At 52.2% G+C, this 142,487-nt stretch overlaps 1 protein-coding gene across 1 annotated transcript; it reads left to right on the top strand.

Moving 5' to 3' along the window:
• The first annotated feature begins 63,057 nt into the window (after window positions 1–63,057).
• Window positions 63,058–115,013, top strand: LOC126050384 (uncharacterized). The gene is made up of 4 exons (XM_049828210.1): window positions 63,058–63,251; window positions 107,729–108,023; window positions 111,366–111,460; window positions 114,269–115,013. Exons 1-4 carry the CDS (start codon window positions 63,058–63,060, stop codon window positions 114,459–114,461), a joined length of 777 nt encoding a protein of 258 aa, XP_049684167.1. The 3' UTR covers window positions 114,462–115,013.
• The last annotated feature ends 27,474 nt before the right edge of the window (window positions 115,014–142,487 follow it).

Below are 142,487 nucleotides of genomic sequence, written 5' to 3'. Positions count from 1 at the left end.
AGGGAGCCTCCAAAGGGCAAGAAAGGCAGAGGCGTCAACAGCAGCAGCAAAAAAAGGGTGGTCTCAGGATGGAGAGCCTGCAGAAGACCCGGTCAACGTGGCTGCACACATCTGCCGTCGAGAAAACCTATCTCCCATGGCGCAGAAGGCTGGCACTAAGCGCTGTGATATGGACCACTGGCACTGGGGTCTGGGAGAGACTTTTGATGGTGTCTTGGGGTTACCACTGTTCAGATGACAGGGTAAGAGGACACAGTGACCCCAGCTGGTTTACTTGGGCATTTCCACCCCACCAGAAAACCAGCACCAGACAGATGCTTGAGCTGTCAGCTTGTGGCCGTAACCTCACCCAGGAGCTGATCTAATGAGCGTGCATCCGTCTGTCCAGCCAGGAGGAGCACCGGCTCCAGGAATGGTACTTGGACTGTCAACCCCCGGCAAATATTTAGGCTTAAGCTAGATTTGGGATTTCATCCCTTTACTGGGATAGGGTAGCTGCAGTGAGTGTGGTTGTGGCCAGGGCTCTTATCCTGACCTGTGGGATTTAAACCTGGGGAAGAGCTTCAAGGTGAGATGCCATGGCAGAGCTGCTGCGGCGGAGGTCTCAGGGCGGGGGGTCAGCAGCCGGTGCTGCCCATGCAGCCATGGGCTGACGGAGAGCTCCCGTCGCCTGAGCCCCGGGCACCAGGGAGCTGCATAACAGGCAGGCCCCTGAGATTATTTTCAGTGGAAAATGCCAGGCATCTAAATTTAGCACTTTATTGAGGGGGGGGGGGGGGGAGGGAAGGAAAAATCCCCAACTCTCCCTCATTAAACTGAGCATCTGCAGAGTATACTGAAAGCAGAACAAATGGGAATGAAAATCTCCCCCACCACAAGGGCAGGGCCTGGCTTGTCGATGCTTATTTTAGATCGGAGCTGTGCTTTGGCAGGCGTGCCAGCGCGGAGCCCCGAAGCACTGGTGAGGGGAGGGAGCACCGAGCCGCCGGGACTCGGTGTGCGGGGGCTGCCCCGCTGCCCTCGGGGACCCCGCTGCGGGAACAGGCGGTCCCCGAGGGCGGGCAGGACAGTGGATGCTGCCTGGATCTGAGGGTGGTTGGTGGTGAGCAAGACCACCCCCCCGGCAGCCCTCCGCAGAGCCGGCTTTTCCCACTTCCCTGTACAGCCCTGCGTGTGAGCACCACTGCACACCTATTCCCCATCCGACCCGCTCTCCAGTACGTGCAAAGGCAAAGCTCATGGCACGTGAACCCCACCAGCCAGAAAGTCAAACCAGACCCTCTGTCTTCCCCTCCCACCCCCGGGAAAATCCGCCGAAGTGGCCGAAGTGAATGAAGAGGGAGTGAATATGTAACAATTTGGAGAAGAATTACTCCAAGAGACTAAAATATCACTGGCACCCTGGTGGCTTTAATGCATTCTGCCTCTTGGCCCTGAATAAATAACAATGGAAAAGCAACCCCAGAGAAATATCAACCAGACAAAGTACATCAGCAGACCAGAGTGGGAGCTGAGGAATGTATTTAAACAGAGAAAACACTGAGAACACAAAAGCCATGCTGGATGCTGAAAGGGCAACCAATGGGTAGGTTAGGTGGGTTATAAACTCTGCATTTCCATACTTTTTTCTTGTTTTCCCCAACACCCAATGGCCAGAAGCATCATGGTTGCTGCTTCCTTAGTATTAATTGCATGCAGCAGGTAAATACTGTTTTAGAGGCATGGGCCACAACTTAGTAAGGGATATTGTAGAAATCAGTTGGCCACAATATATCCAGCAGCAGTTTATGAGAGGTGCAAAAATCCAGATTTGAAAAAACTTATTTATTTGTGTAATTTTTTTCTTTATTTCAAACTGCCTTGCCCCTAAAAGAAAAAACAATTGAACAGAACTAAGACATTTAATTTTAATATTTTCTCCAAGAGGAAGCCTCTGACTTTTCAATATGAAATTATTTTCATTTTTAAATTGCATTCGTCTAAATTTGTATACGGGTGTTTTGAGGAAAGGCTTGAAAATCTTCCCCTTCTGCCATAAAGCACTGAAGCTGTGGGGCTACAAGGCAGCAGGACTGGCCTCTGGCAGGGACTTCCAGAGTCAGCACCTCCGCGGTTTACCATCGTCCTTCCTTCCTGGCAAGCTACTGCTTCAAGCACGGGGAGTCGCTGATGAGGTACAACCTCCCCAGCTTGCGGCTGAAAGAGCATCCTTGCCTGGCTGTGACGGGAAGGAGCAGCGTTGGGAATATCCACCACTTAACCCTGAGAAGGTGCTTTGCAAACTGCAAAGCATATCGATATCATTACGGGGCAGAAGTACTGGAGTGACCCCTAAGGTCCATCAAGTGATATTATTTTGGCAAGCTGTACTCCAGGAGCTTGCCGTAGAGGTGTTTTCTTGGCTCCCACTGTTCTGCCAAACAGTCCCCCACAGCTGGCTGAGCTCGCGGCTTGCAAACTGCGTTCAGGCTCAGATATCTTAATGAACAATATATATGCCCTTAGTGCTGCTGGTTGTTCCTTCCTGTTTTATATGGAAGGCTATACCGAATGGAAGGACCTGCCAAGCATCCTTCTTTTATGCTGACTGGCAAATAAATCCAGAAAGTAGATGTGAAACACTTGCAGAAAGTAAGTGTACACAGCAATCATGCCGCAGGGTGGGAAGGGGTAGGTGGCTGATTGCCTGGCGGCATTTCTGTTGCGTGGACATGTCTGTACCTTGTCCATGCTGTGACCTGACACTGCCATCCAGAGGTGAGGATTGCTCCCCACCAGCTCACCTCTCAATAAAAACTCTCGCTGTGGAGCCTGGGGAGGAAGAAGCTCCTCCAAGAACCACTGCAGAGGGCTGAGTGTGCTCCACCTCCTCCATAAATGAATGACCCCCATTATCTGGGAAAAGGGAAAATGCAAATGAACCAACCACCCCTCAGTAAGAATCAGGGGTTCAGGTGCCTCCATAGCTCTGTGTTTGTCATGGCTTCATCTGTCTTGAGAAGGAGCTGGAAGCCACTCAATGCTTATCCTGCCTAGATTTTCCTTATTTTTCACTAAAACACAGTTGAAGAGCGCGAGCAGAGATCTTTTCCAGTGACTATCAATTGCGGCCTTTGACCACAGCCAAGCAGACGAGGGGCTGCTCCCTTTCTTTCCCAGCAGTGAGAGCATCGGGGTCACCAGAGAAGGCCACCCACGGTCTACTCCCCGTTCCCACCAGTGGACCCTGGAGACTTCACTAGGTGGGAAGGCGGAGGTAGGGTTGATCTGAGGCTCTCTGTGGCTACAGGGCAAAACCTCCCAGCGTGGCTGCCCGTGGAAAGAAGAGAGGCGGCTGCGAGTTTTTAGGCTGAGCAGTGTTGCAGAAGTTGAGGTTTCACAGGACAATGACAACTGTAAAACAGGGAAATAGATCTGGGAAACCTGCTGAGCCACAGCTGGGCTTTCTGACCTGAAGAATTATCAGACACTCTTAATGATTTGTGTCAATTCTGTGCCACCAATTTTCTCCCTGTTCGTTACCAATAAAAAAGTAATAGGCACTGGGTCTTTGTAATGGTCTCCTGATGGGTGATACCAGTGACGAGCAATGCCAGCGACAAATTTAATGAGAACCAGAGACTGCCCTTTGACAGATGCTGCCCTGTCATGACATGCAAAAGTGAGGTATGTCAAAGTGCATTACTTTATCTAATAATTCTCATTTTCTTTTGGATATGGTTGTTTCTTGGTTGTTTCTTAGGATTCCCAGTGTAACACGAGGAGCTCTTATTAATCCATTTCAGTGATTCCTTGGGATGAACAAACTCTTTCCGCCTAATTTCAAACCCACTTGAACATTATGGATCTGAAAGTTTGTCTAAAGGATCAAATGTTACAGAGTCCCTGTTGCAGGAGAGACTGTGAAAAAGGGCACAGACAAAAAACATGCTACAGCTAAAATAACCCAGTACATATTATACCACACCCTCTGCTAGCTAAGCTCCAGCAGAAATCCTATCCCCCCCAGCATAGAGCAAACGCTATCCATCACAGTTTTGGGGTTTTTTTTTAAGTCCAATTTGTGGAGGCATGGCTTGAAGTCTTAAGGAAGGTTATTGTTCCAAAATATTAGTGAACGGGGCAAACTTCTAAAAACATTTCAAGATAGTCACAAGTCCTTTTGGTCCCTTCTGATCACCCTACCCAAACCAAGAGATTGGACACACATCTGAGACTTTTCAATCTTTGTGGGCAACTGTTAACAAGCAGAACATCAGGAAATTACACTCAGTGGCGCTCTGCTGGCACAGACCTGGCACGAGACGAGAACAGGGCTGCAGACGAAGGGTTCGAGGCTGAGGCACCCAGCCCGCAGCCAACGCAGCAATGCTGGGGGTGCCGAGCATCTCAAAGAAGAGCCTCCTCTCCCGACATGTCCTCTGTGAGCAACGGAGAGACTTGACAACCTCCTGGAGACAATTCTGGTCTAGTGGGCTGAACGTGAGCATCTGCCCTCCAAATCTGGGCATGTCAGTTGGACATGTGGATGGGACCCACCTGGCTTGTGCACGTAGGTCAGGCAGGCATAAAGGAGAAAAGAAGAGGAATCCATTCTGGACATGGGAATAAAGTCTGTGCTAGCTAGCATTACACAAAATCCCCCTGTAAAAGGAGATGGAAAACTTCTTAATGGATCGGAAAGCAAGTTCTTAATGGATTGGAAAGCCACCGGTGGAAGCAATGGTATAACAGAACAGACCGAGGCATGCCAGAACAAGCCTGGAAATGTGTTTCAGGACTTCACGTGCAAGATGCTGCTTGTGTGATTGTGGCATGTATTTGGTCTCCGGGGAGAGGAGGACAATTATGGAAGGTGGAAAAGCTGGGAGAAGCACATTTTTCGTCTTGATCTTTGCTGTAGAAGACAATGAGGGGAAACATTTCCATTTCAAAGGCATTGTGTATAGGAAATCAGAATGTGACCTTAACTGCGAGGGAAGTCTCTAAGGAGGAAATCAGGGAGCAACTGGAGAAAGTGTAGTAAATCACCAAGGCTGGATGGTATTTATCGAAGAGTTCAGAAAGAAAGAAAGTGTGAACTACTGGGAAGGTAATGACATGGATATACAACATATTCTGGGGGTGAAGGGAAAGGAATCACAATAACTCCTGTGGAACTGCAGTCAAAGATGATACCAAAATAAGAGTAATATGACAGTCAGGCACAGATGTTTCCAAAATTCTCCAGAAAGAGAAAAATTAAAGCATAGTTTGGGAAGAGTTTTCCATCACTCCTTGGTCAGCCGCAGATCACCTGATGGTATTTTGATCTGACAGTACTCTGCTGCTTGCAGGGCTTTGCACTCGCACGTTGCTCCCCTGCTTGTTCCTGTAGGTAGTACCCGCAGGCGGCTCTTCTCCTGCCCATCCAGGACACGGGGACAGTCCCCGCGGCCCCGCGATGGGTACCCCCCCGTTCAGGTTGCAAACTCCAAACTGCGGCACAGCTGCCAGGAAGCGTTTTCCTGATGTTAGGCACGAACTCCTCGACAACCGATACCACAAGCCCTATAAAGTGAGACATACTCAGAGACATGCCAAAAGCACATTGCAGCATGCTCTGCAGCCCCCAGTAACACAGTCCGGCAGGTATCACGTTGTGCTATCCAACAGGGTACAATGGAGGGGCCGGATCCATCACCAACACTCAGATCCAAGAATGGCTGGATGGAAACCGGACCACTACATGCTCTGATTCCTGCGGAGTGAGTCATGCAACAGCAGTGACCAGGTGACAAAAGCTCCGTCGCTCCTACCCCAAGAAGCGCCCGTGACGAAGGAAGAGCGGTTCCCGAGGCGAGGGTCCCTACCCCCTTCACCGAGAGTTGGTTGCCTGTAAAATTATACACCGAAACATCACAGCCGGGGGATTTGACCGCACGCAGTGCCTCATTCTCCCACTTCTTCTGGTTCCCATCCAAAGGAATAAAGCCGCCTTGTGCAGGAGGACGACCGCCTCCATTCAGGGCCATAATGGGAGCTGACAGCTCCGGCGGGCAGCCCGGCGCGGGCAGCCGGCGCGGGCATGCAGGCAGCTCTGCTCCTGTCCCCCTGACAACGGCGAGCCCAGACTCACCCTGCTGCCTGCAAAAGGTTAAACACGAGCCACTTCCCTTCCTTCTATTATCATTTTTTTTAATAACATTGTCTCCATTGTGTCACAGAGGGGCGAAATAATGCAGATTTGTGCTGAGAAGCCCTCCCGGCGGCGCGAGGACGCGACGAGAACAAGAAACCCCAGAAGTGCTGCAGACAGAAATACGAAATGCCATGGCAATGTTTAAGTCATTATCCCAGTATGGGAGGCAGCCACCGCGAGAGGAGCCGGTACGCATGGGAGGGATGCGGCGAGCGAGGGAGGGGGTGAAAGGGAGAGTGCGAAGGCTGGGAGATAACAGCCCGAGGTGGGCCCACAGCCCTGCCCCGTGCTCCTCGACAGGGACCCCTCACGCTCCACGGGAGAGGGAAAAACGCTTCTTTCCAGGCACAAATGCTGCCCGTGCCTTGTTATCATAAGCGGCAGCAGGGCTGGCGAGGAACAGCGGGCATTCACCTGGAGGGAGAGGCTGCTGGCATCCCTTGGTGGTGCAGCCCCCAGGGACCCCGGGGGGTCCCTCCCCGGCGAGGGGTGCTGTGCCCCTGCCCGGGTACCGAGGGGTGAAGCCCCCCGGGAGCCGCCTGGCGAAGGAGCGGGGCTGCTGCGGTGCCATGGCAACGGACCTCCTCTCCATCACACAGATAATTTCTGTGCGGAGAAGCTGTTTGCTGGAGTGTTTTTGAGGGCTTTGAATGCGACTTAGAATTTAAAAAGAGGAGGAAGAGGGTTAACTGCCCGAAAAGGCTGGGGGAGTTTGGGGACAGGCGGAAAAGCCCTTTTCACAGGTATCCTTTGGTGTGGGAGAAAGGTCCGTCCATCAGGTGCCTTGAACTTACCAAGGACCTGTCCTGCCACCCTGCATGCTTCGGCTTCCAGATATTCCTGTCATGGTGGGCTTTTTTTGTTGTTTTTAACTTCAGTTTGGGAGGAAAGAAAGGACAAAAGGTACCGTCACCCCACTTCTGTATCTACAGAGGAGAGGAGAGGAGAAGAGAGGAGAGGAGAGGAGAGGAGAGGAGAGGAGAGGAGAGGAGAGGAGAGGAGAGGAGAGACGGGGCAGTAAATTCTAGCTCAGTACCAACTCCCCAGACATGCACCGTGAAATCCCATACTCTGCCAGATGCCCAGCCATTGGGAAATGGCTGACCAGCATTTCTAGTCCCCGAGGATATTTCGGTGTGACAAACCCTACGTGTGGCACTGCTCCAGGCACTGGGACCCACGGCCCACATCGCAGAGCACAGAGTATCTGCTCTTGCCCTCCAGAGCTGTTTTTATTCTGACCATGTGCAGTTCAGTATTGTGGCTGTCCCCCAGATGCTGTTGGTTTCTTTTTGTTTGTTTGCTTTCCTGGCAACAGTCATCGTGGGGAGGGGACTTCTGTGGTTCAACAAGTGTCCTGGGACCACAAATCCAAACCCTGCAAATCCACGAGTGGAACAGAAGAAATGCAAGAGATGTGAGAACAGTCCTTTCTTCTCAGTTTGTACATTTTCCAGATGCCAGAACGATCCCAGTTGACTTCAGTCTACTAGTGGCATTAATTGACGAAATCCCTGCGGGATGCAAGGGAAGGGTCATTATTTACCTTTGGTGTGGCTCCACCGACACCAGTGACGGTGTGCCAGGGAGGTGGCACTCCTCTGTCTCCGCTCCTAAGCTGATGCAGACCCAGGTAACAGCAGTCCAAGCTTCCCAGGCAAATCCGAGAGCACTTAGTCCTCCCCACGAGGGGCCATCTCACTGAAGGATAAACTTCATCTCAACAGCTCATTCAGGCTTTTGCTTTGTTGCCAAAACAGCCCGCAAGCAGGACTGGGAAAGGGGGAAGTGGTGGGACAGGGACAATTAGAGCCAACTGCGGTGGAGGGATTTTGAGTTGATCTCTTTTTTCCCCTTTTAATAGCGCTGTATTATAAATATCACAAAACCACATGTTATCAGACAGAATGAAACAATTATGCTCAGCTTCACAACTATGGGGATATGTGCCTTCGATGGGGCCTTGCACTCTCTGATGTGGACACCTGCTCTCTAGAAATTTGATGGGTGAGCAGCAACTTGACCAGGATGTGGGCCCCAAGAAAACCCCGTAAGTCAGAGCAAATTTTAGTCATGACCAATTGGGTGCTACTGAAGGAAGAACTCATCCCAGTTGCTGAGTCATTTTAATCACACGCAGCTAATGACCTTCTGGGCTGGGGGAGCAGCGAGCCCGCGCGCACTCTTGCAGACGGTTCTGATTTCTTCAGAGGACGCAGCGAGCCCTGGTAGGTATAATGGATATCCAGGCAGCTGGGGCTTAACTCCGACTCTCCTGAGCAGGTTCTGCTAGAAATAATGTCAGTGATTTTTCTGCCCCATTTGCTTTGTGCAGTTGTGGTTTTGCGTTCATTTACTAACAAAGCCCACTTCGGGTCCCCCCACCCTGCCACACGTGCATACTTTCTCTCTCTTCCCTTCCGATGTCAGGAAAGTTTTCCTTGAGAAGGGCTGCTCGCAGGCATCCCCCCATCCTTGGCCCGTTATTTATAGGGTACCTCTCTGCAGAGCACAATGCTGGGAGGTGAGTGAGTTATTGTTCTGGGTGACATCATGGAGTGGACTTCATAAGGGGGCTCAGCGGATGGTCTCTGAAGACAGCTGCGAAAAAGGCAGCCCTGAAGGATATGATGGAGTGGGTGAGACATAAATTTCTTAGGACAGGCAGTGAAAAAACGTTTACAGCCCTTCTTTCCTGAGTCTGGTTTCAATCAGAGTCCCAGCCGTTTCATTGATGCTTCGCACTAAGCACTCACTCAGACATACGCTTTATGTGCTCAACCTGCCTTATTTATTTTATTTTATTCCCTTTTTTACTGTTTTTAAAATGCACTGGTACAGGATGGCTTACAGATCCTCAGGCAGCCAGCTCCCATGCAAAGTAGCCACAGACAAAGGCTATCTGCCTGGATATGAATCTGGCTTGCAGACGGGAATCAACTAAGAATAATATTGATAACAGTAATGAAGGAATGGGTTTATAAAACCATCACATTGCAGTCTCAGTCTATAACAAACGTGGTATTAACTTTGACATTCATTAAGGCAGCTTGCCATTTCTTCCAGGCTTAATGGAAAATCTGTCTGTTTAGAAGTGTTTGTTGCAACTGCAGAGGTTAGGGGAATGGATAGGTTACTGATTAGAAAAGCCCTGAGCGCTTGGCTACCCCAAAGGGCATTTTAAGTTCATTCTTGGGCTTCTTGTTCCTATTTTTATTTTATCTCACGTCTTGGGGCAACTCTTTTCTAAATTTGCTGGGTCCAGCCTCAGGCATGCAGCAGGATGGGCTGTCCCCATCTCAGCCCTCGATGTCTGTCCAAACTGCTCCTGGAGACTGTCGGGATGGAGCCTCCACCACTGCCCTGGTGTGGAGTCACCTTCCCAGTCTGGAGAAAGTCCTGCTCGTTGTGAGCCCAAATCTCCTTTGCTACAGCTTCAGCCCATGACTTCTTGTCTTCCTCCATCACAGATATGGAGAAAAGGCTACTTCTGTATTCTTGCTGCCCAGTTTTATAGAACTGAAGACTCTATCGAGCCTGTCTCTCCCCAGCCTGTGCTGCTGTTGATTAAACAAGTGAGTTCATTCAGCCTTTTCAGCGGGACTTGAATTTCCCCAGCGAGTGACTGCAAGTCCTACAGCTTGGGTGAAATTAAACATCAGGCACCTTCCCTCTGATCAGCAAGTCTCATGTCCCCCACATGCCCAGTTCCTCTCTCACAGGCTTGATGATCAAAATACCTGTGCCTGGTTTTTGTGTGAGGAGACATGATTTTAACCCAAATCCTCGCTATATTCCCAGGGATCCTCCAGTAATATCAGTACAACTTTACTGGGGGTGATGGGAAGCAGGGCTGTTAACGAAGCCACCCGTTGCGCAGATGCCGTGGGCCAGGTGATGCAGAGCCCTTCCACCTCCGCTTACCAAACTGTGGATGCTGCCCACAGGTGTTTGCTTTCGAGCAGGACTCCCCGGCTCCCTGCAGCAAGGTTAAACGGCCTTTTCATCATCCTGAGCTTTGCAAAGCTTCTGCTGCACCAATCCTGGAGCCCACGAGGGTGCGAGAGGAGGCGGCACCTTTCCCAATGCCACCTTGAAGGCGGACTCAGCGCTCTCCCAGGCTGTGCCATCTGGATGAGCCTTTTGGTATCTCCGCACATCTCAGAGCTCTTGAGCTTAATGGAAAGAATAGGCTTTCAGTTAGTACAGTGAGTTAATCTCTATCTGCCTCCCCCTGTAACGAGCCGGTATTTATCAGCATTCTGTATTTTACATATATGTGCGAGGCATTTAATAAAACCCAGACTGAGGAGATGAAAGATTTATCCGTTTGCCCTGAGAGATGTCCCTTGCGAGGGCAACTTGGGACTCGGGAGCGGAAACCTGGATTGTTTTTTATGGCAGCTGTGTGAAGAGATACAGAGCCTTTGAAGTCCTCCCGGCCTCGCTTCCTCCCGCCTGCCCCCCGTGCCACCAGCTCGGCGCAGCGGGGCTCCCCCCTTCCCCCCGGCCCCGGTACGGTGGGGTCACGTCCCAGCCAGGAGAGACAGCTCTGTGGCTAGAGCATGGCCGAGCCGGTGGGAAGGGCACGGAGTGATGCACGGAGGAGGAGGAGGAGGAGGAGGAGGACGCCAGGCTGGCCACCGTGCCATGCACCGGCTGGCTGGCATGGGCAGAGCTGGCTTAGCCTGCTCCACGCAGCCCCAAAAAGCTCTTAGCAAGCCCTTCTGTTAGAACAATTTTCAGCATAAAATCGTAGCATGGGAACAACTGACTGCCCAGAAGGTGACAGCAGTTAGAGGAGAAAAGCCAGCCCTCTGCCATGCTGACACACAGCCCGAGCCCAAAGACTGTTTCGGCTGGCGTGGGACACCCCGTAACGGCACGGCTGGCGTGCACGGCCTCCGGGTCATCTCCCTCCCGCCACCCGCTTGCTTGGCTCTCAAATCCTCTTCAGCAAAGCATCTCAGGCCCCAGATGCTCTGCAGCATGGCAAACCACCCCGGACCTGCTGGCGGTAATGCCAAGCTGCCTGCCAGCAGGCTGAGTGATTCAGGCTGTGGGAAGGAGAAAGATGCTTCCCGTTAGGAGCGAGGCGGTGACATTTTGCCCGTAGTCCCCCAGGTGCCCATCTGCAGAAGGGCAGGGAGGCGTCAGGCAGGTGCCAGCCCAAATAAATACGAGGCGAGTGGTCCCCAGGGAACCATCGGGGCTCTGCCAGCGACGCTGGCTGGGCCCCGAGGACGGAGTCGGGAGGAGGGGCACTGTTGGTGCCGTGGTTACTAATGAACAATTTTAATTTCTTCCATAAACAGCTAATAAAGCTCATCTCTCTCTCCTTCTCTCTAATGTACCATTTATTTCTCGCTTTGAAAGGCGATCAAGGAAATTCACACAGAAGAATGGGAGGGGGGATTTGATGCTAAATGTCAGCGCCGCCTGATGAAGCCTAATTCTCCCTCTGAGCAGCTGCAGCAGCATCTTCACGAACGGGGCTCTAAATGAGAAAGAGCCCGTGGCTTCTGGCAGCCGGGGGAGCTGACGGCGTCAGAACCTGCCCTGGGATGCTTCCAGAGCCGATGGCCCACCCAGGCAGCAATTCTGTTCATTGCAATTATTAGAAAGACTCTCAGGATGGGCATTACTCATTGCTTTGGAGAGGGACTGGGGACTCCTTACTTTACGGGCACAGGGGAGGAGCGATGACCATCCTTTGCCCTTTCACCAGCTCAGCAGCTCCTAGCTCTCACGTGTTGTGTTTTCTCCCCACCAGCCTGGTGCGCCCGTCACCCCCAGGGCTCGGGCTGGGCGCTTGGTGCACGGCCCCTCCGTGTGAGTCAGCCACCTTGTCCACTTCCAGCCAGCTACGAGCTTTGCAAATACCAGTGAAAGACTCGGGAAAATTACTTGTCCTCATGGATTATGATTATCTTTAAAGTTACTGAAGGATAATTATCATCATGTCAAGAGGCTGATGATAATCTTATGATAGCATCCTCACTAGTGGTGGAGAGGAAAAACACAGAGCTAATTACCCAGGAATAACTATACAGTGTTGAACTTGGTATCTCTTGTTGTGCAGGACAGAAAGAGGTTTCCAAAGCCTCTGGAGCTGCGTTTTGCAAGACCAAAACAAAGCAGTTTTCCATGTAAGTGGCTGAACAGTGGACACAATGGAAATACAAGTGTCCTGCTAAGAAACCCGTTAGGCCTGTGATCCATGTGTGAAATGCAGTGCTATTTGCACATGGGAAATTTTGAAATATCAAAGAGAGATCCCTTTTCATCTCTCAGGTCTGCCTGAGGAAGAGATACTAGACAAATATTTGCACCATTTAATCTAGATTGTCAATTCTTAGCACGAGCACAACAGAGGAAGGAAACACGTTAAGAGGGCACAGGAGGAGATGTGGAGCTTCAGACCCATCCGGCGTCCAAGTGTCCGGGAGGACACCAGTGCATTTCAAATGCAAAAAATACAGCAATATCGAGGCTGTAACGTCCGAAGCCCAGAGAAGGGTTATGGCTTAAAGGACTTGACGGGACTGTGCTCACACTGGAAGTGCTCGTTTCTGGTCAGCACAGTGGAAGAGTGATGGAGTTGCACTGGGAAAGGGCCAACACCGAGCACCGGGCTCAGCAGAGTCCAAGGAGAGGCTGAAAAAATGGCGAGTACTTAGCTGCTAGAGAGGGTGATTAAAAAGTATTTAAACTAGCTAGGTGTTATTATAAAGTTAAGCTTGAAGATGTCCTTGCAGCGGCCATGCAGCAGGGAGCGGAGGCCAGCACCGGTGGTGGGGACCCAATGCGGGGGTCTGCTGGTGGCACGGCCGCGGGGCTGGAGCAGTTGCTGGTTTAACCTCCTGCCTCGCAGCCGTTCGCTCACACACACTATTCTGCAGCATGTCTCCTCTGGGCTGAAATTGTCACTGTCTGGGCTGCTTCTCAGACCATTTCAGTTATTTTACTGGGGAAAGGATGAAAAACATTTTTCCCTTGTGTTATAGCCCTCCCCTGAATCTTTTCATTTGTTGTTTGTTTGTTTATTCTTCAGTGTAAAACTCTGAATTTGGGAAGTGATGCTGATTGCCTACAGCTGAACATCCCTCCCTGTGATATTCATGCCGGGTGTATCTAACATCCATCAAACATCGTAAGTCTGGTCCTGATCATTCTATAGAAAGATCTATAGATCAGATACAGATTTCTGTAGATCTTTCTGTAGATAGAGGGCATTCAGAGGACCTGAGGTATTTGAATGGCCAAATTCTTGTTCTGCACAAGTGTGTAACCATTCCTTAAATCCATAAGGCCCCATCAAGCCTAATGCAAGTCAATTTAAAGATGTCAGAAAACTGTGGATCAGATCTGTGGCAGTTTTAAGTGGCCTTAGGTTATATAAAGTAAGCAACTGTCATTCACCAGTTTGAGTTATTTCACAGTTCGTGTACAGAAGAGCTGGGGCGTACTTGCTTTGTAATATTCAAGACACAAATGATAAAGCTGAGAGAAGTCTGTAAATAATTTTCTGCTAGTATTAGCTCAAAAGTTTTAAATGGTTCCTCCAGCTCCACTTGAGCATTTCAGCTCCCTTTTGGGGAACTTTAAAGCTGCTTTCACCGGCATGGATATTCAAAAAATCCTAAGGTCTCCTACCAACGTTTTGTGTCTGAAACACACACATATATACCCACACATGCACACACAGAGCCAGGGTTCACAGCCTTATATGTTTGTCCCATCCAATCCAGCGCTGTTAATGGACGCAGCCCAGGTGTGGACCTGGGGAAATACAGGGACAGAAGAAACCATCCCAAACATGCCTGTACCATGCTCTCATGGAAACAGCATTCTGGCTGCAGACATCCCATAGACTGAAAAGGAAGCAAAATTTGTCAGGTGAATTTGTCAAGCAGTGGTGATGATCATTCATTTAGCCTGTAATGACATGGCACTTACTATGTAATAACCTGGATATTGCATGGAAATTACCATGTAATCCAATGCTCGGTAGTTGCCATATTGTCAGTGGCTGCATGGTAATTTGTACCCTCTCATTTAAAGCCCTGAAACTGCTATTATTATGGCAACAAAGCAGCAGATTCAGTTTGCCAAAAGGAGAATCTCCAGAGGGATGTTATGAATAATTAGGCAGCCACGGTGGTTTTGGATAACATCTTTACCGTAACTCCATTAACTAACAATTGATTGCTTTCCTAGCTCTGACTTGCCTCCGGTCCTTCCTACCCAGAACTCTGGTATCCCAGCAGTAAAGACGCAGCTCTGCAAGGGCAAGCAGATCAACAGCAAGATAAGTGCTCCAAGAGTATGAGCCTGAGAAGCGGCATCCCTGAAGAGGTCAGCAGCTCAAGCAGGCCAACAGTTACTGAAATGCAAAAACTTCTGTAGAAATGTGGGGTCACTGTTCAGCTGGTGTAGACTGGTGCTTTCTCCTGATTTTGAAGGACCACCTCCAGCAGACGCTGGTGGAGAACCTGGCACAAGGTTTGATTGGCATTAAGGACACCCCAGTGCAAAATGCACTGGCACAACCATTACACATCTAGTGGGTTCAAAATCGAGGCAACCTTCTCTCGGCCAATATCCAGGTTCAAATACCATCCTCAGAGCTCTCTGTCCCCGAAAAGCTCTTTTATAACTTACAGACGATCACTGAGCATGGTCCAAAGTTGACCCTTGTCACCTTCAGATGCACATCCTCAACTTTGCCTTTGGCGTGATAAATTGTGGTTCACTGTAGTCATCATTGCACTGATAATGTGTTATTTTTAGATGGAAAAAGTATGAGGTCAGAGTTAATGTTTTGCATTTGTCAACGGGAGGAAGACATGGCCCGCGCTGCCCTCCTGCACTCTCACTCATCCCCTGCCCCTCATAATCCTCCTGACCCAGTGGTAACCCCCTCCCACAGATGCCTCCCCCAGGCAGCTCGCCCTCCTCCCGGAGATGCTTCGCTTGCCAAGGGGCTGGGCAGCAGCTCTGAGGCCCCCCCTCTGCCCGCTCCCCTGCCCCTTCCCGGCACCGGGGCTCTCCACGCTGGGTAGCTCAGACCCTGCTCCTCTTCCTCGCCTCCGCTCTGGCTCCCAGAGCCAGCTCATCAGGCTGGCCGGCATCGCCTTCCTCTGCTTTCCCTTGGAGGTTATGATCTATGGAGGAGCAGCTCCTCTTGTGTTGTTGTTTGCTATATAAACTTTTAAAACGGCCTGTGCCTGCGACGTGAGAGGGATGAATGTGTGTGGGAGGTTTGCAGTTTCTAGTGATTGAGATTCTTTGGTTGGAGAAGCCTAAACAAACACCATAACCTCAGGGGAAATTCTGCAAAGTTTTAGTTTTAAGTGTTTCCTCTAACAAAATAACTGTTCGACCTAGAAAGCTACCAGAGAGCATTCCTTTGGCTGGCGGAGGCTTTGAGAGCCGAGCCTGGAGATGGAACTCAGGCTTTAAAGTGTGAGCGTAGAGAACTTTGTCTCTACCTTGAGCACAAATCGCAAAGTGCTCCTCACTACGGACTCACTTCCTTTTTACTTTCCACCAGGGTAAGTCAAGGAAAATTCACCTGTCATAATTTCCCCTATTGGAGGACATTGGATTCTATCGGATCACACTTACAAATGTCGCAGGGTAAGTGTAAGGATGGGGTGAGCCGTCTTGAAAAGGGGAGAGCCTCAAATGTGAATGCTGATCCATCCTGCACCTGGACACCCTCATCTGGTGATAGAAGGGGTGTCCTCAAGCTCCGTCACTTCTCTCAGCCTTTTTTAATTTGTCTCATCCACAGTTTAATTTTTTTTCAGAAAAAAACCCCATTGCTGACCTGCTTAAATATCTCTAAAACTACCACATTTAGAGCCAAAAAAAAAAAAAAAAAAAAAAAAAAAAAGAAGCTTTAGTGAGTAGCAGATGTGCCGAAATGGAGAAGTAAGCAAAAGTACGCTTTTAACCTCAAAACTGTTTACTGTGTAAGACTGGAACGAAACCTCAAAGTGGGCTCTAGCTCTGCAGTCCACCCCATGTACGCACCACTTGCTCTTCCCAGTTGGTGCTGAGGAAGTTTCTCACTGCAGGTGAGCTGGGCTGAGCCTCGATGCTGGGAGGCACCCGACTGCTCTCATGTCCAAGGAGCACCAGAAAAAGAAATCCCAGCTTGGGGAGTGGTGGCCATCGGATGCTGAGACTAGTGACCTGGATCAGCAGCAGCATTTCATGCTGAGCAGCAAGATGTAAGTGCAGGAATGATGCAGAAGACCTCCTCAAGTGCCCAACAAAAGATTAGTGTAGGAAAACCTCTTGGTTCCTTCCCTGGGGTTGGACCCAGGAATCACAGCATCTCCACTCAGCCCTGTGGCTTTTTTAGCAAGAACAGACTCTGCACCCAGACTGGTTTCTCTCACAGGAAGCTCTGCAACCACCAGTAATTGTATTTTGTCAAGTGGTTTTAGGAAAGCAATCCACGTTTATTAGCCATCTGGATTAGAGAAATGGTGTTCTTGATTCTAACTGCCAGCTTAGCCAAGGCATTATCAAAGAACAGAATAACTTATCACATTCCTCTCTTTCCATGTCGTGAAGAAGAGTTTGTTTCCCTTGCACACTTTATTTACTTCTGTTTGTTGTATGTCTCTCAGACAAATCACTGCTGAATTCAGACTGGCCATTTGACTCCAGGTTACAGCATGAGATACAGATCTCTCCAGTGCCGTCCTTTCCTCATGTCCTTACAGAAGGATGAAGAAACAGACATGCACAATCAACATGAATTTTACAAAATCACCTCAAGCTAATTGTGAAAGCTCATTAGAGAAAGGAATGGGGGGGGATCCTGCTTATTGTAAATCATCTCCCCGTCCTCCTCCCACCCCTTTTCATGGTCCTAGTCCAGAGACAGGAATCTTCCTCTTTACTTTGATTGTACTAATCTGCTTCATTTTTATTCTGCCAACCCATCCAGCAGGAACATGGAAACACAAAGTGCTCTGTGGACAACATGCACAACACTGACAAAATTATCCATGTTTTAGCTGGAGATTTTTCAGAGCTACATTATTCCGAAGTGGAGGGGCTCCTACATCCCTCCCCACCCCTTTCATCGCGCAACACCCAGAGCCTTCCCCAAGCTTGGGAACCTGCTGCAGTGCTCACCCGGCCGTTCCCAGAACCAATTTCCTTGGGAGCTGGGGTGCTGATGGGTCCCATGAAGACACCTGCCGCCGTGAGCGCTTTCCAGGCACGACGACCTGTGTTTGATTGCTCTGTGAGCCAGGTTACTAGGGACCTGCTGTTCACTCCACCAAACCCCATACTTATTCCCATTCCCACGGGGTTTTCCCTTAATTGAGCTGCTGACTGCATTAACTTGGGGAATGGAGTATTGATTCAACAGCCTACTGAGACGAGGAGCTGAGCTCAGGCCTTTGCTATTTACGGAGACGTGCATCGCGGTAGGAACTTTCCAAAACGAGGACACACATGAGCTCATTGTGATCATTATTCCCTTGGAGGGAGAAGAGAAACCCTTCCATCTTCCTGCCACACCTGGAATAAGACAGAACCTCTAACTGCAGTTCACGGCTTTGCTTCCCTCCTTCCACCTGCGTTCACATGCATTTCCAGCATCTAACAGCACTCGTAGCAGTGCCGCAGCTGAGGGGAAGGGAAATGTTCTTTCTCGCTGACATCTCTCGCAGTTGCCCGGTCCCTGACACCCAGAGGGCTGGGTCACATCTGGAGGAGCAGCTGCAGGACAGCTCAGACCTGGCAGCAGCCCTGCACCCGGCGCTGGCCCCTGTGCCAGACCCACCCGGAGGGAGCACCCATCTCTCCTGCTGCCTTTGCAGCTCAGTAGAGTTTTCCGCATCGTTTCAATAAAAGTCTTGAAATTATTAAGTCCAGGCAATTGCTAGAAACCAGCAGAGAAGAGATGTGGGAAGGGAAATTTGAAAATAAATGAAGTCTTCAAAGGCTAAAAAAAAATATAAAAAAATACAAGCACGTGCAAGGGCTCGAGCCAATGGGGATATTCCTACAAGTAAAGTTATTCTTAATCAGGCGAACCTCATAATGCTTCTAAAACAGGGTCTGATAGATCATTTCCTCAGAAGCAGCAGCCTAGCATGGAAAACATTGACATTTCCAGGTTGTCCAGCAGTGACCTTGGAGCCAGGAGTCCCACAGAGCAGCCCCGTCCCCACCTGTCAGAAAGGGAGACTTTGTCACGGCAAAGCAGCTGTACGAGACACCCCAGCTCCTACACTGGGCGGGATGGCTGGCGTGTTCAGACTTCAGCTCCCATGGGCTGCATTTCTAAATTAAACTATTGCCATGAGTAAGCTTTTCCCAGTACATCTTTCTTTTCAAGGCGGGAGCGGGGGGGAAGGAAGGAGAAACCCCGTGCACTTTGTAACCAGCCCTAATGGCTACATGTCATCATTTACTTCCTTGAGTACATTCACATACGTGCGCACGCAAACTCCTGCAGAGCTGCCCTCAGACCTGCTTCTTTCTCTCATTAAGGCTGGGATCTGCTCTGAAAGTATCACCCGGAGCAGTAACGGGTGAGCGACAGATCACCTGCAGCATCACTTCAATCACTGCAAATTTTTGGAAGTCAGCTGAAGAGTCTTCTCTTTCCACAATCTCAGGCTCTGAAAACTTAGGCTAGAAATTTTGTTCTAGCTTTCTTTGGGAAAGTTAAAAGATTTCTCATTTATCTTCTGTTTGGAGGAAAATAAGACAAGACTATTAGAGCTGGCTGCAATACAGAATTCCCATTCAGCCAAAAATATCACTGTTTCAGAGTTTTCTTTCATCCCATATTTGAGCAACAGTGTTAGCAGCTCCAAATTTCCAATGAAATAAAAATTCCAAACTCCTGCTATAAACACTGAAAAGCCTTCTCTAAATATTTTGCTTCAATGAGGCTAAAGTGTTTCACTCAGCTTTACCATGTAATAAACTCCAGCATAATATAAGACATTCAATGATCTTGTTTCTCAATGACAAAGCCAGAACACGATGCTCTGGCTGAGGGACCTGGCGCGCTCCCATGGGCTGTCACAGAGACCGTGAACGCTGCCGATACCCTCAGTGCTTTCTGACTTCTCCCTTGGGTTGGATCCTTTACTTTTGAACTTTTACACAGAGGTTTTGTTTCCTCCAGGGACATGGAAAGGCACCTTCAGCTGGTGGTGGTGGTGGGTGAAGTAGATGCTCTGCAGACCCCTATAATTTAACACACGTTGCAGGGTTGCATGCTGCCAAGGCAGTAGATCTAAAGACCCAGGAGCTCTACCCAGTCCTACAACTGGGGAGGGGGGGGGGGGGGGGGAAAGCATCCCACTGAAAATGCTCTGACTTCCTCTGGGAACAGCTTTTGCAAATGTCTGAATGAGTCATATTGTGAGGAATGGGGCAGGCAGAGAGAGCAGATAATTGGGAATGTTTCCCATGAGGCAGATGCCTGAAATGTGTGCAGAGTGCATGCACTGTGCAGACGCAGAATGTGTAGCAAAAATGAGAATGAAGTTGGCTGTATTATCTTGAAAATAGTTTCATTTCCATTTCAATTCCAGGTGAGGGAGGAAAGTCAGCACCTTTCTCATTTCAGCCAGTCTGGGTCTCATCTTACTTGTGAAAGTTAAAGTTCATCCATCACCCATGCCCTGAGGGCTGCGTGCCAGACCAATTATTCATACTTAGCAATGACTTGCTCCATGGAGAGCCCCAGTGAAATCAATGGGGTGGCTCAAAGAACAAGGTGCTACGCAAGCCAAGGGAGAGCAGCAGGCTCTGCCCTTCAGTTTATGGTGCTAATTCCCACAGCTTTCCTATTGATTTACATGAGCATTTCTCCAGCCCGAGGATCTCGGGGTGAGGCTGCTCTCTGTGTGCATGTTTGCGTGTGCTGAGTTTTTATGGTTCCATTTACACATCAGGCTTCCTATTCTCAAATTTTCGGTGCTATCACTAATCCTGTTTAATCAAGTCTTCCTTTGATTAATGAGGACAAGCGTGGGGTGTCAGCAGAGTCAAAGGGCAGCCAGTCCTTCTGTGAGCATGTGGAAACACTGGTTGCAGCAGGAGCAGACAGATGCCAAACCACTTTAAGGGAAATAATTTGATAACAGAAAAAAATTTAGATACAAGAAAACTTCAGAAACTATAGAGCAGCAGGACACCCTCCAGGGGACGTCTGCACTGTCCCTGCTGCCCTTTGAAACACTACATTTGGGATAAAGCCTGAGGAAAGGCATGGGAGAAAGCTACATCACATGGGCGTAAAGCCGCATTTCCAGCAAACTGTCCTGTCAGCCCTGACGGGCTTGTGCAGGTTCCCAAATCGGCACAAACAATCTCCTCGGCAAAACACCGTCCTGCTGTGCCTGCACCTGCCAGATGTGCTCTGCTCTGCCGTTTAATTGCCTTTGCCTGGAGATGCCGATGGAGAAGTGGTACCTCTCCTCCACACCGTGCAGAGCTGTGGGCACACAGGAGCTGCTCCCGGGCACGGCTCCTGCCAGCGACCGCGGGGAAAGGCTCCGCTTTCTGCTTCAACCCTGCGGCCCTCCCGCATGAGACTGTCACCCGGCATTTGCACGGAGCTCTGACATGGGCCGGTCACTGTCACGCAGCAGTACGAGGTGTAGAACTAAGCCACCATGGAGATGCTGAACTGGGCGACAGAACTCACACGGTCACGTTTACCAAATAAATATCACCAAAGTTGTGATTGCTTAACAGCCTGTTCTCACTGTACAGTGTGCATGACATTTCTGACTGCCTGTTCTGCTGTCTAAGAGGACATTATCCAAAAACCAAACCCTCACATTTATCCAAAGCACTGTAATTTCCCTGCAGTTGCCCAGAATGTCATATTAGTTATTATTGTTGTTATCATCTGCTTTATCATAGCACGCAGCTACATCATGCACCGGGACGACATTGACCCGGGGGCTGCCCAAAGCAAAAGATGGCTGATACCTCCAGATTATTCCACTCTAAATACGAGGCAGGAGGGCATAGTTGGATAGAAAGAAAAGAAGCAAGGAGAGAGCATTGCTCCCTGGGCCAGGCAGCAGTCAGGGATATCTGCACCCATGTTTTGCATAGCTGGTGCAGCAGAGGAAGGACTTGAAGAAGCACTATCTGATAATCTCTGGGAACCTTCTCCATCTGAGGGAAGATGAAGAAATACAGGGTTGTTTGCAAATGTAGGTAGTGAATGATAAAAGCTGGTTATCGCAGGTTGGAAGAGGCAGAGCTGACCCTGCACTTCTGTCTGAGAGAGTGATGGGGGTGCAGGGGGGGGACTTGGAAAAGGAAAAGTGATCCAGTGAGGAAAAGGAAAGCTATGGTTGGCTGCAGTCCCAGTGAAGGGCCAGAAAAATTATCTTGGTAACAGCCTTCTGGATGGATATTAGCAGACTACCCTCCCATTTGTTAAGGCTTGAGAAAAGGATGTGTCAAGAAACAAGTCATGAAAAGATAACAGCCTGGAAGCCTCAGCTGTGGATGGACAGGCAAGGTCATACCTTGGAGTTATGAAGTGAGACGCAGAGGTATGCTGGATATGCAGACCTGAACCAGGGTCTGAGTCAGAGACAATGCCCAAGTAATGAGGGCGAGCGCTGGAAAAAAGGCTGAGGTAGTGCATACCTCCTGCTTCTGGGAGAAGAAAGGCAAAAGGTGCCTTTATGGACGGGTAGGTCACTGATAAGAAGGAAGACCCATTTTACCATAGGCAAAATTTCAGTCTACTGAGAACATACACAGGTCTTCACGGGCCATGTGCTGAATGTCTGATTTCCTCTCACTTTCCCCATCGTGCTCAGGTCTCCAGCCTGGTCCTCACCGTCTGCACTTCTCCGGCCTGCCTTCACCTCCGCACGCTCCCCGCTGTGCCCCGTGCTCCTCTCTCGTTACTGCTCTCCTTCCCCTTAAACCTTTTCCTTGTGCCACCCACCATGCACGGAAGCTCTCTCCTTTCTTCTTTCCTGAAAACAACCATAGGCAAAACTGTGAGCGAGAGACAGCAGTTCAGGTTGCTTCCCAGTGAGAAAAATACCTGTCCCAGCAGGAGCCTGACCCCTTCAAAGTGCCTGAAGATTCTTGCTTGGTGTGAAGCAGACTGAGAAGACACCGAGTGAGAACCTGGCTCCTCTGAAGTCGGTAGTAAAAACCGTTTTGCCTTCAGCAGGGACGGATGTTTACCTGGAAGAAATATTTCTTCCCCTGAGTTTTGTACAGCACTCATCAACCCTGAAGCGCGAGGTAAATAACAAATAATAATATCACAGGATTTTTTTTTTTTCTTTGAAAAGAAATCTCTGCTTGGCTTCATTGGGAACTTTGCTATAGGTGCAGAGCAAACTAGACGAGTGCTAAAAGCAGGAGGTTTTGCCTTGCTGGTAGAAAGGCAAGACAACACCACCTCGGCTCCCCCCGCATCCCCCCCTTTGCTCTGACTCTCACCCTGTAACCTGGGACAGCAGAACAATTTGCTGTTAATCACTGATAGTTCATCAAAAGCCGGTGGCTTGTGTTTCCAGGTGATAATGGGATTGCACAGAGCGTCTTCATGGCCAGAAAAGCAACTGCACGGACCCCCCCTTGGCATTGTGGCTCCCTGTTGTCTCCCCCTGCGCTCGGGGGGGATGCAGAGGAGCCGGCACGGAGGCGATCGGTTCCTGCGTCGCCTGTGGCCAGCTTGGGTTATCATCCCCAAATCTTTGCCCCCTTGGCGGTGGGATGGCGTAGGAAAGGGAGCAAGGAACCACCTTGATTCTCAGTCATCAACCTGAGCTGGGGACAGGCAGCAGACAGGGAAATCGTCTTCCAAGTTGTAAGCAGAGCACATTTTCACCCACCAGCCGCTGAGGAGGAAGCAATGTGGAACCAGGAGCTGTTACAGCGATGATAGTATGTCTTTTCCCCTTGCAGAATCACTTTCCTGACCGTAATCACACTTTAATGCTAAATCGGAGGTGGTGTGAGCTCTTGATTTCACAGCACTGCTGCATTAGTATGCAAGTATGAAGCACACAGCAGAAATGTTCTTGCTTGCAAAGAGCACTTGGATAGAAACATTAAGGAGGGGAGTGGTACAGCTCTATTAATTGGAGTGTTTTTATTTATTTCCACTTTATTCTTGCTCAAAGCTGGATTTACAGAAAAGTTTAAAAGCTGCTAAACCATTGAGCGTTCAACCCCTTCTTGATGTGTACATAGCTGGCAAGAGCAAATACACAGCCTTATTATTGTTTCCTTTGTCTTCCCACCCTTCATTCTTTCTCGTTACTCTTATTTGTTGTGTCTGATCTCCTGCTAAAGGGCTGTCTCTTGCTCCATATTGCTACAAAGCTGAACACAGGGAACGCTTTCAATTTTAAAGAAGTCCCTGAATGTTGCCTTAGTAGAAATAATAAATAATAACTTTGAGAGTTTGTATTTAGCTGGGCTGAACATGTGTTTGCTTGTTTGATTTTTAAAACAAAGCTTATTTTCATGCCCCATGGAGGTAGATTTCTTTTAAATGGCCCCAGAGCTTTTCCCTTCCACCCGCCCATCCGCCTCCCCGGCTCGCCCCTCTCCCTGGCTGTGTCCTGCTCCCCCCGACTGCTCGTGGGGGACCTTTCCAAAAGGCTTCTTTCCCCCTCAACCAGATCTCAGCTCAGATCTCATCTGTGACCACTTTTGTCCTTTGCCAACTGGGATCTCGTAATTTCTCCTTCCCAGTACCGGTCTTGCTCCCTGCGAGCTCCCGTTTCCACTCACTGCACAGTTTCAGTTCTTGGGGACTTTGGGAGGTGGCTGGAGGCTGCACAAGGGATGCTGCTGTCCCACCAAACCCTCACGGGCTCACCCCTGAGCTGCAGGTTAGCTCAGCATCCCGTTCCCATCCTGCCACCCGGACAAGGCGAGCCCGGCTGGGCTCCTCCAGGCTGGGAAGCTTTTAAGTCACTATTTCATTCTGCGTTTCCTCCTATGTCCCAAAGAGAGCACTGACATTTTTTCAGCTTGAGATGTTGCAAATCAGTTCAGCCCCCGAGAGGGCCAGGCTTTCCGCAGGGGTCGGTGTTTTGAAATGTGAGGACAGCTGGCCAAATACTTGGGTCCCTGCATCATCCTGCCCTTCCCTGCAGTGGGACACGGCCGTTCTGCAGAGCAACCGCTGCTACTTCCCAGCTCTGCCCTGTGTCGGCCAAGGGTCCTTGGGAGATGTGCGCGATGGGGCAGCCCCTCCGTCCCCCCGTTACTCAGTAACTCAGAGCATCTCAAGACAAAGAGGATGCTGAGAGGCCGCAGCATCCTGCTCTGCCAGGACCTTTGTGGGCACCACAGCCTGAACACGTCGAAACAGCCAAACTGGTGTGCATCCTCTTGCCATCGTGCTTGACGGAGCTGCGGGGTGGTGGGTGTGCGGCATGCCGACGGGGTGCTGGGGAAGGGAGGAGGGGATGGGGATGCAGAGAACCCAGCTGTCTGCTGTTTCTTATAAGCAGCGGGTGAAAAAACCTCAGTTTTTCCTAACTGGGAACATTTGCCTTTAATGAGCCTAAGAGCTTTTTTTTTTTTTTTTTTTTTTCTCTTGCCTTATATTTTCAGGGAAGCGGGGAATGGAAAAAGGTTCTTTTCTAATAAATAAAATATCAGACACATCTCTGGGTGTCGGATTAATGCCCCTGCCCCTGTGCAGGCACCACCAGCGAGCACAGACCCTTGCACTAGCTGCTAGTTTGGACCGAGTCCGCTTTCCACCTCTGTGTTCATGATGCTCCTTTGCTCTCCCTTCTCCTCCCCAAGCTCCCTGAGCATCTTCTCCTTCCTCGACCCCTCGTCGGGTGCCCTGCCTCTTCTGGGGGTCCCAGCGCCCCCCCCAGGTGGTGGTACCGGAGTCCCCGCTCCAGCCACGCCAGAGCATCCCTGACGTCGTGTGTATGCCCCAGCCTGCCCCTACGTCACACCAAAGGGACCCTCTGAAGCAGGCTAGCTTTTAAATACATCAGAGAAATTAAACCAGTATGGTTGTGCTCAGATTGCTTTCCTGTAGTTAAGATGTATGGCGGATCTATTTATTTTTGTGCCATAAATCTGCCACATAAACTCAGGTCATTTTGGTTCATTCTGTAGCTATTTTAATATATTTATGCATTAGATCTGACCACGATGCTGCTGGTCAGGAGCATGGGAATATTATTCTGTATGGGAACAGATATGCTAGATCTACCAGAAAGTAGATCTTTCAGTCTGCAGACAATACCAATATTTACTCTGGATTTCCATAAAAAGCTAAAATTTCCAGTGAAATAAAAATTCCTACAGAATTCTTTCATCTTAAACTAAAAGTTCGTTTTGAAAAGGGAAAATACTTTGGTCTAGCTACAGGTAAAAGCTTAATTTCGGTGATACCAGAGCATGTTAATAAGTACCAATAAAACAAGTACACAAAATATATTTAAAAAATTAACTATTTTTCTTTCACATAAAATTGAGTTCGTGAACCAAGAAAACGACTCCAGCGTGATTCACACTGCAGACCGGGGGGATGCCAAGGAGGACAAACATGTGGCGAGGAGCGAGCTGCTCCGGTGCAGCTCCAGGATCCAGCGGGATCAGCCGCGCTGGCCGGAGGAGAGGGTGGATGCTGCGGCGGGGTACGGCTTGTGTGATGGACTGTTTGTTTGAAAAATCTCTGGCCCAGTTTTGTCCACACTCTGCCAGAGGGTGTTGAGGTCCCCCACACCTCTCTTAACATTCCTCTGTCAACACCTCATCTCCCAGGGCTTCGGCCAGAGCATTTTCCCTGCAGCCTGAGGTCTGATACTAGAGGAATCCAGACCCCCGACAGCAGCTGAGGACGGGGCAGTCCCATGGATGGGCTCCACGGGAGACTTTATTGGCATGGCCAGCATGCATTTAGCAAACAGTAAGCTTCAAGGCTGAGCGCACAGCAACATATTTAAAGCGAGTGGTTAATGATTAAGCGTGACCTCCAAAGGAAGGGGCATGATACATTTCAAAAATTGCATTAAATGAGACATATTGAAATATTGGTGTTATTTTCAGGAATTGATTGATTTATTTCAGACCAAAGTCACAGCTCTCAGTTTACTGAAATTTTCATTTGATAACAGATCTTCTCTGTCAGGGTTCGATCTTCCTTTCGGATCAGGGTATAGACCAAAATCTATCTGTGTGCCTCCAGTGACAGCATCCAGCCTTTCACATTTCCTTTCATGCCCTTGCTAGGTCCCCATGACACTGTTACCCTACAGAGCAAAGACAAGCGTCCCACTTTTATATAAAAGAGATTTAAACGTGAACCAAGACACAGCCTTTGAAACCCCTGGCTCTGGGTTAGTTCAGCTCTGGATTAAGTATAAACTTGGTGAATTCTAGACTGACTCTTCCCAGCATGGCTCTAGGGATGGTGAGGGACCCCTTGTAGCGACATGAAGTGTTTCCATAGCGTGCTCACTCTACAATCCTGTTCCTTGCTAACCTAGTTGATATTTTATCCAGTAATATATGTTAGTACAAGTATCATCTAATCTTAAAATATATGCTAGCTAGATGTCTGCATTGGAGAGCCAAAGTCTAATTTTAGAGGTGCTACAGTGAGAGGGCCACCCTGCAAAGACCCCAGCGGGTCTTCACCCTGTACAGAAGGTGGTCTGGTGAAAAGGTTCGGTGAGCATCAGCGTGGTCATAACCCAGCGTAGGCGAGGTCCAGCTCATGTCCTCCTCTCTGCTTGGGGGTAACAATCGGAGCATCACCTCCACATTAGTTAGGGGAGCCCGAACGGGTCATGTACCCTGTGTCGGAGGTGGTCCAGACTTCCAGACTACCATGTCTATGCAACTGGCTGGTACGCAGTTGCTCATACAGAGGAATGCAATACTGTATTAGTTCCCGAGAGCAATAGCTCTTTGGGAAGGCTCATATGTGTCTGAGGTTTCCAGTTGGACATCATTTTTTATGTGCTCCCAATCCTTGTTGCACAACCGCAATTTCTTGGGCTGGCGATGGCTGGTCAGCCCCCTCCCCACTCCCACGCCGACCCCGAGGCACCGCAGACAATGCAGCCCACTGAGTTTTATCACCAAGGGAAAACACTGGACCCCGTTCAAGCAATGCAGAGGCCTTTCTAAGAAACAATTATTATTATGGACAACAGCTGGGCTCAGAGGAGAGCTTTGCCCGCAGAATTCAGAGGGAGTTGCTCTACCAGACTGCCATTATTTTATGCCAGATCAATCTTTCAGTTGAAAATGGGGAGACACAAAAGCTAGGCAGACGGTGTGGTGACATTCCCTGTAAAACAAGACCTCGGAGAGTATAATACGCTATTTAGTGGCCATCCTTATGCCTTCACACACAGAGACCACACCAGCTCGTGTCACGCTTTGGAGACAGACGGGGGAGTGATGGCATCTTGTGCTTAGCAGACTTTCCTGTCTCTCTGGTTCAAACTGGTATTTGTCTTCCCATCACCCTACCCACGTGCTCGGCCCCATTTCCCAGACTATTTGTGGAATGAAATATTGTTGCTATCATGGTTTACATGCTAGGAGAGAGGGAATGAAAAAAAGCGAGGTAGGGAGGGAGGGAAGCGAGGAGGAAACAAAGACAGCATTGTTATCTCTTCCAAAAAACTGCAGACACTTATTCAAGGCAGAATGACTAGTTGGGGTTGTGGTTTGCTTTTACATATGTGTTTAACCTCGTGAAATAGTCAACAGCCTGGAAAGAAAACACCACACTCAAAGGCAGAGGCTGCCCAAGGCTCCCAAACCCTCGGCCTGATTTTCCAATTTGGGGCGCTTGGCTGGAGTCCAGCCTCGATCCCTGGGATGCGACGGCTTCTGGATTCAATGGGGGGAAAGAGTCCCCCATCCCCAGACAAAGGCATCTTTCCACTGTCCAGCAGGAGCAGCACATTAGGCTTATCAGGCTCCTGTCTTATCAGTTCCTAGCAGATGCTACAAGACGATTTGTCATCCAAACCTTGGCATGCTTCACTCCAGCCAAGCAGCCGCAAGAGCCAGAAACTAGGGGGGGGGGGGGGAGGAAGAAAGATAAAAAAAAAAAAGGAGTGGAACAATGCAGTGAAAAAACACAAATTCTGCAACATCTAAATGTGAAAGAGAGAGTGAGCACGCTGTGCTGCTGTGCCAACTTTCCAGGGTTTAGAGCACAATCTTTTCTGTGGTACCACCGCTCATGATTAAGTTTGCCTGACACTTCCCATCAGGAGGCTCTGCAGTCACTCGTGCAGAGCTTTGCCAGACTTGAATCAATTGGGCTGAAATTTCCCATGTTTGGTATCTGCCTGAGGCAGAAGCTGAGGAAACAATCCACTCCACACGGCACAGCCATTTCTGAGAACATGGGTACAGAAAAACACCATGTATTGCTATTAAACAAAAAAAAAAAAAAAAAAGAAACCAACTCAATTTCCAATTATATTTATTTTATCTTATTGAGAAGTTCTTGCTCTCCCATGACATGGAACAGATGCTCAGCATTTTCCAAGAAGCAGCTCTGGTTGCAGAGATATGCCTTTTGCTTTTTCTGTGGAAATCTGCCCCAAATTTGATTGACTTGAAGTGCCTCTGAAAAAAAAATAATCACAGTTTACGGCTCAGCCAAGGGTATCTCCCTTCCCATGGAGCCCACTCCATCCTTTCCCACCTCTTAGGATGGTGCTGGCTGCAGGAGGGGACAGGAGCTGGATTTGGGGACGGGCAGGAGCAGGTGGGGACACAGAGTGGAGAGGGGATAGTAGGGAAGAATGAACCCAGGACTGGCGGCATCATAGGAGGAACCTGTTGTATTTTAGGGGTGAGAGCGGCAGGAGGAGGATCTGAGACTGGGATGCCGCGGGGGAAACACTGCGGGAGGTGAAGGCTCTTGGAGCAGAACCCAGGCAGGCAGGAGACCCCGAAGCGAGGACCTGACCTGGATGCTGGGGCACCGACAGGATTGGTGCAGACCCCTGCAAAGCGTCCCAGGAGGAGGGAGAGCACGGGGAAATGGATAATGTTCCTTTAATCTTTTTGGGCGTAATCAGATTAACAAAAGTGACTGAGCATCATGCCTACTCATTTTTTTTTTCCTTTCTCTATCACACAACCCATAGTAAGAGCTATATTTAGCTTTCTCATTGCTAACTACAGGGTGTCAGTGGCTTCTTTTTTCCCCTCCCGTGATTCAGCCGAGTGCAATTGTTCATTCAAGTGGAAGTAGGAAAATGTAGACACAGCACAGAGGGGTGCTGAGCCCGTCCCCTCCCGCAGCCCTGCCCGCACTCCTGCCTTGGAGAGGAGCCGTCGCCTTTGCCTGGCTCCCGTTTCGCCTCCCCCGGCTCCGGAGCCCCCCGCTTCGAGGCTGATGAGCACAGACTTGGCTCTGAGCCTCCTGCACGGACACGCTGCCACGTGGCTCGTCCCTCCGCACTGGGCCACGCTGGGGACGACCGTGACAGCGTCAGCTGGAGACGATGAGAATTGGGCAGAGCAGGGCTTTGGAGCCACTCTCACTCATTTTAGACAAGAAATTCCGTCCTGAGCTCGAGGAAATCCGCACTAACTAAATTTTCCCTGAAATTATTATGTTTCCACAAAAGGTTTTGATTTCCACGCATCAGCATTTTTCAACAACAACAAAAAAAACCACCCCCCGCTTTGTTGAAAAATTCCTCCTCCATCGAAAGGAGATCGCCCAGCTCCACGGCGTGCCCTGCCCACGCAGAAACCTCCGGCTGAGCCACGACGGCCGGGCGATGGCAGGGCTGGGCTGGCACCTGCCCTTCCCATGCCCCACATTTCAGGGACCGGAGACCTAACGCCATCACATCAGAGATTGCCTAATTGTTTTACCCTCACTAATATTTACTGGGGATGCCTAGCAAACCCCTGAACCGCAGAAGCCCTGGTTTGCAGTCCTTGAGGAAAAGCAACTTCAGCTTGAATAAGCAGCTTATGTGCCAGGACCACTGACCATATGGGGATGTGGCCATTTGCTTGTTTTAATCTGAATCTGGGAAAGAGGGAGGCGGGCAAAGGAATGACTCTGCATCTTACACACACTGGGAAAATAAAAAGGGACAGAAATGCCTGCCCATCAGATTTTTTCCCCCCCTTTCCTGCCCCTTCTGCAGCTGGGGAAACCGCTGCAGCTTCAGAGGCCATTTGGAGCCGGCTGTGCGGACGCAGGCTTTTGCAAACGTGCAATTACATCCACAGGCCTCTCCTTGTAGCTTAAGCAGGTTTAATATTACAGGCAGGCACAGGAAATCTTAGTCCTTTTTTCTTTTCTTTCTTAAATTATTTTTTAAACGCACTCCCAGTAAAGTTAATGAATCACTCCCAAAAACGAGGCTTTTATTAGAGTCTGCAATTCAGCACAGATTTCTTTTCCTTTCCTGTGGCAGAAAGATGCCAATTAAATAAAAATCTTTTGTTTGAAACCCATTGCTATTGCTGTATTAGGGTTTTCTCCCCACACAATTAAAAAAAAAAGAACAAACACCATTTTCCTTTTGTTTGGGATGGTCACAAACAACCACTCAACTAAAAACCCGCCCTGAAGTCCTATCCCACAGACAGGCCACTGCTGTGAAGTTTATTTTCCTCTGCTGTGGTCCCATTAGTCTTCACCTGCTCCCACTTATCCAACAACCCACTGCTCACGCTGGGCTGACCCGTCCCCGCAGCATCCCCTGGGCTTCCTCCTACTCACGTCCTGGGATGGGGATCCCACCACTCGGACAGCCCCTCCTGGTCCCACAGCCCCAGTTCCCACGAAGAACATCATCCCTAACCTCTGTTACTTCATCCAGTTTTTGCTGTCTACCCACAGGGTATAACGGGACACAGCCCAGGCTTCTGGTCTTTGAAGAGGTGGGAAAACCATCGCCGATGGTTGCCACTACCTCCCAGTTTGCAATAACACTATTTCTTTTGAAAATCTGAATGAGAATCATGCTAGTTTTATTAAAAACAAGAAAAAAACAACAAGTTTCCCCTTTCCCGCTCTCCCCAGCTGCATACCAGCAGCCAGCAGGTGTGTGTCAATCGGCCGGCCTCGGAGATTTACAACCTGTTCCAGGATTTCTCGGCCAGGCTTCGGCTGTGGAAGTATTTTCTGCTCACAAACAAAGGAGCTGTAGCGAGGGGGCCCCGAGGGACACAACAACCGGAGATGAAAAAACAAACGCATCCTTCCCTAATGCGATTAAAACAAACCAAAAAAAAAACCATTGAAGCAATGGGCTCCGGCTGGCCAAGGGGATGACTTAGAGCTCTTGGCTGCTTCTTCCCCTTCCCCACCTGGCCCCCTCCCTCCCGGGCAGGAGCAGGGGGGCTTGCAGGAGGGGATGGGGGGGTCGCATCCCTGCCTGCCACTGCCTTTGGTGGCTGGAGGAGCCCGGCCGAGCGCCGCTCCCCCTTGGCCTCCCATCACCTGGCCGCTGCCAAGTGCCGCGCACGGCCAGCGTCCCGATTCCCTGCGTTTCAGCAGTTTTCGTTAAAAATAGATCAAAGCTGCGGCCAAGGAAAAGCCACAGGAAGCGGCTTGGACTGCCCTGGTCCATCGCTCCTCCGCCCCGTGCTTCAGCACAGGCTGAAGACCAGAAGTTACTCCCGGGGGTTGTTTTCCATGAGGGGAGGATGACTGTGTCCTTCCTCCGCGCCCACTCGTGCCCAGCCCCATGCACCGCATCCGCACTGGGGGGGCGGTCCCCCGGCTTTGCTTTCCTGGTTTAGCTCTCCCAGTTTTGCTCTCGTTCAGCCAATTTTCAGGAGAAGATACGGGCAGCATCTTCCACGCTTTATTAGTGGGACCCTTCTGCTGGGAGCAATTTGAAGCAAGGAGAGAAAAAAATCACTGTCATTTGTTCCTCTGATCCAGATATCCAACCTGCACTCCTGTGCGTGGCAGGGGGAGCGTGTCCCGGGCATGGGCTCCTTCCCCAGCGCGCTGGAAAGCTGCTATGGGAGATGTTGCAGAGAGAGCAGGGGTGTGCAGGGACCTGCAGATGAGTGCTGCGTTTGCTGGGGCAATAAAGCACATCCAGATGACTCCCCACCCTGCAGAATCCAGCCCTCAGAGATGCTCCACAGGAGCATACCGGGACGGCTGCTCCGGAGGAGCCGTCTGCAACAGGCACGTTGTGTTAACGCTCCTGGTCCCCAGCAAGGGCGCTGCTTCCCAGTGTAATCCTGGTTTGTGTGGGAATTAATAGCTAAGCTCGCTTGGAGCATTAGACTTGAAACACGTATGGCAGCATAATCCTTGCAGGTCAGGGATCCGGTACATGCACAAAACCCTTAACTCTTGTGAACACACCGGGGGAGAGGGGAGGCAAAGGGAGGGTTCCTGGTACCTACAGGTGTCTGACGGAGGGAGAACGGTCACACACAAAGATGCAGGGCAAAACCAGAAGCATTAGGGTGAGAACGAGTCAGGGAAATCTTAGCTTAGACAAACAAAAATGACGTAAGAGTGAGATAATTAGGCTGGAGGCTCCTCTGCCAAAGGAAATACTGGAAGTCCCACTCGCTGGACTTAGTCAGAACTAGGCAGGGTGAAAGCCCGGGGGACGCGCTGGGGACATGCCTGCTTTTGGCAGGCACTGCCGACCGACAGTAGCTCCTGTCCCGACGGCCCCGCCACGTGTAACGAGGTGACACCACGGCCTGACAGAGGAGGCAGACTCCGTCCCCTCCGCCGGCTCCCCGCTGCTTCCCGGCGCAGCCTGGCACACGGCGAGGCCGGCGCTGCCGAAGGAGCGGCGGTAACGCGCACACAGCTGCGCACATCTGGAAGAGGCTCTTCCAGCCCGACTTCCTTACCAGCAGCCAACCATTTTGGAAAGGCCCCACCGCCAGCTGCTCTGACAGAAGGGAAAAAGGGAAAGCGCTGGCTGGAGGCGTTTGCAAGGGGCTGGCACACGCGCCGCGAGCTGGAGCAACGGTGTACAACAGCCCCTGCGCACCCAGGAGCTGCGGGTGCAGCTCCGACCCCGTCATCGTGCACCAGCCAGCTGCCCCCCAGGGAAGAGAAATGACAGGGAAGCCTTCTGGCCCCCGGCGAGCCCCGCAGCCTCCCCATGAGCCGCTCAGCAGCCCTCTTCAGCAGCAGTCTCTGCCGGTGGTACTCAAGCGTGAAAGGAAACGCATGACTTCGAGCTGGAGGAACAGACTGGGAGAGCTACTGCAACTCAAGGAGCCAAAATTCATGTTTCCCATATGGGCTGTGAATGAGAGCCCTGGTATACGGCTTGGGAGCATGAATTCCTGATGTCCCAAGCCTCAACTTGTCCAAGAGTGCCAGGAGAGCCACAAAAGGAGCAGGGTCTCAGCGTCATCAGGGTATGATGATCTCTGGAGATGGTGGAAGAGGAGCCTGAGCCACTGACGCAGAAACGCTCTGCTCTCCTTCCTCCCACCCATGGCCGGACCCTGTTATCTGACCTCCTGAAGCACCAGCCCTGGCCATCCCCGAACAAGCAGCGCTTTGTCCAATGTGTTTACTGCAGTCAAGAGATTAAACCAAAGGAAACAAAGCAGCTCAAAGGCTTAGGGCCGTGACTCACGCAGAGGGCTTCCCAGGCTGTCTTCACTCGGCACATTGCTCTGTCCCAAATGAAAAATGACTAAGTCAAAATAAATAAATAAAAGTCAATAAATCTCGTGCAGCAGAGATGGTGAGTGATTGGGGAATAGAAAAACCTGTTCAAACAGAGCAGCATATTCTAGGCAGAAAATTCAGCGTCACGTTCCTGAGCTGAGAGGGGACACTATGGAGGGAGGAAGAGAAATAAATATACATTTCCCAACTACGTGACACAGCTTCCAGAAAGCATCAGCTGGTAGTGGTGAGGTTTGCGCTTACGGCTGCCGTGCTTTGGGACGGGGTTTGCAGGCCAAAGAGCGGGGAGCCAGGCAGGTAGCAAGGGTGTGCTCAGGACTCGGGAGAGCGTGTTCCCATCACAGCTTGTGGGCAGGCACACCAGCTGTCCCTGCAGGAGAGCCTCCATGGGCTTTCATCCTTTGTCTCCTGGGAGCCAGAAGATGGGGGAATATTTGGTGACCTCTGTGCTGTGCTTGGAGCTGTTTCTAGAGAGCAGCAGACTCACCAAGAACAGCAGGACACTACTCTGTCCCCTCTGGACCTCAGGCACACAAGGACCCACGCTTTCTGAATGGGAACGGTGTCTGAGAGCTGGTCCGGCGTAGGTTATTATGCAGATGAAGGATGAAGTGAAGTTGAAGATGAGCCTGCCTTGCCATCAAGGGTTAAATGGACATAAACCTCCTGCCAGTATTCAGCACATCAGGCCCGCATATTCCCAAGGGACATCTCCCGCAGAGCCCATCTCCACTCCAGTTATCACCCCTGGACCCCGTGTTGACCATGAGAAATACATGGAGGGTGGAAGAAAGACCTACAGCAGAGCGCTCTGAACCTGAAGCTGTTACGCTGTAAAGCCTCGGAGGTGAAAGCTTCTTTTTGCCTGAGGTGACTTTATTTCTCCTCAGTCTTGGACCCAGCTGACAGTGAGAACTGCAGTGTCTGGAAGAGGGCTGGAGAGAGAAAGAAGCTATCAGCAGAAGGAAGCGGTTGCAGCAACAGCAAGCATTAAGGCACTAATGAGACAGAGTAGAGCTGGCCTGTCTCGTACAGAAGGTTGGACTGCGTAATCTAATGGTCCCTTTGGCCTTACAATTTGTGAAACTGTTTCATTCTGGTAGATAGTTGGCTCTGGCTTTATATCATCCTCTGCAATCCAACAGCAAAAAGCTGGGAAAAACAAAGACTTTTGGAACCGTACCAACAAGCTGCTGGAGTCGTTTCTGATAGCATCGTTGGGCCAAACCCTGCAGCCCTCCTTGCCCCGCTTGGGATGGGTGAGGATTCGATTTCAGCCTGGCTCCCCGGAGAGCAGCGGACTTTGCCCCTGCATGCACGGACAGCACGATCCGGGGTCTCAAGAGAGGAATTTAGCAAGCAGCCCCTCGGCGCCCTTGTTGTGATGCAAGTATCGATGGGTTTGGACGGAGGTGCTTTCCTCGCCTGAATCCAGCCCCATTTCCCTGACAGCTGGAGTAATAGAGTCCAACCCTTCGGGCCACGGGCCAGCGAAGTGTATTGTTTTAAGACGATCAACTGTTGCATGCTTCTTTCCCCCCGCTGGCTGGCGTAACAAAGCCTCTGCGAGAGCACACAGGGCAGTGTGTGTGCGCGGGCTGAAAGGGAAGGAGAACTCGGAAGTGGGCTCTTGATCGTCTTTTCTGGTCTCAGGACTCCTTGTTTGGATGCCAAGACAAACAAATAAATCATATTCAAAGGCATCTGCCTACAATAGTGCTGAAGTCAGAAAAACATAAAAGAGGGGAGCTGAGATCAGGGGTCAGGATTCCTGTTAGACACAACAGCTTTGCTCAGTGCTTTCATTTCGTTTTACTGCCTCTTCTGCTGCCGTTCGGGCGAGAGCGATTATTTATTTTGTTGCCTTTCTTTGGCCTGTTTTTCCAATAGGAATTTGTGATACGCTTACAGAATTCCCTGGCACAGCTCGCCGGTGGGGACTGTCTGCTGTGGGCAGCCTTTTCAGCCCTTTGAAGAGTGCTTACACACTGTTAGTGAGTCAGCATGTGCAAAAGCTGTCGCATCCTCGTTTCTCAAGCACCTTTCCTCCAGTTGCTTTCCAAATTGCTTTTCGCGGGGGTCGATCTACCCATCACAAGAAGGCAGTGACTTCTGTGGCAGATAAATAAAAGCAACTGCGTTTAGTAACCTGGAGCAGAATGGAAGTAAGAACACAAGAGACGGGGGCTTCTCTGGTGGATGCTATTTTTACCCCAGGTAAGATTTAATGAGGACAATGCTAAGTGTCTTTTTCCTGGAGGAAGAAAAACCGTAAGAGTCTCTTTAAAACCAATAAGTGACTATTTGATATTAACCATCTGCACAAGGAGCCTGGTTTGCTGCCGATGGAGGGGGAAAGCGGCTGCCCGTGACTCCCCGCAGCTGGTGGACCCTCCCTGGAGGTCTCTGATGCTCACACTGGTCCCACTCAGCCCCAAAGCCCCCTTGACCCTGGCTGGTGAGAACTGGGGAGCCCAGCCTTGGGGTGCTGGCAGGGTTTTGAAAGGGCCTGCTGGGGTGTGGGACAAGGGGGGGGGTCAGGCTTGTCATTGCCAGGCGGGCGGCAGTGGCAGCAAAGAGAAATTCAGCACGTCAGCTCTCAGCCCCAGCCTCCGAGTTTGCAAGAGCTTTTCTGTAAGGGGCTCGGGGAAATGACTGAAATCAGCTAGGTCATTTCTCATCGCTCGGAGAGGCCAAAAGCACCTAATTGGGAACTGATCTCAGCTGTTTGTTTGCCAGGACTCAGACCAAAAAAAGCTCCATCTGAATTAAAAAAGAAAAAAAAAGGAATTTCCTTCCCCTGATGGTTTGGATTGTTTCTTAATGTTATTTTAATGTAGGTCTGTTTGGTGTTTATTTGGAGCTTAAGGTGGTGGATAATAAGCTGTGGGTCAACTCTGATGCTAGATGGAGCTGGGCATCCGTGGAAGATGCACGCTGTTAATACCGAGCGAGGTGCCATTCAGGAGACGTGAAATGTTTGTTACCTGAACTTGATTTCCTTCTAGTGGACCCGATAGTCCCATACACTGAATAGCTGGGAGGAGAAACGCTCAGCCTCCGGGTTGCTTGCAAAGTGTTGGCTCTGGCTTTCTGCTGCTCCTCGCGCAGGGCTGGCTGGCCAAGGCACGTGCCCTCCGGCCGGCTCCCTGCCTGGATGCCGGGAGTGTTCCCAGCGGCCAGGGTAATGAACGAGGAGTAGCAAGTAACTTGCCTTCACCTCCAAATTTTCAGGCAAATTATTACTCATGCAAAAATCTGACAGAGTTTTGGGACTTGTGAATGTTGTAATAAATCCCCAGTGACTGTCTCGCTATTCACAAAGAGCGAGTAACAAGATCCCATAAATCACAGCAAAACAAACTCAGCACTTTGGGTCAGGAAAATATTGAGAAATCCGTGGGTTTTACTCTAATCCTCCCATGGCAGGGGCCCTGGAAATGCACTTTTTTTTTTGCATCCTTCTGGCTTCGACGCTAGCTTCCTATTCAGCCGACGTCTTGCCAGGCTCAGCAGCGTGCGCGGGCATTCGAGGTCCAGCGCGGCACAATGGGAAGCAAGGAAAACTCGCCTGGGATGCGATGAGCCTGGCACTCATCCCTGCCAGAGAGGAGTTTGCCCCACGGGCTGTATCTTCTGGGCTTCTGCCTACCACTCACTGCTGCACAGGGGCCAGCAGACCGCTTCTGACTTTTATGGAGCTGGGAAGGGGTAAGGGTTTGCCCGTGGTGCTGCTCCCTGCTTTGGACTCTGGACTTCTGACCTCCGAGCATCCCACCAGGACATCACCCGGCAGGGACCCTGCTGCTCCAGGGAGCGAGGCTTTGAGTCTGCCTCCAGCAAGGGGGCCTTTCATCTTCTGTTGCATCTTTGTTTTGCAGAGAGACAGGATTTGGGTGGTGGGGTTTTTTTTTTATTGGTTTTTTTTTTTTCACCAGCAATACATCTGAGTGCTGAACTCGCTGGGGTTTAGGGTGGCCGCAATCCTGCGGTGGCTCATCAGGCCCCCGGCCAATGCAGGCTGTCCTTGGCAAGTGCAGAGGCAACACATGGCAGAGAGGCTGCCCTTCCCGCATGGAAGCAGCGAGGAGTCAGCCCTGATGTGTGGTCCTGGCTTGTCAGCAAACCAGCCCCAGACCTCCTACCTGCCCGGAACATCTGCTGGCCAGAGGAGCCCGGGTCCCGGCGGCGCTGCGAAGGGACGGTGCCATCCGGGCGGAGGGGAAAGCAGCCGAAAACAACGGTGAAGGAGGGATGGGACAGAACAGAGCACGACTGAAAAAGGGAAAGATGAGACAGGAAAAGGGCAGAAACCCCAGCGCTCTGGATTTCACGCTCGCAAAGCCAAATTGCCGGGGGGTACCACGCAACGGATGAAGTAACTGGCTGATGGAGACGCAGAGCCCAGGCAGATGCCTCCAGCACGCCTCTCCGGCCCCACTGGCACCCTCAGGGTAGGGCCAAGGGAGAGGGACACAGCTGGCCACCATTCTCCTGGGACACAGCTGGCCACCCTTCTCCTGGGACACAGCCACCCTTCTGGGGTGGACACAGCCCTGCACACCCCGTGCTTCGCCTGCCCAGCACCTCTGGAGCAGACACACTCAGCAGAAGGGCCTGAGGGCTTTGCAGTGTGTGTGGGGGACTGAAACACCATCACCAGCTTTATTTTTCAGGGGCAGATTTCTATTTAGGAAAGGCTCGACGACCCGGGAGTCGGGACGCTGGTGTGTGCCCTGACCAGCTCCCCACCACCCCCCAGGCTCCCCCCGCAAGCCATTTGGTCTCTCATCATGCACTAATCCATTGGTGACTTCAGCTGTAATTGGCTGCAGTCTGGCATCAATAAACTGAAACATTTATTGCACAGTTTAAATCTAATACAGATTATAGCAACCCAGCTAGTTTTTAATGCCTGAGCCAGGAAGCAGCTCTATGAACTCCTGCTTTGCAGGCTGGAGGCTCTTCCCCACCGCTGGAGCTCCATCCCAGCCTTTGGTCTGAGTGTCTGGTCCCGACCTGCTGCCCCCACCTCCTCCATCGCCCACGCAATGTCCCTCCGGTTTGCTATGTCAGTTCTGGCCCCTCTCCATCTGTATCCTGTGCTCCGGGATGGCCGAGCCTCCCTCCCCATCGCCAGTCAGTCGGGGTCCATCTGTGGCAGGAGGGAAAGTTCCTTAATACCTGTGACATCCAAACCCTGCTGCGGAGCGGGGGGTTAAAGGTCAGACCTTATCTCAGGATCTGCAGTGAAATTACCGAGTCGTTCGCCACATCTGCACCAGAGTCAGGAAATCTGATTTGCAATAATATAATGTTCCTTTAAGTAACATTTTCTTAAAAGACATTATCGAACTTTAAAGAAGGGGCCAGGGTGCAGGGGAGCTTTAATTTTAGATTTTGCAATTATTTTCCTGACTACTGCTGTTTAACCCTTGTGAGGCTGAAACCCAACTCCACGCGGCTGCTGGACCTTTGCAGTCCCCATCGCAGGGCTGGCATCGGCACGGGCTTGCCCTTGCTGGGGGTGGCCTCCAAACGTAAGCTTTGCATCTCTCTCCTCTTTCTGCCCTGATGTCTGATTAAAGAAAGCCCACCTGGGAAGGCCTGCGTAGCCTTCCCCAGCATCTCAGATCTGGGTCCCCCTCTGCCCCGTATTTTTAAAGGAGAAGTGAGGTAAATCATGGGCACGGCATAAATGCAGTCGCCTTTTAATGAACCCAATGAGGTATAAATGGCAAATGCCTCATTTTCTCCTGATTTAAATAATGTATTGGAGAGGCACTTCACTAGCTTTTCAGAAAAAAATAAAAAAAAAAGAAAAAGGGGGTAAACCAAGGACTTGTCAGCCTTTGTCAGCCTCTGCCAGCGGCAGTCACCCAGCAGAGCCCACCCCACTCGGAGCAGCGCTGCTGGGGGGGGCAGCCGGCCGGCCGGCCGGGGAAGGCAACCACAGCCCCGGGATGGATGGTGGCCAGGAGGAAAATGAATTGAGAACTATTGGGTTTCTCATGGACACCCACTTACTCTGCCACCGCTCCAGCGATTTCGGAGCTCCCCAGATCTGATTAGGCTCTCCATTACTGTCTGCCGCTCGCTCGCATGCCAGGAATCGCTTAACAGGGACCGGCTGGAGTGCCTCTGTGGAGGGAAGGGGGGCTGTCTTCGGTCCTCCCCCTCCACCCCCTCCGCACCCCCGGCATGGTATTACTATCAGAAATATCAGACGTTTCAACTCAAATTAAAGTCAGGTTAAATATCTCAAATGCAAAAATTCCACATGGTTCCAGATGGAAAGTGGTTCCTCAACTTCATACCGAACAAAATAAATAAGAAACCTTTCAGACCTGTGCCTGCCCCTCCGCCGGGGAGAGATGGGGAGCCCCCACCGAATTTGAGAACTTTGAAGTTGTAATTTGGCCGGACTAATGCAAAGCATGACACACTCTATTGGAGTATAAATAGCATATTCGTGAAATGCACAGTGGTAAATACATTGTAATGATAGCGACCAAAGCAGAAACATGTGTGTGCGCGCACACGAAATACACACAGCAGCACACACACGGTGCACAGAGGCACACGCGAAGGCAACGCGTGAACCCTGCAAATACCTACAGCCCCGCGCAGCCCTGGCGATGCCGCAGAGCGCTGACCGCAGCACGCAGGCGCACATCTCGCACTCGTCTCTGCATACTGGACAGCAATGTGCTAGCAATTAAATCGAGCAACACAATAGCAGGAGAAGAGCTTTAGCCACAGAGAGGACGAGTTGATTTAGGGTGGGTTTCTTTGCACGTTCTTTTTTCTCTGTCCAGACACATATTTAATGACATGAGCGTCGACATCTGAGCTAGGCTCTGGAGGGACTGCAGGGACACTGCTGCCACCAATCGCTTGGGGGAATGCCAGCAGATCTGTCCCACGTGGCTACGGAGCAGGTGGATTTTGGCAGGATCCACCCAGGACGCTCAGCGAGCTGCTGGCCACGCTGTGACAACCGGAGGGCTGCCCACCGAGGACCAGCGGCCACCCGAGAAGCCCAGCCCCAGGGTGCACAGCAGCCCACCTGCGTGGAGACACCCCTGCACCATGCCTTGGTGCCGGATCTGCCCCACTGCTCGATCCTGCCCCATGTTCTCAGCCCATATACTCATAGCCGTGGCATGCGAAAAGCCATCTCTGCAGGGGACCCGTTCCGCTGCCCAGCTGTAGCGTTAGGCTGCTCCCACGGATTTTACGGGATTGCCAGACCTGAGCTCTAAAAGGAAGGAGAGAACTTTGTTCACAGCAATGCCGATCCCAAATCACACTCTGTGGCTTTACACAGCCTGAGCTGTGCCAGATCCCATGAAACTGGATATGCCCTTATCTCCCACAGCCTCTCATCCCTCCGTGCGTCGGGTCCAATCCCCAAAGTTCAGATCTGGTTCCAAATCCATCCCAAATCACTTGTATTTGCAGAGTTGGGGATTTGCCCTACCCCTATTGCTACGAGAGCGGGAGTCCCGCAGATGTCATTGCCATCCAGCCCAGCATCTTCACAGAAAGGTTTAGCATCCCTCTGGTCGGGGTCCTCAGCCACAACTTCTCAGCCAACCACCCCCCTGCAGTGGACAAAATGCCAGCATATCCCTGGTATTTCCCTCCGGGGACTAGCACCCTGCTCCCCTTTTTGTCTCTGCTCTCTCATGTTGCCCCCAGCTCCTCTGGCTTTCCGTGGTGTTTCTAACCTTGCCCTGCGGTTGCCCCACAGCCTTCATCTCTGCTTTTAAACCTTGCTGGAGCTGAGCCACCCCCGTGCTCTGGTGTTGTTTGGGTTGGTGGTACTGACTCTTCTCTCTTGCCCTTCTGCTTTGACTTAGTGTCTGCATATCTCTCCTCAGGTTAATCAGTGGATTAACTGCAGCTCTCCCTCCCTTTCTCCTAAATCCTTATCCTTCATCACGAATCTAAGAAACAAAACAGACCAGGTACTCTTCAGTGGAGGCAGCCAAACTATTTGCTTTCCTATCAGCCAGCCTCTCCCACACCTTTCTCTGGGCCTTTCTGACCCCAGGGACACCCACTTGTCTGCAAACACCTCTGCCTCCCCGCTGCCCAGCACTGCAGGCAGGCGGACCCGCTGCCTGCCCCTCCTGGGGACGCTGGCACAGAAAGAATCGGAACAGGACCCAAACTTCCCAGATTTCACCTGGGTGCCACCTCATTTTGCCCTCTCCCTGCCTTCGCTGCATCTTCCTCCCGGGACCGCTTGTGGATTCCGGGATTCCCTCTCTCTGAGATCATCCCATCCCGGGGAGCGATTGCATGCAGCTGACATCCCCCTCCCACAGACACACTCATCCTCAGCCTCTGCTCCCAAAGGGCCATCGCTGTCCTGTTAACCCTTCGCTCCTACCCACTGCGGTGCCTCGGTTCTCGGGGCAACTGATCCCCCACTTAAGGTCACCCCTCTCTGGGCTCGAGTTGTTCGGCTCTGCCCCGTGAATGACCCTGGGAGATACCCAAACTCTCAGGCTGGGGGGATGCCGTCAGAGTCATCCATCCTCCCAACTCAAGAGAGGGAAGGGAGCAGCTGATAGCTGGGATGCACCTTAAGTTTTAAGACCCTTCATATTTTCTGCTTTAATCAGCAGCTTCCAGTGCTGACTGAAGGCGAGATAAACTCTGTCAACCCTTCTGCAGGTGGGCAACCAAAACGAGATTCTCTGAAATAAAAAATGGAGCCACTGTAGAAAGTTGTCTGGATCCCAGGAAATACCATTTCCTTGAACAGCGCTGCTAAATGGAGGGAGCAAACGCTTCTGGCTCAGCTCCGCCTGGACATGCCCTCAGCATCTGAATGACCCCAGTGCTAAAGAGCTGGTCCTAAATGCTGGGGAACACGCAGCCTCTGCAGAGCTCGGTAGGTTCATGGCAGGATGGTTGCAGTCTTCGTGTTTGAACGGAGGGGAGGACCGTGCAAGCACTACATTTATATAGCATTAACTAGAAAGCTCTTGCTCTCCTGACGCGGCTTTGGGACTGTGCCCTGTGGTTCTCCCGTGCAACCTCACAGCTCCCGCTCTCTGCCTGCCACCTCTCTTGGGCAGCAGAGCAGATGACAGCGATGCTCCAGCGGCTTCGGTCACTCTTACCTTCTCACACAGGGCAGCTGGGTCTCTTCCCTACTGGGTTTGCTGACCCTTTGTGACTGTTCACTCGGCTCCTGCTTAGACTTTGGCTAACCCAGCTCCTGCTCAGGCCTGAGGTATGCTGGGACCAGCATCACTAGGTCAAAGCGAGAGCACCACGTAGGCAGGACAGATGGCCGAGAAGAGCTAAAGGGCCATGACGCAGCCGTGATCACCGCCGTGTCTCTGGCAGCCATTACCTTTTGTCTGGCAGTTTCGTCAGAATCCGCTAACTTTTGGAAATGGTATAGACCAAACCTCCAAGCTGGAGGGTATAAAACATCAGCTCACCCAAAAAGTTTTTGAAGCAGATCCAATAGCAGCCGGACTGCTCAGGCTTTCGTGCTTCCCAGTGTGACACAGGGGAGGAGGAAGGAGGAGCCCCCTCACCCTCGGCTGGGTAAATAATTCTTTCCTTTTGCTCATAGGTACACGATACTAAGAGTTACGGGTTACACGTCACGAAAACTTATGACTTGAATGGTGAATAGGTGAATTCACATGATAGACTAGTCTGGGCAATAGGGGATTGAGGCCCTGTTTGTCGTGTTTGTTTACTGTATTTCTTAACGAGCTCATGAAATAAAGTTTAAATCGCAGAGTACATTGTCCAGCAAATTTGAGAGATCCAAACAGACCATGACACCTTTCCCTTCCCTTCCCTTCCCTTCCCCTCCCATCCCAGCTCTGTGGTTCTCCTCCCAAACCTTGAAGGCTCCGGTTCCTCCTGGCCGTGGTTCATCACCTTTCTTGCACACCACAGAGAAGAGGGCACTACAGCAGCAGACCCTCATCAGAGGGAGAAGATCACCCCAGGAAACCTCCTTAGGAGGCCAGGGCCCCACTGTGCTGCGTACTGAAAAATCCAGGGAGAACCAGATAACCTGCACCCAGGAGAGCCGGCCAACTGGCCAGCAGAAGAGGGACTGGGAGGAAAGGACCAGCACTGCCCTATCCCACCTGGCCAAGGGGAGCAGCGGTGCAGCCGGGGTGCTGGGGGAGGCAGGGGTTAACCCCTCGCCCAGCGCTGCCCCGCTGGCTCCGCAGAGGGAAGCGGTGGGTGCCAAGCGCGGAGGTGGGATCACTCAGCAGGTCCCGGGGTCTGCACGTGGTGGGAGCCGACGGTGACTGACGTTTAGGCCACCTGCCAGCATTGCATCAGCACCCAGAAAATGTGCTGCCTCTGTATTTATTCAGTTTTTTGGAAGCCGCTCATCTACCTGTTTGTGGTCGGGCAGCCCAAGAGCCCCCTCCCGTTGCCCGGAGCCAGCCATGATGTCCAAATTTCGGATCAGAGCCGGCGAGGGGGGAGAGCCCAGCTGAGCCACGCCAAGCCGAGCAGAGGAGAGGGGTCGTCATGTGAAAAAGCGATTCCGGCAGCTCACAGCTATGACCCAACTTTTCAGCTCAACCGCTCCTGCCAAAGCAGTGTTTCCAAAGCTGCAGCTCCCTGATAAAACCTAATACCATTGCCCATAAATTGTATTAAATAAACAGCAGCTGCAGATCAAGGTATATTCATCAAGGGCTTCCTCTTCTTTTTTTATGAATGGCTGAAGACTCCGAGATGCCGTTTGCCAATAGTCTGTCAACGGAGCCTGCATTTAAAATCAATTTGGTAATTACAACTCCGACTCGGAGCCACAAATCAAAAAGGAAACTTCAGCCCTTCAGGATGTTTTGGACCATTAGGGACCTGGTAATTATGCACCCCAGCCGGGCATTAATTTAAGGCCCTGGTGGAAAAGCGATGGTGTGAATTTGAGACAGGAAACTGACTGCGAGGAATTTCAAAGGTTGGGAGGCGTGCTGTCAGTCTGTTTACAACCACCTAACTTAACATGGTTAAAATCTGCTAGGAAACACTTGCTGAACTCGGGATTGCCATTGTGTTGGTTTATTTTTCCTTGTGAAAGAGGCCGCTTTTCTGTCGGCAAGAAATAAATGAGGAAAATATATATAACCTCTGTTTACATAGGATCTACAGTGTTTGTACTGTGCTACTCCAGGTCACTTGGATTCTGGTGTGATGAACGGTGTGTATGTGTATAGAGCTGGAGATATATATATATACGGACAGACAGGAGGGTTTGACAGAACTAGCCGAGGGAGCATATCTTTAATTCCGCCAGCAGCAAGTGAATTTGACTGCACACCACCATTACACCCCCTCCCCCTTAACATGTAAGGAGAAGACCTGGAGGCTCAGCAGCCTTTCTCGTTGCGCAGCAGAGCCCTGCTCTGCGCAAGCCCGGTTTTCTGGCAGCATCCTTTGGTTCACGTAGTGTGTGTTGTGTCCCCAGTGACTCCCGCGTCCAAGGAGGAGGTCAGCCAGGCTGTACCTGGCCACAGACCCACTGTTACAACGTGGGGAGCAAGAGGGTCCCCCCTCAACTGCTCCAGCCAACCTCAGCCCTGCAGCATCAGGTCTATTGCTATTCCTGTAAAACGGGATAACGTTCAGTAGCTGCAAATGTTATTAATGGTCATAAAATGATCCGGTTCTTCAGAATATCCTGTTACACTGGTTGTCTCAGAGATCTCCTGCAGGCTGGTCCCACAGCCCCATTTGTCTGGGCTCTCCAAAGTATCATGTCTCCGTCAGGAGAGCTGCAAAGGTAGTTAAGCCCTGGGGACCAGCAGAAGGGTAAGGCTGGATTTTGGATAATGGGGAAGGAGAAGACCCTGGCTGTCCCTGCCCAGCCTGGGCTGCCTGTTCCCAGCCCAGCTGGGGCTGCAGAGGCTCCATCCCATGTGATGAAACGCCCATCACAAAACCGGTGCCCTCCTGTGACCTGGGTGCTGAACAAGGGGCCCCAGCGCCCTGTGCAAGCATCAGAGAAAGTTCAGAACATCTGACAACTCATGGGCATCACAGGAGGTCAGAATCGCTCTTCTTCGCTGCTCCTCCTTGGCAGACATCGCTTTTTCCCTCTGCATAGATGGTGCAAAAGCGCAGCCAGCTCCGACCACTGCAATGGCCTGACTCTGGCAAAACCAGAGCAATTGGGCGAATAAAAAAAAAAAAAAGTGGGAATTTTTCATTCAGGATTTAAATCCTTTCATTTTAAATCTCTAAGCACAATGATGGCTAATGGCTTTGTAATCCAGGGCTCCGGGGGGTCTTGTGCCGGTGTCTCTGGGACTGCCCTCCCCTCGGCAGCTCTGCCAGCCTCCGAGGGGGACGCGGGCAGCTGGCGGCGCTGGGCTGCCGGCCCCGGCACGAAAGCCTCATCCTGTAAATAATGAAGTAATGAAGTAAGGATGTGTCTCATAGCAGTCCATTAAATGGATGCGTCCAGGCTGCCGGAGGAGCTTTGATGACTCGGGCGCTCGGCAGACGGAGCCACAGTGAACAGACTGATTAAATAGAAACCGAGCTGCAGAGCAGCGGTGCTGTGCGACGTGCCTGCGAGGGGCTCAGGCAGGGCGAAGCTGCCGTGCAAACCACGCTCCGGCTCGGGCGCAGGGGGACGGGAGGTGGAGGGTGATGGTTTTAGGTGCTGTATTTACAGCAGACGCCATCCTGCAGAGCTGAGCCTGCGTGGTGGGGTGCAGCCCAGTGCCAGGGCAGGGGGTTTGTCCCCGAAAGCAGCCCAAGGGGTGGCGGGGAAGGAGGGACCAACACGGGGGTGCCGTTCCTGGGGTTAGAGCCCCGAGGTGTGAAGGAGGAGATGAGGTTTGCAGGTTTCCCTGTGATGGGAGCTCCTCCACGCCAGGAAGCTTCTTCCCCATTATCCAGCCTGTTTCCCCTTTCCTGGGCATCACCCCCAGCCTTGCAAAGTGCCCCTGCTCCCTGCCCGCTGTTTGCACCCTCCACGCTGCACAGACCATCCTTTCATCGCCCCTTCCCTCACAGCTGTGGCTTGCCAAGCCAGACAGATTTAGCTCTCTAAATCTTTCCTCGTGAGTCAATCTGTTGCGGCGTGATGGATGAGTGCTCCCCATTATCTTCTTGGGGTGAAGCAGGGCCACCCTGGCGAGGTCCGAGCCCGGGGCCAGGCACGGGATGCGTGCAAGTGGCCAGGGCTGGGGCTGGTCCACGCTGCCCACCGAGGGTCCGTGGGCAGCAGCATCCCTGCGCAGCACCAGCTTCCCAGCCGACCCCGTACGCTCCCAGCTGCGGAGGTCCTTGCCGCCTCGCACGGAGAGAGGCAGCTGCCACCACGGTGCCCCGAGCAAAAGTGCTGCCACAGGTTCCCTTCAGTTAAATGTCACTTTGGAAAATACCACGCACCTCACAGGAGAAGGACAGAGCTATTTTCTATCACGGACATGTCAACGCTTGGCATTTCCTGTGACTTTCCCCACGTCCCCCCCAGACAAAACCCAAACTACATATAAATATATATTGGAAACGGAGACGTTGTCTTTATTACAAGGCTTGCGCTGAATGGCAATTTCTGCATTTGCTTTAAATACATCCATTTAAAGTGACAGGCGGAAAGCCGGCTGAGCCAACATCAAGGAGGCAGCAAGGGAAGTGCGGGGGGGGGGGGAGAATTTTGCTCTCTCCCCCCTTTCTGTCTGTCCTCGGCCCCCTGCATGAAGAGGCAGCGAGGTGTTGGCCTGGAGGAGAGGGCTGGGGAGGGACAGTGCTTGGGAGGTGGCATTGGGGATGCTGGGCATGGGGATGCAGGGGATGGGGATGCAGGGGACAGGGATGGCGATGGGGACCATCTTGCATTTCTCTAGTGCCAGGCTGAGCTGCCTGGGGGAAGGGTGGGGAGGGTATGCAGTGGGGGTGAGGGACAAGAGAGGAAAAAGATATTAAAATCTTCAATCTGAAGTTACTGACATACCGTCAGGCTTACGGACTACACGCAGAACAAAGGTTTTCATTTGCAAATCAATAAACATAAACGTGGAGCGAAGATGCAGGAATATTTTAACATAAATCTGCATAAACCCTCACTCTGGAAATGCCTGCGAACGTGCTGTCTGCTGGCTGGACCCCGCGCCCGACGCCGAGAGGGTGGCGGGGCCCGAGGTGGGCGATCCCCCCGCAGACCCCTGCCAGGCCAGAAAGGGGTTTGGGAATGGGGGGAGCAGGGCTGACCCCCCCCAGCCTCCCAAACCCCATCTCTGCGCCCAGTGCCGCTGCAGCCACAAAGCGGCCACCACAAAGGGGGTTGCTCTTGGCTGTCACCATCTGAATTCTGTAATTTCTCCACGGTGCTAAATGCATTGCCATAATCAGGGGAAATGACCCGGGGAGAACAACTCTGCCCTCTTCCAGAGGCATTGCCAAGCTGGGCATCTTCCTCCTCACCAGGCTCAGTGCCTTCACTGCACGTAATGCTGCTCTCTGAACACCAGCAAGGGATGCTAGTCCAGAGATGGGGTTCTCCCATGCTGGGAAATTCCAACATTTCTCATTATTGTCTTTGTTCTGTTTTGGTTTGGTTTTGGGTTTTTTTTTAATCCCACATCAGGACAAAAAAACCCTTGAAATAGTTTGGTAAATACAAAGCTCATCAAACATTTCTGTTCCTCGCCTTGGACAGGGTGAGACATTAGCAGAGAAAGTCGGGAAAGCTGAACCAACGTCTTCTATTTCCACTCTCAATAGCTCTGAAGATTTTCTGCTAAAACGCCAGCTATCAGCATAATTCCAGAAAACATTCCTGTTTCAGACACAATGCTTTCCGCCAAACATTAACTATCGACAGCGTCATCTGAACACCAGTCTATTATCATCTGCAGTTCCCAGCTGGGGAAACTGAGGCACGGCGACACCAGGTCCAACACATCCCGTCCACGGAGCTGGGGGCTGCAGGGGAGCACTGAGGACCAAGCAGAGATATCAGGACCTGTGCTGGAGGAGAAGGGATGGCCTTGAGCCCCCACACCTCCCACCTGCTGGGACAGAGCCCTGGGGCTGCAGGGGACAGGGCTGCCCCATGGCGTGTCCCGACCCCTGCCAGGGCTCCCCTGCACTTGGGGATGCAGGAACGCTCACCACTGCTGTACCTCCTGCGCTGCCAGCTAATTAATTGCCTATTCTCTCCCTCTTCGTCCACCTTAATTGGGACAGAGACATCTGGCAGAGATTTGCTTGTGCATGGCCCTGGTCTTTAACTTTCTGCTTATTAGGGGATTTAATAGCAAAACTGCCCCGAGACAGGCATCCTCCAACAAACTGGCTGCAGGAGCCAAGATGCCTCTACAGGTGGGATCTTCACTGGGTTTCTCTGGACACCCCACATCGTCCAGCCCTGCTGTGAAGGTACGGGGCGACTCGGGCTGTGTCGCCTCGGTGGGTGGTTTGCAGCGGGGTGGGCTGGGGCAGAGCTCGCCCCTTCCCGCACCGCTGGGACACCCGCTCTTGCCTTGGCCCCGGCAAGAGAGACACAAACTCCCTGGAAAAAGCACCAAGCGAGAACGCCGAAACTTTTAATCAGGCTGCTAGCTTGCTGGTCCTCCGCTTTTTTGCTAGAAATGACCCAAAAGGGAATTGAAACATTTTGTTTCATTTTGAGCAAAGCATTTTGTTTGATCTGAAAAGAACGTGGGCTTGGGGAGGGGGAAAGGGAGAATGGGTCATTTCAGCAGCCAGGAAACAGTTCATTTCAGCTCAAATAAAACTTAATTCTGTTATTGTTGTTGCAGTGTTTGCTGTCCGGGGGCCCGGGGAGGCAGCGGGAGAGTCGGTGAGGCGAGGAATGCCCGGCTGAAGCAGCCCGGGAGGAGGTGAGGATCCGAATGCCATGGCCAGGTCGCCCTGCCCCAGGACAGACGCACAGCTCTTCTTCCAGCTGACACCTACACTCAGTTTTGGGGGTCGCCCCGGCTCGGTGGGACACGTCCTTTGGTGAAAGAAGGACCCAAAGAGGATCCTCCGGTGCTGGGTCGAGCATCTTTACCACCAGCGATGCTGCGCGCCCCTGGGACTCTTCTGCCAGGCTGAAGCTGCGTTTGGCAAACTCTCAAATAGTTTCAGGACAGCCAAAGCCACATTTCCCAGCAAGTTCAGTGGCTTTCCCTCCTCTGGGAGGTCCCCTGCATCGCCAGTCCTCTGTCCCTACTTTTCCGTGTCCTCAAAACAGGGCAGGCCCACAGCTGAGCGGCACTGGGGGCTGCGTGGGTGCAGCCGCAGCCGTCCCTCGTCCGGACCAACCCGGCTCAGGGCCAGGCATCTGTGACTAATTGGTAGCAAAGCACTTATCAGACAAACTTTAGCCTCTCTTCCGGTTCATGAATCGCTCATGAGCTATTTATGAATTTTTTTACTTTAATTGTTATCCTAAATTATTCATCAAATAATTTCAATAACTAGTTCTTGGGCCAGATTACATTTTAAATGAGCTGTTTCTGTGCATGCTTTTGCCAGAGAACTCGCTGTCGAGCAGCCACAGAACGCAAATGCAAAAAGGCACACAAAACCCGGGGAAACAAACTGCAGGAAACACGAAGGGGACTTTTCACCCCAACTTGCTCAGTGCTTAAGCAACGCTTCGCCTGCAAGCAGCGTGTGGTTGACCTGCCCAGCACCTCTCAGGAGCTGCCAATGTCAGACCCATTGCTCTGGCTGCAGCGGCTGATGAACGAGAGCTGTTCCCCTCCCTTAGGTCACCAAGAGGGTCGGCAAACCGATGATAAATCCCAGCGCTGCTGGTTCCCAGCAAAGGCTCCCACTGCCGGACTGCACCTCCCTCCAAGAGCTGACGTTCCCAGACAGAAAGGAAAACCGTCTCTCCCTCCAAACGCTCCTCCTGGACACACGCACACCCCCTGAGCCCCCCCGAGCTGCCTCCGGTCCCACGCTGCCCATTGCAGCTCCAGCACCGTCTCTGCCGGGGCCGTCAGCTGGAGGAGACGGGAGCAGCCGGGCACAGCTCGAACCACTCCTGAGCCAAGCAGCCCGCAGAGGCTTTACACACAGGGCAACCGAAGAGCCGAGCGGAGCTTTTCCCAGCCCAGCCCACATCCACCGGCCACGGCCCTGGCACCGGGAGCATGCCCCGGCCGGAGGGAGCGGCATTCCCACACCCCAAGCTGGAGCAATTTGTTCACGGCAAGTGGTTTAACTGTTTGCCGCTGCACACTGGAATGGCGCTCGCTGTCTTCTCGGCACAGAGCTGCGGTGTCACCCTCCCTCCCCTGCCATAAACTCCCCCCCCCCCAAAATCGCCAGCAGCTTTAACGAAGGCAGTGGAGATAATGCTGAGGCTGGGCTGTCATTTGGCTGTGAGGCTGGAAGCATCGGGGATGGAGAGGGGCCAGGGCCGTGTTTTCCCCTGATGCCGCATTACTGAGCAATCATATAGACTCAGATAATCAGCTGATGTTTATTTTTCCTGCTCAATTGACTGGGCGTAAGCATCATGTCCTGCCCTAGGGCCACTGCCCAGTGCTGCGCAATAACAACAACAAAAAAATATCACATTGTTATCTCTCAACTTGTTACCTTTTTTTCTGACCAACCTCAGGCAGCCTTTTAGGCAAGGCTGTGCCTGGCTGCAGCAGGGAAGGCACAGTGATGGGGTCAGCCATCATCTTGCTGTTGCAGGGCCCCAACACACCTCTGCCACTGCAGCCTCAGACCACCTCTTTCCACGTACACCTCCGTACATCCCAGTTCAAACGCCTCAGGCAAGCTTTAAGGGCTCATTTCGCACATTGGATGATCACAGCTACCTCTTCTGGTTTAAAAACCAGGAAAAAACTCTTCTGGTTTAGAAACCTCTCCTCCAAGAGGCAGAGGCTGTACTGGACTTTCAGGGATCGCATCCCTCCGGCCTCCCAAGGCTGAGCCGGGCGCCCGCAGTCGCAGTCCAGGCACGTCCCAAACCCACCCGAGCACCCGGGCACAGGCGCATGCTCAAGCGTGTGCAAGTGCTGTAACGAAGACAAGGTGGGAATCAGGGAGGAGGCCAAGAACTGACCCTGTCTGCTCCTGAGATAATATATCTCCAAAAGCCAGCTCAGGTTTCCTGGCTTCAGCACTGCTATTGAAAATTTATGGTTTGAGAAAGTTCTTGGAGCCCAAATCCCTCGACCTATCACCTTTTCAACCTTGTGTTTATCAAGACATGAGTTCCTCTTCCTCCCGCCCTTTGTTTTCAGCTCCTGGAGCCCAAGAGACTCAGTCCTGGTGCTGCCCAAGCCAGTGCTTACAGTCAATCCATACAAAGGTGCGATAAATCCTCCCGGCCCTCTCCTTGCCTCCACTCCTCTCTTTCTGTCCCTGTTCTCTTTTTTCTGGGGCGGAGAGCGGTGCTGGTGTTCTGCTCTTTGCCAGCTCCACATGTTCTCTGCCACTCCCCTATTCTCGGCTTTGCTCCCTTCATCTCGGCAAAACAGGCATCAAACACCACGAGTTGCCACGGTGACCGGAAAATCGCGGTGACCCTCGGGATGGGCGCTGGACCAGCATCCCGCGGCACTGGCCTGAAAAGCGCATCGCCGATCAATCCCCGAGATGTTCCCAGGCTGTCGGCTTTCATACTGAGGCAGGGCATGGTGAGGGAGAAAGACAGTCTCAGGCAGGGCATTCCCCATGGCCTCTGCTGTAGGAGAGGAGTTTCTTTCTGTTGCATTTGTTATCATTGTCACTGGGGAAAAAAAAAAAAAAAAAAAAAAAAAAAAGGCGGGCATACGCGAGCGTATTTCCAAAGAGTTTCCCTGTCTTACAGATTTTTGGTCACCTGTGGAGTAAAAGCCAATTTAGTGCTATCAGCAGGGGACCTTCTAGGCTTGTATTAGCAGGAAACAGAGGAGGGCAGCAAGGTCCTTGCCGGGAAACGAGGCGGTTTCTGGGCTTGGACGAGGATTGCGGGAAAAGTCCAGCCCTGAGCACGAGGGGACGGCAGGAGCCCAGGTGAGGGGGCGGAAGATACTCAAGTGCCAGGGATTTGTGAAGAAGGCTTATAAAATTGCTGGAAGTAATGAAAGGAGAGAAGAATGACCAGGAGAACAGAGCAGTTTATTCCAGGAGGAGTGGGGTGGCTGCAGAGGAAAGAGAGGAGGAAATATGAGAGTTCAATAAAACTGCGGACAATTGAGATGGAGGTGAATAAGAAACAATTATTCCCATTTTCTCAGAACACAAAACCCCCAGGACATCCAATAAAGTTACGCAGCAGCAGATTTAAAACAAATCAAAGGAAGCCTTTTATCACGCGGGGCCCAGATGCACTGCGGAGCACGCTGCCGCAGGATGCTGCCGAGGACAAAGCTGCCACCCGGGCGGCCAGAGGCGTGTGGAGGGCTCTTACAAACAACGATCCAGATAAAATCTCTGGCTTGGGAAGTCCCTGGATTTGGCGACCGCCAGAAGCTGGAAGGGTGTACCAGGGAGACAGCTTTGTCAAGCCAAGGGGGAGCCGGACAACGCACGAGCCAGACCAGTTCAGTGACTCCCCGGCTGGGACTGAGCACAGGCACCCCGGGACATCTCCCCGGTGCTCAGCTGGGGACGATGGGGCGAAACTGGCAGCGGGGGCAGAGGGCCTGAAGTTTCTCCCTTCACAGAGAAGGCGGCAACAAGACCTGGGAGGATGGGTCTGTAAAGGGGAAGACACATCTGCCTTGGATATTTATTCTCCAGCTGGTCTCACAACAGCCTTTCGCAGAGGACACACCAGGCAGCTCTCACCAGTTATTAAAATCTGATAAAAATTCCACTCCAGTTAATTCGGCTGGCAGAAAGCTCCAGATCGATGCACAAAAGGTTGTCCCTCCTGACTCGGCTGTGCCTGCTTATTTATTTATTTACTCCTAACGTGCATCTCAGCTGCACAACAATGAAAATTGGGGTTTGCAAGTGGAGGAGAGGATTGGCAGAGGGAAGGAGTTGCAGAGGCAGTGGCGGGGGAGCATCCACAGCGGCACAGGACATGGACTACCCCTCCTGCCAGGGTTCAGTCTTCCCTGGAGGGACCAGCCAACGACCAGTTTGTTGCTCTTGTGGTCCTGATGGTATTTTTGTTTGGAGAACGTGGGACGCTTCACCGCACCCGCCGCCAACCGTGCCGGCTGGTTTCCCACCCCAGCCTGGCCCCAAATGCCGCCTCGTTCTTGTGCTCCCTGCACCCATCCACCACCACCCCCAGCCACGCCATCGCCATGCTTTCCAGACAGATGCACAGAGCCAGCCATGCTCGTCTTTCCTTCCCACACAGCTTAATAGCTACTTTGCCGGTGTTTCCTGAGTTTTATATAGCTTTTACAGTCTGTTTTTATGATGTTTGAGTAATTGCTGTTTGTTTATCATGGATTGTATGTCAATGGCTGGGTCACACCCCATGTGCTCCAGCTTGAAAGGAGCCATTTGATATATTCAATTAAAATTTCTTCTTTTTATACTATTTATTATACCTCTAGGAGCACAGCTGGAAGACCTGCAGAGGACGTGGATGGTAGCTAAGCCCACACCACTGAAAGCAGCAAACCTCAGTCCCACACCCCTGTCCTTCTGCACAGACCCCTCCAGCCCAGCCTGGAAACTTCTGGATCCCCCTGCAACATTGCCCCCAAGGGGGCTTCAAGCAAACCCCACCGGTGATAGGTAAAGCAAAGAGAGTGCTTCAGCACAAACAGGACTCGGAGATGAAAAAAGCCCTTTCCCCACAGCTCTCCCCAGCCACAGCTCACCCGACACCATCCCGGGCATCACCAGCCGCACGGCCGGAGCCAACAATAACTCCATCGCATAAACCTCAGCCGCCACATTCACACATTAGCCGGCCGCACTCCCCTTTTGATTGCTAAAGCAGCATCCAAGCAGAGCACTTCTTGGGAAGTGGTGAAATGAGAGATGAGCCCATCAGGGACCAGGTTTAGAAAAAAAGAGAAAGAAAACTCATTCTCCAGCCATTCGACTGAGGGAGCAGCTGTCCCTCTGCTCTGGGAAGCCAGGCACCAGCATCCATTCGCTGGCACATCCTGCCTGCTCAAGTCACTCATTTTAGCATTACCCACTGACAAGGACTGTGCAGCACCAGAGAAACAGATTGCTGTCGCCATTTCAGAGCTGAAAAGGGGGGAGAGCCATGTGGGGAGTGTGTTGGAAAAGAAAAAGCAATAAAAAAAAAAATTAAAATCTGCATACAACCAAAAAAAGCCTTCCCCTCAGCCAGGGCCCTGCATATGGGCTGTGGATGCTGGCGTGCGGAGGGGCACAGGCAGGACAGGGAACAGACGGGTGCTGAGCAGAGGCTCTGGCAGAGGTGACGGGCAGATGGGTGCCTGCGCAGAGCCGCTCGGCAGGGTCACAGAATCAACCCGGGTGAGCAGAAGCCAGAGCTTTTGCGGCTCAGGCCGGTGTGACATTGGGGTGCTGACCAGCCTCACCTTGCACCCAGCCAGGGGGACCAAATCCCACCAGGGACGTGGCAGGCAGGGTGAGGGCAGGAGCTGCCTCTCACCCACACCAAGAGGGCTACAGGGAAAGCCCTCACCACTGCCTAAACACCCCCTACACTACTCACCTACCCCTACTGCTCACTCCACACCCCTCCTGCTTATCGAAGTTTTTATTGCCTCCCTCATGGAGAACCCAGCTGCTGTGAGATCCAGCTTCCTACCAGCTGGGAACTTAATTAGGTCAATTAATTAAGATCATTATGCCACCTCCTTGTCAGGCCTGCATGGGAAATGTTGGGGGTGAACTTGGACAGGCACCCTGCCCCTTTGCTCGTGTGGGTGCTGTGGAACAGCCCCCGCAGCCCTGGTGCCCAGCAGTGTTTAAGGCAGCATCAGACGCAGTTTGGCACTGCATTGAGAGCTGTCTGCCGTAAGGGATTGGTTTAGCCCTGACAAAGCTCGGAGCATCCCCTGGCCAAGCCAGGCAGGGACAAGGGGGTTGCAGGTGTTGTCCCCCCCCCGCAGCCCTTGCAGGAGGCGGCGGGGTACCCCAGGGTGGCTGGGGTGCACCAGGGCCAAGAGGAGATGCTGCAACAGGCTGTGCACAGCCGCAGCTGCGAGCAGAGGCTCAGAGGAAGGCAAACAGCCTGAGACAGGCTGCTTCTCGGAGAAGCTGATACGACTCCATCACTACGTTGCTCGCTCCTGGCTTTAAGCAGCACCCAGAGCCCCACAGAGTGAGACACGGGAGAGGCAGCGTCCAGCGCTGGACGGGCACCCTACACCACAGCTGCAACTTATGCAACAGCTTTGTGAATACTCAAATGATTGCAAATTACTGGGGTGCAAAAGGGGGCACGTTTGCCCTTTGCAAAGTCCACGGAAAAACCATCCCAGAAAAAAAAGCAGCCTTTCTTAGGAGCTTACTGGGAGAGGGGACCCTGTCTCCAAGGTGGGCATTCAAACTCTGCAGAAAAGAGTGGGCGGAGGGATGGATGGAGGAGCTGCAAGCCTGCTGTCAGAAATTGGGCAGGCGGGAGGTGCACCCCAGGCATTGCATCCCAGAGGGAGTGATGGCAGTGTGCTGCTATAGCGGGGGCACATGTCCCCTTAGTAGGGTGGCTCTGGGGACAAGGACCTTGTGATGCCTGGGCAGCGAGGAACACAGCCTGTCCTAAACTCCTCTGGGAGCTTCCAGCCCCGCTTCCTTCATATTTCGTGTGTCTCCCTTGCGTGATGGGCAGGAAGATGTTGGAGAGGCAGAGTGCGTCTCCTACCAAAACTCCGGGCAGAGCTCTGGGTAAGGCAGAGGGAACCTGCCTCCAGGTCACGGAGGGATGCTGCAGGACAGCGTCTCTCCAGCGAAGGCAGGTGTGAGGTCTGCTCAGCCCAGTCCCAGGCACCTCAGCCATGCATTTCTTTTATCTATTTACCACAGGAAACCAAAGACCAGCACCTCCACACCGCCTTGTTTCTACATGACAGCATAGGTTTTGTTTACTGCTCGGATTACTTTGGTCTTCTTCTCTCTCTAAAGTCTGTGCCATTTATTTGAAATAAAACCAGTGATTTAACATGGTGAAAAACCCCAACCCTTACGGTATTGCGTTTCAAAATATTTTGGTTATTTGAACATTTCTGTCACTTCCAGCAGGGTAAAAACTGCTGGAATTTAACTCACACTCACAAATGGTTTTATTTCTCTCCTCACATTGCAGCTGTGTTTCTTAGCAAATTTAGTATCGGGGAAGTAAAACCTGTCAAGCTCTATCTAACACTCTCCAATCCCGAAACTCCTCCGGCATTGCCTACCAGGAGCAGGTGGGCACCCACCACCTCCACAGGGAGAGGAGGACCCCGGCCGGCATCCCGGGCAGGCGGCAGCATCTCTGCTCCCAGCTGGCAGGGCTCAGCCGCCTTGGAAAGAGGGTGCTGGGACGAATAACCCCGGCCAGCCCGCGCTGTGCCCTGCAGCACGGCCGGCAGCCCCAGCAGCGAGGGTTTATCTCCTCTGATACCTTCCCTCGGAGGTGGCTTAATGCAAAGCGGCATCCAGATTTGGGATTAGGGGAGGGACAGAAAGGTCAGCCCGGATCAATGGTGATTAGCTGAAAAGGACCTAAAGAGCCTATTGTTTGCTCTGCATTAACGATCCGGTCGCCTGAGCCAAGATTCCCTCGAACCACTTGAGAAAGGAAAGGACAAACACGCCGCGCTGGAGATTAAAGCCCTGAATCCCTACACCTGCGCGCAAGGCAGCGACGCCGTGCCGGCCTGTGGGCATCACGGACCATCGCGGGGCCGTCGTTGGCTCTGTCTGTCATTAGGAAAAGAGGGACGCGAGAGCAAAGGAGGATTGACTGCGGGAAGGAAAAATGAGGCTGGAGTCTAACAAAAATGTGCTGATGGAGGGAAGGCAGAGATGGCAGCAGGGGTGCTGACATTTCCTCCGGAGGAAAATAGAAACACATCACGGAGGTTATTTTAATGTGGAGCATCTGAGGAGCTGCTTGAATCCACCTTCCTGAGCACGTGTGGCTGACGCCTGGCCCCACCGCTGGACCTGCCGGGGGACACGGGGACACGAGACGGACAGGGTCGTCACGGGGGGGGCCCGCAAGGCTGAGCCCACAGGGCTGCCCCAGCTTTATGCCTTGCAGCTCTACAGGGGGCTGCCGGGGCTGCACGGCTGGTTCTGGTCTGCTGCTGCTGGGAACAATTCCCAGCCAACAACATTCTTCCTGAAGCTGTACTGACATGAGATCAAAAATTTGTCCGGCGCGCAGGGTGAGGACTTATTTCAAATATGTCATTTTGATTTCAGCTCGTCGCCCGAGCTTCACTTGCTTGCATCTTCCCACTTCTCTTTCCTGATTTCCTGTAAAAGCTTCATTTAGATTGAAAATTATATTTTCAGCACGTTAATTAAATACTAATTGCTGATTAGAAACATATTTACCAAGGACTAACAACTATGTAACAAGTGATGTCTTACTACACCCTCATTCCCGGGGATTTAGACCTGCGGAAAGATTGTTCTAATAAGCAATTGGCATTTGGGTAATGTGCAGTTAGCAAGCCATGGAGCCGCTCTCCCAAATAGGAGAAGACAGCTATTTATGTTAATGAGATGCCAGCTGATTATTAGAAACACATTGATACAGGTTTGGGCTGTGGTGTAACTGATACATATCTACTGTGTTCAGTAGCTGTGAAACCTCAATCAATATGTTTCTCATAATCAGCCTGCATCTCGTGCACATAAATAATTTCCTTGATGGAGAGAAGAGCTCCAGTTCCCAGAAGTTAATATGAAATCCCCACTTCCCACCCCTCGCTCCCCTCCTCGCCGCAGATGTAACACCAGGATGGGGCTTTGCTGCTCCCTCCACCGCCAACTTCTGTGCTCCAGAGCCCCCACGGAGACCCGTGGCCACATCCAGCGTCCTCCAGAGGAGACGACTGCACTGCTTAGGTTTCCTGGGTTTGTTATTTTTAGGTCTGAGAGCCAAAGGGGTCTCAGGACAGTCTAGCCAGAGGGTGTCCATCTCTCCTGACTTTCAGCGATGCCTGTCAGAGTTTTTCCACGATGCAGAAGGCAGAGGTGTGCCCAGCGCCTCGGTGGTGGAGAAATGGGGAGCTGATGGCTGCGAGGAGGGTCCCCACAGCGTGGGGGGAACAGCCCGGGCTGGGACATGGCTGGGCCTCATGAAAATGTAGAAACACCTCCCTTGGCCGCAGCTTTCCTCTTCTCCTGGCCAGCGCTGCCCCACCACCTCCACCCTGGGGCTGCCCTTCCGCCAGTCCCGTGATGCAGGCGATGCTCCTGCTTCACAGCCCCCGCTTTAGCAGCCTTTCTGTTTTACTCTGTGCTGCAGCTGGTAAGTGTCTGGGGAAAACACCTCCGCTGCACAGACATGCAGAGTGGAGAGGGAGACCCCAAGAGATGGAGAGTCTGCCACCTTCCTCCGTCCAGAAGGGAATGTCCTTCACTAATATTCCCACCGTGACCTTGTCCAGGCTCAGCCTCTGCTCAGTCCTTCCATTATGCTTTCCTCTGCTAGATAAATAGACTTTTCGTATCCCCTCTAATCTCCCTAAGCCCACGCTGATGCACTCATACAGGCTTGCACAACAAAGGCATTTTTGTCAGCCATTTTTGTGGCTCTTTTCTGGACCCTTTCCATTTCACAATGGTTTTTAAAAACACAGGCAGCAGAACCAGAGGCAACACGCAGGATCGGCCTCACACCAATGCCACGTCCAAGTGGCCGGTGCCCCCTCCTGCCCCCCCAGCAGCCCCCTGTGCTGCAGCCACCCCCGGGCAGCTCCCACTCGGATCCCTCCTCTGCCTCATCCCCGCTGCTCTCCACCACCTGGTCTCTGTTCCCACCAGAGAGGTTCAACGTGCAATGGAGCGGCGGGTTGCAGAAGGAGGTGGGGGTTTTCAAAAGGTGCTCCCCGACACCTCGGGCACATCCAGATGCCTGTGGGTTACATCTGGACAGTCACCTTTGCAACCGAAAGTCTAATCTCATTACAGAAAAAAATCAGGTTTGTTTGGCAAGGTCTATTTCCATAAAGCCGCGCCGACTGACACGAATTCCTCCTCAATTAAATCTCGTATCATTTTTTCCCCCTCTTCTGCTGAGGCCAGGTCACCCCTTTTGCTCTTTGCGTGGCCAGAGGGTGCAGTGCTCGCCCCGGGACCCAGCCCCAGCGATGGAAAGGGGCTCTCCCCGTGTGCGGGACCCTCAGCTCTCATGGGGCCAAGGCCAAGCTGCTCCAAAACATTTATTTTCTAGGACGTAGGACAATCCCCGGTGGCTGCCATCAGACCGAGGCGCGCCTCGGCAGCCTTGCACGACAGCAGAGCATTGTCCCACCACTCCAAGGGAGCGCAGAGATGCTGACTGAGCAGTTCTGCCCTCCCCTCGCCACTGCCAGCACCGTCCATGCTGTTAGCTCGGAATGAGCCTCTATTACTGCCGCAGCACTCCCTCTGCCTAATACTGTTAACTGCGCCTTAGCGTCCACAGCCCAGCCAGCCACAGATTTCTCCTTCATGCCTTTACCTTCCCTCACCAATGTTCTAAACTTCGAAGCTTCCCATCTCTGTTTCTATCAATTCGCCATCTTTCCCGTTGGCTGTTTCCTGTTCCTGGGGTTTCGTGCTCGGTTCCAATCTTCATTAAAAAAAAAAAAAAAAAAAAAAAGCTAGACGTTTGACCAAAATTATCGACTTAAGAAATAGCAGCTTTTTGGCCAATTCATAAATTTTCATTAAAGAATTTCCTGTTTTCATTTTCACTTTTCTGCCTGTTTTTTCCTCCACAGTGGTTCTTAGCAGCCTTGGGGACATCAGCCTTTCCAAAGCAACAAATATTTGTCTTCGTTAGCAATATACTTTGTTTAGCCTCATTGAATGCCATCTAGTCACAGCAGCTAAATCTTCAGGCAATGCTAACACCTCTGCCAGAATTTAATTTTCATTAAAAAAATAAGTTGAGATGAGAATAACTCTTTCCTGGGCGACGTACCCTCTGCTCACCGCGACAGGTATGTGCGCAGAAGCAGGAGGGGGACTCGGGGGACTCGGACAGGGGACGAGGGAGACGACACCTGGGTGCAGCTGCAAGGCCAAGCTGTGAGCAGGCTTCTCCAGAAGTCAGTGCCGTTCATCTGCTCCGTGCAATTAGCTAACGAGGACCAGAGCGGGAAACGCCAGGCTCGGCTCTGCACCAGCGGTTTCTCCTCCTTGCTTCCCAGGCACCCCAGCCGCCCCCCTGCCCAGGCAGCCCCCGCAGTGCCCCAGCAAGGGCCAAGGGACGATGCCAAGTGTGATACGATGGACAGACGGAAGGGAAGCAGATGAGGATGAAGTCAGGTAGAAAGAGGAGACAAAAAAGACTTTTGTGGGGGAAGAAAAAAAAAATCAAAAGGTATGAGAGCAAAGCAGCGGGGATGACGCAGGGCGCTCAGCCCACACCTCGTGAATGCCAGAGAGGGGCAGGGAGGGAATTGTTTTATTATTATTTTTTCTTTCAGCTTTCTTCCTCCCTTTAATCTTTGATCGGGAAACAAGCTGATTTTAATTAAAAAGCCCTCCAATTAATGCTGCCGTGGAGTTTTCATTTCCTGGGCTTCGGTAATTTGCAAGCCCAGGTTATGGAGGCTTTGTGTCCCCTCTTGTTAAATAAGTAACAACAAGCAGACTAAATCACGGAGAGGAGCGGGTGCTGTCTGAGCGGCAGCGTGTGGGGGTGGCTGTGCTGGGGGAGACCCTCGGCTCCACGGGTGCCGCAGGGGCAGGCGCGGGGGGGCTGCGGAGGGGATCGCCCTCGGCTCGGTCTGAGGTCGCAGCCACGCTTGGCACCTACGTGCCAAAGAGCTGCATGCCTTCAACGTGCTTTGCAGACGTGAAAGGGCCCAGCTTTGCTCTCAGTCACGGCAGAGGTTTCCCAACGGCTCCACGGGAATGTGCCCACCATTCATTAATTTCCCTCTCCCTGCTCAGGAGAGAGAAGCAGCGGGAATCGTCCGGGCTTCAGCCAGGCTTTCGGGCTCCAGCACTTCCCCGGGGAGCGGCCGTCATGCCCTCTTTGCTGACCCCCCAGACGGCAAAACCGATCCTCAGTATTTTGGACCATCATAGATACAGCGCAGGACGACGGTGTGCAATGACTCCCAGGCAGGAGTGTGGGTGAGTTCTCCTTTTCCTTGGGATGCTCGGAGCCACGGAGGGGGCAGAGGAGCGAGCGCAGGCTGAGCTGCGCAGGCATCGGCAGAGCGGCCGGCGAGGACCTGGAGCTGCCGAGGAGCCTGGAGGGGCGCAGGACCCCCCCCACACCCCCTCCGCCAGTGCCACCCCGACGGGCACGCTCCCTATCTCTCGCACACATACACACAGCTGTATGTGTATAAAAGCCCCAGGAAAAAAAAAAAAGGGAAAAAAAAAGATTGTGAAAAGCCTTTATTATCCTCAATCCCATCTATTGTTAATGTGATCGTGAGTAGGGAGTGTTTGGAGAATTCATTTGTGATAAATATTTATACCCTGTGTTTTTGGGCTGTTATCTGCAAAGTGTAGCTGTTTGATCTGGTGTAGTGCTTTTTTTAGGTCATTTACATTCCCTTTCGTAGGAGCCCTTGTCCGATAGCAGCTATCACATAATTATGTTTCTTTTGCTTATCCCTAATCCTGTCAAACCACCTACTTATCTCTAATTTCCTGTCCATTACCCTTATTGTTTGAGCTTAGATCTCTAATGCAGGACAGAGACGCCTTCGGAGGCTCTGCGGGGTGCAGGGGCATCCCAATATTGCCAGCTGCACCGCTGTAGTAATCGGCCCTCGCTGTGCAGCCCCCGGCCAGCCCCGGGCACCGCAGGAGCCCCAAACCCAAGAGTGGGGGCGGGCGGGGGCTACCGGCGCGGGGCCGACGCTTGCAAAGATGCGCAGCGGGGTCCTGTGCCATCCTGGACATCCGCACAGCTCGGGGGGCTGCAGGGAGGTGATAACGTGTACCCCGGAGGCAGCAACGCCTGGTGAGGAGCGGGACGAGCCGCTTGCTGGGTGATGCCACTCCACAAGGAGCACAGCTCCCAGGCAAGCGCCTGCTCCCAGTTTAGCAGCGAGGACACCCTGCACGGCTGTGTCAGGGATGATGCCCTTGGAGGCGAGAGCTTGCCCTCCTCTCGGAGCCACCGGGACTGATCATGTCCCAAGGTGACCTTGCATTTGGAAAAGAGAGGCAGGAGCCAGGGCACGGCGAGGGTATCGCCCCGCACAGCCCGGCCAGCCCCCGCTCCCTGCCCAGACCCTCCTGCCAGCCCGCTGAGAGCAGCCTTTTGGAGGGGACCCTTCACTGTGGTGGCCGCTCGGGCTGGCTGCTCTTCAGCAGCGCCTCCGGGTACGGCGTGATGTGGGTCTGATAAATATTAAACACTGTGTCTCCCACAGCGTCGATCGTGTGCCCTTCATTTCCCAGAAAAGGGAGACTGCTTGGAAGCACGCTTCCCATATTTATTGCTCCAGGAAGAGCTTCTCAGATGGCCCAGCGTTCGTATCGGTCTGCGTCAGCCCCAGCTGGAGGACCAGCAGTGCTCCTCTCTGACATTGGGATGCTGTCCTCTTTAAGTGCAACGAGGCAGAAATAGTCGGGATGATAAAGTTCAGGCTCCAAAATCCAGATTTCCAAGTCACTGCATCTTTGCGCAGAGCGTCAGAAGGTGAGACACGGTCAGGCAGATTCAGCGGCTCCCTTGGATGCGACCTGGACTCTCAGCTCTGCTCCGTCAGCTCCGTATTGCTGGGAGCAGGGAGCTCACCGCTCCGGCAGTGACTGCTGCTGCCACGTCGTTAGTATTTGGAGCACATCCTCCCTCCATTAGTGCTGGCACACAGGACGGAGTCATTTGTCTCTCCCATCCTCTTCTGCAGTTTGCCGTCGCTTCCCTCCGCTCGGTGAGCTTGAATGTGATGCCTCATCCCACCTGCTAGAGCTCCGTCCTGCAGTCACCGGTGGGAGATGTCTCCGCACCAGCTGGCTACCCCACTCGCTGCCACGGGTGGCTGCAGAGGTCGGAAGGAGAAGCCGTTCAGGAGGGAGGGAGGCAAATTCACGCAGCTCAGGGGCCTCGGCGGCTCATCCAGACACAGTTCAGACGCGAGGCAGTCCTCAGCTTCAGGTGGCTGCAAGCTGCCAGCGCGTCTCTCTCTGCACAGCGTGTTTGTCTGCTTCTTCCCCCGAGCGTCCACTAATGGCCACACCACGGTGGGACAGAAGGACACGTCCCCCGAGAGACACCCCGCTCCTCTGGGACAGCACACGCAGGACTTGCAGACTGGGCAGGAGCGCAACAGGGGCTGGGTTGAAACATCCAGTTGCTGATTCTCTTCCTATCGAGGAGAACCAGAAACCCAGACCTGAACACTGGAAACCCAGGGCTGTCTGAAATTCAAGGCTGAGGTTTGCGTTTCAGTCCCTGAGGCTCAAGGTCACCTCCAGAAGGAGGAGGATTTCTCAGTGCTGGGAGAGGAGACGATGCCCTTCGGGAGTGGCTGGGGGGCCCCAGCCCAGCTGTAGATGAGAGCATGGGGGGGATATCTCACCAGGGCCAGCCGACCCCCGGTTCTGGGTGTCTCTGCTGTCAAGTGCCCAACCTGCAGCAGCCCAAACAGTGCTGACTTCCAGAGCACGGGGGCTCCACCAGCTACGAAAAGTCTCCTTGGCCTGTGCCCCTGTACGATACGATAGCCCTCTAACTTCTGACGGCGCATCTTAATAACATGTGGTTCATTTCTTAAACATAACCTATTTACAGTGACTTTCTGCCAGGGGAGCACCAGCTTGGTACCCACCACGAAGGGTGGCAGAGCATCCCGTCCTCAAGTGCAGCCAGGCTTTGGCTAAGAGCCGGTGCTACCTACTGTGGGTTTTATATTGGAGTTTGACTCCAAATAAAGACAGCGCCGTTGGGGAATCTCTGTCTGCCACAGATGCCTCTGCCTGACTGCAAATAAACGGCTCTGCCGCCAGATGAAGAGCGCGCATCACCTCCACCGAAGGAACCGTAGGTGGCATGCAAGGCCGGGCTACGGGACGGCTCTCCCCAGCTTTGCTGTCAGACCACTGCTGTCTGCATTTCAATTCTGGTTTGGCTCTGAACACCAGCAGTGCCGGGGTTTACGGGACAACGCTGCTGCCTGCTCACTGCCTGCTGCCCCCCCTCCTGCAGGCAGCACCCCCCGATCAGTAGGATCAGAAATAAAAGGTTTCCCGTGGTCTGGGATCCGGTATGGGAAAGGATTGCCTTAATTCTTTTTTCCCACCAGGCACGGATTGTGCTGTGTTTCGCATCTCTCCTTCAGCTCTCCGGATCCTGCTGTCTCTCTGTAAAGCAGAGATGGAAACCACAGGTCAGGCAGGGACAGGGGCCTGATCCTGCACCAGCAGCTCCGTTCTACATCTCTGCTGCTTCCCTGCTCCGCTGGCTGCTGCCGCAGGAAGATTCTGTTGGCTGTGGGGTGCCCCACACGGGCGGGGGCAGAGGAATTTGCAGGCCAGAGAGAAGCACCAAACTGGCATACCCCAACCCGTGAGACAGGAGGGTCAGCAACACCGACCCAGGCTGCAGCTGGGGCTCAGGACCAGACGGTTTCCTTCTGCCCCAAATTGCCACGGACAGGGCATTGCAGGAGGGCACGGGGCGGATTTAACCCAGAAATCCTTGCCCGACTCCCTCCTCCATCGCGCCACATATCCTTGTGGGCAAGTGGGGCCAGTGGCCACAGAGGGCAGGGAGGGAGCTCAGCACCGTCACATCGGCCACCACTCACTTCGGCTTCGGAAGCGCTCAGGCGCTGCCAGCTCCGAGGCTGGTGGTGTTTTTCAAGGCTTTCAAGTCTGACTCACGCTGGCTTCCCTTGATGCTGGGCTTCTGACGCACGCACGGTTTGTGGAGAAGAGTGGCTCAGTAATTAGCAGAACCGACTGGCCACAAGTGGAGAGACGATACTGAGCGTTGTTACCAGCCCGAACCCTCAGCATCTGAAGCGAGAGCTTCGTCTGCAGGACTTTGATTACTGAAGTGACATTGAAAGACAGCAGATCCCCATGTCCTCCAGCCCAGACATCCCTCCCAAAGGAGAAACTCAGATATGTAAGGCTGCATTTATCTTTTTATTACAAGAAATGTATATAGGAGCTGGGTACTTGTCCCCGACATGGCTATTCTCAAAGGGAAACTTGTGATTTTCCCCTTCCCTGCATTTGCATGCCAGGTGCTGGCAGCACCCAAATCGGCTGTGACGAGACCTGCTGGGGACGCGTCTTGTGCTGGGGACAAGCTACAGGCTGAGCTGCCGCCTGCAAAGCAGGACTGCCCGGGGCTGGGCTGAACGGCTATTTTGGGATCACTTAAACAACAAAAAGCCAGCTCGACTCCATAGCAAAAACTTGAATGAAAGCAATCCAAGGCAAGATGCAGCAAAGCCATGGCTTTTTTTAATCCTTCCTTGTTTTTATTTCCCTCCTCCCGGGACTGGCAGGGATGGGGCACACCTTGTTATTAACAGGGCCGCTGTTCCCATGCGGCTGCCCCAGCTGGAAATCTGATATCCTGCAAGTCTCACACTGCAGCCAGCTCCCAATAAATGCCTGTAAGACACGGGTCACGGTATAGGAACTGACACAGCAAAGCAAAGCAGGGCTCTATTCAGCCCAGTAAGCAGGACCAAATCTAATCTAAACGAGAAAGACTGCAGCAAGGGGACCTGCACGGTGAAGAATTTATTTTCTGTGCCCATCAGGATCGCTAACTTAATACCCCCAAACTCTGCACCTGGATGGTCCCAGCCTGCCGGAAAATGGGCAGACCTGCGCGCTTTTATCCCTCTTAACATCTGCTAAACAACTTCCATAGCCTCTACCCACATGAGCAGTGAGGCTCTCCCATAAAAATCGAGGCAGAGCTTGTCCCTAGCACCTGGAGGATGGAGCCGCCTGCCAAGTCCTGCCAGGTCCGGCCAGGAAAACAGCAGGAGGAGTTCAAAGGGAGCCCCAAAGAGCCGCAGCGTGGAGCACAGCCCTGTCTCGCTGGGTGAAACACCCTCAGCGCTGCCTTCAGCATCCTCCGCGGCGCAGGAGTCACCCTCCCGCGTGACCGAGACTTGGCAAGGCTGAAACCGAGCCCTTCCCCTCGCCCTTCCTAAAATCCGCCGCTTCCTGCCCAGGCTTTTTCCCAGCTATTTATAGAGCGGGGCTGACAAGGTGCCCCTGCTAAGAGCCTTCCCCTGGGAAACAGCCGCCTCCGTCCACGCTTGCGAAAGCGCATCGGCGAGGCGTGCGGCTGCCCCGGCTCTCCCAGCGCCGCTGCCCACCCCTGCCCGGGTGGGCGAGGGGCAGCACGCCAGCCCCCGGCACTGCCTGCCCCAGCGCTGCCTGCCCCGCGCTCGTCCCAGCCTTTGCACCCTTTGAGACCGGACCTGGTTCAAAACTTGCGGCGGAGGCTTGGGCAAGGCAGTTGCCGCCAGGCTTTTGGACTTTCAGTGGTGAAACATTGCCCAACGTGCCTGACCCTTCGGCACTTTACAAAGCTGGGTAAGAATCATCCCCGTCTCGTGGCAGGGGCAGAAGTCACCCAGCACGTGAGCGCAGCCACGTCCCTGCCCTCTGCCCGGCCGCCCCTGGGAAGGATGCAGCCGCTGCTCCCCTTCTGAGGATGCTGCTCCGTTCCCCTCCGCTCTCCTCCCCGCATCCCTGCTCGGCCTCAGCTCCAGCTTCCCCAGCAGCCCCGTCTGCTCTCCTCTGGCAAAGGCTTCCTGGGAGCCAGCCAAAGTGGATTTCTTACCACGAGCAGCAACTCCCCTCGACGCCTTTGCTGCGCCACTTGCCCTGATGCAGCCCCTGCCTGCTGCTTGCCCTGACGCAGCCGCAGGCGCAGTCCCTGCAGTAGGGATGGGACAGGTCGCTTGTCCCACCCTGCCCGGACCCAAAGGTTTTGCCCCCAGGGGCCCTTGGAGAATCTCCATGAAGTCAGGCAGGGGTCTGCCGGGGATCTCCAGGAGGGATGCAGACCCCGGGGCTCAGGTCCCAGCTGCGGAGGGGAAGGTATCCATGTGTCAGAGGCCAAATGTTTTCTCCCCCTGAGAGGAAAGCACGATGTCTGGATGAAGGTGGGGATTAAGAGGGGATTCACTGCCTGTGCTGTACCTGGTCTCAGTAACAGATACCGTTCCCCAGAGCTGTCAATCTGGTACCTTTCACCAGCACTAAAATTCAATTAGTTAAAACAACAACAACAACTGTGGCTCCAGACAGCTTGTGCCTAACACATTTGATCCCTTTTATTACTCAGCACTGCTCAAAACCCAGCCAGCAACATCCTAGCTGACTCCCACTAGTTTCCCCGTTTTATTCTACCAGGATTAAGTCAACCCTACAGTCTCCAGCTGTTTTGTGGTTGGGCCTGGATACATCTTTATACTCAAGCTACATTATTAAGTGGATTGTGGCCAAATTGACAGAGCTGCTTCAGGGAGGACAAGGCCATTTAGGTCAATGATGGTCCTGCCAGCTGGAGAGACACTCGGGACTCATGATTTGCTAGCAAAGCTCTGGACTGTTGTCTTAGCCTCACTTGATGTCCCAGAGGGGGCTTCTGTGAAAGCCCTGACTCTAGCAGGAATGTTTGATTTCTTGGCAGAGAGATGTAACAATCTGTCTTGGAGTATTGCAGGAAGATTTCATGTTCGGTGCGGTTTGTCCATAGCATCACTTCATTGTCTGATGCTTAATCCGCTCTTTGGCCTTCTTCGAATGGAGTCTCCACTGGACGCTGGCAGTCCCCGCCGCCCCTGGCAGCCAGACAGTAGTTAAATCTGAAAACAAGAGCCTTATCCTTCAGCTCACGTGAGATCACACTTTTTGGAAACCAGGCCATTGTGTTGCAACGCATGGTGATGCCGCGCTCCGAGCCCGGCTCTTCTTCCCACCAGGTCGCCCGAAGGTGTGATGACACATGATGCTGCATTTCGGTGCGATGAGACATGATGCGATGCGATGCGATGCGATGTTCGCCCATCAGGCGTGCCAACGTGTCCCGCCGGGAGTGCCTGGGGAGCGCAGCCCCAGTGGGAGAGCCGGCACGCTGCCGGGAGAACGGTTTTGCCTGAGCCAAATGGGATGACTCAGGAGGAGACTTAACTAAACAAATGAGAGCCTGGTTTGCTCCCAGGTTAAAACACCCTTTGTGTTGTTAATGAATAGCAGCAGAAGGGTCACGCAAAGAAAGAGATGAAAGCTTCATCCATCAGTTCATTGGAAACAAGACTGTCTGAGTGATTTATGAAACTCCCCTGAAGACACGGGGTTGGTATGGGGCTCAGTCTTCTCAGAAACGAGCAGCATCTAGATGCAGCGCTGAAGTGAGCGAGCGATAACAGGTCACCATTTGCTGCTGGTACGTGCTGGAGGGTGGGAGAAGGCTCCCAGCCTATGCATCGCCTGGGTGGCAGCAGTCGGTCTCCCCTGGCACCCTGAGGACCAGCCTGTGCTGAAATAACTCCTTGTGATCAACTCCCAGCATGGCGGCTCTTGTTCTGGAGTAAGAGCAGCTTATTTTGAAAAAGCCAAATTCATGGGTGGAAATGGATAATGCTTAATAGGGGCAGTCCCCCCCACACCTGGAGCAAGAACGTCCCCACTGGGAGTTAACTGCACAACAGCTATTCGTCGTCCAGAGTCATCCCGCAGGAATCTCGCGCCCTACCTAAGCGCAATTTAGCTTCCCTGTGTAGACACGTCCTAATGTCTCCTGGCCTCTTCCAGAGCCGCTGCTCGCCCGGCGGGGCTGGCAGCCGGGCAGGGGGAGGGCAGCGGCGAAGAGCCCTTCCCGGCAGCGAGGGAGGCTGATGTGCGTTTACCTTTGGAAATCTGCAAAGCTGATTCTCCTGCAGTACAATAACACCACTTCCATGTGTGACTCATATTTTTTTCCCCCTGCCTTGGTCTTGTAGTTTTTCTAATTACTGCGAGCTTTGCAACTGTGAACATGTAATGTTCCAGAAATGTGTGTGTGATTCACCTAACGCGGGGAGCGGACTTCCAGCCAAAAGGGACTCAGAGATTTTTCTGGCATCAGCCTGTGACCTGGAGAGCAGCCAGAAAAACTCACCAAGGTCATTTCTTTCCTTCTCTTCTTCCTTGTGCTCCTTTCTTTCCCTCAGCCCCTCCGCTCCCTCCCCTCTTTCCTCCAAACAAGACTCAGGCAGCACCTTGTTTATTACTCATCAGCATTCCCTCTATAAAATCGCCCCAGCAATGCATACCTCGCCGCAGCTGCGCTTCTGCCAGCGGCTCGCTCCGGGCCCTTTGCTCATGGCTTCCCGAGAGCCCCCCCTGGCCAGGGCCACCGGCACAGCCGTGGCAGGGGCTTCGGCTGGGACACACCGATCTTCCCTGGGACACGGTCATATGTTCCCGTGTGATTTAGGAACTTCGTTTCCAAAGGGATTTATGCACTAAGATGCTTAGAAACTCCTATAAAAGTTGCATGTGTGTGTGTCCGTCCATCCGTGTGTGTCCGTCTGTCCATCCCTCAGCTCCCACCACCCAGCCGCAGCAGCAGAGGCGAGCAGGGGGTACACCAGGGTGGGAGCCTGGCCCCCCCCAGCCCACGGCTTGCCCACCTCGCTCCCGTACCTGGCCCAGCGGTGGCACTGGTGGGAGACGTGGGGGAAGGAGCTCGTGCAGACGCAGCCTGAGGGCTCCTGTTGTGCATGGAAATAATCTGGCATCCCACGAATTTTTATGAAAGCAGCAGCAGCAGCATTTGTGGCTGTTATCAGCTGTAACAGGTTAGCGTTAGACACAACAGCGTCTGCCAAAGGGAAGGGAGGAGGGGGACCAAAATGAATCATTTGTCAATGCCTTGTTTCAGCCCGACGGGACGGCGGTGTCCCAAAGGAGTGCCTCTCCTCACCCGACGTCCCCTCCGAGGAAAGGGCAGGATGCTCCCACCCCTTGTCTGTGTTCACACCGGTTCCCTAAAGCATCTGCACAGCCAAAGGGTACAGGGGCCGGAGCCGGCTGCTCCCTGCACGTGGCTGGCAGGGACTGAGGAGCTGCTGGGGCACCTCCGCTGGGGTAGAACTCCCATTCGCACCGTGACTGCAGCCTCTCGTCCTGCAGAGAGTGACCTGACGGTGCAGACGGAGAAGATGAGGAGGCACCGGCTGGCAGAGTTCTCACCTCAGACCTCCAGCCACCAGAGATGGCACAGGCGAGGGTCCCCCCCTTACAGGAGGCTGGAGGGGTGATGGATCACCCAGTAAGCCCAATGGCTCTGGAGTATTTTCCCACTAAAGAACAAGCCACCTGCCTGCGTCTGCACCGCACGTAGCCATTTTGGAACAGTCACCAGAGCTTGGGAGTCCCAGCACACCCCAGTCTGGGGGATGTTTGCGTGACTCAGAGACACCCACCCGATGGTCTCATCCAGGCTGGGGAGGACGAGCCATGGTGTTGCGGGGGTAGCTGGGATCATTACATGTGATTTTGTGTCTCCTTCTGGCTGCATTACAAGCTTACATCTCCCCTACCAGTCAGCCCTCGCACCGCTCTGTGTCTATCCGCCCAGTGCTGGCAGCTCTTCCCTGCGGTGCCTCCCCCATGCCTTCCCTTCCTTCCCACCTTCCCATCCCACTCTCCCTCCCTGTGCAAGCCACGAGCGCTGAGACTCATCCCCTCCGCCAACTCTTTTCCTGCCGCAGGACTCTCAGCAGAGGTGATTTATACGCAGGAGCTGCTGATCCCAGACCCGAAGCCATCAGGGGAAGGGCTTGGGTCGGCTGTTCCCTGGCGTTGCGGGAACAGCCCAGATTACCGGCAACCTGCAAAGATGCCCCAGGGCAGAGGCTCCTCAGCAACAGCCAGAATTACCCTGGAGGTCCCAGAGAGCAAACGTGAGGGACTTTCAGCTCCTTTCTTCATGTAGTCAGTAGCTGGGTGAAATGGGGTTCAGCTCTTCAGTGGAGGAGGGCACACACGGGTCTGAAGGTCACGCCAGTGCTGCCTTGCCTGCAGTGTCTGGAGAGAGCGTGTCATTCTGGGGCAGGACGATGGCGCCTTGGGATGAGAGGAGTCACAGGCACTAACGCCCCCTGAAAGCCTTTCAGACCCCAAATGTTGGCTTTCCCTGTTCCCTGCCTTCTCCCTTGCTTTGCGCACAGGTGATGCCCTCACGGTGCTGCATCGGCTTTCTCTGATCAAGCCTCCTACACCCCTGCCGAGAGTCGGGGTTCATTAGCCCGATTGCACTGGCCAGGACACGGAGAAGCAGGATAGGACACACCAAAGATCCCAGAAGGTGGGACACCACCACGAAGGTACAGGGGGTTGCAGAGTCAGGCGTGATGCTTTTCCGTCAGGTAACACCGTATCCTGGGCTAGGCTAAGGGGAGGGTTACAGCCCCCAGACCTTCCCTCCCAAAGCAGCTGGGCAGCATCGTCTCCCCCCGCATCCTGCAGTGTTCAGGTGACAATTTTACGTAAAATCACTGTGTTTTGCAACACGTGCACTTTCGGCCGAGCGGCGTGTGTCGGTGGGTAAGCGCACTGCGGTGTGAGCACAAGGGATACTTTGGACCGTCTCCCCTCACAGCATTTTTCTGAATTCCTCATTTCTGAGATCACAGATCAAGGCAGAGTTTAAAGCAGTGGCCAGATCACTATTTCACAGACCTAGAACAAATACACTAAAAGCTTCCCCTGTGTGTGCGCAGATTAAGTCGTTAATGAATATTTTTGCTAAGCATCAGAAATCTGGCTGGCTTCGGAGCACAGCTCAGCCAAGACGTTGGAGATTTGGCTGAAAAGATTCAACAGCAACCAGCAACAGAGCCGGGGGCCTCCCCTTGCTGGAAAGACGTACTGGTTAGTCCTGCAAAACTGCTCCGGCTCCGGGGCTGCCGGTACCTGACTGCACGGGGAGGGGGGAAGCTTCGGTTCCCATCCGCTGGTCCTGCTCCGGCGCAGCCAGGAGCGTGCCGGGAAAGAGGGCACCCCGTCCGCAGGCAGGGCTGCCTCCTCCAGAGAAAAGGGGGAGAACCCGCATGGATGCTCAGCCGAAGGGCAGACACCAGCCAGACACAGGCTCCTGCTCATTCGTATGGAGAAAGGAAGGATTTAGGTCATTGCACCCCTGGCAGGTGATCTGAAGGCTGGGCTGCGATGAGGAGCGGTGAAGCATCCGTGGTGCTCCGGGTACGCCTTACCGCACGGTCCAGCTACACGCCCAGTGCCAGAGCAATCTTACTGTAGCACTGTGGCACTTCACCAGCCTGATCCTACACCTGCCTTTCCAGAAGAGTTAATTAGTCCAGGGCAGCTCGCGCTAATGAGGCCAGAGTGGCTGGGATTCAGCACTAGCCGGTTGGTGCAGCCAGCGCTGGCCGGGCGCTCGCCGTCTGCCCTGCCCTGCGCCCCGGAGAGCCGCTCCGAGGAGCAGCGTGGCTGCAACAAGGATGCCAGTCACAGGCTTTGCTGTTGCCTGCAAACCAGGGGATTTACATTTGATTTGCGTCTAATTTCTCAGTTAGCGAGCAGACAGCAGCGAGGACTCCTGAGCTGTTTATTGAAATGGGTATAAGAAGATGTGTGCTTTCAGTGTGACTGTCCGCACACACCCCGTGCAAAAGCGAGTTTAAGCTACTTTACAGAGAAGGCAGAAGGCAATTTGTGAGGTTCTGCAAATCACTGGGACCGCAAGCTATTGTTGGAAAGCATTTAGATATCCAGCGAGTGTGTGTGCGTACGTGTGTGTGTATGTGCACACACGGGTGAGCCCTGTGCAGGCACACCCTGGGAAAACCCACGAAAACTGGGAAAACTGGGTTCGGCAGGCTCTTTGCTAGCAGAGGTAATGCTGAAAAGCAAGCCCACTGCCCATGGGTAGATGGAGGTCTGCATGTCCACTGGGAAAAAGAAGGGGGTCTGCAAAAAAGGGGAAAAAAAGGGAAGTTAAAGCCATCTTGATACGACAGTAACCTTCTTTGTCTCACATTTTCCAGGCCTGGTGCTCAGGCAGCTTTACAGATGTTAATTAAGACTTGTGCCCTTCCCTAGGGATGCACTGAGGTATTACAAATAATAGTATTACCAGGAGCATCGGTACAGACAAATTAATTAAGGGTAATATTTTAAAGATGGAAACCTGTTGGGTCACACTGCCAGCTGGGGAGATGGGCAGGAAGGGAGGCGGCGGTGCAGCCCCCCGGGGATGGGCGAAGCCCGTTCACCCAGTCAACACCCCGCTTCGGCCGGGCAACTGCGGCGCTTGCAAGGGCTTATCCTGCCTCATTCGAGACCAACAACAGACTTGACCAAAGGCATGTAGCTGGTCTGTGGAAAGGCTGGAAGTAAAAAAACCCAACTTCTTCCATTGTGAGGAGCCCAAAGATCATCTCTGCAGGCAGAGCTCATGCCCTCGGGGGGCCGCGGTGTTTTGCTACCGCGCAAAGAAAAGTGCTGGGAATCCCAAGCTCTGACGACTGGTCCAAAGATACAGCACGCATCCCACCTCTGCCCCCCTTGGTGATTTCAGGACGCTGTCGGGAATGGCACTAATGCACACCCTTTCCCCAAAGTTGCCCGCTGAGACTCTCCAGTTTGAGGAGACAACAGCAAAGTTTGAACTGAACACCCTGGTAATTACGAGGTTTCCTTGCTGTGGGGATTTGGGGAGGAGAGGAAGAGTTGCCATTCCCATGCAGGAACTAGCAGGTTTGTTTTAATAATTCAAACATGTTTGGGAGGAGAAATGGCAAGACAGGAGATTTTCCCTCTGCCCTGCTCACTGCGGGGAGAGGAGGGAATCCCCGAGGCAACCATCGCCATGCTGCACGCCACTGCCCCGGCCATCAGATGCAAAGACCCCCCCATGAGTAAGTGCTGCATGAATGCTCCCCACTTGGCCTGGGGAAAGAGCCAGCAATTTTTCCGGATGTTTCAAGCTGTCTGGTTTCAGCCTTTGTCAGGGGGAGGATACGGCCATAGGTAGACCATGAATCAGTCCGGCAATGATCGCATTCATAGTTATTTTGGGACACCAACTGTTTGCATGTCACACCGTTCCTCGTGTCCAAAAAGAGCCAACAAGGACAGTGGGGAAAAAAAATACTGCCCTGAGATGTGATGCAGTTAAAGGTCGGATATGATCTGGTTTGATTTCCTGTGATTTTCTCCTCTCGGCGAGCCTGTGTGGATCCCAGGACAATGCCGCCGGCCACCAGCGGCACGGGCCAGCCCGGGAACAATGGCCGGTGCGCCCATCCCGTGCCAGCAAAGAGTCCTATCAGATCTTGCGAGGAAAGAGGGGGCTGGCCGGGCTCCTGTGGCTCCCAGATATGGCCGTGCATTGTTTGGAGCATTTATTTCCATCCAGTTTTGGCAGCCAAGGTCCCTGGGATACTTGGGTGAGGCAAGTCCTGTTGTGTTAGACTTCCATTTTCCTTCCTCTTCTTCCTTTTAAACAAAGCCATTATCACTGCCCTGATCTTACTGCTGGAGAGGGCAAAGGGGGGGCTCACGCTGCCTGCGAAAGCCCTTCCCTTCCCAGCACAGCCGGTCCCTCCGTTCATCACCTGAGAGCCGTGACAGCGAGGCGCACGTCGAGCAGGCGGCTGTGGAGGCCACTAGGCTGCATTCTTGGAGCACTTTTGGAAAAGTCTGTGGCTTCTTCAGAAAGATCAAAAAGAAGGAAATTATTCCAGCCTAGCAAAGTCCTGGCTAAGACTAGACGGACAACAGACCGATGGTCCGCACGGATTTGCAGTGGGGCGAGGTAGGAGAGCAATCATGAGTCTCCAGCCACCAAGGAGGGGATGAAATGGTCTGGCTGGGGGCACCTGGAGGATACTGTGCAGAGGAAAATTTAACGGGAGCACTGGGTCACCTCTCCAGCAGGCCAGCTTCTTCAGGAAGGAGCAGCAGCACATCGCTGGAGGTATTTGAGAACAGCCTTGGCCAAGGCCCAAGGCGAGAGTCTTTCCAGACCCCTAATCCAGCATCAGAAGAGCATGAGCTAAATACCACTCAGAGAAACGACGCTTTCAGGAATGTGCTCTTGCACAGGTAATTGGTGCAGGCAGTTTCTCTGCCTGACTGTACCTCTGCCTGCTCCTGGGAGCGAAGATGCTCGTTAGCTGGAGCAGTCACCAGCACTGTGTACACACGTGGTTGGAGAACACAGACCAACCCATTTTTCCATCTTAAACTCCTCAGATGCTTTCGCTCATCTGGAGCTGCTGTTTTGTTCATCACTCCTCTTCCAGCGTGTTCCCAGAGTGTGCTCAGCCCTTACTAATTAAAGCAAGGGTAAGGAGAGGCAGTGATCTGTGCGTGGAGCAGACATGCAGAAGCATGGATGCTGTGAGTCAGGGAACTCTCCTTGCCAATTCTTCACATATGCTTTTGTACTCACTCGTTGTTTGGCTGCTTTATTTTTTTCCCGAAGAGTTAAGCAGATGGATGGGAGCACTCACTGGCTGTGCCCACGAATACGCTGAGCCTTAGAAACTCCACTCCACGCCTCAGCGTGAAAGCTCGTCGAAGGACAGCAGAGGTGGGAGGGTCTTTGCTCTACTAGAAAGAAGTGTGGGGAGAGAACTGGGAGGCAGATGAACAGCTAAGTGGGAGACTGGTGGTCTATGTCTGATGCAAGCCACAAAGCCCAGGAAAACCAAAGGTATGTCATGGTTGGAAGAAATCCTGTTGCCTGTGGTAAGAAGCTGCAGCAGCTTGTGTCCTGGGAATTAAATAGTGTGGTAGGGAGTGCTGTCTGGAGAAGAGCTTTGCACAGGAGCCCCTCGTGCTCCCAAGTAACATCATCAGTGAGGCAGAGGATGGTCTTCAGCACCCTCCAGAGCTTCTGGACATGGCTCATCACAGCCTCAGTCATCTTTCCTGGTGCCCTCTTTCTGCAAGAGCATCTTTGGATTCCCCTGACCTCATCCAATGCCGATCCCCACCCCAGCCGCAGCGATGCCCGAGTCACCACGCCAGCGAGCGCAGCCTCTGAGCCTCAGCCCCACGCTCACGGTGCAGCTTGCTCTCCCCCACTGCAGTCAGCACACACTGCTGCAAGGGATCCCTGCCTCCCCTCCTCCTCCTCCTCGGAGGTGGCACCCAAGGCCGCGGAGGGGGCCAGGGGCTCTTGTCTCTGGCACGGAACAGTACCTGTGCCCGTGCCCGTGCCCATCCGCAAAGCAGCCCCTGATGGCGGGTGGGAAAGGGTCTGTGTCATGAACCCGCCCAGACCAAGGTGAAATGAGGGAGAAGAGGCACACAGCATCCTAGAAGCCTGGAAAAATTTCACACGAAGGTCTTATTTGGGTACCTCGTCTGCAAAAGGCATTGCAGCGTAATGCGAACCCCACGCACATGATCCTCTGACCGGCCAACTCTGATGATGCTTAAAATGCACATGCAGAGAGAAGAACGCAGGCAGATGCAGGAGGCATGACGGCGAGAAATTAAGACTGAGGCTAGCTGTAACAGAACAGACACCTCAGATTGAATCAATGTCTGTTTTAATGCAGAATATTTCTGCCTCACAAATGTCTCATCGTTTCAGGCGGGCACCAGGTTTTGACTGTGGATTGTTCAGTGAGGTTCATGTGAAGCAGCTGGACGCAGGCACCGCTCCTGGGTTACATTTGCGGAGAGCTCTGTAAAATGCTTTAACAGTCTAGAATAAAAAGCTCCATTTTCCTCAAAATGAGGGATTCATGGTGATATTAACACTCCCTTATCACTGTTGTCGCTGCAGAAGCACATGCACCTCATCATCTACAGCTTGCCAGGGAGAGAACAAACCGTCTTCCCACACTTCATTTCAGAGAAGTGCCTGCTAACATTATCTACACATGCATTAAACAGGTGGAGAGAGATGCCAACGTACCGATATGGCATTAAACTCAGCCAGAGAGAGGCGGGTGCTGGGCTGAGTTACAAGTGGGCGTGCGAAAGCCAAGCAATATACCTAAATAATATTCCACTGTCCCTGGTTTTCTACCCATCCCATTTCTGGTTTCTCTCAGCGACCATGGGAAAAAGCTTCAGGCCACCCAGCATGCAAATGCAGCACACAAGGGCAGCTAGAGGGATCTCATCCAAGCTGGATGATTTTCTGAAAGTAGGTATGCACCAAGCTTCTGTTTTTTTCTAAGCTGCTTGGAAAAAACACGATCTGGCTCAGGCCCTTGCTCTGCAACTCAGCTCAAACCTCAGCTGATACAGGCTGAAAATGTTTGGTTTGCTCTCACTTAGAAAGACACATCCAACAGGCTCTCTCCCACTGAAGCTTTGTTTTCATCTCAAATAGCAAGGTGCAATGAGAAAAGCCTTTGTTCTGGCACTGCAATTTTGGTTCAAGCAGAGCCAGGAAGCACATGAAATCTCAGGGGAAGGGAGATCTTTCAAAGTTTTCCAACCTAATCTTCAAACCAAAGATCTGTGCAATACGTCTAAATGAGCTGCCTGAATGGCTCAAAACTTGCAAACCTCTTGAGACTCATCACCAGCTCTTCCGAAGCCTCGCCTGATATTCTGCGAGAAGTGGCACTGAGGACCAGCTCCTGGCTGAGGAGTATGGCATAGCTCCACCAACTCCATTTAAGCCACACCAGACGGCCTCTTCATAGTCATTAAGACTTTCTAAATACCACAGAAATGCCAGAACATGCATCCAACTGCAGCAAATAAATCAGCATTGGCCAAGCTCAGTGCAGCCTTGTGCGTATGCTGCTCACGCACAGATGTTACACTAACATTGTGCTTTCAAGGGTCGGCTGAGAGCTGTGCATTTTGGTATGGATGCAAAACTGCTGGCCACAGCTACCAAAGAAAGAAATGTCAGGGACCCTTGCCACAGTTTGACACACAAACAAGGATAAAAAAGCCCCTAACCACACAGTTTGCCAGAGCACGTGGTATTTATTTGGGAAGATGAATACTTAGGTACAGCAGGGGACAAGACAAAAATTCTCCAAGATTAAATCAAACGAGCCACATGCAGACCTGGCCGTTTCCTTCCCAAACAGAGCGGTAATTGCACATGGCTTTACCGTGCGTGCCTGGGGGGCTGGGAAGTCCGGCAGCAGCTTGGTTCTTCTAGTAACACCTCGGTGCCAAGCTATGTGGCCCAGAAGAGACAAGACTGTAAATGATCCCAAATGGCCCAGTACATCCCAGTTCCACCCGCTTCACACTTCTCCTGCCAAGAGATGCTCAGCCGCTCGCTGCACAGATTGTCTTGCATGATCTCAGCATCCAAACTTAGCTACACAAGACCGCTAGAAATTCAGACCTCTGCTTGGAGGCTATCGCATGACTGTTATCTCGCCTGCTCCCCACTCCTCCTCTGGCCTCAGCTCCTCCCTCCCAGTACGAGCATGCCAACCGCACTGGGAGCAGCGAGGCTCCTGCCTCTGCCAGGGAACTCTCTGTTGTTAGCTGTAAATAGTAAATCATAGTATTTCTCAGTGCAAAGGGAACAGAAATTCTCTTTAAAGCAAATACAAATCTTAAACTACACCAACATTTCCTGTACCAGCTTAGCTCTCTATATCCCAAAGTGGGAAGGATTTCAATTTTCCTTCTGAAAGCCGGATACAATAGGAGAATCACCCACTGGGCATCATTAGAGGCCACAGAAGCCCTGGGCACAACCTCTTTGCCCTGCAAGGTTGAGTCTGACTTGTCTTCAACAGCATCCTGGCTGCACAGAGTGATACACAGGCGCTGAGGACGTCACCCAGTGCACAGCAAAGTCTGTGCTGCCCCAGGAGCCTGCGCCCTGCCTGTGCACATTTCACTAGTAATACAGATCTCTGAGCCTCTCAGGCAAAGGCATGAGCAATCTGAAACTAAACTAGTTTCAAAAAATCCCTAAAAAAACCTAGGGAAAGGCAAAAGCCTTGGGAAGGGGCTGAGTGGGACAGCACTCCTCCTGCCCCAGGGAGGATGGATGAAATGGGACCTGGTGAGCCTGCTCCATCTGCAATTCCTCCATACGAATGAAAAAACCAGGAGAAAGAAAATGACTAAGAATGTGGGACGCAGAAACAGAGCTGTTTCTAAACAGGATGCTTTTAAAGCCTTCCAGGAGGCATGTGCTGGTTCTTTAATCCCCATCAGTTCATTTATACCTAGTAACTTTTTACTGCTACCCTATTACATCAGGCCCTATAGGGACAGAAGAAGATGGTGGTGGGAGAAACTCAGGAAGTTGGAAATTTCAGGGAGACGGAGTGGATGAGTTATATAGATCCTTTCTGTCACCAGCTCTACTAGAGTTCAACTTTGGGTAAAACACTCAGATGCTTGAATACTTCTCCAAACTTATGCAACCCTTCAAGCCAGCAAAACTGGCTAGGAATATGGCTGCAGGAGCTCGCTTGGAGATCTCACCTCCCTTCTGCTTTTAGTCAGGCCAGAAATACCAACAGATGAGCTGGTCTAATCAACGGTGAAAGCAGGGCAAAGAGGCAAGAGAGACCTTCCTCAGCTGCCCAAAGGTTTGTCACTACTTTGTTTTGCAGTTGAGTATCTCTGGGGCCTCAGAAGGGGTTTCACATTATCTGCTGCCCAGCACGGCACGGCAGTTCCCTAGGTCCAAGAGCTCTGGTTTACAGCCTCTGCTCTGCTCTTCTGCTCCAGGAATTTTGCACGATAACTGAGCCAGCGTCATGCTCAGCCAAACCTCTGGCACAGTCAAAGAATAAGGAGGGTTGCAAATGCTATTAATGCTACACACACACTAGACTAAGGAAACAAATGCCTCTGAAAAGTGTATTCAGGGCTGACAACTGGACTAGCCTGGCGTGGAGCCCCGCTCTCGGCTCAGTGGCCCCGATGGGGTGAAGAGCTCCTCCACCTTGGGCACAATGCACCAAGAGGACGTGAAGGAGGAAAACTCCCTTGTGAAGTGCAGTTCTTTTGGCCTTTTGTTTGAGTAATTGGTGTGATCAGGCCCAGTGGAGTGCAAACAGAAGTCAGCCAGAAGGCTATTAGCAATATTTATTTCAAAAGAAGATCTTTAGGAAGCAGGTACAAGATGTCCTAGAGGGGACAAGCCCTCTCAGCCCACTGGAGGACCACATGCAGAATGTCCCTTACAACAAATGGGTCAAATTAAAATCAGTGGCAATTTCCAGAATGTCTATTAATTTACCTAAATGCAGCAATGCTCAAACTCTGTCTATCCCCATTTCTGCACCTCAGGACGAAGAGCTGCGGGTAAGGATGAGCACTGAGGCTTAATCCTGGAGAAAGGACAACTGGGGTACTAAGCCCCCAGGCTGCTGAGAAAGTGGGGATGGTCTTTGGGCACAGAAATAAACAGTCCCTTTCTACTATTGGGAATGATACAGAAAAAAGGGAGGGGTGTGGGAGAAGGATGCATACTAAAAAGCAGAGAGAACGTAGAAAGAAAGAGGGACGGGATACAGTCAGAAGGGGAAGAAAAGACAAAGAGGAGGAAAAAATCAGAGGCAGAAGTGAACAGAAAAGAAAATGTGAGAAAGGCTAAGTTGCTTGCAGGGAGCGGCTTTTCCCCCAAAGCCCAGCAGTACCGCTCAGTCATCTCCATCCCCCGTGCAGAGAAGCAGGAATGCCTTTTCCCACTAGCACCATTTTGTTCTTGCTCTGGTTTTTCCTCGCCTGCTTTGTTCTTTCTCCTTACAAGCTCTTGCTGAGGGTAAGCGTTAATTCTTTCCAGGTGCTCGTGTCTCGCCATCCTGCCGTTCCCGTGCGGCTCCCCGCTCTCCCTGCCACGGCGGCTCCTGCTCAGCTTTCTCCAGGCAGACTCTGCTCCACCTCCCCATGGGGCAACACCCCAGGAGCCCTGAAAAACAGCCGGCTATTCCCAACCCTGAAAAAAATCAGACCTACATATTGCTTTGGGTTGCAGCACTCAGCTTTGCTGCGATTGCTTTCCCATGAAGAGGTTCGTGTTCAGAGAGAGCACCCATCCCACCCGCTGCAGGAGAGGACCCCAGCCCCGGTGCGGCAGGCTCTGGCAATCAGCTGGAAAGCGCTCCTGGCCATGGGGGTTACAAAGCCTGTCGGGTTTTGCTTACAGCCTGAAAGCAGCGTGGACCGTTTCCCTTCTGCACAGGTGAAGCTCAGAGCTGAGGGCAGCTTGGCAGATCCACAGGGAGATTTCTGAGAAACTCATCCAACAGCAAACCTCCTAACGTGGTGCAAAACCGGGCTGGAGATCTTGGGAGCTGAGACATCAGCTCCCCACTCCAGGTGAACACACTTTTGTGGGAGCTTTGCAATTTCTGGACAAAGCTCGGAAGAAGCAGAGAAGGAAATAACATCAATTTCGGTTAGATGCTTTGGCATCTCAGTAAAAGTTTTTTGAGGGGAAGGAATGGTTGCTCAGGTTGTGGGCAGCAGTTCAGGACACTCACAAACGGGTTCACATGACTCTACTAAAAAGAAGCCCAAGTCAAATCACAATAGGTGGTCCACGATATAAAATCTGTGCAGCCAACAAGTAGGCAACACACAGGCCCTCTTTCCATCAGCCCAAAAGGGCTCAGAAAAACCTGCTGGTGGAAAGGACAGGTCAGAGAAGGCTGCCTGGAGCTCAGCAGAGCCTCTTACCGTTAGCGTGTCTGAACGTTTAGAAAGGAAGCACAATAAAAAGACCACTTAAACAACTCATCGGCTGAACAGCTGACAAAGCCAGGCAAGAGGTCTGCCAGCAAGTTGGGGTCTTAATGTGTTTGCAATTCAACAGTCCTCTGCTTAGCTCCTAGCAAGCCGGCAAGGCCAGGATTCAAAGGTGAAATACCTGCATCTGCTCCCATCATGTCTGCTGCTTAGTGCAAACATTTATGTTTCTCGGCATATAAAATAAATAGGCCCATGTTCCAGGGAAGCCTGTCAGTGCAACAGCAGGTACACTTTATGATGTGTGAGCATGACTCCCAGTGCACGGGTCCAGGACTGGGGGAAAAGGGAGCAGAGCCTCCTTGCAAAGCAGATGACCCTTTGGCCGCTTGCTTTATTCGCCTCTCCAACAGACAGACACAATGCAAAGGAGATAACATCTCCTCCAACACTCCTAGAAGGCAAATGCACGTGGGGTCAGCTGCTGTGTGGGAGAGAAGAGCCTTGACGTGCTTGGCTGCCCGGATGCATAGCGGCACCTTCCCCATCTCCATGCACACACCCCTACCATACTTTGGACACCCCCAAAGCAGCAGTCACCACCAGCCTTAGTTGTACGCTCCCCCTCTAAGGGCCCATTCACAGCAAAAAGGGGATCCCACAGAAAGTATCTCCTGAGCTCGGAGAGGGAAGAGCTCTCTGCTGGGGCTGCTTCGTGCCCAGCCTGCACCGGCAGCAGGCTGGAAGAGCCGCCGCCGCCTAAACCACTCTCCAGTGAAAGGGACGGCAGGTGCTTTCCCCGCGATGTGAGCAGGTCCATGCCCTCCCGCACACCGAAACTCACGGGGACACTGTGTTTTTTCATGATATGGGGGTTTCAGCGGGTTTTGGAAGACTGACCTAACGGTGAAGGCTGTGCACCGTGTTCCCAATGCCTTTTAACATCCAGCTAGACATCGCCGTGGGCTTCTCCCTGCACACATGTGTGTTCTGAGGTCATGAATCCTCCTCAGGTGTTTGCTTCTCACTGATAAGCTATGGGCACCTCGAGCAGCTTGATGTTGCGATCCAGCTGCGGGGTCCCAAATACACTCCCAGGCAGTTTACAGCATTATTAGTGACCCCCCCCCCCCCCATCACCGAGCAGTCGCTCTGCAATGGCTTTGCTCTCGGGCACCGACAGCCACGCATCACCAGCTCTCTTAGCTTATTTTTTAATGTGCCTGTCCAAGGATGGGCAGTGCCATAGCTAGCTGGCTGCGCTGTGCCGTGGTGCCCCAGAGCCAGCCCCCCGTGCCCCCTGCCCGCATGCGGTCCGGTGCAGGAGCCGAAGCCTGCGTTCAGTGCAGGATGCAGAACGGGGCTGCCCCGAGAAGGGGATTAGGGAAAGCAGCCGACGGCCGGTGACATGCCACCTGCAGCTCACAGACAAACCAGCCGTGAGGATGGAGCCTGTTGCCATCTCCTCTGGTGTCGGATGGAGGGGGGGCAGCCCCCCACAGCCCAGTGGATTTCAGCTTCCAGTCCTGAGCAAGAGCTTTTGCCACTTCTGGGGGACCAGGACAAAGAGTCATGTTGGAGAGGAGCACACAAATGCCCCAGCTGCCTCAGTAATGACTGCTGGACTTCGATGATTTGCAACAGCCTCGCCCAGCTCTCGAGGACGCTTTCAAAATGCATGTGTGATGGTCCAGCCATGGGCTGCTCCTCAGTGGCACCCAGGAGCTCTGCAGAGCTGCAGAACCGCTGGGGCATCCTGCACAGGGAGGGCAGAGTGGCTGCCTTCCCCCAGCCCCCAGCCCCTAATACCCCACACCCCAACCGCGGGCTGGCTCTGGGGCACAGCCCCTGCACCTTTCCCCCAACCTCCTGGCAGCCTGCCTGATTCCTAACTGAACATTGTTAGCGGGCTGAAGCCATTTATTAATTAATTTTATATCAACAGCAGCAGCACTTTATGCAATCACGCAACAGCATTGCACATTAGTGAGTTGTAATGATGCTGTTGATGCAGGCTCGTGCCTCTGAACAATGGCAATAATTAGGGAGTATGTTGTTGTTGTTTTAGCTGTCGTCTGTGCTGAAACCCCTGAGCCCCAGACTCCTTGGCAGAGGATGCTGGTGGTACCAGCACAGGTACCTGCAGGAAAGTCCCCAGACATCTGCTGGCCCAGCGCTCCCAGACAGGTCAGCCCACCCAGAGGGCTGGTTGCTCCAGGCCATGGAACTTTGAAGGGCTTTTCCCTCTGGAAACACTTTCCCATCCCTCTTGCACTGAAGAATAACACAGAAAAAGCAGTTTTGAATCCCCCAGGCAGGGAACAAAGTTGTGCAGGGAGGGAGACAGGGTAACCGCCCCTAGTCCAGAGGGCAAGATGTGACCAGATCTGGAAGCAGGTGGCAGGAGCCGCTAATGTAGGAACACGACAAAGTCAGACACCAGTTTGTGTCTTTGCAGTGCCGCTGGCATAACCGCTGATGCGTGCAAAGGAGGATCCGCTGTGAGGACCAGCAGCAAGGAAACACGGGCTGCAGGTGAATCATTGGGAAAAGTGCTGGGAACTGCATCCCAGGGGCACCGCATGAGCCCAGCCACGGCCAGCGTCAGCAGCCACCCTGCCGTGCCAAAACACCAACGGCCCTGAGCCTGGGGAAACACAGGCTGAGCAAGGAAATCCCACCTGTACAGAGGGGAAGTCCTCGGCTGTCAATTAACTGTGCTTAACGAAGGCATCCCATTGGCACGACACGAGCAGAAGTCAATCTGAAGCGCTGAGGACGGCGGGGGGCTGCGCGCATCCCAGCCCGGCCCCCCACGCCGGCACAAAGCAGCTCCACCAGAAGTGCCGCCGGGGCTCGGTTATTCCTCCCACAACGGGAGATGTAAGGGACTGGCTCACCCTGCTTCTCTCTGCCCAGAGTTATTTCTCTAGTTGCTGCCTCCAGTTTCCCAGGGCTTCAAAAGGAGAGGTGAAGATAAGAGACAAGAGAAGGAGAAATACACAGGACAATCCCGAGGAAATAAGGTTACTGGAAGCAGCGAGACAGGCTTCCTTCACAAGCCTGTTTTCCATTTCCTCCCCCTCCTCTGAAATTATCGCTGAGATTTTTTTTCCCCATCTTCACTGCCCAATATTTAATTGAAAACGCAGATCTGTAGCCCAGAGAGGTGTTATTTTCGGCACACGAAATAGAGATATCTCCTAGCAGCTGTCAATCCCAGTGACCTTAGCTTCTGTGCAGACTGCATGGGCCTTTTTTTTCCTCTTTCCTTTCCTTTTTTTTTTCCACTTTCTTTTTTCCTCCAGCCAAGTTACTGTTTCATTGCTCTCCGCTGGGACTCTGACAAGAGCCGAGTTCCTCGCAGATGACACGGAATAATTGAGATGTCCTTCTGCTGACCTTCAGTCCCTGGCAGCGCTCGCTTCCCTTCTGGTGATCAGGGCGAACGACAGCCGAGTGGCACACGCATGCTCTGCGCCCGCCCAGACCTACACAGGCACACGCACAACGAGGGACGCTCCTCTCCTAGGGGGGGTAACAAACGAAGACGGGGCAAAAAACAACCCCCCAGGCATGCAGTGGTACCCAGCATTGCAGGCAGGTAATCCCATACCAGAGTCGCCCAACCTGGCACACGTACCCACGGTAGGATGAGCATCAGGCAGGGCAGCACTCACAGGGCAATGTGTGCCAGTGCCAGGCACACGCGTGGCCATACGTATGTTAATGTATAGCTGCGGGGACGTCTTCCCACCATAAGCGCAAGCTGGGAGACCCAAGCGCATGGGAAGCAGCACAAAGACTCGTCGGTGCAGATGCTGGGAAGGGATGGAGGCAGAGGAGCGGGGTGGAGCTGCAGGGATGCTCCATCCCCGCAGAGGCACCCACCGACCCCCGCAAGGTCCCCAGCGGGTGGGAGGCAGAGCCTGCTTCCAAATTGTACCTCGCCTGGCTTTCCATGCCCGGAGCCTCACGTACTGCTGAGATGGAAACGTGGCAGCCTCTGTGCCAGGACAGGGGTGACGCCGGGGGAGCACGTGGTGCCTCCTCCCTGGGTAGGCTCGGCTCCTGGGCACTCCTGATGTCAAAAGTTGTATCGAGCCAAAGATGGAGCAATTATTTCTTCCACAGCCACTGTCTTTGTACGAGAATCTTGCAGAAACATGGCATCAGTCTGACATTTCCCTCATTTCCACAGGGGCTGCAGAAAACAAGTTGAAAGTGCAGGCAATAACCTTTCCGCGTGAGCTGGGCCCATTAGTGTTACATGGACCGGGTGCTTTTACACGGAGGAAGGAAGAGGAGATAGAAGCGCTGGTTTAGATTATGAAAACATTTAAAAGAGACGGTGATATAAGCAAAGAGGGTTGTTGGTTGTTGTTATCGCTGTGCCTACAGATAAGCCATGAGTGGGGACAGGGCTTCAAAACAAATGCAACGAGAGACAGACCCCGTCACGAAGAAGTTTATAGTGTGAATAAACACAGTGGGCAAGGGTTGGAGGCACGGCGATAAGGCAGGACGGAGAGCCGGGAGCGGCGGCAGCGGCTGTGCGGCGCAGGCGTGCGAGCTGGGGGCAGCGGTGCAGCCCCCCCACGCTCCCCACGCAGCGGCCGGGGGCCCAGCATCACCCCGGCAAGCCGGGGACGGGCTTTACCCTGGGGCTTTTGCAGCAAAGAGAGAAAAGAGAGCAAGGGCTCGCTTCCACCAGCCCAAGCGCTACATCCAGCCCAGAGGAGAGCGGCTCGTTTGGCTGTCTCTTTAAATCTCGGCTCAAATTCACGCAGATTTCTCAGTGTCCGTTCAAAACAAAAACAAATTCATTTCAGAAAATAGTATGACTAAAGGTTTTGACTTTTCCAGGGTTCCCCCCCACCACCTAATTTTTTTTCCAGTCTGCTCTATTCATCCAATTTGGCACTAATTCACCAATAGTTTTGATTGTCCCCAAAGCAGTATTTCTGGTAAATAAACTATTGTCCACCCCTTTCTCCTCAGCGCTAGCTATGCCAACTTCCATTGTGCTGACAATTGATTCCAGGTGGTTTTTTTCTTTTTTTTTTCCCAGCATATGAAAATGCCTATACAAAATTAATCTTGGTGACTGGGGCGAAGAAACCACCTCTCAGAAACACGCCGGACAGCCGGAGCCAAGCGTGCTCCCAGGCGTGCTGAAGAGGAGGACAGATATATGGGAACCTTCCTAAATTCATTAGCTCCAAAACAAACTGCGAGAGATTGACAAGTACTGCTCGTAACTGGTAAAATCATACCCTTTAAGCTGGAGACTGATGCACAATGGAAAGACACTTCCAGAGACCCCCACTGCCTAATCCCAGGGCTGGGGAGCGGGTGGAGAAATCTGCAGCAGGGCTGCCCCAAGTTGGGAACAGTCACAATTAATTTTAAAAGCCATATCACTTAATAACTTTCTGATTGTAAATGCAGGTGCTGTACCTGTGTTGAGCTGAAAAACCTGAGGCAGAAGAAACATTTCGGCTGGTCAAGTTAATGGCTCGGGCTCTAAAATAGCGACTTTTAATTCCACTTGTGCACTGGATCTGGCCCTGAGATATTTCAGAGCATATTTGTAATGGTTTAAAGGCATTACAAGGTGCTGTAAGTTAAAATGGGAAAAGTCTTAATTTTGGCTAGGGACCTTAAAAATACAATGAAAAGCTTAGGTGAGACTCATACGTGGAGTGGGAAACATGCTGCCTATAAAAAAGTCAAAAATGGAATCAACAGAGAGGTTAAATATAATGGCTATAACTGAGCAAAGATAGTTTAATTCTCAATTCAGAGGGAAATGTCAACTCCACAATGGAAATATCTACAGAAATTTATAGCAAGGAACTATTTGGCAAAATGTATTCCAGCTCAATCTATGGTCAATGATTGAGATAATTGCTGCAAAATGATATTGTCTGGCATTGAAAAAAAGAGACATAAGAGACATCTGCGCTGCTGATTTCCAACCTGCCCTCGTTAAATAACAAGAAGAGTAAAGGGAGTTAGATCCTAACAGGGGATCATCTTGTCCACTGTAGGGAGATATTATCCAGGCAGTTTTTCTAAAAGAAGAAAAAGTATTCCTGCAGTGTTGGGATAAGAAGCAGCCAGCCTGGGTACCCCAGCTTGGATTAAGTCTTAACAACCCACCCCAAGAGAGGGTTTTGGACAGCAGCTGGTGGGGCTGGGGAAGGAGGCCTCGTCCCGTGGGATGCACTGCCTCGGTCACCGATGCCTGGCTCCCTGCAGCAGACCCCAGCAGACCAAAATAGCAAGGCTGAATCAAGGCAAAGCTTCAGGACAGAGCGCACGCTCCGGGGACTGAGAGCAACACAAGGCTTCGCGCAGACCATACACTCCAGGGACTGATGTGTGCTAGGAAATACTTATTTTAACTGCCCTGGGCGTCTTGCATGTCCTTCTCCTGGGTTTCTCCTCCTGCCCTGCCACTGACCGCTTGCCCTGCACCCTCTGCTGTGGATTCCCCACCATTCCTCTAGCCATGGCAACGTCCCCACAGCTGACCCACTAGTATGTGCACAGCGGGATGGAGACACGGGTGTGAGCTCACCTCTGCAGCCCCTGTGGACTGCAGGGAGCTGGAGGGGCTCCCCCAGCACCAAAGGAGTGGGGTGTTGATGGAAGGAAAGAGATACAGCTTGTCCTGCTGGTACAAACTCCAGGACTGCAGGAACAGGACAGAAGGAGCTCAGCTTGTGTGACTCCAAGGCCACCACAACCCTCCTGCCTTGTAGCGTGTGGCTCTGCACTTCTCCGATGTGAGAACCCCCCTTCATTAATCCCCCCACAAGGCTCTGCCATTGCTAATCCCTGTTGCCATTCAAATTGTCCCAAAGCTCTCCTTCACTCCCATCTGGCCGTGTCCTCTCTTTCATTCTTCTAACTCTCCGCAGGTTACCCAGGACCACTCCAGGGTTCTCCCTCACCCTACACTCGGCTCGCTCCTGCCCTAACCAACCCCTAAACCCATCTGGACCTTGGGTATCCTCCTCCTTGCAGGCCCCATACCTGCTCCCAGCTCCTCACACCCTGCCTGGCTGTCTCTGCCAAAAAGCATCCCTCGTTACTGTGCCGGGGGTGAGGGCTCAGGCACCGGCTCCTCTTATCAATAACCACCTGCAGAAAGAGATGACCCATCTACAGGAACGGAGGAATGCACGGAGAGCCCTAACCCCACTCCTGATGTTCCCACACTGGCCTGTCCCTGCAGCAAGAAATAGCAATTACCCTGACTTGACAATAATCCTGAATTTTCTGGCTTGCGAGCAGAAAATAAGCCATCACTGAAAGCATGACCCGTCCTAGGAGGAGAGCTGCCGTGTCCGGGCAGGGACTCACACTGAGTGGGACCTTCAGGCTGCTCGCGAGCGAGGGCTGCATCCGTGCAAAGACAACAGTCAAGAAAACGGTCAAGCTTCACCCTTTCTTGGGAGGGAAGTGGCAGCAGCCCTGCAGGGGTGCAGGCACTAAGGAGCTCCTCTCTCAGTGCATTTCAGTGGGACAGCCAGGCTCCCTAGACCCTAGCACAGGCACTGGGAGGCATCAGGGGACCTGCTGTAACCCCAACATTATCCTAACAAGCACCTCTGTGCCTGCAGGCTGCCGGGATCACAGGAGGGGAAACCGGGAACGCCCCCACCCCCCCATGCTGAGCCTTTATCAGCACTTAATTAAAACTTGACAAGAAGATTAACACACAGAGGGCAGTTTTAATTAACTTAATATCGCATTCAATTTTCCAATTCGTCGCAGCATACCAGACACCTGCAGATCTTAATACAAAACCAAACAAAAAAGGGGAGCACGGGAAGGGGGGAGAGCAAGGGAGATGCCTCGGTGGCAGCAGAACCGCTCCCAAACTTTCTGCTGCTGCTCTGCCTTGCATGCGCTCGCCTCTGCTCACCCCGGGCTGCGTGTAAGTGTTTTCAGATGCTAATAGGCACTCTTCCCCACTGGGCCCATTCGAGCCAACCTACAATGTTTGCTTTCCAAAATGTATTTATTTGTTTGATTTTAATTTATTTATTTTAAGCTACCTTCCTGGGGATTCACGAACCAAAAGTGAGCTCTCCTCTTTACCCCGCTGTCCAGGCCATCAAGCAGCTGTTGGAAAAGGCCGGGAGGATGGCAAGGAGAAGGGTCCCGGATGGCTGGGGCTTAGCACAGGAACCACACGCTCTCCAACCACCTCATGCTGCCACTCGGGGATGGAGAAAGGGAAGGTTTCGATCAAAAACATCATTGCCCTGCTCCTAAAGACACCTCCGAGTGCCGTAGCTCCAGGTTCCTGAGTTGCATACACCTGTATGGGAGCAACTTGGGAACCTCTGGATCACCTGGAGACCCTGGGGCTGCTGCTAAATGGACATTCACTGCAGAGGCTCGGGGACACCCAGCACACAAACTCGGAGCAAAGCTGAGATGGATTAATCGCACAAATTACCACACTGAACCTTCAACTAGTTCTCTGTCAGAAATAGTTTGCCATACACCAAAAAAAAGTGTTATTGTTAACTTTCTCCTTCCATTGTTTTTTCTGTGTCACCTCATGCTGCTCCCCCCACTGATTTCCTGACAACCTTGGGACGAACAATGCACCGACCGAGTATTTTTTCCTATAGAGATTTACAGCCCGTGCACCGAGGGGGGCCAAGGAAAGACGGTGCCCTTCTCCAGCTCCAGCTCTGAGCACAGCTCTGAACCCTTCACAGTGCTGAAAGGTTCAGCCAGCCTGGACAGGTCTGCTCATTTCAGGGGGAAGAGCAGAGCTTGTTAGTTTTTCTTCCATTGCTTTGGAGCGTATTTATTGTTAGATTAAGGCAAGGTAATTCAGCTCCAACGGGAATAATCTCTCGGCCATGCTGCACAGCTATGCGGCCGATGAAGGAACACATGCAGCACTGCAAAGGCAGGTGTCTGCTGGACGTGTTCTTCTGTGGTTCCTGTACATATTTTTTTTGGCTGGCATTGTATTTCCTGATGCTCTGAATTTAGTTAGACGTCTTTTAATAAATTGTTGTAGTCCGATTTTCTGGGGAGACTTTTGTTTGGGTTTGACAGGCGAAGGAAGAGGAGATGCCCTCCTAGCACCCTTATAAAACAGGATTTTCCTGCTCTTTTGCTGAATCGAATCAAACCCAAAGTCAGATGGGCGCCATGAGACACACAGAAAACAAAGTTGGTATCATCAAATGTCCTCAGCTGTCCGAAGCTGCAGTAAGAAGAAAGCAACTTGGCGATGCCTCCTGCAGCAAGCCCACGAGGTCTGAGAGGCTCACAGCAGGTAAGGAACCCGACAGTGTCTGCCTGCGGAAGGCACGGAGCCTTACAAATAGACCATGCACTTTTCTAACCGACTCTTGGTTCCTTCTATAAACATACTTTCGGTTGTTCAAGACAACAGTGCCAACCTGGTCCCAGGAAAGCACAGAGACCTCTCCAGTTCCTCAGACCAGCAGCCCAATTTGGGGCTTGCCCTTGCCAACAGCATTGCCTTTATAAGAGCACGAGTGTTTGCGTATGGCCAGGGAGTCCCCCAGACTGGGTCTAGCCCAGCTTTTATTAGCAAACCCTCCCCCTGGTTCCCAGGGGGCAACACAGGGACCTGAGGTTACAAAAAAACCCCACCATCCGATTTCTTCCCAGATTGCGCGGGTGCTTCAGAGGCCTCACTGTTCAACCAGTGCTGCAGCCGGGCTCCAATTGCCCTCCACCATCTTCTACTCAAGCGACTTCTCCTACGACACCTGTGCCACCGTGCACTTGTCAGAGAAACAACCCCTTAACCAGTAACCCAAATTACAGGGCACTCCAGCATCTAAATATCATCCCAGTCGCAAGCATCCGTCGCTGCAGCAGCCTCTCCTCTTCCAGCCGGCATGATTGCCTTGGAGGAGAGGCAGCGAGTGTGGAGAAGGGGCCTGGGCGATGGACAACGGGGACGGATGGAGCCCCTCGTGTGGCAGCTGACACCTCCATCCCCTCTGGAGCAGGGACCGAGGGAGCTGGAGCACCGGTTCCAGCACTGCCTTGCCAGCAGGTTTCCTTCCTGGCCGGCAGTGAGGGGAGTCATCAGCCGTCCTCCTCCCCTTGACCTGCCCACTGAGATTGCTGACAGAGAAGCAAAAATCACCACCTGATGCTGGGTTTTGGGACACAAACAGGTCCTTTTCACATATGCTCCACTTGAACGCCTACTAGTGTCCATCCCTTATCACCCCTTCCCCATGCCCCATATCCTTTCATTTTCTAGGAGGGTATCTTTGGGAACCTCCCATTCCCAGCCCATTCCCACAAGGAACAGAAGGACGGGAGGCCATGGGAGATGGACAAGCATTTAAAATGCTTAATGGACAGAAACAGGCCATCCTGAGTGGGGGTCTCAACCTCTCGTAATATTTCAGAGGGAAAAAGAGAGACAGACCCTCCTCCCCCACCTTGTACCAATATGGTGTAGGGTTTAAAGGAGGCTCCCCATAGCGAGGAGCTTCAAAGCCTCGCCAGCCCCTCCCACCGAGTGTCCTCCTGGTTCAGTTCCACCCTCCACATTTAAGTGCCTTTCATCCTTCCTCTTCTTCGTCCTCATCGTTATTAGGTTCCCTTCCCCCACTCCCGCCCACTCCCACCCTTGCTGGAGACTGCCTTTGGTCAGGAGCCCAATGGGAACCAGCTGTCAGGCGTAGCTGGGATATCCTGGAGAAAACAGCTTGAAAATGCCTCCCCCCTGCTTCCCCCTCCATGGCAAAGAAAAAAATCCCACCGCAAAATGGCCCTGCAGATGGAAAAGGCATCCTGCAGGCCACCCTCCTCTTGACCTGCGTGGGTCCACTCGCTGGCTTGGTACCAGGAGGTCCCGGGTCCCAACTCCCTTTGGAACCATGAGCCCATCCTGTTTGTCCTCCTCCTGCCAGCGGGACCCTCCTGACCCACACAGCAAGAGCCCAGGGCCGTTGCGCCAGAGCATTTTGTATTAATCCTCCTTTGTCGACTTCTTTAGTGCACCTCGCTCCAGCATTGTTCTTCAAAGATGTTCCTGCCCTTCCCGGCCTGGGGGTTGTTGTTGTTTAAACAGCAGCAGCAGCCACACAAGCTGCTAGCTGTCCTGCCTTTACAGGGTGGTCTGTAATTGCTTCCTGTCCTCTCCAGCAACTGGCTTCATTTGTTTGAATTTCTGCCTAATCTCAGAACTGGGGGAGTTTGGAATGAGAGATGCTTAGTCCATGCTCATGGGTGTTTCCCCACGCTGGGCCAAGCTTAGCCAGTTTTGGAGATCCAGCTTGGTAAAGTCCCAGTCCCACAACCAGAAAAAAGACTGAGCTTAAAATAACCCCGGCAAGCCAAAACACAGTCTCAGCAAAGCTGGAGCCCTCGGTTTAGAGGTGCTGTGAGACCAAGGCTTTCTGTGGTCCTTGGATGCGGCAACTGGAGCCCAGGTGTGTGCCGGCAGGAGCAGAAGTGGAAAAAGAAACGGGGGGATGGGGAGAAATGAAATGTTATTTCTCAGACTTCAGAGCTTCGCTGTTCTTGGTCGTATTATGGTATGGGCTGTGCTAGGGGTGGATTTTATCCAAGCCAGTTTGCACACATCCCGCTGATTTCCCAGCGTGCTGATTTTGTGTCTCTGCGCTGGCCTCTGAGCTCCCATTATACTGAAGCAGGAAAAGGGTATGCTGGGGGCCAGCCACGAGCAGAGCCGCGCTGCTCAACAGGCTTCATACCAAACACTGAAAGTTTCTTTTTTCCCCCTCTCTCTCAAAAAATGAACTTTGGCTTTTTGTTGAAATGGGAAGTGCTGTGGATAACGTCCACTTTCAACAGCATTTTCCACATTGATAAACTAAAACTTTTAAAGAAAAATGCCCCAGACAGTGTTTCCAGAAATAAGAAACATCTTCCAGCATAAACCCTTCTGGTCCGTCTGGAGCAGGAAACCAAACGGGCTTTGTTCTTGGGGTCTGGTGCGTGACTGAGGCAAAAGGACAGAGATGAGAGGAATAAGGTGTGCGGCGCAGCCCTGACCGTCTGCCTTCCAACCTGCCCACCAGGACACGTCCCCAGGCTGTGCCACCTCTGCCTCTGCGGCAAGGTTCGTGTCAGCTGGCCCTCAGTGTTTGGCAGAAGTATGGCAGGTATCCTCCTATTTAGCGCCCACGGGTTACAGGAGATTTTTCCCTTCAGAGAGCTTAGAAGGAAATGAAGCCAAAGTGCATATTTCCGATCTGCGATACTCGGATCCAGGGCCAGCCAGTCGCGAGAAATTATAAACCCAGTGAGAAAATGCAACGGATACTGATTGTATCTCCTTGGGATGGTGCTTCCAGCTAGGATTGGGATGCGTACCTGGCAATCGTCAGACAGGTCAGAGCTGGAGTAGAAGAGGATGCTACAAGTGGGAGGAGAGGTGACCCGGTGGTCGGGAGTCCCAGGTTGGAACTGTGGTGAGGGACGGACGGGCACCGGGAGGATTTTACTGGGGGCTGCAGGCTGGACTGGGACATGCGTACGGCAGGGGAGGTGGGAGAAAAGGAGGGGCTGGCTGTGCAGAGCAGGACGAAGGCCACTGCCGCGTCTGCGAGCGAGTACGAGCGAGTCCCCTGCCCCTGCTCAGGCTGCCCGTGCTCCTGCCGTGTGCTGGCAGGTCCTGGAGGATGGCCGAGAGCCTTTCGGCAAACCTGCCGGCACAGAGGGATTATCAGCAAGGCCGATGCTGGCTGGAGTGAATGGAAATCTTGGTTCCTTTTAATACCCCTCTTCATTAAACGGCCGCCGAAGTAGTGAGATGACAGCACTGCACAGAATGGGCTGGGCTGGCTCCTTTTTATGCTGCCTGCAGGGGGTCACCAGTCTGTACTGTGGGACTCCCGGGACAGAAAGCCTGGAGTTAAAGCAGTCACAAAAACAAAGACAGAACAAGCCCATTCCCGCCCCTCACCCCTCTAAATATTTTCCTGAATGGCTTTGCAAGCTGTTCCTGGTCCAGATGCATCTCACACACACATTTCACATCTATCCGCTGCCTGTTCATAGTGTGCATTACATCGCATGGCGCATATTGAAAATATATCGGCCTACTGTCTAATTTAAACTGCACGAATATTACGTGTTAGGTAATTTTTTATATGTGGCTGCATATATTTCAAATTAATGTATGGACAATACAATATATGATGGCTTTTTAATGCCCCTTGTTGCACATAGGCCCCGTGGCAGATGCTGTTCAAAATACTTCTAACAAATCCCACAGGTGCTGGCTGCCATGGCGCGATGTGGACGGCCTTTCCCATGCCGGAGCGAGGAGCAATTTGCTGGGCCAGCCTGGCTGGGCCTTGCCTTGTGGGACAGGATCAGGCCTTTGAGGCACTCATTTTTACGCCTTCTGGAATAGGACAATGTGCAACGCTCACTCCCCAGTGCAGTGTGTCCAACACAGCCCGAGTCCCTTCTCTGCTTCCAGTTTTGAGATCACGCTCCCACAGCTCCAAAGCCCTGCAGGCTCTTTTCCTCAGCTTGCCCTCCTCATGCCTCCAGTAACTTAGGCACCCTCCTCCAGGGCTCCACGTTTGTCAATTCATAAGATGCACGGACTAGCAAGGGTTTACAGAGGGTCTTCCAAACGAGGCGCAACTTAGGAACAAAACAATAGTATCTGCTTGGGTGTCCTCACCGTGAGAGCTTAGGTTTGGGCTGGTGGCATTCCATGGCCCCAGCTCCCCTTCTGCTCAGTCTTCTGGTTTTGGCACAAAGCATCACCAATATCCATTTCCCTTCCTCACATCCATTCCCTCTCTCCTTGCTTGATTACATGCAGTTCTTAGTAGAGCTCTGGTCTCTTTTTTTGACGCTGTGTTGCTTCACTCCCAATCCAGACTGTCAAGAGCTATCTGTTCTCAAAGAGACAAGCTCCGCGCTGTGATGTGAAAAGCAGGGAGGAGCTCAGGTTGGAAAAGAGATCTCCGGCAGTGGAGTGCAGCTGGACCACAGGAGACAATAGGATTTGAACCATGAAAGCTTCTATTGTCCTTGTACTGATCACCTAGGCATGACCTTAGCATTAGTATCTGTGAAGACAGACAGCAAGGTCTGAGAGAGAGACATCCATTTTCCAGGTGGAGCCCAGTGCTCAGTGCCAGACCTTTTTCTCACAGAGATGCCACCCATCCGCTGTGGTACCCTGGCCATGATGAGAACAAGCCCTGAACAATGAGCCTCAGAGACAAAGGAAGGGGAAGCTGCAGCCCCGGCTTTAGAGAACAGGAAAGAGTGTTCCCAGCGAACAGAGAAGAACCATGTTGCTTTTCTTTTAGACATGGCTGTTTGGCTGCCAGTAATATATCTGCTAGCTAACGGCTAGTTTTAAAGCGTTATCCCAAAGGGCTGCAGCCTTGCCAAGGCTTTGACGTTGGTGGTCAAAATACTAAAATGGACTTTCTGAACCAACAAAGAGACATGATCTGATTGGTACCAGAAAGAGATGGGGGAGAGAAAAACATACATGGTTCTGATTACCTGGCTTCAAAATCATGGTAATAAACCCAAATTTGGGAAGCAATTAGAAAGGAAGAAGAAGAGCAAGAAGAAAAAGGGGAATGAGAGAGTCGCCCAGCGGTCTAAAGGCAGCCTTTCAAGGATCAGTATTTGGATAAAAGCCAACATATCAGCTCTAATCTTTGGCTTTTTGTTGGACTTAACAAGGACTTTAAAATGAATCCAGTCGCAACTGACGGGCCCCATATGGATCCTGGTTTGAAACCTCCTCCTCAGCACCGAATCAAATAGTCTGGGACTATAGAAAGCCAGTGAGGAGACTTTAAAAGGGAAAAACAAAGGCAGAAGCACACACATGCCCTCACACACATGCATGTGTGCACACCTGTACACGCAGGCAGTGCATGAAGACATCAGTCTCCGTATCAGTGCAGAGTTACCGCAGACAAGTGGCTTTGTGGCTCCACAGAGGGGCTGTCTGTGACCATGACGATACCACGATGATATTTCCCTTGATGCCACTCAACTGAGTCGTTTCCCAGACTCTCTGTGAGTTCAATCACATATGCATCTGTAGATTGCCTTCATTTACTGCCTTTTATTTCAAACTTTGATAAAAAAAAGTATGGATATTTTCCTTCACATATAAAAAAAATTAAAAAACATTCTTCCCTCGTCTTTCTCTGAAGCTGGCGCATCTCTCATCTCCCTAAGCTACACCACAATGTGAGAACAAAGGCATCTGACCTGTATCCATGGCAACCCTCAAATTCTACACCTTTGCCTTTTGTACAAAGTACCCCCTCCCTTCGTCTATACACACACACATGCATATGTACACACTCACTCTATCTGTCTACATACACATACATAGATATACATGTGTATATATATAACATATGGATATATATTTAAAAGACATTGCTCTTGATTCTTACAAGAGCTTCTGTATTTGACTCATATGCCAACTGAACTCAGATTTATTCCATGGTGGGGCTTGCCTTTCAGGTGACGGCAGGGTTAACTTAAAATCCACTGATGGCCACAAGGTAGCACTTGGTTCAAGGAAGAAAAGCAAGTGTTGAGAGTGGAGAGAAGCAGGAGTGTAATAACGGATTATTGGATAACACTTGGCATGCCAGGGCTAGAACAGCTGGCCTCCACCTTTTCATGGCCACTGCTGACAATTCAAAGGGGCATTTGCTGATTCAATCCATCAGTCAACTTGAGGGGAAAGGCATCACCCCTGCAATGAAAGAAGTAACAACAAAAAAAATCCATTTGATTGTTCAAAAGGGATGTGCCAAGTGGAAGCACTCTTGGGTCACATTTTTAGCACCCCACTCTCACTGTCATCAGACCTGGACCGACTCCTGACTGCCTGCAGCCAGCTCCCCTGTTTGCAGAAGGCTTGCCCACAGCCAGCTACAAGACCCTTCTCTGAGGCATGGCATCTGCCTTTGTGCTCTGTTTGCTTTGGAAGGATTTCAGTGCTTTGCAGCAGAAGCCAGCCACCAACGGGTGTGGAGGATGGCACGTGAGAGCATGGAGAATGGCACCCAGCAGAGCCGAGGCAGGGCTGGCAGCCAGGAGCCACGGCACGTGAGGGAAGGTCCCTGCAGAAGGCAGCAGCCCTCGGGTCTCACCGAGTTTTAAACTCAGCAGGATTCTGGAGCCAGAGCCACGCAGGCAGACTGGTTTCACTGATCAGCTGATGGGCAGCATCTTGCCTTCTTCAAAGGCTGGTTCTCGAGAGCTTGTTAATTTGGGAAAGGCTGGCACCACCCGGTATGTCATACCCAAAAGGCTGTCAATCCCTGAGCTCTTGGAAGATACCGAAAATTTGCACAATAACAATTGATGGTTTTGTAGTGACTCTGCAGAACCAATGAGTTTCATTCTGGGAGGGAACATTTTGAGCTACCACAACTGCATCCCATAGTCCTCAATCCCTAACAAGGCCTTCCGCCCCAAGGGTGAAAGGACTGGGTACTTTAACCTGCTTCTCCCCAGATGAACCACCACCACTGAACCCTGGGGAAAAGGGAAGGTCTTCTGAAAAGGAGGAGCTCAGCTCTGCTAAAGGCACTGGCCAGAAGACCTCCCTGTGATCAGGTTGTGTCATGGTAACAGTCCCCGGGGCAGAGAGGGCACGGTCAAACCTTTCTCCCTCCCTCCCTTTTAAATGCTTCCAGTTGTCAGTTTAGCAATATAAAAACAGCTGAATTGTGGTTATAGACAATGAATGATGCAACGGAATACCTCATGCAGACATAGAAGATTTGCTGCTCATTTCTCTTCAGCAGGAGGGCCGTATGCATGGGACCAGGTCCAAACTTATTGACGTCAACAGAAAGACTCCCATTGACTTCAATGGGCTTTCATTGGGACCATTATTCCCTGTGAGAAGCCACTTACTGGGAAACCAAGGGAGGGTCTAAATTTGTGTAGAGGAAACATAATGTAGACTTGGTTCTCCACAGTACTGAGGCATGGCCCATGGAGACTGCATTTCCCAGCATGCTATACTCCATCTTTAGCCATCAACAGTAATTTGACATGCTGAAGTTCATCCACAAAGAGGGCTGATGTTGCTGCTCTTTCATCTAACCAGAAACAAAAATGTCTGAAATGTGTAGTGGCACAGTCATGGGTTGCTTCATTGCTGGGCCAAGTTTTCACAGGAATGTCCAACTGTCATGCTGAAACCATAATTACCCTGAAGGTGAAAGTGATGGCTGGAATGGCTGGGAAGCAGGACTCCTGCTTCCACGCCCTCTGCCTCTGACAAGCCCCACCGTTTCCTGTGCCTCGATTTCCCCGTTAGTAAAGGACATCCTTGCAGAATGATGTGATGTCCTGTTTCTGCGTAAATCAGTGAAAAGCTCCTACTGGAAGGACACTACTGGGACTCCGATAGCTCTGCTTATGGATCTACTGCAGCGGACGTGTGACCCAGCAGAGGGTCCCCGTTGGGGAGATGTGGCTCGCAAGCCAAACTCCAGGGACTGCCTCGCTATTTGGCATGATCCCCCCTCACTCTGCAGAGTAGGGCCATCTGCATGTACTCCCTCTTGGACTCTCATACCTCCCTAGAAAGCTTCTCCCCCGCTGGCCAAGCACCTTGCAGAAACCAAGAAGCTCTGTGTGAGTTCGGACTGAAACGGTGCCTGCATCCCCCAGGCAAGACTCCCTATTTTTTAACTTACTCGTTCATCTACAAATTGTTGGGGACTGTCTTATGCCCCAAGCCCTCCTTCTGAGCTACCAGCCGCCAGGGTGCTGGCTCTAGGCACCACTGAACTTTGCTTCAAGACTTTGTATATCAAAAGATGCTTGAGGTATTTGGGCCTGTAGTTCAAATTCCTTGGGCCCCTGAAATAAAGACTACAAGCTGTTTGACACATGGGGATGAAAGGGGAAGCAGAGAAGAGAACACTAAATAAAAGGACCAGCGTACACCAGTTCCTCTCCTCAGCTGGGAAGATTTGGACACGCAAGCAGAAAAGAGAAGCTGTCTTCTCCCTGCCCTCTGCTCCATGACCCAGACTCCCCCACCCCGCCAGCCTCCTCCTCCGTGGGGAGGAGGTCCGGAGCGAGAAGCATTCCAAACACCCCGCTGGTACCATGTTTATACAGCGTGTCCTCCTCGCCTAGCTGCTCAGAAACAGCCCTAGAACAAAAAAAAGGAAAGGGAAAAACAGAGAGAGGGAAGAAATGAACAGCTTGGGCTTTTTGGCCAGAAAACAACATTTTTTGTTTGTTTTTCTAGCAAAAAAGAAACCCTGCCAGAGATTCCCAAGTTTTCAGATTTGAAGGTGTATCTTGAACTACAGAGGGGGAACTGGATATTTGTTTTATTCCCTTTTCCTACATTAAATAAGAACCATCAAGGCCTGATGTTTTTGGCGGGAATAATCCTTTCTTTATCACTCCCCTGGGTGAGGAAAAGAGTAGGGTCCATACACTTCAGTTTTAGTTCCAAAATCAAGGAGAAAACAATAGAGATGTTAATTTACGGACCTTGCAGTTCTGGTGCAAGGACTGAGCTCTGGCTCCTCTTGGCTGTTGTTTTCATTTGAAATCATGGTCTCCAGAGAATGCTGCAAGAAGCTGCTCCACACTGATGCAAAGGAATCTCCAAATGCAGCAATAGCCACAGCAAGGGCTGTCTCCCCAGACACTTCAAGAAACTGGGATAGCACATGGTTTGCTGTAGTCCCTCTTGGGTGTGAAATAGCCACGTCTTTCCAGGAAGCACAAGAAACTAGTGCTATGCCAACAAAACCATGGACAACATCCACATCTCCTGGAGTTAACCATTTTTAGGGACTCAGAAGGACTATCCGTTAAAGAAAATATCTTGGAGCACCATTAGATCCTTTATCAGTCTCTTATGAGGCCCTCCTTTTTAGGACCCACGAACACTCCAGACATAATAGATGTAGGTGCCACTTGTTGCTGTAGACAAGGGAGTCTAGAGCTTATGAGCAACAGTCTATGCCAAATTCCCACACCATACTGCCAAAAATGCTTTGTGTCTGTCTCGCTGATGTGAAATGTTTCTCTGTATTGTTTCCTCTGAACATCTCCATTTTTTGTTGCCAAATGCAGGAAGGAACATAGTATAGAGACCCGCATTTCCACCCTCAAGGTTGGAAAAGGGCCACTCTCCAGGAAACATAGCTTGGGTTTAACCACAGAACAGTATGAAGACGATAAACACCATAAGAATGCATTCAAACATGCCTGAGACCAAGGGAAGCCGCTTCTGAAATACCCATGTGCCTGAGAAGAGACACTGGCTCTCATAACCCTGACTTAGTTGTGGGTGGTATGGTACCCGAGAGCTTCACAGCCCAAAAGCTAGCACCGTGTGTCCATTCCTCCCTCGCCTTTCCCAGGCAGTGGACCATAGAGATGTTCCACTAATTTACCCTCGTATCTTCTGTTCACTGCTTTATTTATATCTTGGTTCTCAGTCACGCACGAAAAGGGTTAATTAAGTGCATAGTGTGGAAATGCAGGACACCGAGGGAGTACCTTGTTCCAGTCATTCTTTGAGGTACAGAAACAACTTACAAGATGAACCACACTGGAAGTACAGGTCAGGGCTGTGCTTTCCCCCGTAGATATGTGGGTGTGAATTTGAGTGCCAATATGAATTATGTTGTTAAGCAAAGGGCTGATAGTGCCAGACGGAGACAGCCAAAGAGTGGGAAGATGTTAGGCAAGCTTCCTCCATCTGTCCCTATTAACGCTTTTCGGTCCCAGGCCTCACCACACCCTTTCCGCATCTAATCCTCAGCATCCACAAACTTCTGTTCACCTTTCTCTAGGTCAGAACAGCCCCTTCCCATTTTCCATTCTGGCCATGCGACCGGCTTTGCTGTGTCCCTGCAAAATGTCCTTCTGTGCCTCCTGCCATCCTGCAGCCCCTGCCCAGTCTGCCTGCTAGACCTTTGCCACTGGGCTTCTGCTAGAACAGTGTGAAATACCTGCAGTATAACCAAAAGCAGCCTGTGCTGCTTTCTGGTCTACTGACACTCTGAGAAACGTGGTGCTCCTACCAAACGTATCCCACTTTTTCACCCAATTTCACACAGGCTTTTTCCCACTGCCTGTGTGTTAAGGTACTTCTTTGCAGAGAATTTCTGGGTCCACTGGTTCCAGACCCAGGATATCTACTCCTGCTCCCCGACCAGCGGGATGAATTGCTTCCTCTCTGGGCTGCGGAGGCACCATTTTGGCTTGCTTTGTCTTTGCAGAGGAAGACCAACCTCATCTGCCCTCTATTACCCCCACAAAAAAACATCTGTGCAGCTTTTATTATGTTCATACAAGCCAAATAGCTTGGAAAAGGATTAAGATTTTTATTCATTCACAATATTCCCCCTATCATAATTGTCCATGGCATCGCACCATACCAAGACATAATTCACCTCTTAGTTTCTCTTCTGATGGGTCTGCAACATGCACCTGAAATGAACATCCTTGTTCCTCGACTGAAGTTTGAGTGACCAGTGCCTGGCTTAATCCCCTTTGATCTGGGGGAACAGACTGACTGAAGTTTTATTGCCACTGATTAATCCCCCATGATTCTCTGTGAGGGAACTGCCTGCCGCTTCCCCTTTCTAGTCTGCCAGTGTTTGAGACTGTAAATAAGCCTCACATTTATTGTTAGCACAATATACTGTTTTATAAGGGGAACACAGCTGTCTGAGAAAGATCAGAGCTCTCTCCTGCAGCGTCCTAGCATCAGAGGCATTCCTTGGACCGCAAAGAAGCCTAGGAGCAATGATACTAGCAGCGGTAGCACTGCTGGTGGTTCTCCACCTGTGAAGGCACACCTCCAAAAAAATGGTGCCATTTATCATGGGGCCACAATTACAGGCTGGCCATCCCTCTGGAAATCGGGCAGTTTGGTTTGTACACACTGGGCAGCACCCACCTCCCAAGTTCAGGTGTGTCACTCCAGCCCAGGGCCTCTGGAACGTGCTAAGGGCTGGGCCGTAGCTCCGGCAGACTCATTAGGCTCAATGCCTTTACGAGGTCCCTGCGTTGCATTGTGACCTTGCTCGCAGTCCTCCCCTCCCGCAACAAGAGCGAGCAGGTCACAAGAAATACGGAGGACCACAAATAATCAACTTTGGCAGTGAGACTCTACATGGCTTTGCTCGCTGGAGGAAAAAAAAATGCATTCGTTCTCCCTCCCTGCACAAGATTCTCAGGGAAAGCAGGAAAGTCAGTAAAATCAGATGAGAAAAAACTGTTAATGGCAAGATTTGCCAAATAAGTGAGTGTATTCAGTGGCCTGGAAAATGAGCCAGCGAGTGATATAAGAGCTCTTTCTGAATTCTGCACACTCAAGGAAACATTTAATACATCTTGAAGCAAAAATATGCCTTGGCTTTTGCTGCTGGCGTAAATATTTGTGTTCGCAAGTGTTGGCAAATATTTGAGACATCTATGTTGTTTAACCAAGAGCTTTGTCTCTTAGAGTCCATCTCCCTGTTTGGTCTCCTCTGTAATCACATTAGCCAGAGGAATCCTCTTGGTATTTATACGGAGGATGGGATCAGAATCATTTCCATTCGTGCCTTAAAAAACAGGCATGAGCATGAGCATGAACAGAAGACAACCAACAAAGGGCATCAGAAGAGCTGACATAGATCATGCCCTACATCCATTTAATATTGGTACAGTCTCCTTTAGGAGATGGCCAATTTAGCTTGAATTTGCAGGCACAGGCAGAGTCATGTTGAAGGCCCTTTTTGCTTCTATAGTAATTTCCAAGCTTTTATTTACTGTATTAGATTAAGGGAATAGTGGAAAGACAGCTTGCCTTCTGCTGTGCCTATGGTAGTGGTTCAGGTTAAGTATGTTAGGACTTGGTGCCCCTCTGTAACCAACTCTTGTACAAAAGTTTGGCACCTTGACAGCTTCTGAGGAAAGAAAAGCAAAATGCAGGGACAGCAGGAGTTGCAGCATTGGCAGCCTGGGAATGGAGAGGAGCAGGCCTTAGCCTCTGCAGTGGGACTGTGACCACCATCTTGGTGCTCCCCAGGTCTGGGCATAAAATTGGGTATGTCACTTGTTCGTTTTTTCTCTTCCTTCAGGCACAAGTTATGTTATTATTAAGCAGCAGGTGAACCAGACACCCATACAGTCCAGCTCACACACTATAGGGCCTGCTTGCACACAGCACCCACCTTCAGCCCTTCAGGACACAGGCAGGTAGGCTCCTGCCTAGCTGGAGGCATTGTAGAAGTTACCTACTCTATTCTCCATTATGAACTTCAAGAGAAGGTTGCTGCGGGGGGGGGGGGGGGGAACCCCTAACCGTGGGGTACCTCTAGTGCCACCCAGTTTAAAAAGTCCACTGTGCTCATTCAGAGGCCCATAAATGCTCCTTGCTAACCCATAAATGGACCTTGCTAACTTTGCACTGAAGCTGATGAAGAGCATTCACACAAACTATAATCCCAGCTCAGCAGCAGGTGGAACATCTAAAATACATGACAGTTGTTGCCATAGTGACTTTGTGACTAGGCTCCAAGACCTGTTCTCCCTTGTGCCCACCGTCAGTGACAGCATCAGTAAAAAACTGTCATGCTAAGAAACAATTAACAAGCAATTCCTAAAAATTGCTAGAGTAGCACAGTCAAATTTCTTGAAGAGGTCAAGGGGTGCATTCAAAGCATTATAGATAATTCTGGGACTTAGCAATGGGACAGTTAAAACCTTTTGTACTTGCTTGAACCTAGATAACATACTAAAGATGCTGAATTGGAAAAAGATGTCAAATCAAATCCTGACAGAACCGAACAAAAATTGCCATCACAGCCAACTGAGAGCCAGCATGGGGGGGACCACAGATGAGTAAGCATGGCATAAACAACCATGAAACCACCAAAGCCTCATCCACCCTCTGGCAAGGACCACAGTGAGAGTGACTTTAAACAACGAGGACCACACCTGTATTTTACCATTCTGCCCAGAAGTGGGCATACAGAAGCGATAGAATTAGTGCACACCAGGCTCTTCTAATCTGTTTATTCAGTGTAAGATGTTCAAGTAACCAGAAAAAAGCACTGAACTGCATGCACTTCTGGGTGCTAACCTGAACCACCACTGTTTTGACAGGTTAGCCATCATGGACAGAAAAAGAGCTCCTGTTCTGTGCCCTTGCTGGCAGGTTCCTTACAGCTAATGCATTAACCTCTGAATAAACAAACGACTTAAGAAAGGCCCTTTCCTAACCTAGCAAAGTACAAACACAGGCTACATTCTTCTGATTATAAAACCACAAATGCAGGACACACTCCTGGGAATGGGCTCGATACGTCTTCTCTTTGATTCCAACCTCTTGGGAAGATTAAACAGTGTCATTGCCAGGTTAATACATAATGACCTCAATGTTTCGAAACATCATTGCATTGCAAATAAGACTGACATTTACATATTTCTCAGTTGCCCAAGGGTACAGAAGACATGTTTCAGGCACCTGCACCGGGAGCATGATGGAAGGCAGCAGTGCAGCATGCTGCATGGGAAGCAAAGGGCTAGACACGGTGTTAATGGATGGGGAAGGAGGGTGGCTCCCTAATGAGCCAGCCCAAACCCTCTGGCCAGACCAGCAAGCAGCTGTCATTCAGCAGTGTGCTAAAATCAATCCTCCTGAGCTGAGGCCCCAGGGAACACAGCCCTCTTCCATCTCTTCCTGCTCAGGCTCTTGCAGAGGAACAACAGCAGACCAGCTTGCTTTCTGAGCCGGTTCTGGAGGATGGCCTTCACATGAGAGTGAAGTCCAGACACAGAGCTGAGCTGCCTGAAAGGCGATGTGTATGCCTGTCTGGTCTGTGAAGCTATCAGTTCCTGGCAAGGTAAGAGAGTGGAAGTCCCCACGGATTACTGGCACTTCTCTGCCTTCAGATACAGAGGGGTCTGCAGATATGTCCCTCTGTCTGCGGCTACTCTGCAAGCCTAGGAACACAGTGGCGTAGCAAACAGAAGGAGAGGGGATGAGGAGTAGCTGGGTGAAGCCCAGGGATGCAGGCGACTGTTGATGGCTGTGCTGCAGCATGAACCCATGCTCTCTTTTCACTCTGAAGCAACACTAGCTACTTTCAGGTGAGGAAAACCAGATTGAGCCCAAAATCATCATCTGATTTTCCCCTGTAGGTAGACAGACTTTACCACACAGCCCACAGCCCCATGCTTTCCCAAAGCCTAACACCGCCTGTTAAGATGAACTTTTCTTTTACAGGTGTGTCTCCAGTCATACGGCGAGGCCTTCCTTCCATGATTTAAAACACCATCTCCCCATGGGCTAGTCTCCATTGCCCCTCCCATGCCAAGCTCAGAGGCTTGGCTGAAACCTGGCAGACTTTCTGCATTCCCCAGAGCACCACCACTGCCAAGGCTGGGAAGGGTGATGCTGAAGGAAGGACCACGCTTTGTTAGCTGCCAAACGCTAACCACAGGACACAGGCTCTGTCAAGGAGCTTGATGCCGGTCATTTAGAGACACTGAAGAGGATAAGCATTACCAGCCCCAAGACTACCAAGTCCCTTTCCTGGTCGGGAGACCAGGCACTAAACTCTTTTGTCCCCGAAGGGGTTTTATTGCCCTTTCAGAGGCAGGCTGCTGTGGGCTGGTGCTGCACCTTCCCACGGGTCAAGTCATTCCCTGTCAAATACACAAGGATTTTTTCCTGCCCACACTCTGCCACCTCCTGCCCGGCTTCCACCTCACCCAGCTCTGCTGGGAGGGGGGGTGGGGGGGGGAGAAGGGGCACGAGCAGCCCAAAACCTGCTCATGGGGGTGACCACAACCCAGCCACATCCCCCATCAGACAACAGCGAGGGGAGGAAGGCCCTGAGCACACCCGTCTGCCCCTCACATGGAGGGGGCAGGCCATGCGCCTGACTGGAGTTACTGCTTATGAGCCTGACGACAGAGAACTGAACTCCAGCTCTCCCCTCAGCCAATAAATCTCGCAGTGGTCTAATTTTGCTAGGAACGATACCTCAGGGAAGGCCTGTGTGGTCCAGAAAAAGAAAAGCACAGCATGCTTAAAAACCCCTAATACTGCTTATCAGCTCCTCCCTCCCCAGCCCTCCTCCCCCTCAGCCCCAGCCTGCTTTCTAGCACTTTCTGCCGGGACGCGGCTTATATAGACCACGCCAGCCAATCAGAGGGCAGGACGCGAGGCATGTGACAGGCCCAACGGCCCTCTGCCGTGAGGGCCGGGCGGCGCGGGGCTGGGGTTGGGGCCGCGATCGCGATCCCGATCGCGCAGTGGAAGTCGTGAGTCTGCAGCTGCCCCCGGGAGCACCGGCCTGCTCGCGGTCCCCCTCCAGCCCGAGGACAAGCTCAGCGCTTCCTCTGCAGGCCGGGCCCTCCCAGCCTGGGCCTCCCCTTGGGTGCCGTGGTGCCGAACTGGGGCTGTGTGGGAGTTCAGCTTTCCGTGAGGTGAGCCGGGAGCTCGGAGTGCTGTTCCCTGCTGGGAGAGAGAGGGTTCACCGCGGTTCCTCAGGCCTGGCACTGACTTGCTTGTAGGGGGCACGTATCTCCATCATCTGGTTTTGATCTGCCTGCGGTTTGGGAGTGCCTGCGACTCCGGCGCAGTTGCTGCCAGGGCTTGTGAGGGGCTTTCTGGAAGAGCAGAGGGAAGGGTCCTGGCTGCCTGTCACCCAGCAGCGAGCAGAGCTCCAGCCCTTGCTGCAGGGGTCTTGCTGGGACTTGCGGCAGCCAAATGAATTTGCCTTGTCGGCAGTGTGGGAGCATGGGGAAGGAGAGCGTGCGGCGAGGCTCCTTCCCCTGTGCATTGTAACAAGACGTTAATTCGAGGTTTCTGCAGAAGACAAAGGGAGAGTTGTAGCTGTTTCATTTGGGGGTGGGAGGAGAAGCAGCATCCAGGAAGCACCCTCCCCGGGGAGATAAGGGAGACCTGGCCACCCACAGCCCAGGCTCGCCAGGAATCCAGGCTTCCATATGTACAAAGCTGGTGCCAGAAGTGTCATTCCCATCGCCAGCAGGCCACCCCCCATTCCCCCCCCCCCCCCCCCGCCACCTTCTCTGCCTTCTCTCTCCTCCTCTTCTCTCTCTATAACCAGCTGACTTTCTTCACAACCAGGAAACAATCAAACAACCTCTTCAGCTGCTTTGGCTCCTCCTCCTCCTCCCAAACACCGCCATCTCCCCCCTGTAAAGGATGCTGTCAGTACTCCCAAAGCCTGATGTGCTGTGCAGTGCAAAACTGTTATTCCAGCCTCCCAGTGGGGAATACCCTCTGGGCTGCAAATACCTGTGTTCCGTTAACTAAATAATCACACAAGATAAAATATCCATCTTGATGGTAAAATGGAGGGAGGGCAGCAAGAATGCAGACCTGGTGAGTAACAGACAGCAGCCCCTGAATCAATATCATGGGTACCGTGAGGTGGCTGGCAGTTCCATTATGAGCCTGCCCTTTCTCCTGTAGGTATATGGTAATACTGGCACCCACAGGAGGACCATTAAATGCAGAGCCTTTAGAGGGGTCTATGGGGGGGAGCATTGCATTTGGCTTTTAAAAACAGCTTTCAGAAAAAGCAGGGCTGGGAAATGCATTCAGTGCAACTCACCCACCCTCCTTGGGAAAGGCTTGGAATCTGGCCAGCTGTGGTGTTCCACTCTTAGAGGGGAATGAGGAAGAGGAAGGTTGTTGACCTCAGTGGAGGGAGAGCTGTTCCTAACAGCCTGGGGGACTTTCGGTGCCACTTTGGGTACTAGTGGATGCTGGGCCCTTCAGAAAAGCTGATGCCACTGAAGCTCTGTGCGGAGGGAAACCCAGCTGCTCTGGAAAGCCCACTCCCTTCTGCCACTTCCCAGGGCCACTGAGCAAGTTTATGCTTGAGCCAGGCATTGATCCCAAGTGTCCTGGCTTGCTGCCTGCATGCTCTAACCACGAGACTGTAGTGCTGCCGCCTCCCCTGCAATGAGGTCTCGGATGTTTTATTGCTCACCTGTTTGGGAGACTTCACACATTCAGCATCGAGGCTTATAAACCTACTGAGAAAAGAGAGGAAGGGAAAAGGTGAAGGAGGAGTTCAGCCAAGAGTGAAATACTTGGGAGGTGTTGGAGCCTCGGGCAAGAGCTTGCCAGGGTTACCCAGGCCCATCCCAGACCATGGGAGAGGCAGGCCGGTAGCTTGCCCATGCCAGGATCACAGGGAGGGAGGTCTTAGGGCACCTGTAGGACTTTTGGGATGGCTAGAATGACTGGTGCAGGGCAAGCAAAGGATCGTGCCAGGTACAGGTAGGCCTGACAGACAGCTTGCTGCTGCGCCCAAGATTGTGAACTGGAGGTTGAATCAGGGCTGAGAGTCTCCTGGATTCATTTCTCAGTCATTTATTCAGATATAATTGCCTGTCTGCCTGTCTTAAAGCTAATGACTGGATGTGAAGATTTCCAGTTAGGGTTTGTGAGAAGGTAATTACATTGCAATCTCACTGTATGACTATTCCTCGAATGAAGATAAACTTGTTTGAGTAGGTCTGCACATCGCAGGAATCAGTTGTATTACAGAACCCAGGCATGGCAGGGGAGATAAGGAATGTTTTTGCTGCTGCTTTTTTATCTGCTGACCTATTAAAAGCTTTTCTGTCTGAAAGGAGTGAGGAGCAACCAAAGGGGTTAATCCCACAGCTCCTCACCCCTGATGAACGTGATTTAAGTCTCCTGCTGAGACTTGATCACTTGGTTGGGGTTTAGTGGGTGCTCTTACCTTCTTTTCTAGTAGGTGCTAGTTTGCTTTGTTGAGATACCCTGCACTGAGCTCCAGTTCCATGAGACTGACAGACTTTACCAAGAGGGACCCTGAGATGGTGTGAAGGGCATTGCACATCTGGACAGAAATACAGCTGAGGCCTGGGAAGAAAACTCTGACCTGGGGAAGTGGGGAGAGGGCTGCAGCACAGCACCCATCAGCAGGACCAGGGGAGCAACAGGCTATGGCTGCAAGTTTTTGGTTATTGGCAGAGCTGTGTCTCAGCTGATAGCAGGGGGTGCTCCCAGTCGGCATCTAGGTGGTCTGTGTAGAGGCAAAGCACACTGTCCCTGTGGGTGAAGTCTGTCCCTGGCCGGCATTATCAGAGCCTGCAGATGCACAGAAATTCACCCTGCTATCACAGGGCAAATTAACACACAGCATCCGCTCTAAACATCACCAAGGAGCTAGTAAGCTCCGGCGGTAAGACATCCTTCCAGACTTGGATCAAGTACAAGCCTGATGGCTGGATAAAACCCTCTTTCACATTCAGGAGGCCCTTGCTTTTTCCATCACTGTAGTATGATGGGGTTCTACATGAGAAAACACAACCTAGTTTCTCTCTCTGCCCCTGTACCAGGCAGACTTGGGGTATAAGCATCATTTGAGACTACATCATTTACCTGGAGTCTTGTCACCTAAGGCCACTTCTGGGTAGTGCATATTCAACTGTCTCGCACAGTCAGGGTCCTGCTGCGGCTCCTGACAGTGCCTCGGGTGTGCTGGCTGTCCCATGGGGACAGGAGGAGACACCTCCACTCTCTGCAGGCTTCTCCTGTTCTGTTGCTTTAAAGCTCTCGCCCTTCCTCGCAGCACAAGCCAATGCACTGAGATCATCTCTCGGTCCCATCTAGCTGTTAAACCCCCTCAAATCTTTCTTGCTCAGCAGCACTTCATATAAATCCAGTAATGTGCATATCACTTTGGCTGCCAACTGCTTTTGGGTCAGGAGGGAGGGGGCTGTGTGGGGGTTATTATTACAGTCACTGTTCTTTTTCCCTAGGGGATCCCAGGAAACCACAGGCTGCCTGCAAACGTCTGGAGGATGGAGGCATGTTGGGGACCCCTGGGAGTCAGCTGGCAAATTCGATGCACTGGGTATGGATTAACAACCCATTAGGGCAGGGGCTTGGGGCTGCATTAAACAAATCCTTCCCCTCAGCCTTTGCAAACGCTAGCGATTGTTGCCGTAAAGCAACGCAGAAGCAAGACAACTTCAGCGCAGGGACGGTGCTTAAGCATCAGGCTCGCACCATTAAATATCAGTGAGGGCTTAAGGGCATTGCACAGCACTTCCCTGAGGGAGATAAATGATTTCCTGGGATGAACCCAACTGGCCCACTCTGTGCTGCATTTGCTTGATGTTGACGCGGCCAAAAGAACACTCTTTGGCATGAATAAAACATGCTGCTTTAGTAGCAGCAGCAACTAGTTTGTCAGGAGGAGCCCCTGACTATGACAGGGCAAAATGTGTGAACCTGTCTTTCAAGGGATCGCTGTCTGGTGGCTTTCAGGAGCACTGCAATCACAATTACCCCCTTTCCTACTGTGGCAGGGAATTTTTATCCCGGTGGACAAGGAAAGAGTCTTCTTATCTGATTTTTCTCTCTTCTGCAGCAATCATTCAGAATTGGTAGCAAACCCCACCATGGGGAGAGGCATTTTGCCCCTGAGGGCCATTAGGTCCCCTGTGGGGTCATGACCTGTTTGTTGGAGGTCCTTCAAAGGTGGCTAAGAAATGCATATTCAGATACGTGATACGGGAATCACCAGCAGGATCCTTCTTTCCACCAGGGAAAACTGAAAATTGAAAAGATCTGAAAGCTTCTGCTTTAAGTGCAGAGGTTTCTAGCTACGGACTCCAGCTCTGCCACTGGCTTCTAGCGTTAAATTGGAGTGAGTCACGTACCTGCTCCACACTTCAGTTTGCCCACAGATCTGCATCCTGGAGCGTAACTCACAACTTGCATGTCTCAAATACTTTGGCACTTTCATGTGGAGAGTTTTGAAATGGGAAAAATTCACTATTACTAGCTATTTGGATGCAGATTGGCAGCACATTGAATCCAGTTCATAGTTCCTTGAATTAGAGGGATATGTTGTGTTGAGATGGAAAAGAGAACAGGAAACTGAAAACTGCTGCTCTGATGCCATGGAGTGCTCAAACATACACCTAGTGTTAAGGCATTGAAATCAACCCTGCTGACATGGGGCTACAAGTGATTAAGAAAATTCTAATGAAGTATTTGCCTCTCGGAAAACACTATTTTATCCAAAATAAAACCTTTGCAAGAAGAAAAATTTAATTTACAGATCAAACAAAAATAGTCCTAATGAAGCAGTGCAGCACAGCTGGAAATTTCCGATCTGATTTCTCAAAATGAATATTAGCATTCTCTTTTTATTTGTAACGTCATGACTTGAAATGTATTTTATTACAATATTATACTAAAATAAGGTCACTATGAAAAGTTGCTTTTTAAAAAGCAAGCTATTTGCAGTACTTTTATAAATCAGAGGTATCACTGTGAAAACTCATTCCAAACACTCTTGAGTTTTCTGAAACCTGAAAATGTTGCCACAGCTCTGCGTGGTGTATTTGGGAGGGGCTGGGAGAGTGGCAGCAAGAACTATAAATCCTAGAGAAAAGGGAAATCTTCCTGCCTGTGAAGGCAGCAAAATTCCAGGTTATGTTTTCTAGAGAAATGTTGGCTTCTACATCATTGTGCCTCTTCAAGGAGAGGGCAAACATCTGTCAGCGATAGCAGGGAATGGGTGATTCTGTCCTGGGGTGAGGCTGCTTGGGGTCCCTTTCAGTACTGATTTTTTACCAGTCTGTTACTCTGATGCCCTTTTTCCTAGGAAAATGGTGGTGTGCCTGCATTGTTCCTAGGTGTACCAGATGAGATCAGGAGGCTGTTAACTCTTCTGTGCCTTGCTCTTCAGTGCCCAGCTTCCCAGATGAGGTTTTTGTGATTTGCAAGGGGGTTGAATTCTGCAAATGTTTTAATATCACTGAGAAGGCAGCTGAGGAAAGACTCAGTCAAAGTATAAACAAATTCTAAGTGCCTGAATCAGGAGAATGACACAAACTAACCCACCCCTTAAAGTGCCTGTGACCACAAACCACATCACTGCAGAAAAGGAGACACACTTTTCTTTTCTTGTTCTAAGTCATAAAAATTACTTACCAAGGTGACAAATTTATGGCTGCAGTAATTACATGATTACTTTATTATGTGCCACCAGTGTGAGAAAATATATATTAAAAAGTCACTTATGTCCAAACCGAAAGGGCCAACAAAGAATTATTGGAGGCAGTAAATAAATGTGACATACAATTTTTTACTTGGTTGGAAGCTAGAATTTCAGATTGAAAACCAGCAGTCATGTTCAAAGGCTTTAGGTGATGGTGGCAGCAGATTGGGCTGGGACCTGCCTGTCCCCGCTGCGATGGGGGGGGGGGGGGGGGTGTGTGTGGAATGCAGCTTCTAGGCAAGTGGGTGGTAGGACCTGACAGCATCAGCCTGGTTGGACTCTGAACTCTCTGGGGCAAGTCCAGTCCTTGGGGTCTGTGCTCTAACAGAGTCAGCGCTCCTCGTTCAAGGTGGGAACAGGGTGGCTCTCCACGCTGGAGAGGAAGGAGCTGCAGCTCAGTGCTTGTCGCTGTCCTCCCAGCCTTTCCCTTCTCCCAGCAGGAGCAGGAAGAGGAAGCCCAGCTCTGTCTCAGTTCTGGTCCTCTCCCATCTCACTCTTCATTAGGAGAATAAACCCAGGCTTGGCCCTCCTCACAGCAGCAAGGTTGCAGTTTGCTGCACAACTGACAAGCTTTGAGGCTCCCAGCAAGAAAAAAAAAAGTCCAACTGAAATGTTGTCTTGAGACTTAACCACGTTTGTCTTTTCCAGGGTGGCACAAACTGCAGCTGTGAGAACGCATCCTGCAAACATGAACTCCCACTTTATAGGGCTGAATGCCAGCAAGCCAGTCAGCGATGGCCGGGAGGACCGGGGAAGAGGATATGGTGGCTGGAGCAGAGGAGAGGGGCTCTGGTTCCTCACCTGGCCCAGCTCCGAAAGGCTGAGTGTCACCAAGCCCTGAAGCACATGGTGTTCCGCATCAGAGCAGCCCCGTTTGTGGCAGGGCTGGACCTTTAGCTGTGGTGCAGTTTCACACTGGTGATGGCAGCCTGCCCCTTAGTGTCTGTACAGTCCTCAGAGCGCTCAAGCAGTCTGCAGTTACAATTACATGTGGTAACAAGTTAATCTGATCTTTAATGTTTTTTCTGTTCTCATTTTGTTGTCTGTAAAAGTAAGTACTTCTCTGCTAATGCTTAATTTTACCTTCACCATGACCCTCAGAAGACATTCTGTAAAACTTTGAAAGTGCCTCTGATCTCCCGCAGCAGCCAGCTTCATTTGTGACTACTGTTAGATAGCAGACTTAAAACAAAGTGATTGAAAAATCGAGGGGGGATTATTTTTTTCTAATTTACTTCTAAAACATGTAATCTGGGTTCTGAGTGCTACCTTTACAAGATGAGAGTTTCTCAAGGACCTTATGCATAAAGTTTACCTGTACTGAATCTCTTCATTTCATGAGGAGAAACCAAGACCTCAAACTCTGATCTAGGAAAGTAAAAAAAAAAAGGTATAAAATATAGTATCGGTAGGCTCTGCAAGGGTATTAGGCCTGTCCATCCTGGTGTTTCTCTTATCCTTTGGGCAGGTGAGGCAGTGAGTGAGCCAGCACCAGTTCCTGCTTTTCACACCTGCACGGTGCCCTGCTGCTCAGGCTCCCAGCATTGCAGGGGAAGGTTTAAATCTTGCCCCTGCCAAAAACTGCCTTCCTTCAGAGACAAGCAGCCTCCTGGAAACACTCCTCATCCTGATGGCAAAGTTGATTCCTAAACCTTGCATTAACATACGTCCAAGTCTATCACTTGAGTTTAAACTAAGCTGACAGACTCTGTCTTCAATATATGTGCAAAGACTTTGATTTCAAAGGAGCTGCTCAGTGTGTGTCTAGATGGGCAGAGAATAGAAAAGTTCACAGCGATGTCGTGGTGAAGATGCAGACTGTTGGGCTGCTGATCTTGATCTTTTTATTGCCCTTTTATGGTGGTTTCACATGGTACCCTTTTTTTTTTCCCCTTTTTCTAAGGGGATTTGCTTCATTTGTTGGTTAACGGACTCTGGGTTAACGGACTCTGGAGTTTTTGGCCTGGCAGACTGCAGCCACGATATTGCTCTGAGCTGTCTGAGCTATCAGATGCTGTTGATGCCTCAGGTCCTAGCCTCCCAAATGCCCAATGTCCTGTCATGGTCAGGCAAGGCTGAGACCAGACAGGAGCACAGGGTGGCAAAATCCAGGGAGAAGGCTGTGGGAAGCTTTAATTACCTAGTTGTCCCAGGAGGTCCCAAGTGCCCCACGTACTAATTGCTAATAAATGTTCATGCTGAGTAGCTTTTATTTTTCCAGTGAGATGGAATAACAGGGAAAATATGTGAAAGTCCCTGGACTTCAAGAGTGTGTTTTTCTTTCATTTATATTTACCTAATTATGCTGTCATAGACTGCTGAAAATTATACCCTCGGCCCCCTCCCCCCACCCCCAAAATGACCAAATAAACAGAGCAGTGACTCTGACTATGCCAGACAACACAGTCGGCGATAAAAGAGAGATGGAAGGGATGGTTCTGGCAACCCAGCACCTCCAAGCAGGGGCCCTGGGGTCAAAGAAAGACCTGCATTCAGCCCCAAAGCTCGCAGTCCAATGCCCCTTCCCTTAAGCAGTGCTGGGCTCCACAGGCACATCTGCTCTGCTCTACTCCTTGAGGAACTCGTGGAGAAAAGTGAGAATGGAGAAGGTCAACCGAGGGATGTATTTGAGATTGGCTGTGTTTTCTGGATGGTACCTTGGCTGTTCCTTCATAGCCTCCCGACAGCATGCTACAAAGTGATGTTCTTGCAGAGGTTCTCGCTAGGCCGGATCTAACGCTAATATCGCACTTGGGAGGCCTCAGCCCACATCACCACTGTGTATCGAGTTCCTATAGCTGAAAGGACCAGTGACACAGGACAGACCAAGTGCAGGGAAAGCGGGATGCTCTCAGAGCTGCCATCCAAGCTATAGCACCTCTCTGAGTTACATCGCAGCTGTGTGGGAGGTGCCACCTCTTCTCTGCTGCTGTATGTTGTCTTATTTGGCAGGAGAACATGCTCAGGCAGATCTCTCCACACCCGGCGTGATTTAACCTAGGGTTTCCTCTCCAGTCGGTTGTGGAGTCTCTACCAGCCAGTCAGACTGAAACCATCGGATGAGGATGATAGTTCTATCAGGTTCTGGGTAAGCAGCTCACTTAGCTGCGAGCAACAGCTGGGGCTCAGATTGGATCCCAGGCTCTTCCTGGGATCGATGTGCTTCTAGTTTGAATAGGCTGCAGAGAAGTTAAAGTGATTCTGTCCAATTAAGCTATGGAATGGGTGGGTGAGGCTTCAAGTGGTCAGAGGAGGGAGAGCTCAGGCTAAATCATTGATTGCTGGGTTTGTACGTACTTCGTGCAAGCTCTCGGTGGGGCACGGGGCAACCTAGTCTCACAAATATTTTTTTCTCAAGGAGAGCATGAGAGAAAGAAGATGTGGAGATGGTTGTGGTCTGGGCCACACGGGATTCTGGTAAAACCAGGAGAGAAGAGAGCAGAACTTTGAGCAGAGCTCTCCATTGCAGGGCTGCGGTGCCTAAGCTGAGACCGCTCTGTATTCAGATGAGAATGGATGTGGCCCGATTTTGGCTTGTTTAAATTACTGCTGTTTCCATGTGTACTCTAGCAGGGCCTGGTTTATAGTGATCCTAAACCAACAACAAAACTGTAATTATAACCTAAACTAATCAGCGGGGGAAATGGCTGTTCCTTTAATGCTGTGTCTGCAGAATCCATTTTTAGTCTGTTGTGCTGAGACAATAAACTCCATAAAACAGAGCTACTCTACTGGCTGGCTTGGCTATGGTGGATTCAGCACCCGTGCATGACCGTGCTGTGTCAGGTGGGGACTTCTGTCTGCAGGCTGACACTGTGCTCTGAAGGGGATCCACACGGTGCTCTAGCATGGTTCGTTTTTCAGTTCCGAATGGATAAGCAGGGGCATGGTCCTGCATGTGCGGTCTCCTGAGAGAAATCTTGTCTTCTTTCAGAAGACCTCATTAAAGTGAGTTGGTTGAACAATGACCGCAAGTAAGGCATGTCCTCTTCCAGAGCGATATGGAGATCTGCTGGAGATGGGTGTGCTCTATCACAGGGTGAGGATGGATGCTGTCTCTTCAAGGGATGTGCCCTGCAGAGTATGCCGTGCTCCAGTTTGATTTTCCTCCTAGTTTGCAAAGAACATGACAGGCCAAGCCTCTGGTTTTACAGAGGCTTGGATGACAGGAAAATGCAAAACCCCAATCTTGACCAGGATTTTCCTGTGTTAATTGGGTACAAAATACTGGTTTTATTCCTCCATAGTGTGAATCACAGTTCCAGCCCAGGAGATCGATTTCCAGGTACAAACATAGCCTAAGGTCTCAGGATATCCTCCCTTTATTGCAGCTCTGGCCAATTTTGTTCTGGAGATAGAAACTGATGGAGAAAGGAAATGTTAAATTTGTGTGGGAGGTGACTAGGGCCTGTTCAAAGCTGGGCTGAGGGTTTTGCAGGCACAGCCATAATTGCCACTCCAGTGATAACAAGAAAGCCTAAGCACAGTTGGCTTCAAACCCAGTCAAAAATTAAGCTTGTTCTAAAAGAGCTCTGTTTCATCTAATCTACTTTGTGGCCTTCATCTTGCCAAGACCAGGATGATTGCAGCCCACCTCAGTACTATATATATTCATTTTTTGCTGTGACAAGATTCATACAGGTGACAGCTGCCGAACGGGCTGTGCAGGCAGGCTGGAAGTGGTGTTGCAGATTCTGCCACGTTGCTGGTGCACCTCTGGCTTGTCCTAAGAAGGGCCTTTTGTGTGGCAAGCAGGGAACAGAGCAGTCTCCTCCTGTTGGGTGTGGAATATGCAATTTGCTTTTCTGGCTTGAGATAAGTAAGCATCTGCCTAAATATTTGCATGATTTTATTCATTGCAACTAAGAATTTCTTACAAGCATTGCAGGGTTTTCTCTCCCCGCAGCCAGGTGATGTGGGGGATGCTGTTACTCTGCTGATGACCGTGGGTAGTGGCACCCACTGCATAGTGCGGGTACAAAGCACTGGCTCGCCCCGCCGTGCCTGCGGGTGCAGCTGGGCTGCACATCTGGAGCAGGGGAGCACTCCCTGGTCCCCTTAGCATAGGCACAGCCAGCCAGGCAAGTCACCGTGTCGCTCCCCAGCACCGCGCGGATGCTTCAACACGTGCTGCCTCGATGCATTTCAAACACGGGGAATGGGCTGTTGAGGATAACCTGGCTGCAGGGCGCTGCTGCTCCAGAGATCTTCTGCACACATCTGCTGAAATGGCCTGGTCTCTCGGAAAAACTCACCTGGTGAGCCTTCCAGGTGTCACCTGGGGCTTTGCACAGTGGCCTCGGCTTGAGATGGAGCTCCTCCAGGGAGGAGCTGATGGTTCCATCAGCTGCAAGCCGGGCCCTCGCCTCTTCCCTCTTCTTTGGGAGCCGTTATCACCAAGGAAAGATGCTGCCCCTCAGCCACTGGTGCTTGGATACTGTCAGCACATCCAGTGTTATACTGCACATTTTAAATTACATTTAAGGCAGCAGAGCATGTGGTTCGGTAACCACAACTGTGTGGATCACATAGGTCTATAAATATAAATGTGTGTACATATATATATGAAGAGAGAGAGAATAGACTCGGCGAGGAAGAGTACAACCAGCAGTGGGATCACGGTTAAAATCCAGTATATTGAAATCGATTTAAACCACAAAGTGCTACAGGAAGTATTATAAATACAACAGTTAGCTATCACAGCCCACTTTGAATGGAGCTTTAGGAAACCTTGCCCGAGTTTCTTTATGCGTGTGTGCCATGCAGCTTAGGAGACATGTATTTGTCTCTGAAAAGCCACGGTATTTTTTCCACGTGCTCCCTAGCAGCACCGGCGCGCAGCGGCGCAGAAGCAGGCCTGGCACCGTATTGGATTACTAAAGCATTCCAGCCCCATTCTCACCCACAGAAATGGTCTGGTTCCCTGAAAAATTAAAACGACTTCATTTTATTTCTGCCCTTACAATCCCCCATCCACCCCCCTCTGCCTGGCTGGGCTCTGCCACAGGGATATGCGGGTTTGCAATATCGCTGCCGATTATCCATGCTCGCTAATGACACAATAGGCAAATTACACGTCTCCCTTCCTAATGAATTGGGATTGATGGTGATGGTGAGCTACGAGTGTAAAACCAGCGAGAACCTGTCAGGGTTACTAGGCCACTGATGTCCTCAGGACAACATAACGCGGCAGTGACCTGCAGCCCTTTGGGTAAACCTGTGACACCTGACATCATTTTTCAGGCACTTATAGTTTCTGAGACCTCATTCTTCTCCTTCCCCCTCTCCCTTTCCCTTCCCCTCCCCACCCAACCCCACGCTCCTGCTTCAGCGCTCCTCTACCTGAAGGTGCTGCACAGACTTTGCTGCAGAGCTATTAAGTTCTTTTAGTTTCCCTGTGGATCCTATTAGCCAAAGAATTCGCTCCTTTTTCAGGGCTCTTTTTTATTATTTTAAATGAATACACTTCAAAATATGTATATATATACTTTTGCTTTGAGATGAAATTTGGAAGTTGAGGCTATGCACACACACTTCTGACTCTTTCTACCTCAAACTTTTTTATATATCTTTTTTCTAAAATATATATATTTTACATATAGGAAAAATCAGTTACTGAATTAAATTCCCTCTGCGCACTAAGTTCCCTGAGCAGGCTGTTCCGGGCAGATCCAGCACTGCGGCTCTTTCCCCAGCACCAGAAGCCTGGTTTCAGGCCGATTCTCCTGTACCTGCCGTTTCTCCCCAGCCCCTCGGTGGAGATGCTGGCTGCTGGCCGGGCTCTGTAGAGGGGCGAGGGTGGCTGGCTCAGCCCGCTGCCTCCTCTCGCAGCCCAGGGGCTCGAGCAGAGCCGAGCCTGCTTGAAGCAAGCCCGTGGTGTGCAGCCCTGCCTCGTCACTGGACGGTCCCCTTCCCCTGCTGAGGGGCCAAACACACCCCAGTCTCTGAGGCGCTGTCTGTAAAGCACGAACAGATTTATTTCCGTGGCTCTTACGTCTCAGCCCGCATGCGGGGACTGTCGTGGCTGTTGGGTGAGCTCCACGCAAACCCCAGCATCCTTCCGCCGTGCACCCTGTGCCGTGCGAGCCGGTCCCTCTCCCATCTTCCTCCTACAGCCCCGTGCGTCATTACACTGTCTCTCCCCATCGCATCTCCTTCCTCACACCACAACCCGCACGCCTCTCCGTTCTCTGCCCTCCCACGTGTCCCAGCTCCTCTACAGCCCCTGCCTGTCTCCCACTCCTCCCTTCACGGACCGCCGAAGGTTTGCGGCACTAGCAGGGCTTTGCGTGCAGGCTGACTGCTGCTGCCTATCCACCCACAAGAAAGATTTGGTTGTGGTGGCTTCACAAAGCTCTCTTTCATTTTCGAGCGGCAGAGGGAGGCTGCACTTGTGGATCTGTCTGGCAGGCTGCTCCAGAAGGCGTTTGTAAGAGGCAGACACGTTGCCAGGAATCTCATTATACGTCCTGATTCATGGCGTGGTCCAGCCCTGAGAAGGATGCTCTCCAAACAGCCACCCCACAGAGTGCACGCTGGGATCTCGGAGCTCAAGGAGATGCTTCTGCGGGGCTGGAGGGGACGGCAGGGACCTCAGGGCCCCGCGACGAAGCTTCCACTCACAAACCTCCAGGAGGAGAAAACCCGCCGCCCAGGGAGGGCAGAGAAGAGGGGTCGGGGGGATGCGGGAGGAGGAGGTAGGATCCGCACCAGGCTTTGCGCGCCGCTCGGAGCAGGCTGGGAGAGGACTGCAGGAGTTCAGCCAAGGCAGACACCCAGACGGGGCAGCCATCATCAGTAAAACTCACAGCTCAGTCTCTCTGTCTTGATTTAAAGAATTTCCACACGGCCAGGAGCTGAAGTGCGGAATTGCTCTCCCATGAACGCAGCTCCCAGCAGCCTGACTGGGTCCACTAAGGGGTTAATGTCAGGTTACAGTCAGAGATCCATCTCCGTTTCAATGCTTCATTAATAATTTTGTGGTGAAACAAAGCAAAACCATCCAAGTTTGGTGACAATTTTCCCACAGCCGTACGCTGCTCTGATTCATTTTCATCCACAGATTTGAGTGGTAATGGCCTGACCACAGAACATTTCCTGGGGATTAATCACGGCTGGGAAAGGGCTGCAGTGCCGCACTGTGCTCCAGGTGCCCCCAGATTCTCCTTCTTTGTCAAGAATTAGCTGATGGTGAGGTCACTGCTGCTCTGACTTCCCCGGTGCAATTATAAACCAATACATGCTAATTAACAGCAGTGTTCAGACATCAAGGTGCCGTGCTCGCAGTAAAAGCCCATCTCCTGCCCAGGCTCAGGCTGTCTCTGCCCCTGCCCCGTCGTGCCCGGCCGTGAGCTGCTTGCAGACTGCGTACGCCCTGGGCAGCGGCAGGCACGGGCATCCTCGGGGAAGCCCCTCGCTTGCTCCTCTTTGTTCCCTGTCCCTCTCTTTCTGCTCGGCGACACTGGGCACCGAGGCGACTGACGGATTGATGGATGGATCAGGCGTTTTTTCTGTCTGAAGCCTGCAGAATATCCCCCGCTTTCAAACACCCCGCTTTCCTTCCAGTGAATGAGTCAAGCCTGGAAAATAAAGTCCCAGGACATCATTCAAGCAAAAGCCTTTTTTCCGTGCACGAACAAGAAATTCCTGGTCAGAGCCGGTGCGGGAAGGGGTGGCTCCGAGGGCTGGCTCCCATCGCCTGGCCGCGGTGCTGGCTCGGGGCGATGCCTGCCTCTGCAGGAGCCCCCCGCAAAGCTCCCTGCGGAGGAGCGAAGGTGTGCAGGGCACGTACCTCCATCCCTGCCTGCCGGAGCCAGCGGGGACGGGTTTTCCCCCAGCACAGGCAGTGATACAGGTGATTGGAGAAGGTCCGGGGCTGGTCCGTGGACTCCGCATAGACCGAACGAGACGGAAGATATTCAGGCTCTGGTTCTTCGGTACTGCAAGCTGTGAGATCTTCCTCCACACCTCGCAGGCCTGCTTTCTTTCAGAGACCCTGCGAGATGCTCTCTCCCTTCTGCGAGGCTGGTTGAGCTCCACCGCTGCCTCCCCAGCCCGTCCCCTCGTCCCTCCTGAGCTTCTCCTGGAGACGCAGCCGGGGCCCCCTTTTCCGTCTGCAAAGCGAAATGTGTTTCTCCAGCTCGGGGAAATATTCATCCAGGTTCCAGTCCAGTTCGTAATGGAAAGAGCAGCAGCTGGCAAAAGAGCTCTCCGTCGCTCCTGGGTGCTGCGGGATCCCTCGCTGGGCGCCGCAGCCACCTCTCCACCCGTGCGGGTGGGCACGGGTGCTCTGGGGCTATCGGGAAGCCTTACGGGGACAGGTTCACCGCGCTGCCTTTTTTCCTGCCTCCGACTGCATGCATAGCCCGAGAAAGGGAGCCCGCGGGGTATTTCTGAGCCTCTTTCAGGCTCGTATTATAATATACAAATGCCAGGGGGGAAAAAAGCGGATTTCTGCAGGTTTCCAGCCCGCCGCAGCGCGAGCACCAGCCGCCGCAGACAATGGCCCCATCGCCGCTTTGGCTGAGGCCGGCGCTGGTTGGGGTTCCCCACTGCTGTTCCCATTCCCCGTGCCACATGTCTGCAGCTGGCTGCCGGCCACCGTGTCTGCGGGGAGTGAATGCAGCTGAGTTTCCTACCCTGGCTCTGCCAAATATCTCGAGGAAGGGGGAGTGGACGAATCCCCCCTTCCTCGCCCTCCAGACCAAGGGCTGACCCTGCCCGTCTGCTGCGGGAGCGAGCAGGCTGCAGGATGGAGGCGGCTTTTTTGGGTATAATTGCTTTGTTTTCCTGCATGCTTTAGCTTGGTTTGTACAGTCTAGAATTCAACACCTGCCTTTCAAAGGCTCCTTCTCGTTGCCTAGAAGATTCCCCAGTGCTGTGTCCCCTTTCCATTTCCTCCGGCGGTGCTGCCTCCGATCACCCTTTCCATTTCCAAGGCATCCCGGCACACCGGTACTTGCATCCACCTCTTGTGCCATGTTTTTGAGGTTGATATTCCATCTCCCTGCATGATCAGATCTTTTATTTCTTATCAAAGCTGTCAAAGAAACAGCTTTCAGCCTGGTGAAAATTCAGATTAAAAAAAAAAAAAAAATCTGCATTGGGCTGAAAAATAAAAATATCCTTTTCATTGACCAGCATCAGGACAGGTTCGTCCTAACTTCAACTCTGCTGCAACCTTTGCCTTTCCTCCTTCCACTCTTTTGTTATGATTGGCATATTTTTGGAAATATGAGCCCAAGTTAAGTGGGAAGACAAGGAAATTTTCATTTTCAAAGTATCAAAACAAAATCCTCCTGGCAAATTCAATGACAGGGTTTTTTTCCCCCAACTTTCATAGTTGAAATGTGCCATTCAAACCCATCCGGTCCTAGGGAATAAATAAATAAATAAATAAATAAATACATTAATAAAAGTTTCTGTTTTGATCAGCATTTTCCAGCAAGAACAAGAATCATTAATAAATTCCCAGATAGCTCCACATCACTCAGGGTATCAATTATCGACACCTCGGCAGACAGCACCCTCCTGCTTTGCACATTCTTAATAGTACAAACTTCTCTGTGAACAATAGGACTAAAAGGGAAAGAGGAAAGGACAAATTAAAAAAGCATGCTGTGAGCTTAAACTAAAGGCTTGACACTGTCAGTGCAGCCCATATGGAAAAAATAGACCTTTTCCATGGCATGGCAACATGTTTCTTCATAAAGGGGATTGCACACACATGTAAAATATATGTGCGGATGAGGAAAGTGCACATGTAATAGATACTGCATCACTGCAGTGCCAGGCAGTTTCGAGATTACGAAAGCTGGGCAATTTGGTGCAGATATTTTATAGACTGTTGCTTCAAATAGCTTAAGTATATCGTGTAAGAGAAGATAGCCAAGGCAGTAATGTTTGCAGCCAATCTTGTTACGGTAATGAGGAGGGTAACCGAATCTGTAGGCTTTGAGGGCTAAGTAGTCTGTCAGGGGGTCAAAAAGGGATGTATTTTCCAATGATGCCTGGCACAGGCAGCTGTGTGAGCTACGGGCTGGGGACGGTTGGCTCCGGCGGGACGGTCGGCTCTGGCGGGATGGCCGGCACCGGCTCCACCGAGCAGTAGGACCATCGGAGCCGCAATGGTCCCCCGGGACATTTCTGCTGGCCAGCACGGAGCCATCCACCCACCATCCCGGGTCAGACGGACAGCCTTGCAAAGCCATTCCTCTGTCCCCAGCAGCAAGTGGGAGCGAGCGCTTGGAGAAAAGCAAAGTAAAACCCTGAGGCACCCGCTCAGCCGCTCGGTGTCTGGGTACGGAGCGGGGTGAGGAACCCTCTCCCAAGGCTTTGCAGCGCCCATCCCATCCCCGGCTCTCCCGATCAGGTTTCTTGACCCAGGTGACCACAAGGCAGCATTCGCAACTTCTGGGTTTAATATACATATTTATAGTACATGTGCATTTATTTAACAGGTCTGGCCCAAACAGCCGGCATTTGCCAAAAAGAAACAATCATCCTTCATTTCACAGCTGTGACATCATAAGGTCATATTTCACGGATATGATGTCACTACTGCGCAATATGACTTTTTATTTTCAAAAGGTTTTTATTAATGCTGAGGTTTTTTGGTTTTTTTCCTCTGGTCTGGCCAGAACATCTGGAGCCGGGAAACTTCAGAGTCCAGAAATATTCACAAGATGTAGCAGACGGCATTACAACCCACAATATTTCTTTGAGCAAAAGAGAACAGATAACAATGTGGGGAACCAGTAGTCACAACCAACTGCTAAAAATCAAAGAACAGCGTGCCGTGGGAGGGAGGTGGAGGCAGGAGGTGCGCCGGGCTGAGGACGGATCCTCGGCCATGGATGAGCAGGTTGGGGTGACACTTTTGGCCGTGGGAGCAGGGAGGGGACACCACAGAGCCACACAGGCACCCGGCACGATGGCAGAGCACGAGTGGCACCTCCAGGGAGGAGAGAGGTCTGTCCCTCTGTTTTTCCAGAATAAAGGCATATTTTCTCCCCTACAGCTTCACAGGTAGCGGAGAAACCCAGAGAATCTGGGAAAGAGAGAGGGGAAAGGATGCTGGGGGGAAAGGGTCCTCTGGGCGGGCAGCAGGAATTAGGGAGGTGGGACAAAAGCCTCGGTGAAGGTGCGGTGGGTGAGGGCAGGGGTTTGGATGCAATGTCGCTCTGCAGGACTCGGAGGCAGCTCCTGTGGTGCTCGGATGCGGGGTGGCCATCCCGGGGGGCACTTGGCAGCTCCTCCGGGAGCCGCATCCCGCAGCTCCTGGGCTTCGCGGCAGCCACGGGGAGCATTTGCCTTCCTCCCGCGGGAACCTCCCGTCTGCAGCGATAGTTGTGGGACGTGCGGAGCTGAAACAAGGTGGTAAAAGGACTTGGGTGACTATTCATCTGGAATCTCCAATTAATATATTCCAGCTGCATCCCTTTTGGGTTCCCTTTCCAGCAGCACTCGTGCAAGCGAGCACAAAGAGTCCCAGACAATAGATGTGAAATGCTTTTTCCATAAGCCTTCGCAGCAGAAGCCGGAATGCAAAAACGTTACTCTCAGGGGAAAATACCACGTAACTGATGTGACCACGTGCAGCCCGTCTCAGACTCCAAGCAGTGGGTCACCTACCACGTGCCAATCCCGATAAATGTCATTGCCTAATTCTGAACAATAAATAACGGCCTGAAAATGGCAGTCTTTGTGCCGCTCCGCTCCATTTCGTCTTGCCAGCAGACAGGCTTGTTGTAAACCATTTGGCCGGCTGCACCAGCGGTCTTCAAGGATTGCTGCGTGGGTAGATGTTTGCCACTTTGCTAAATACCCCAGGAGCTACAGGGGCTGCACAGCAGACCCGGCTGCAGGAGGGCTCAGTGCCTCCTCCGGGGGAGCCAGGGCAGCTCAGGTGGCTTCTGCCGAAGAGAGGAGAGAAAGGTTGGAGAATTAAGACTGACAAGCTGACGAGATAAACTGGTCAGATAAAAGGATGACAGAAATAATTTTACACGGCATTACTGTGAAAAGCTAATTTATACACAGATGAGTCCATGACAGACTCAGTGGAGGGTGGCAGACGAGCGGGGAATGAAGAGCACTTCATTTATTCTCTGAAACAGGAGGGGGAGTATTAGGAGCCGGCTGCCTGGGACATCTTCCCTCGCTCTCTCGCTTTCTTTCTCTTTCAAAGTTATCAAACTTTATCTGGTTCCTTTTCTGCAAATTAGCAAGGCCAGAGGAGAAAGAAAAACACTGAATCCATCAGTGTTCCTGCTTTTTTCCAGGCCCACGTGTGAGAAGTCAGGATTATTTTGCAAAACAGAGCCTTGATTTTCTCCTGCAAAAACCAGGAAAGCCACCATGTTTTCACACCACGCGGAGCTTTTGCTCTGCTTTTAAATCAAGCCAGAGTCATCGTTTCTCCCTTTTTAGCTTTTTTCAGCTCCGTTGGGTTACTTGGAATTGAGTGAGTCTCTTCTTCTGGTGATGTTCAGGCACAGCTGCTGCTGCTTTGGGGCTCAGCAAAGAAATCCTCCCCCCATTTCTCCATTCACCTTCCCCTCTGCTCTCCCCTTCCCCAGCAGCCCAATGCCCCACCAGGCAGGAGCTTGCGAGGTTGCCCCGGGCAGGTAGAAACCAGCCCCTTGCTGGAGATGGCTGCAGGAAGGATGCAAACCCCGTGTCCTACATCTGCTGCGTGTCCCAGGACAGGCCCCCCCCGGGCACGGCGGGGTCCGTGTACCTGCCCGAGCATCCCTGCCCTGGAGACCCTGCTGCCTGCAGCCGTTCGGGGCAGCCCCTGCTCCCCGGGTGCCCCCTCGCAGGGCTGGGATGCAGCAGGATGCACGCACCGGCCCGGGCAGGTGCTGGCAGAATAGGCAGTAAATGAGAGGGGGAGGGATTTTTCATTTCATATTCGATGCAAAACTGACGCTTTCAGCCCAAGGAGAAATGCTGTGTCCACCCCTCCCCTGCAACACGGACAAGGGGAAGAGCGGGCAGGATCCCTCCCCAGGGGAGAACGACTGGGTGCAGGCAGCCGGAGAGCACCCAGCACCGGTCCCGTCCTCCTCCCGTGGCCGCAGCGAGCGCCTGGCACGGAGAACGGCTCTCCTGCGCCCTGCTCGCTTTCCTCGGCCGTGGCGAAACAGGCTGGCTGTTCTGCAGCTGCCAGAACAATAGTAATAATACTAATAAACCCCCTTCACACTGAATACTGCGGGCTGTTGGCAGGTCCTTCTCACACAATTAGCATTTCTCGTCAAGCAGGGGGTTCACAGATTGCACATGCTGGTTAGTGTTTTGCAGAACAGACTGAAACCAATATGGCCCTCCCTGTACCATCAGCTAAAAGTGGCTTCCCACCAGGATGGGCCCAGCATGGCTTCCACCAGCCCCGCCGGAGGGAGAAGCTCTCCCCCCTCCGAGCGCAGCCCACCGGGCTCCCCCGAGGCAGCAGCGGTGGCCGGGGAGGGGGTCTCTCATCTCCCCAAAATAGACAGGCACATCTTATGGCAGCGTGTGGGTAACACATAGAGGGGGGCAAATACCCGCTGGAGGGTCCTGTGCGATGTGGTGGCGCCTTCCCCGGCACGCCGATATGGCTGGATTACATGCAAACTACTTTGCCTGGTTGCAATAAGGACATTTTAGGGACAAAGGTGGCCCTGCAGGCAGCAGCAAAAGAGCAGAGCGGAGGGGAGAACGCTGCCCCTCCTTTGGTTAGTGTTGGGAACCGACCCTTTCCTTGCTCAGGGGAAAAAGAAGTGAATAATGGCGGGGTGCAGGGTTTGGAAAAAGGGTTGTGACTTACAGAGAGCTCAGGGGTCAGGTCCCCACGCACAACTGTCTGGGTTTAGAGAGGGCAGGGTGGATGTCTGCAGGCTGCCGCTGCTTATAATATTACTGCTCATCAGCTTAACGATGACAAGTAATCCTGTGCAGACTCTGAGCCTGCTGCAAATGCCAGATCAAACAGGTAAACCATGCTGGTGGCTTGTATTGGTGTCTTTAACCGCCCAGCTGCAACGGGCTCGGCACATGCATATAGTTAGTTAGTGCGGCTCAGCCGATGCGTGGTAACTCCTTAAACCAGAATAACCCAAACTCACGCTGCATCCTCAAAGTGACACTCGAAAGGAGCCTTAAACTCGTGTCAGTCTGCGTAGGCTGGCCTTGTAAATCTCACAGTAGATGCTGGACTCACATCCACGCTGTTAAACCACTATAAGCCCATCCAGACAGTAGCGTGCACCATGATTAATTGCCTCGCTTTAAAACTCCTATTTATAGACAAGCACTACAAGCACTGTGCCAGTGATAACGTGGTCGGCAAGGCTCCTCCTCCGGCAGCTTGGCAAAGCTCAGCAGCTAATCCCATTAGCCTCAGGCCCTCCCCGGGGCTGCTGAGCAGCATCAGCTCCCCTGCCCATGCCACCGTGTTACCTCCCCTCCTCGCCGTGCCTCGCTCCACGGTCCCACCAGGACCGCAGCAGCCTTCCTGGGGCTCGGCGGGCGGTGGGGGATGCTGGGGATGCCGGGGCAGTTGTGTTAGATCGCCACGGGGCTAAGGAGCTTTAGCCAGAGCTCGGTGCCTCCAAGGACCTGGGAACAGGACCTGAAGGCACGTGTGATCCTTGACCTCGCATCACCCCGGAGCCGACACTGGAGTCCGGCAGTTTGATTTCCCGGGAGCTTCAAGTACCAGCCCTGGGCTTCTCTGGGGTTTGCCTTGAGTCAGTGCTCGGGGAATGAGCTTTCAAAGATGCTAGAGACCCGTTACAGAACGAGATTTCAGCAAGCAGCTGGGCGTGTTCTTTGGGAACAATGTGCTTGGGTAGTGATGCTCCACATCAAACAGGTTTCTTCCCTACAAACATTTTTCTTTACCCTACATTTTTCTTTAAAACAAAAAAAAGCAACAAGAAAGAAATCCATTCCACCCTCTGCTTTTATTTTCTCGCAAGCCCCAGATCTTATCAACAAAGCCTCCTTCCTTTCTGGACGGCCTGCGGGATGCTGAATGACAGCACGGGGGATGAAAAGGCCAGGTCCCTTTGAATGCCAGCAGCTGAGATGCACCGCAGTCACTCCCAAGTTGATTTATACAACATGGGTTTCTTCTTCCTTTTCCACTGGGCTGGGTCCCGCTCCCTCCCGTGGGCTGCGCTGGCAGGTCCCGACGGGACATGGATGCCGAGCCAAACCTGCGCTCCCAGGCAAGGATGCGGGCAGGCAGCCCGGAGAGCATCCCGCATCCCCGCTCCTCCCTTCTGGAGCGTGCGGGCAGCATCGGGGCAGGGCTGACGGCAGGGAGGGGAGCAGCGGCTGCTTGACCATGCGGGTCTGGTCAAGGTGGTGCAGAGAAATACCTGGCAGAGCTGCCTGCCTGCGGGCTTGTCTACGGCAGCTCCTGCCTGCAGCCTCCCACCCCTTCCCCGGGCAGCCGAGGTCAGGCAGGAGGCAGGTCTCCTGGCTGGGGGCCTGCTGAGCCCCCCCCCCCGATGCTGCATTTCCACCCTGTGGGTTTGCGGTGAATAAATATCCTGTGTTTATGCTGTTTGGCTTCAGCGGGATATGAACGTGTTCGGTGGGGAGTGATCCCCCCCCCCCATACACACACACACGCACTCACAGGCTGGGGGGAGCGGAGGGGGAGGGAGCATTTACACACGCACACAAAACAATCCCTATTTGTCTCCGAAGACAGACCCCACTGTTGGGTTTCCTGGGGTCACGCAGCTGCATGAACATGTGGAAAAGAAATGTATCTCTCCTAAGCACTGGACATACATGTAATTCAATATATTGCTCCCATGTGCAAGAAATTCACCAAACTGGCCCCATTTCAAATCGCAGGGAAATACAGAGTATGAGGGACAGAGGCAAATCCACTCCTAATTCAATTCTTTATTTTATTTTAATTGCATTGGACTGCGAGAGGAGACGGAGGTCGCGCGGGGCTGCATCCTGCCACAGTCAAAAAAAGGGGGGCTTCACCCTGACTTTCAGCATGGCCTCTCCCGTGAGCACTAAGAAAGCCTTTTCCCTGGGATTTTGGTCCCCAGGGATCACCTTCCCCCTGCAGACCCCCATCCCAACACCTCGCTTCGCACCTGCAGCTCCCTCGGAGGAGGCTGGGCTGGTCTTGCCAAGCCGGGAGAAAAGCCTATTTGACTTCCACTAACGACGCGACGAGGACGTGAACCGCAGTTACCTCATCTGAGCCTTAAATGGATTTTTCCATTAAGAGAGGATTTTTTTTGTCTTGTTTTATTGAATAGGAATTTGCAGTAATTAGCTCTTACGGGGGATTTCACTGTTCTCTCTCCTCCTCTAAAGCATAAAACACTTATTACAACACATTGTTTAATGTGATACCCACTCCCAGAGTTTTTTCTTTCCTCCTGCGATGATCAAGCCCTGCCTTTGGACTTCAAGGCCCTAAATCTTCCTGCAGACCTGAGCCATGCCCTGGTCCCCTCTGGCTGGATCCACATTTATCTTTCCGCTGTAGTCCTCCACACAACTGGAAATGAGAGAGCTTGTAAAATGAGGCTTTTTTTTTTTTTTTAATTTCCCTCTGCTTTGTTGGATTATTGTCGGTAGGAACTTTCCGTGTCCGCTTCCACGGGAAAGCAGCCGCCCATCGCTGAGCCACGGAGAGCAAATTTTCCCTACGAACGTCTACCCCTCCCACCGCCTTCGCCTTTGTTAGGCTGGCCTATATTTAGACCGTTGGCCTTCGTCTTCCTCCTTGGAGAGCAGGCTGGGAGCAGAGCAATCAATCCCTGCCCACTGGCTCCAGCTGCCCGCGCTGCGCTGGGGACCAGAGGGGCTGGGGCAGCCCTGCACGGAGGAGGAGGAGAGCTGGGGCTCGGAGGATGTCAGCAGTGGATTTGGAGGGCAGAAGTGAAGGGCTTGGATCCCTGCATCCTCCAGACAGGGTCTCGCAAGGGCAGATGCCCCGGCATCCCTGGGAGAGCACAGGCTGTGCCCCCCGGCCGTGCCCCGCCAGATGGTTCTGCTTGTGGGGAGTCAGGACAGCAGAAATACCCTGGGAGGGCTGGCGGAAGGACACGGCAGAGCCCTGTTTTTAACTCTGTGTATGCTCCCGTAACTCTTGGGGAGCTCTTCCGTGTCTCTTAATTTAAAATAAGAAGCCTTAGAGGAGCCGGGACGCTTGGCATAATAGGGCTGCCTCTTCTTGCTCTGGGTCTGGCTGTGATTTGCCAGCTGACGGCATCTCGCCCAGCGTTGTCGTGAGCTGGTACTGAAACCCACGTCGAAAGGAAGAAGTTGGCGGTGCTGGCTCTGGCCGCAGCCACAGATATTAATCCTTTACAGCCCACAGCCAAGAAGACAGGAGACACCACGTACACACACCGCACGAGCTTGGCTGTCTGGGACATCGCTGGAAGCTGCTGACACAGCCCCAGCACCCATCCCTGCAGCTGAGTGCGAACCGGGTGCCTAGACCTCGGCTTAACACTCACACCATCACAGGCACCTTCCCTGAATATCCAGCACACACCCAGCAAGAGCCGAACCTCGCCTGTCTCCTTCCAGCAGCCCCCGGGACCGCAGCCGCATCCCACACCAGCATTCCCCGAGGAGACCCGTCCTCCTGGATACCCCTGTTAGGACGCACCAGGCTGTCCCTCCTGCTCCAGGATGGCAACAGCCCCCCGCTCCCTGTGCTGCCCTGCCCTGCCGGCAAAACTTCCCTGATATTCCGCCTACGTTTTCCTTTTCTCCTTTCCATGCCTTTATATTACTCATTCTAGCCCCTTGGGCTAACCTAAACACCTCCCCTCCCTCCTCGGCATTTCGGCTCTAAGGAGACTCACAGATGGGTCTCGCATCGCTCCCGCTGTCGGCTGGCCACGCGAGATGCAGTTAAGTTGTTAATGCAGTTGGGCGTAGTACGTGTGAGCTTCGTTTGAGCACAAAGATGAAAAACACTATGTGCTGTGAGCGCTTATTATTGTTGCTATTATGCAGCCCTTTTAAACTTGCCATATAAATCATGCCCTCCAGCTCCTTGATTATGTTCCTGGTTCTCCTCTGAACTCTCTCCAATCCATCAGCATCGTTCCAGGAACGAGTGCAATATCGCAGGTGCAGCTGGGGGAGCCTTTCGCCAAGAGCCTCGCATCCTCCGCAGCTCCCGGCGCGATGCCCTGGTCCAGCGGTGCCCGTGCAGCCTGACCGGACCTTGCCGGGGTGACGCCGCGGCTGCAGAGATGCCCGGCCCCGTGCACCATGCCGGCAGAATGATCGTGTTGCCAGAGCGATTTCAGACAATGCTTTGACGTTAACAGCTTCTCTGGTTGCACTGTCATTTCCCATTAGAGGCCTTGGTAACTAGCACTTCATGAGGCTTTGCAGAATAATTTGTATGTTTAATACACCTCGAAAGCCCATGTTGGGCTGCAATTAAGGCAGGGGGGAGGGAGCAGAGAGAAGAGGAAAAGCCTACCTCCCGCTGGTTGCAAAGAACCTGCTGCTTTCTGCAGAGGGCTGCTTCGATTGAGGATGCCAGGGAAGCTGGAATTAGAGGCAAAAGCATAATTTGTCATTTGCAAGTGTAAGCCAAAGACTGGGCTGGTGAGAAGAGAAATGAGAGACCTGGGAGCTCCTCACGGGAAATTACCATTTAAAGAGCTGAGCTGTCCTGGCCTGCTGGCAGCTGCGGAGCCGGGCTGGTGGCCGAGAGCCAGGGACACAGGACCGTGCCGGATGGCGAGAGGGGAGCAAGCAGCCGGGCAGGGCCGTCGCACAGGTCACCGCGGAGGAGATGCTGCAGCCCGGGCTGCAAACCAGCTCCACGCTCCGTACGGGGAATAGGAAATTCATTTTTCTGAGCACCGCTGGGCAGCTTTCCTTCGCCTCTTTTTTTTTTTTGCTTTTGTCATATACAGATGCTAGAGAAAATAAACAATGTTAGAGAAAATAAACTGGTTAGGCAAAGACCCGTCCTTCCCCCCTCCAGTCCTCGCAGGAGCCAGGTTTCGGAGGCACACACCGGCGTTTATTAACTCGTCCAGTCAGCACACAGAAAACCACCCAGCAACACAGTCACAGGGAGCCTGCAGAGCTCTCCTTATTTCGGTAAATGCAAACACTGCTTCACGTGAGGAGTTATGAACTGCTGGGAGTAGGAAAGTCTTGAGTGAATTATGCAGTGTGAATTATTCTCTGAGCTCGACACCGATCCAGATTTCTCTGCCGATGGAAGGGAGTTTCCACTCGTTCCAGCTCGCGCAGGACTGGCGCCTTGGCTTGAAGATGGCAAACGCTGAGAGCAACCCGCACGTCGCCGTGGGCAGAACCAGACCCACGTCTCCTCCTCCGGTGATCGTCACACGTGGACCTGCCAGATGTCCGTGGTGCAGGAGCGTGGGGAGGACAGGGACAGGCATCTTCGGTGACAGGGATGCTGCAGCTCACCCGCGCACCAGGCAGGAGGGATTACTGCAGGAATAAAGCTGAATCCCTATTGTAAAATTGTGCAGATTAAATATTCTTAAAACCTAATCAAAAGTAGCGATGTGTGGGAGCCAGGCATCCTCAGAAGCTGTCAGAAACACTCTGTTTTTCCTTAGGGGCTGCATCAGAGGGTGCCAGCTCCTTCCTCAGCATCCCCGTTTAACTGTGTGGGAATTTGCCTCGGGCAGAGCCGAAGCATTTGTTTCAGGAGCACACGGAGCTGTCTCGCAGAGTCCATCAGGAAATCCATCAGCAGCTCGGATGGCTCCTGAGCAGCAGAGACGTGAGACTGTTCAAAGTCAAGTTGCCACCGAGCCTTGCAAAACCATCCCAGCTTTACCCACTGCTCCTTCCAGGCTCCCCAGGCAAAGGTAACTCTGCCATTCCCTCTGTAATGCGCTTGTCATACCGCTACAAGTTAAACGGGGACTCATCAGCCGGGGATGTAATGCTCCTGATGATGATCCTGTGCAACCCGAGGCGCTGACCCGCGCCTGCTCTCGCTCAGTGCCCCGTGCGCACCGAGGCCTCCAGGTTTGCATGTGAGCGGGATCGATGGGGATGAACCCGGCTTCAGCACAGGCTGCACCAGGGAAAATTTGACCAAACCTTTTAACATGCTCAGCTTCCATTGTACCTCACATCTTGTACTCAGCACTTGGGTGTAGAAAACTTAGTTTCCACAGTTCCTGTTTTCTTTTGCTTTGCTGTGGACGGCAGCAAACGGGGCATCTTCACCGAGTCCCTGCCACCTCTCCCTTCTACTGCGGCTGCCTGAGAAACATGGGGCTCTGCTTATTGGGGCTGTATTTTACTGGCACAGGCATGAACCCCCTTCATTGCCAAATTCCCAGCTCAGCTTTCCAGGCGTTTTGCAGAAGTTGCCAGGGACCCAAGTATCCCGGTCCCAGGTAGCCCTGCCTCCTCCCTCGCTGCAGCTCTCCCCGTGCGCTGCTTCAGCAAGGAGCTCCTGCCTTTCCCAGCAGAGCCTCCTTCTCCAGCCCAGGAGTCCTCACCAGATCTTGTCTAGCTGATTTTTTTCCCTGTGCTCTACTTATGTCTGTTCCTCCCAGTTAATCTCCCAGGGTTGCCCCCCACAAATCCCCCGAGCTGTGATTTATGCCCTTCATATACTTGTAGATAGTTATCATATCTTGCCATGGATGTCGACTAGCCCAGCTAGGCAGATTTAGCTCTTTTAATCTCTCTTCATAAGTCAATCCCTTCAGCCGCTTAATCATTTTTGTTGTTCTCCTCCAAATTCCCAACGAGATGGTTTGTCTTGCAAGCGCCTGATGCATGGCCATATATTTACCAAAACTTCAGCAGCTTAACACAGAAATAACACTGCACAGAGGTTGTTTACTCGCCTGCAACCCAAAGAGTCGTTAAGCTCCTGATGAAATGCCAAGCGGCTCCACGTGCTGCCGGTGCGGGTCAAAGCCCCTGGCTGGTGTGCTGGGGATGGCTCGGCTGCGAGAGCACAGGGATGGGATGGAGTTTGGTGACATCGGATGGCTTTTGTGGGAGACATGTCCGAAAGGGAATGTGCCCAAGCTCTGCCAAAAAACCTTTCATGGCCAAAAAAGCTCCACTGCTGCCAACACCCACATCTCCTGTGGTGGCAAGGATGTGCCTCACGGTGTGGCACACCGGCGGAGGGACGGCACAGCCCAGCCGGGTGACGGTCACCCAAATCCCAAGCCCACTGCCACACTCCCTGCGTTTCCTCACTTCTTCTAGGACAGCCCGTGAGAAGAGGTGACGAGGGAGCTGCCTTCTAATTGCTTCTGTGGCCCAGCTTTATTGTGTTTCGTTTAGAAGTGGGAGGTCTGTGGATAGTGTGTGAAGGCTGGGAAAAGCCACCTGGCCGAGGGGCCCGTTGGAGAGGAGCGGGGCATATGGAAAAGGTTCAGGCAGGCTTTGATCCTGGCGGAGTCGTTCGGAGGAGGACAGGCGGGCGGTGGGAGTAGCCAGAGCGGGGAGGGAGCACGGATGGGCTTTGACCTCACTCCAAAACATCAGAAAACATATTTAAGGCTTCATGATCAAAATATTTCTGCTGCCCCTGAATTCCCCGGTTAGCAAACACACTTGCACTTCAGTTTACAGCCCGGGAGCCACGGGCTGTGGGCTGACAACATGTGCACCTGCTATTTTAATGGAAGAGTCTTCACCACTTTTTTCAGCCTCCAAAATGCAGAGGGGAAGACACCCCCACTCTTAAAACCAGGGCACAGGCTCCCAGCCTGTGGAGCTGAGGGAAAAGCGTGCATCTCCCAGCACGCTGGCATATCAGAGCCTTTGTGTGCAGGAGTGGGGCGAAGGAAGAGTGAGAAGAGATGTCCAAGCCCTGGAGACATTCCAAAGGAGGTTTGGTTGATCTGGGAGACAGGAGAAGACATCAGACAGCTGCCCAGCCTCCCCTGGTCAGAGGGGTTCCTCTGATGTCCGTTCCCAGTGCAGTGAGCCTGCCTTCCACACCAGCGCTGGGATCCTCAGGAAGACAGAAACTCTCATAAACAAAGAGCACAATGAAAAATAAGGCTGAGAGCAAGAGATGAGGCGTGGGTGTGAGAGGGGTGGGAGGGATGTGCAGTGTGGGAGCTCTGCAATGGGTGCGGAGAGGTCTCAGAAGGGGCTTAGTGCAGCTGGAAGGGTAAAAGGGAGGACTCCGGACTTGTAAAGGGATTTTTGGGAGGTGATTTGTTCTCCCAACCCCAGGGAGCACAGCACAGCAAAAAGCACAGCAAATCCTATAGCCGAGGACAAGGGGCTGGTCCCTGCCTGTCCCCACATCTCAGTCCAGGAGGTCTCCCTGGGGTGCATGCAGCCTTGATAGCACCCCAAAGCCCAGCAGACTTCATCTCCATTTTGGACAGGGGTGATCTTCTGAGCAGACCAGGATTAGGGTTTCGCCGAGCAGCCCCAGCAGCGCTGGGCTGGCTGGGTGGCAGAGTTTACATTTTTCAATAACATCCCCCTCCCTCTTCCTTCCCTGTTCCCTGATATTTATCATTTCCACTCATAATGCCGCCTTCATTATGAGATAAAAACCTCTCCCACTCCCCCTAACTGGAAACAATAGCTGCCCAGCCTGCCCGCCTCCACCGACGGCCTTGCTAAAGCCAAGGGCTCGGTTTTGGTAAGCTCCTGTTCCAGCCGATGCACTCTCCTCCCTGTGCAAGGTGGCTGGTTTCATGTCCCTGGGGATGCAGAAGGGAGTCTAGGAGGGTGTCCGAGCCCCAAAGGCTGCTCGAGCTCCCCAGGCTGCCCTGTGCCGGGGCAGCAGCACTGGCTGTGCGGAGCATCCTCGGTGCTGCCCTTCCTGGGGTCTCAGCTCCGTGCTCCCAAACCCACCCTTGGTTTGGAGAGGCAAATTATAAGAAAAGGTATGAAAAAAGCTTCCCTTCCAGGAGACCCACCTGGGCTTTTACAGTAAAGCTGTTAGTGATGGGTAATCTCCTCTTTTCCTGGGATGCCAGAGCACATTAGGCTGAAAAACCTTCTGGAGTAGGAAGGTGCGCCCAGGTGTAATCCAGTAAATCCTGTACCACAGCCCTTTAGATCTGCTCATCTGCTCTCATATCTCCAGAGCTCTGCAAGGATCATTTAGTGGGGGGGCGATGAGGGGGTCTGGGGATGAGGACCAGTGTGTCCCATCACTGCCATTGCTCGCTGGAGCTTCTGGCCCTAGCCTGCCCTCAGGACCAGGCTGCAAACCCCAGGATTGGGAACAGCCGTTGGACGTTACCATGCCAGAGCAGAGGCCCTGCGGCTCGAGGGCTCGGTGTGGGATGCAGAAGAGCCCCGGCACGGCGTGTGCCGGGCTGCCGTGAGCACCGGTCCTCTGGCTTGGCTGCAGCCACCTTAGCCAGAACAGGCGGCTCTGAGCAGATCCCCTGCAAACCTCGCCGCAGGCTCCTTTTCAGCCGCCAAACCTGGGTCTCCCCCTTCCAGACATCGGTTCGAAGGCGTTGCTGTCCCCAGGGCGGGGGAGAGCAGCCAGGACAAAAGCCTGACGTCGCGGCTGGACCTGGGCTGTGCCGGTGACGCGCGGGGTCTGGGGCTGAGCTGCACCCGGCGCAGCGATTCGGGACCTCTGTCCCCAGCGCCTGGGGTTTGCAGCCAGGGCTTCTTAGGCAAGCGGCCAAACTCAAGTGGGATGCCAATCCAGCTCCTCCTTTCCCCAGAGCCGGCAGCGGCAGGCAAGCCTTCCCGCCTGCCTGCGGACCCTTGGAGAGACAGCGGGAGCTCAGGAACCTGCTCCTTCCCGGACACCGAACAGCCCCCGCTTCCCCAACCCCTCCATCTCATGGAAACTCTATCTCTGCAAACACTTGCTCCCTTTATATCTTTCTCCTTTTTTTTTATGGGGAGGCTTTGGAGGAGAGGGAATCAGAGGGGGCTGGCACTTCCCCCCCTCCCCCTTGTCTCTCCAAAATAAAGGGATGCAGCTGGTGAGGCAGCAGTTTCTGGAGCAGTATGGATGGGGTGAGAAAGTCATTACCTGCCTTGGGTTTCACTGTGGGAATGGCTGCACCTTTCACTGGGAAACGCTTGTGTCTGGGGGGACTTGAGACGGGGAAGCGAGGGGGAGGTGGGGGCAAAGGGGCAAAAAAAGGTCTGTAAACCAAAAAGGGAAGACAGAAAAAGAAGGCAATTTTTTTTTTTTTTTTTTGCATGTGGACATGTAGAGTCTGAAATAAATTACCTGTCTCCAAAAACAGTGCATTAGGAGGAATAATCGATTGAACACGCCACAAACTTATTTTATGGCTCTGTAAGCCTGACTGGTGCTGGGGAAGTGGGGGAAGAGAGAAGTTGTTATACACAACAGAGGGGACACTTCAGGGGGATGCTGGTTTTGTCTTTCCTTTTTTCTTTTCTTTCTTCTTTTTTTTTTTGTTCCTCTCCTCTCTCATTTTGTGGTGTTTTTTTTTTTTTGTTTCACTTTTTCTAATCTCCCCTTGGGGACTTTCCCCTTTGTTCTGTTGGGGGGAAGAGAACTGGATTGTGTTTCTCCTGCTCCTGACTAAAAAACATGACATCAGCCCAATGTGTTTAAGCATCTCTTCCCTTCTGCACTCCTTGCCCGTCCCTGCCCCGAACTGCTTAGTAATTTAGACTTCAATAAGGGATTTCCCGCCCCCCCCTCCCATTTGTGATTATGAAGGGTGGAAGCTTGGCATAGCAGTGGCAGAGAGGAAGCAGTGGGATGCATCAGGCTGGCTTCTCTCTGCAGCTTGGAGCGGTCCTTGTGGAACATCCCGACCCCTCGCTGTATCACTTGTCCGGCACCCCCGGACACCAGCCCATCCACAGGGACAGCTTTCCCGCATCCCTTTGCACCAGGGCTGCAAACCGTACCTGGAGCTTTCCCTGGTGAGATGGCACCGAGACAGGGTCCTCAAATGGTTCAAGGACCTGGATTCTGCATCCCCCATCCCAAGAGCTGCGTGAACACCTCCCTGTCTCACCGACACGTGGGTGGGGAGCCGCAGGCAGCCCCGAGACCCTCCAGGTTCTCGTAAAGGGGCAGAGCCTGGAGCAGAGCATGCCCCCCCCCCCCCCCCCCCCCCTCCAGCAAGCAGCCCGGGGGGATGCCAGCACCCACAGCCAGGCTCTGCAGCCCAGTGCCAGCCCTGGGGGCTCTCACTGGTCCCGCACCAGCACCACAGCAGCCGGGAAACCCTCCGTGAACAGAGGGTGAGCCCGCTGAGCTCCTCTCCGTGCACCTTCCACGGCTGGAGCCGGGAGAGTGACCACAGGGACGAGGTGGAGAGACACAAGAACAAAGGCGCAGAAATTAAAAGACGATTTCCAGAGCCAAAAGTAAATATGGGGAAAAGAGCGAGAATGCCATAGCAATCGGGGGAACGTGAGGATTTCTGACAAGTTCCCAGCATGAGGATTTCTGACAAGTTCCCAGCTTAATAGTGATATTTGCCAGGACGGTCATTAACTCCCCCAGTGGGAGGAGATATGCAGCTTTTTCAGAAGCCCCTGGGTCATTTCCTTAGGTTTTTCTGCCTCCTTGACGCCCTGATGGGCCAGGTTCGCAGCCCGGAGGGAGTAGAGGCTGCAGAAGCAGAGAGCCACACTCTTTTGCTTATTTTCCCCTGATTTCTAAGTCAAGTCCTCTGCCAGCCACCCAGTCTTGAGAAAGCAGTGGTGGACCCTCTGGTTTGCAGCGATCTTGGAGAATTCACAGCTGCAGTGGAAGTGCTAAAAGCAACTGCTAAGAGCCAAGGCTCAGGGAAGGACTCCAGCCCCAGGTCTGGAGCAAGCTCGCTGCCGCTCCCGGTAGCAAATGGCGACGTGTACTGAGCAAGCCCTGCGTGAAAACAAATTTCTTCTGCGGTCTTTGTCAGAGCACAGATTCTCCCAGTTTGCTCAGTCCAAAGTGACCAGATTTCAGGGGAACCGAATGTCAGGCAACTTGTAGTTATCCAGCTAAGCGTGAATTTAGGGACACACTTTGCCCAGTCGGGAAAGTCCCTCCCGCTGCCTGTGCAGCGGCAGGGGAGGCAGAAGCACTCGGCTTCCCCGAGGGGACCGCAGCCAGGCAGCTGGCCAACCTTGGCAATGTATTACGAATGCCCTAAATCTCACTAGAAGAACACAACCACCTTTTTGAGGCCCAAAACTCAAGGTCACATTGCATACCTGGAGCCAGAGATGCCAACCGCAGGTGAGTCAGCAGCTCTGGGAAGATCCCGTGCCTTACCCTGAGGTGCTCCTCAGGAGACATCATTAACCTTAAGGATTCAGCCGACTCAATCCCCTGCTTGTGTTATCCATAATTAAAGTTGCACTGAGAAAATAAATCTTGTTCCTCACTAATATGACGGAGGAGCGTGTTAAATTATGGCTCAGTTTATCAAATGATTGCCCAATGCAGCTACCTTCTTTAATAACTTATGATAAAACATGTCATAAAATGATTTGGGAATTAATACCTACTGGATGATGCTGTGACAAACTGCTATAATATGTTTCGCTACAGGAAGGTGCGTGTTCTTGTTTTATTTAAAGAAGCTGCAAGTAGATTTAGTATTCATGTAAATAAGGGGCTGATTGACAGGCAAGGGCTTAAGAGAGCCCGTGGGTGGAAGAAGAGAATTGCCCTCACAGCTTTGCCAGCGTTACCTTCTGATACTCCTCACTCCCACGCTTTTCAACCGATGCCTGGTGGATACCTGCACCATTTCTGCCCTGTTACATCCCTTCCTCCCGTTTTTCCCTGTCTCCCGCACACCTCCCTCCGATAACCTCTGGGACGGCAGTAAATGAGTCCAGCCCCCCCCCCCCCCAGGACCAGGCAGCTGGCCTCTGGGATCGACCTACTTCATCTTGAAGTCATGTTAATAACTGGAGGTAGATGCCGTGGTTTCCACCTTGGCCTCACTTGGAAATGTTTACAAGTGGTTTGAGGATCCTTGTCAAAATACAACCGTCGGGAACTGCTGAAGACGCCAAACGGAAATCGAGAGAGAGGAGCAAATAAAAAAAAAAAGAAAAAACATCCTGTAAAAATATCGCTTTGCTACACGGGTCACATTTGATTATCTCCTATGAAAATTGAGTTCTCAGCAGGAGATGTAAATTTTTTACAGCGCAAATCTGCTGTCAGGCTCTGCAGGGATTTCCCCAGCGGAGCTCTCATCGCAAGCCCCCTCCTTCTCCTTCCTAAACCCACCAGCAGCATCCCAGGGCTCCGCAAAGGTGCCTGCAGCCACCCCGCACCCTCCCAAGTGCCCGGCACCGACATGGCACTCCCGGGCACAGGAGCGAGAGGGAGGGAAAAGAAAACCAAGATGGTTTTCTCCATCCCCCCACCAAGCTGGGAGAGTTTTGAGTCCCATTTACCTTCTCGCTTAGACGCCAGCATCACACAGCCCGGCAGCAATGAGCTGTGAACTGTGTCCACCTTCCTAAGACAACCCATACGTGATGCCCAAACTGCAGCTGCATCTGTGCTGCTGACCGAGCGACCAGCGTCCCTGCTGCACACCTACCGACCCCCAAACACCCCCCCCCCAGCTTCCCTCCGTGGTGCCGGAGAGGCTCTCGGTGTCCCACAGGTCCACAGTCAGCTCCTTTCCTGGGCTTTGCAGCCAGCAAACATCAAATAATCCCACGGGAGCAGATCCTGCTGCGGCGACCCAGCTCTCCATCTCCAGGACATGGTGCTCACCATCTCTCCTACCAGCCTGGGTCTCAGGAGGAGGGTGAAGGCTGTCCCCAGGCTGTCCCCAGGCTGTCCCCAGCACGGTACAGGCTGCCAGTAGCACCCCTATAAAGTCACAAAGCAGTTCTCATAATTGGCCCCTGTTTTCCCACTCTCATAAATGTCTAAAGCATTTGCATTTTA

Source organism: Accipiter gentilis, chromosome 24, assembly GCF_929443795.1.
Source record: "Accipiter gentilis chromosome 24, bAccGen1.1, whole genome shotgun sequence".
NCBI lineage: Eukaryota > Metazoa > Chordata > Aves > Accipitriformes > Accipitridae > Astur > Astur gentilis.
Note: the sequence above shows the minus strand (reverse complement) of the source record. Positions and strands in the feature narration are given on the sequence as shown.

Excerpts from the sequence above, each read along its gene's own strand:
- LOC126050384 (XM_049828210.1), top strand. The coding sequence starts at position 63,058 with ATGTCCCAAGGTGACCTTGCATTTGGAAAAGAGAGGCAGGAGCCAGGG. Across the intron at positions 63,252-107,728 it reads CTCTTCAGCAGCGCCTCCGG|ACCACGCCAGCCAATCAGAG; the intron begins GTACGGCGTGAT and ends CGGCTTATATAG. Across the intron at positions 108,024-111,365 it reads GGAGTTCAGCTTTCCGTGAG|GGGATCCCAGGAAACCACAG; the intron begins GTGAGCCGGGAG and ends CTTTTTCCCTAG.